Raw genomic sequence first — 144,179 nt, forward strand, 5'->3', positions numbered from 1 at the left:
ATTTCTTGCGTCGGGTGATTGGAATAAAATATGGGCCATGTTCACTGTTCAGTGCAGATAGTTTAGCTTCCTTACAATGAAAGGGACTATTCAAATTGGGTCAGTAGAATCAGATACATGTTTTTTGACAAAGCCCAGTGGGATCCTTACATATGTAGGTAACTCCAGCAAAGATATAGAATATTTTCCAATAAGTGAACAAGCTTTTTTTAAATGCCTTTAAGACTTAGGTAAGCTGTAAATGAACCCTAGTGAACTTTAACTCAATTTCAAAATCAAACATTAATAAATCAGGCTGCCTTCGAGTTGCTTACGATCGCGACCATTTCCAATATCGCATCTATTGATGTCAGATGTCAGGTATCTGACAGGGACTGCACATGCTAATGCTGCTTCGATCCAAAACAGTTTCAGGCAAATACATAAAAATCATTAGCGCAAGCAGCTGCAGCCAGCTGAAAGAATTCAAAACGCACTTTTAATCTCATATTTAATGGTTTGACTTTAAAGCGATGTGCGATATACACACAATAAGGAGCTGTTACAGTAATATATATAATATTAGGAAGACCTCATTATTCATAGCCAAACGGGTCATCATAAGGTTTAGCAACATCTATTGGGACACATTCGTTCGTGGTTGGCTGTCATTTGAATAATATATCTTTTTCACGATTGAATGTAAAGATTTTCGAGTAAGTAGTCAGAGAAGCAGTATTATCAACGGGTAAGTATAGCCGACATGAGAAGGCTAGGTACCTAGATGATGTTACATTAAAAATGTTGGTATGGCGACGAAGTGAAACAATAGCATGGTAAAGATAGGTTTAATCTAGTTCTCATAAGATTGCTTCCATATTTTCACATAATGTGAAGTGTCCTCAGTTGCTAACACTTAATTGTGAGAAAGTTTGAATGGATTGTTTATGTAGTACTTGTATAAAACGTAGTTAGCTACACGATGATAAACTGAGCGTTTCAATATCTTAACTATTTTGTTATACTGTTAATTAGCTTACTGGAGATTTGACATCTACTAAGCAAATCTATGAGTAGATGATTGGTTAACAAGATCACACCAGATTACAAACAATTATGAAGTTTTTCAAAATAACACAGTCATCTTACAAATTAAAAAATAAAACTATTTACTTCACGGTCTAATTTTCCTGCTATGCACCTTCTTTTCTTCATTTTGTGATACCTACAGTATACTAGGATGCTAAAATGTTTAATTTGTAACTTTTTTTATACTAGCAATTTTTCGTGGTTTTGGGAGTACCACTTCCCGCAACCGGCTTAAAAGTAGCCTTGATTAGGCTCTATTACACTATTATTTATCAGTCCGGTAGGTTTTTCGTGAAAATCTGAGATATAGACAGAATTACTTCAGCATTTATTGTATTGGTAAGGAAGGAATTTAAGGAAAGATGTTTTCATGAAATTTTCTTGAGTATTACAAGATGGTGCTTGAAATCATCATCCTCCGAGCCTTTTTCCCAAACTATGTTGGTGACAACAAAGATGGTGCTTGAAATAATTTATATTATTGTTTAAGGGTAAATAAAACTTAAAATTGATTAAATGGTCATTATATTTATTAAGGTGCATTATTATTTATTTTCATATTATCTTTCTTTACATGTTTCAAAATTATCTTAATAGTATAGGTATATAGGTTTGAATACGATATGCAACCAGTACCTAGTTGAAGATGTATCATGAAATACATAAACGAAAAATCGGTAAAAAAACTTTTAAGTTAAACGGTTTTATCTTATGTGCACTGAAAACTAGAAAATAAAAAAATAGTTACTTACCTGTCAACCTACGTAGGTGGTCCCGGTCATATTGGACTAAAATAAAAACGTGGGGCCCATTAACTATTGCTGTAGTACTCTCTTCTAGAGGTGTAATAGGTGTGAATTGCATCGACTTACTATAATCGTAACTGGAGATTTTGACAATCAATAATCAGCCGTAGCTCATGATCTACCAAAGTATAAAGATATGCTTTGCCATAGGTAGGATTTCACAGGGCCCCACGTTTTATTTTAGTCTAATATGACCGGGACCACCTACGTAGGTTGACAGGTAAGTAACTATTTTTTTATTTTCTAGTTTTCAGTGCACATAAGATAAAACCGTTTAACTTAAAAGTTTTTTTACCGATTTTTTATTTTCTAGTTTTTAGTATTTAATGAAAATGCCTACCGAATATTCCTCATTCTATCTAATTCATTTAGTGCATCATTATTACACGGTCTCTTACCTGACAATTTATTACAATCTAATTCCTCAATACATAGCCCTTCCAGATATGTACTTTTTTTTTTAACGACCCCAAAAATCATCACATGACCTCTCCTGCTGTGGGTCAGCAGCGGTGAGGGAGTGCCAGACTCTTGAATAAGAACCGTTTTGTTCCGTCGTAGGCCTTTTATGTACCAGGGCCGCGGTAACTCTTTCGAACAATCTCGCAGCCCAGGCAGGCCTTGGCCCTGTTGGGCCCCGCTGGAGTTACTGACAGTTTTCTACTTGTGAAGCCCTTTCATTTGATACCCATATTGGTGGGATTGATAAAAAATTCAGCCATTTGGTAGCGGCGGCCATCTTAGATTTCAATTTTGCATAGTAAATTGTATTCTACTTGTTGAGACCCATCAACATGGGTATCAAATGAACCTACGTTATCCGCCATTTTGTAGCGGCCGCCATCTTGGATTTCAATTTTCTATAGTATATTGTATTCTGCTTGTTGAGCCCTTTCATTTGATACCCATATTGATGGGATTGATAAAACCTACGTTATCCGCCATCTTAGATTTCAATTTTGCATAGTATTATTGTATTCTACTTGTTGAGACCTTTCATTTGATACCCATGTTGATGGGATTTATAAAACCTAAGTTATCCGCCATTTTCAACAACTAAAAATAGACTGTGAAGTTATAATACTGACGGAATGTTGGCTGTCTTTTGTAACAAACTTACCTATTTTGAATGACTATTACTCATACAGCAGCTCAGACCATTACAATCAAAATGACGGAGTGATATTATTTATTAGTAAATCGCTTGAGCATAAGGTGGAGGAGCCGACATTCCTCGATGCGAATTGTCTACTTATTAAGACAAGTGCTGATACTGTAATTATTTCAATTTATAGGCCCCATTGTTTCAAAAACATTGATAATTTTTTAAATTCATTAAATGATATTCTAAACGATTTATCCTCTTTTAGACATATATTTATTATAGGAGATATCAACATCAATTTAATAGACTCCAACTCTAACACATCACGCTATTTAGAATTGCTATCGTTTCATGGCCTACTCCCCGCTTATGACACCACAACCAGAAGTAAAAGTTGTATTGACCACGTCATTTTGAAAACCACCTTGCCATCACTGTCGTTTGTACTTAACACAACTATTACAGATCACGGATCAACATTATTTTGCCATAAAAATAAAAACAATAACTTCCATAGTAATAGAACAATTTGTAAAATCAATTTCGAAAACATCAGTCAGGAGTGCAAAAATACTGACTTCAGAAAGCTTTTATGTAACCAAAATCCAAACTCAGCAAGTAGTATCCTTATCAATTATCTACAAAATTTAGTTCATCTTAATACAATTAATATAAAAATACCCCGAAATAAAGCTACTTTAAAACCCTGGATTACAGTAGGTTTATTAAGATGCATAAGAAATAGGGATAGAATGCATTTAAAACTAAAACGTGATCCTAATAATGTCACACTTACTACTACTTATAAAAGATATCGAAATTTTTGTAATTGCTTAATTAAAAAATGTAAAATCAAATACGAAAAATATGAATTAGAAAAGGCAAAAAACAATAGTAAAATGCTCTGGCATAGCATTAAAAATATTACCAACTCGCACAAAACTAAACCTCCCAATCAGGAATTATTATCTATTGAGGGAACGCCGGTTGATTCTGCTAATCTAGTTAATGGGTTCTTTGCTTCTGTTGGTGCAAACTTGGCTGGTAGGATACTCCCCACATCGTTGACATCTGATACAGGCACTGAAGGTGCCTCTGCGGATTCTTTTGTTTTGCTTGAAACGGATGTTGATGAAGTGAGGAATGTTATCAACAACTTAAAGTCGAGCAGCAGTACTGGATATGATAGCATCTCGAGCCAACTGCTTAAACTGATCCAAGAGTTCATTGTGCCCCCCCTGACCGACCTCTTCAATGATTGCTTGAATCTTGGTGTCTTTCCGGAGGTTTTTAAGCAATCTATAGTTATACCCATTCACAAGTGTGGCGAGAGAGACTGTGTCAACAATTACCGTCCAATATCTTTACTACCGTCTTTATCGAAGGTCCTAGAAAAGATTATTAATAAGAGGCTCGTCAAATTTTTAGAATCAAAAAATTTGTTATCTGACGCCCAATATGGTTTTAGGCAGGGCAGATCAACCGATGATGCCGTACACACATTTACAGAATTTGTTGCAAGGAAGCTAGATGCCAAAACTAAATGCCTAACAATATTTCTGGACCTTGCAAAAGCTTTCGACACAGTCTCTCTTCCCAAGCTTTTAGCTAAGCTTGAGAGTCTCGGTATCAGGGATAAACAACTTTCTTTGTTTGAAAGCTACCTCCTGGGTCGGACACAGAGGGTAAGGATATCTGACACATTGAGCGGGGAGTGTTCTGTTAACTTTGGAGTCCCTCAAGGAAGTATTTTGGGCCCTACCCTATTTTTATGCTACATTAATGGATTATGTCAACTCAATCTTCAAAATTGTAAAATAATCTCCTATGCTGATGATACAACCCTCACCTTTTTTGGAGACTCGTGGTCAAACGTATTCGAATACGCCCAACTAGGCTTAAATAGGGTATGTCATTGGTTATCTAACAACTCACTAACATTAAATACAAATAAATCGTACTATATAACTTTTTCTCTACGTAATTCTGTTTCACCACCGCATAAAATTATAGCGCATTCATGTGATTTAACCCAAAGCACAAATTGTTCCTGTCCACAGATTCAAAAAACTAAATCTATAAAATATTTAGGGGTAACCATTGACGAAAATCTTAATTTTTCAGAACATATAAGTAATGTTGCAAAAAGAGTGCGAAAATTAGCATATATATTTAAACAACTAAGACATGTAGCGGACTCTAAAGTTATGAGAACAGTCTATTTAGCGCTTTGTCAATCCGTCCTTGCCTACTGCATTTCTTCCTGGGGTGGAGCAGCTAAGAGCCACCTAATAGAATTAGAGAGGGCCCAAAGACTTATATTAAAAATTAGTTTATTTAAACCAAGGCTTTTCTCTACCTCGGAACTCTATGAACTAGCTGAGGTACTAACAGTTAGGCAACTGTATGTTCTTTCCGTTGTTCTTAGGCAACATAGGCTTCTTCTATTTAACCCAAGTAACCCAACGTTGTGTCAGCGTCGTAAGTATCAAATATGCCCTACAGAACCAGCCAGAACAGCCTTCAGCAATAAATATTTCTTTTTTAAAGGTGCACGTTTATATAACTATATTAATAGAAAACTTTCAATCTACTCAAATACAACTCTAGAATGTAAGAAAAAAGTGATCAAATGGCTTCTTACTCTTAAGTATGAGGAAACAGAGGAACTACTTAACACGCACAAAGATATCTAACATCCACACACAATCACAAACACAACACACTCACACTCACACGCACGCACAATCACACACACCCCAAAACATTTTCACTTCCATAACTCACTCATCTAGCTCACTCCCAAACTAACTGTTCTTTATTTTGTTAGAACCAACATACTTGTTCGGGTCAAGGAGGCCAGGAGACCCATGTCACAAGTTTTTTACTTAGTATGGGCTCCTGTCTCCCTTCCTTACATTAATATTGTTAAAATGAACGGCATCTGTATTATTGGGAGAAATAAACATATTTTATTATTATTTATTATTATTATTTATGTATGTCTCTTTCTGACCTCGGGACTACAGAGTCCCGGATTTTTGGGAGGCGAACGTGGGGCCGAAGCCAACACGCTGAAGCCCTTTTGAGACAACTTTAATGAAATGGTGACACAAAACCGACGATTATCCCTGTATACACTATAGAAATGTACCCAAGGACAATCCCCGGTTCTGTGCTAAACTATTGCTAACTATGGATGAAAACTACTTGGGCTATTGTGATGGGATGTTAATGGACTAGGAATGGGGAAACTACGGGAACTATGGCACCTGCCGATGACAATGTATTAAATACATGTTAAAATGGCAGGTGGAGACTCGCCAACTCACTTACTGGGCCCCCGGGAATCAGTCACTGAAAAGCAACAAGAGGGCAACAGGTACATGAGCGGCTGAGAAGGGTGAGGATACCTCGGCGGACTTTAAACGCAGATCACGCGCTCCCTGTGGGTCCAGCATCACCGGCCCACTCGCCACTTACCACGAGGCACCTACCCTCCGAGCATTGCTCTAGCGACTCCACTCTGACCGGCCGGTGAAGGCAAGCCAAGAGGCGGGAGACCTATCCCCCGTCATGCTTCACTCCGGCAAGCCGGAGATGGGGGACAGTATACTCTCCCTGGAGCACTCGGATATATAGCCCCGCGGGGTCGCTACTCCCCGTCATCCGCCTCAGATGCCCTGCGGGGCGCCTCAGATGCCCTGCGGGGCTTATTATTATTATTATTTTGTAGAGGCCGCCATCTTGGATTTTAATTTTATATAGTACATTGTATTGTACTGGTTGAGAACTTTCATTTGATACCCATATTGATGGGATTGATAAAACCTACGTTATCCGCCATTTTGTAGCGGCCGCCATCTTGGATTTCATTTTTTTATAGTATATTGTATTCTGCTTGTTGAGCCCTTTCATTTGATACCCATATTGATGGGATTGATAAAATCTACGTTATCCGCCATTTTGTGCCGGCGGCCATATTGGATTTACAATGTTATTGATATTACTATAGGCACCGTGCGTAGCGATGACCCTGCCATCTCGTGACTTATATCCGAAACTGTTCCCTCAAGTGTCAAAAATTGTACTATCAAACCATGGAAAAAATTCTGAATATTCGTGTTAAATTTTGCTAATTTAAGTTATCAAAATGTATTGTTGTATTGCTGGATGCTGTAATACATCCAAAAACAACTCCAAGGATGTAAAATTTTACTATTTCCCTACTAATAGTACTCACATGCCATGGCTTTGGGATAAAAGAATTAAATGGATAAATGCAGTTGTAAAACACACGTAATACTTTAATACTTATTGGTGGAGTTGGAAATAACTCTGCCATTGTCACTGCTTTATCATAACCCAGTAACTGTCGGTACGTTGGTTTGCCCCATTGTTGTGCATAACTGGTTTTCGATTCTGCACTTTCTGCAGAATTTACGTAATGCACTAAGGCACAGACGTGCTTACATTGTCCTGATAGACCTGCCTTGCATTTACAAGTTGCACTTTTAATGTTTCTATTGCAATCAAGCTGAAAGGACAGAGATAAAAAATAGAAATAATGATTTTCTAAAGATATTGTAATAACAATTAATTTATAAAAGGTACTTACTGTTATCTCAACATCATATACATTTGAAATTTTTGTCTGAGCAACAATTTTGCCAGTTAATATTGTTTCTTGTTCTCGGCCAACTGTTTCTATGACATCAAAAACATGGCCCGACTCGAATAGCTTTTGGCCTTTTGATATATTTTGACCACGCTGCCGATCGTTGTTTATTGGTAGAAAACCATATTTTATAATTTTAATCATTGTATTTTATATTTTTAATCATTGTAAAATCACATTTACAGACTAGACAGTGGTTTGGAAAGTTTCTTTTTTTACTCGCACGGTGTCTCTACTGTCGGGATTATAACGCCATCTATAGTTTCCGCACGGTGCCTATATTGTATTGTCATCGGAATTAAAGGTGTATACAAAATTTCAGATTAATCGGTTGACAGGAAGAGGGTGAAATTTGAATTACTAAATTTGACCCAAGAATAAATAAAACAAACAGGGTGAGCTAAATAAAACCGTTTAAAAATACTAAGTACCATTGTTTTATTCACTGTACCGCTTAAGAAAGATGTTAAGAAAAGACTTACTTTGTATTTACATTATTTAGATGAGTTACTGCGTTACGTATGGAGTAATTACGAACGCTTTCTAACGCTGGTTTTGGTACTAAAGTAACATTTCTATACAAATGTGTTGTAAACATACAATACTGGAGTTTTAATGACCCGAAGTGCCATTTTCTTTGAACATTAACAGTCAAGTGTGAAATGAGAATACTTTTCAGGCTTATTACATCATTTGTTAATGTTTAAATTGCTATTTTAATAGGCATGACTTAAGGCTTAAGTTAAGGGGTCTACACACCAAAGCCGCTGATGCCGGCGGCACAGCCCGGCGGCCCAACCCGCCGGCCTTATTTTGTACAATCATGCCGCCGGCTTGCGCCCGCGCGGGCAAGCCGGCGGGGCAGCATGCCGATGCCGCCGGCATCCCTCTCCACTTACTCAGTCAGTTGCCCGCCGGCTTTCATAGGGTATTTGACAATTATTAGAACACCACATGCCGCGGCTGTCGTGCCGCCGGCATTGCCGCCGGCAAAGTCGTTCGGCTTGGACATTCTGAAGCCGCCGGGTTAACCCGCCGGCACTAAGCCGCCAGGCTGTGCCGCCGGTTCAGCGGCTTTGGTGTGTAGACCCCTTTAGGTGCAATATTTTCAATTTTGTTTTCTATAAAAATATTTCTCATCGATCAGTACTAGAAACAACGCAAAAAATAAGAGCTTTATGTTCATTTGGTAGTTTTTTTTAATCGTGTATATTTTATGGAAATTAAATTGAAATTATTGATTTTTCATAAATTATGTCATATTTAGCTAGTATTTGTGGTAATGATGGGAAACTGGAGTGATATGCTACGTGTATGTCTCACGAGCACTCAGCAAATTCATATATAAATGTATGGATGTTTGTCAACTTGTCTAAAGACATTTTATGTACTTTCTAATTATTTTGGGCACCATCGACTGGATAAACCATATCTAGGAAACCTATAAGGACTGAAATCATCAAACAGCAATGAGCAAGTATGGTGATTAATGAGAGGAGGTCTGTGGCCAGCATTGGGGCTGTAAAAAGGCTGAAGATGACTTGTAAGAATGTGTTTGATCAAAGTTCAAGAAGCGATGAAGTGTGAAACGGAATGACATCTGAAAAATGATCAGGCAGTTTTCCTCACGTACCTGAGAAAGCTCGATTTGTAAATGAAGAAGAAGAAAATGCAGAAGTGATTTCATCTCTAGGGCAACTAGAATCATAGCACTCTTATAAGGCTCTCTAAGTAAAACCTTATGAACAAGCTAGTTTCGAGTAATAGACAAGTGAAATTCAAGGAAGTGTTTAATAACCTAACTAACACCCCCATATTACTTCCCGTTGCAACTAACAAGGCCTATTAATCATTCAGGTTATAATCACTTATATGTATAACAGCATGTGCGAAGTGATATTGAAAATATTTTGTGTGCATTCCCACTCTAGCTTTGCTGAAATAAGACCCTTTGGTACCCTCTCCAATATGAAGTACTTCATGTGGTTAAAACAATGCAAACGTCGTTTGGAGCTGAATTCCTTCGATAATTTGATTTGGCTCCTTAATTTATTGCCAACTCTCTGTGGCTTTCCGTTATTCGATGTGAAGTTCAACTGTGAGTTATAAATAAAGAGATATGTAATGCCGAGTTGTCTTACAATTAGTTCTTGTAGAAATAAAGAAAATTTTCCAGTAATATGTACATACTTTATATTTTCAGACTTATTTTGGACAGTTCACATGATTCTTCTCTTTTACATCTACATCGTGGGTATTGTGGTTTACCAAATGTATTCCACTCAGGGTTTCATCGACTGCATCAACAGTTTTTTCAACGTTTCTGCTTTCACCCTGGTCTTCGTTGACGGTTGGTGGATTTATACAAAAAGGTAATCCTTTATATCTTGGGTCATTCAAACATCAACCGGAGGTCAAATAACTAATTTGTTTGAAATAATTATAATGAGATTTGACAAATTGGTATGATTATTGCCAAACCACGATTCCATTCCATTCTACGATTTTCCATCTACAAAATTATGTTACGAGTCCTTTGCACATTAGCCTGCCAATAATAAAAATATGGTTTTCAGGAAAGAATTCAACGATTTACTGGAAGTAGTGAAGAAGAATGACGATCTGATTATAGAAACAGGGCGATTTCTTCATGTACACAAGAAAATGTTGAGGAGCATTAAGATTATTATCATTATGTGCTATATTTTTCATTTCGTTAACGAAATACTGATATTCATTCCTTTTAGAACCTTGCGTATGGATGATTTCTCTATCGCCTCTTGTGTTGGTGCGTATATTAAGGACTTTTGTGACAGTTTATAAGGACAACTAAAACTTGAATTTGCATTTTTCTTTCTAGGTTTAGAACCCGTCGATACTAGTCCAAACCACGAGGTTTGCATGGGGCTGTTAGCAGTTCAAGTAGTAACTTCTGTTGTGCTTGTATGCAGTTACGACCTCTCGTTACTGTTTCTGTTCTCTCACACCACTGCTGTATTTCAAATTCTTTTTGAAGAAATGTGGAGTTTAAATGACATTACACAAACTTGTCAAAATTCCGATGAAGATTATGCTGCAATTGTAGCACGATTAAGAAATGTTATTGTTCGACATGTGCTAGCCTTGCAAACTGTTGGGAAACTGGAAAATATCTTCAGTGTCAGCATAGGCATATGTTTCGGTTTGGACACCATATCACTTTGCTTATTCTTTGTGTTGCCACTAGAAGTCTGTATGCACTTTGCTCCAATGATTTACCACAGCCTTTTCATATTCTTCTTGTACTGTTGTCAAGGACAGAGGCTTACAACAGCGTCGGAAAAGTTCGAGATGGCGGTGTACTGCTGCGGCTGGGAGAATTTGCGAGTGAAAGAGAGGAAGCAGGTGCTGCTGATGTTGAAACGAGCGCAGAAGCCGGTCATAGTATACGCCGCTAAAGTTATTCCAATACGCATTTACACTTTCGCGTCTACTATGCAGGCTATTTACAAATTCGTGACTATATTCAAGGTGTAGAGAATAAAGATCTAGCATTACTTTGAGTTTTGCACTTTTGCTGGTTTTGTCACAAATTGTGTAGATTTAAACCTTTTGAAGAATTCTAAGATGTATAGTTTTTCTAATAAGAATTTTAAATAAATGTCGAGCTTTTAGCGCAGAAGAAGAATGTTTGCTAAATGTTGGTTTTATTTCAAACCTTTTACAATACTTTTTATTAATGAGCTCGAGCGACCTGAAGCTGTGTTCAAGTGGATTATGTTCAATATATTTGGGGCCTAGTGTCCCGGTGTGGGTGAGTTTCCACCAGCCGCTTACTTTCAGCAAGCCTTAAAGTTTACCTTTTCTGTTCATCTTGCTTAGTAAGTAGATTCTCCTATATGTAGATGACCTTGTGTTACCGTCCATATAGACGGCAGATGTAACCTAAAGACGATACAAAGTGCTCGGATGGAAACTTGGTTTTCACCAAGGTCTGATGGTAGACGAGATAACACATAATATGTATCCGTCTGGCACACGCATTGTTAACTTTCCATTTTTAAAACAATTTTGTTTAAAAATGGAAAGTCATCTATGAAAAAAGTTCTTCAAAGCATATTCTCCGGTGGAATCTCGCCTTTACAACTAATACAGTAAAGTTTAAAATGAAGAATCTTTGTTCAGTAATGTTTTGCATTTCTTTGTCTAATATACATAATGTACATGACCTGAAACATAGTTTTTTTTTCTTTTTATGATTTCGTCGTGAGCGAGATCTATCAAAATCTTACTCTTTTATTGTTCTATGTTAAATGTCATTAGTAATATAAAGTGATACTTCGCTAACAATGATTCAATTATTCCTACCTACTTCACATTATAATGTACTAACATTGAAAAAAGAATAAATATTGCAAAACATAGATATTTAGAATTTTAAGGTCATGGTTATGTTCTTGTACCTCAAATTATTTGCTTCAATTCAATGCCAACGTACTTATTATTTTATAATAGAAAATCACATTTACATAATTAGATTACATAATAAATGTTATTATAAAAAGTACAAGTAACAATAGGAACGGTACCTAATTATGACTAATTATTTTTTTAAATATAGGTAGTTAAGTTGAGTTGAGTCTGGACTTCGCATTTTGGTCAAATGAAAATTGAATATATAGTATAGTAAGCCGTTTCCGTAGGAACTACTGCTGATAAAAAATTAGCCTTTGTCACTCAGGACGAGTGTGGCTTTCCAAAAGTGAAATATTTTTTCAAATTATAGTTTATAAATAGTTTCAGAGCTTTGGGGTACAAAAAATAAAATCCCCCTTTAAAGCTTAACTGAGGAAGGTACCTTTTCATTCCTTCCCAATATTTAATGGTTCATTTGTTTATTTTTTATTTTATATTTGCTGGTGATCACGGCGACCTTAACACACATAATGTCTACATTGAAAGTTTTGAAACTGTTTCCTTCATAGCCGGCAAGAGCGGAACGAAATTGCAAAACGTGTTGCATTTTATGTTTCACTAGCATTTTTCTCTACTAAGTAATAGTAGTGACAGTGATTTTTCCGTACAAAAATGCAGCATGCATTTTTATGAACAGATTTAGACTCGAGGACAAAATCGACGGAGTTTAAGATATAATTGTAAACTCATAAAAGTTCCTAATTGAAGATCCAGCTTTAAAAGAAAGTTATTTTTTGGTCTTGTTAAATAGTTCTGTAAATAATACATATATCCTTCTTTTACCAAAAAGTTTACGCTTGTGAATTCGTCTGCATATAGAGAGATCTAGGTCCCGCATCCGGATAAATAGTAGAATACCTTCGTCTCCATGCGAAATTTTAACATGTGTAGCCATTTGAGCGTGAAAGCGCAAACAAACAGATTGAACTAGACATTATACTTAGTATTAGCTTTGTTGTGAATGGATAAAACTTCACAGTTGAATTGTTTGTATAGGTAGTTTCATATTTCAGCAATGTTTAACTGCAACTTAAGGTAAACGTACCAATAGTCGTCGGATTTCGGAAATCACTGACTTTGAAGCGCTACTGTGTGTTGAATATTCAATAGAAAATGAAAATTTTTGCATGACGTGATAGAGTATTTATTCATTATTCTAATTAACTAATGTTTTTTTAATCATTTTGATGGGTTTATACACTTATTAAGGCAAAAGTAAAAAAAGGGCGATTTGTACCAATAGTCGTCTGATTTGTACGGATACTCGTCAAATTATCCCAGTACTCGTCAACTTTTAATGCTAATGTAAACTCTCTGCTCTTGAACATAAGGTTCAAGTTATGTACATTTTTTTTGTGCTTGAATTTGTTAAGCATACTTGTGCTTTTGAAACATCAGGTAGGTAGATAGATAAAAAACCAAATTCCTATTTAGAATAGCAGGTCATAATCTATTAGTAGAGCAGGTATTCAATAAAACAGATACATGGTTGCATTTTAATTTATATTCCTATCTATCAAACGCTTGGAATCACAAAACCAGTCTATGTATAAAATATCTATATAGTTATCGGCACGAATTTTGAGCTCTGACCTACATCTGCGCAGAAGTGATTTATTAGCAAAGAACCAATCCCGAGTGACCGCTATGACGCGATGCACTGCGGGCCAATCACCGCTTTAGCCCGTCCCCGCGCCTCACTTCATACCACAAAAGGGACCCAATAAATACTTCTGCGCAGGAGTAGGTCAGAGCTCAAGATTCGTGCCGACAACTATACTAACATTATAACGCTGAAGAGTTTGTTTGTCTGAACGCGCTAATCTCAGGAACTACTGGTCCGATTTGAATATTTCTTTCAGTGTTAGATAGCCCATGTATCGAGGAAGGCTATAGGCTACTTTTTATCCCGGTACGGGAAGTAGTTCTCACGGGATGCGGGTGAAACCGCTGGCAGAAGCTAGTATGTTATATTTTTTAATCATAATAACGATGCAGTCATGTGCATATGTAGCACGAGTAAAATAATTACTTTTAAAATATTTAAATTGTAAAATAAAATAATTAGTATTCACAAAAAATAAAAGCCACATTCATTTATATAGCTTTCCGCGAAATAATTACTAACATTCATAGATATGTAGGTAAGGTTGTCATTCATCAAAACTTCTGAACTGCTTAGCGCATGCTAAGTACCATTTGCAAAAATCTCTATAGACAGTTTAAACTGTCTACTGTCTTAAAGGTATCAATCAAAAAATAAAATATGATTAGGTACAACTAACCGTTCAAACTCAATAATAATAATATCTAATAAGCCCCACAGGGCATCTGAGGTGGATGACGGGGAGTAGCGACCCCGCGGGGCTATATATCCGAGTGCTCCGGGGAGAGTATACTGTCCCCCATCTCCGGCCTGCTGGAGTGAAGGTCTCCCGCCTTTTGGCTTGCCTTCATTAGCCGACCAGAGTGGAGTCGCTAGAGCAGGGTTAGCAGCCCTGCTCGGAGGGTAGGTGCCTCGTGGTAAGTGGCGAGTGGGCCGGTGTTGCTGGACCCACAGGGAGCGCGTGATCTGCGTTTAAAGTCCGCCGAGGTATCCTCACCCTTCAGCCGCTCATGTACCTGTTGCCCTCTTGTTGCGATTTAGCAACTGATTCCCGGGGGCCCAGTAAGTGAGGTGGCGAGTCTCCACCTGCCATTTTAACATGTATTTTATACATTGTCATCGGCAGGTGCCATAGTTCCTCATCATCATCATCCTCCGAGCCTTTTTTCCCAACTATGTTGGGGTCGGCTTCCAGTGTAACCGGATTCAGCCGAGTACCAGTACTTTACAAGAAGCGACTGCCTATCTAACCTCCTCAACCCAGTTACCCAGGCAACCCAATACAAGGGGTATTGGGTTGCCTGGGTTAGACTGGTGTGAGACTTACTGACTTTTGACTACCCGTAACGACTGCCAAGGATGTTCAAGGATAGCCGGGACCTACAGTTTAATGTGCCATCCGAAACACAGTCATTGATGTCATTGCAGGATATACTTAGAAAGTACATACAAACTTAGAAAAGTTGCGTTGGTACTTGCCTGACCTGGAATCGAACCCGCGCCCTCATACTTGAGAGGTTGATTCTTGGCCCACCAGGCCACCACGACTTTTTTCCAGGTGCCATAGTTCCTATAGTTTCCTATATCCAATGAACATCCCTCGCAACGCGATAGACCGAACAGAACCGGAGATTGTCCTTGGGTTCATTTCTATAGTATATATGTTATAGACCAAGTGATAAATTGGGCAGTATACATAATGCCCGGTCATTATGAATAATGCCCAATATGAGAGTGCAATTTGATAATAATTATTAAAATAATCAAATTGACCGGGCACTATACATATTGCCCGTGACCGTTTGGGCAAAGTAATACAAACATATTTAATTTCATTTTTTTTATTGTTATTGACATTTAACTTAAAATAAACTAAATATTAAACCACTTAAATAATCAGCCTCATGATTTGGATTAATTATGAAGGACTTCTGCCTTAAAAATTCACTAGATTTTGCATTTAAAAGTTAAGGAAAGTCATATTAAAATCATAACATAAAATATAATTAAATTTAAAACAAAAAATTTACAACATATCTTTGTTTTATACAAATGACTTATTATTATAAAATTATAAATTTAAAAAACCCCCGACCCAAAAAAAGTATGCAATAATTATGACAAAAGGTTAAAAACGCTAAACCCTATAAAAAGCAAAAAATAACTTTTAACACTACGTAAACTAAATTTTGTCGTGTCGGGGGACCGCTCTAATTCATTACTTTAGATACGTGTTTTTTTTTTTAAACGAATGTTGTAATTAGGTAGGTATCATTTTATTTATGTAAGTATTTATGAAGGTAAAAAGCGGTCCCCCGACACGTCAAAATTTAGTTTACGTAGTGTTAAAAGTTATTTTTTGCTTTTTATAGGGTTTAGCGTTTTTAACCTTTTGTCATAATTATTGCATACTTTTTTTGGGTCGGGGGTTTTTTTAAATTTATAATTTAATTTTATTTCATGCTTTTTAAAGGAGCTCCTTATTTTTTCCTTCTTTCATTTAATTTATTTTATCTTAAGATGGGGTCGCTATATGCGATCTTGGCCAAAGGAAGCTGTTTAACAATCCTCATGACAAACTGGCTCTGGGAGAATTGCACAGACTGAGAAACAATAAAGATTAACCTTTGGACATTCTAGATTTTCAGCAAAAATATAAATCGGTTTATCCGTTTCATTCCGGCATTTCAGGGTTTCATCCGCCACATCCCATTTCCAGCATCAGGTTCTCGTCAAGACAAATTCAACGAGCCCAAACTCGATGGGTTTACTAAAGGCAGTTCAGGGTTACGTCTCCTACCTTCGTGCCCTAACAGCAGACCAGCTCAGTGGTTCCAAAAGACATTAGGGTTTCAAATTTCAGATCCCACATATACTTGCAAGTAAACAGAGCGTGTAACATTCCTATCACATCTAGCAAACGAGCTGATGACCTTGAAGACCTGAACCGATTTCCACCAAACATAGCTAAGAACACTCCCGACTGACATACCTTTTAAACAAAAAAAACCGCATTACAATCGGATCATCCGTTTGGGAGCTACGATGCCACATACACACACACACACACACACACACACACACACACACACACACACACACACACACACACACACACACACACACAGACACGTCAAACTTATAACACCCCGTCGTTTTTGCGTCGGGGGTTAAAAACAAAATAAACTAAAGTTTAAGCGATCAGACTCATTATTTGGCATAATTAACATTTGACTTTTATTTAGAGAAGCTAAATAAAAGTCACATAGAAAATATAATTAAAATAGGGTGCTATTTAAATAGGCTTCTTTCTAATATCATTACTCGCCCCCAAAAATTTATGTTGCCTTCTAAATTACTAAGTCAGCCACAATTTAATTTGTAGCATGCTAAACTAAAGTAAACTTCTGAAATACTATTAAATGACATCATAAAATATATTTATTTAGCTTCAATTTTTTTTACTCAGTACGTTTAAAATATAACACATCCCATATCAATTGACAGAGCATGGAAGTAAGCATGCAATATGCAGCAAGCATGGCTTCTGTCACGGCTCCGGCGCTGCGGGGCTCCGGCGGTCCCATGCGAGCTTATCGTCGCAGATGGTTTTCACGCTCACCACCGCAGCTTCGGCTTGCTGACCGGCTCTGCCGGCCAGCCTCAGCCGCGGCGGCGAGCGCTTCGACTACCTGCGCCTCAGCTCGCAGGCCGCCTCACCCCTCCGCGCCTACGCGGTTTTGAATTGCACTCTAGGGGTAGGGCAGACAAGACTACGTGGAGTCGGTTTTGCAGCGATTCGTTTTCGTCACTAAGTTCAGTTTTTAATACAATGTTTTGAATCCAAATTAAATTCTACCATAAAAAAAACGAGCCAAGAAAAATGAAATCAAGAAAAACGACGCCGAGTTAGTAAATTAGATGACAATTGTCCAATTAATAATTTTGTGGCTAGACTTATAATTTCCCATTAAAATAGAACATATAATTTAAAACAATAATCATAAAATATGTAGCAAGAAACAGGATTTATTTATTAGAACAACTGCCACCCTCGCACCGCATAAAATATAGCTTTATTATCGAATTGCCCAACTATCATGTAGCAATATAATAATGCCCGTGCAATGTGATAAATAATGAAGTTAAGATAGTTATTAATCACTTGGCCCGATAAAGCTACACATTATTCATAATGCTCGGGCATTATAAATAATGCCCGAATTAATCACATGGTCCATAACATATACAGGGGATAATCGTCGGTTTTGTGTCACCATTTCATTAAAGTTGTCTTAAAAGGGCGTTTTAAATTTTTTTGCTGCATCTGATGTTGTGTGTGGGCCCTTGATTTACAGCTTTTATGACTTTTAAAAGGCCCTCTTGCTTGTAGTTTCTTTCAGTCATGATCTGCTATTAAAATTACGATCATGCAATCACTAAATACAGACAATTATAAATAAAAAATCTTACTTAAGATTACTCTTTACCCATCAATATCGAATACGACAAGCAAAGAAGTGACAGCGATGGAAGCTATGACATCTTAGTTTTAAAACTGATTTTAATATTTTTGCATCAAAACTAGTTGAATGACATAATTTTTATACAGGCGCTATTAAGGCACGTTAGGAAGACGCGGTACAATACGCATAACGAAATGCAGTTATTTCGAACAAAAAGCATAGTGTAAGAACAGTCAGTTTTTGTTTGCCACAAATTGTAATCCAAGCGTAGTAGAAACAAAGGCTAGTGCTAGACCTACTTGTACCCAAAGCGGTAGATCTTAATCAAATGGCGGAGGCCTACAGCGGCCAATATATACCTGAAAAAACACTCGTAGAAAGTGCATACTTATAGAAAACAGGGGATTTAACCATTAAGAAACATATTAATTGAATCGAATAACATGACTGTGTACGTGCATCTAGAACCAGCAGAGTAAAATGTACCCCTAAGAAAAAGCTTAAAAAAAACGCAGTTTTATGAACAAATGTAATCTTAACCTTAAATATGTTTGTGCTAGACAGTTATCAATTTTGTAAAAGTCCCGATATTAGCTATTTATTCGCATTTTGTACTGTAAAACACAAAATATCCTCATTATGACGAGTTTAGGTGCAACTTTTGAGCATGTCCCAGTAGTCGTCATAATAATTGTAAAATTGACGGGTTTTGGGTCAAATGGGAGTTTTGAAGTACCAATAGATGTCACATTAAAAAATATATCTTCTATGTTAAAAGTATTCCAAATTGCATATTACATCGCTAGCAAATAAACTTAACTATCTAATTGAACAAAGAAACATACCACAGAACCCACTGGAGTAATGTAAATCAAAACACAAAACCACGTGCTTAGTTTCACTTTTGACAGCTGAACTTCACGAAAAAACGATTTTGTTAGGGCACACACGTTTGAATTAACATATCTTAGAAGCCGTGACTGTTAAAACCCCGTATTGTTATTTCAATTGTGCAATATATTATCAAGAATATGTTGATGTATAAACCGGCCCATTTTAAGTTCAGTAGAAAATAATAATAAAAGTTTTAAGATTAATTGACGACTATTGGGGCATGACGACTTCACCCGCGTTTACCTTATCGGGTCCGCGGTGCAGGCAAACGGAACGGCTTATAAACAATATGGCCTGTGAAGCAGATTTATTTATTTGGATCGTCCAGTCGTTCAAATTGCATTATAACGCATCATAATATTATTTTGTGTGATTGTAACTATTCCCCCAATACTCCCTCTGTGAAATGGGGAATAGCGAAGCTTTGCAACTACTGTGAAAAAAGTCAACTAAGTTCAGAACTACGAAAGCCTATAATTCCAACCAAACAAATAAATCAATGAAACATTCAATCTTCTCATCTTCATAACAAAAAGTGTGCCAATTTCACACACAGTTATTTTCTTAAAAAGTAGTACCCGCAAAATAATTGTAAAATAATTATCTGCATTTATTTTCAAGTAAATAGAAAAAGTACCAAACAATGAACTACCGTAGTAAGGGGTCGCGCACATGTCTGCTAAACTTTTTCGTCGCTAGTTGTGTACGAGCCGTCTATCGCAGCGTTCGCGCGCGCCCAGTCGGTAGTGTTGTGACGAGCTACGAATAAACATAAAAATAAATGCTACAGTACTTACGGTAGCTAGCAATAAATTCTGTGATCATGAAAGTGTTTGTTTGCTGCCTTTTTATAATAGCCAATATTAGTAATAATGGAAAAGCATCCCTTGAGAGTTTCGCGCCCAGTGGGACTAATATACTCTTTGAGGATAGCACGAAAAATTTAGGTAAGTTTATTTTTTATTCATTGTTTTTATGTAATAAGTTTCTTTCTGTAAACAAGTTTCATGTTCTAGAATATTGACGTTGACATTGAAATATTTAAAACAATTTTCGTCGTAATAGTTTTAGTCTACCTGAATTAAAAATTACAATTACTCATTTGCATTTCTAATTATCAAACTTGTGTAGGTGCACAAGTTCTTTATCATTATTTCATGTACACAGCATTTTTAAACCAAACCATTTATATATCATCACATTACTAGTTTACTACAAAATATTATTTAACCTTACCCACCGTAATACAACAAAATATTACCAACAAGCCTATCAAATGACATGTTTGCCTTGCAGACAGAGTATCATGTTACCGGCCTTGCAAGTTCAACGTGAAACCAAAGCGGTGTCACTATACCTTCAAAGTGGAGCCCACCATCCAAGATGATGGGAGACCAGCTATTACCATCAACGGCCTGACTCCTGGCCCACCAATACAAGCTTGTGTGAACGATATCATCGTTGTGGAAGTCCAGAACAGCATCCTAGATCAGGATATAAGCATACACTGGCATGGAGTTGAGCAGAAGGGTACTCCTTACATGGATGGAGTTCCCATGGTGACTCAGTGCCCTATTGGGTATGGACAAACCTTCAAGTATGCTTTTGTGGCGACTTCTCCCGGGACCTTCTTCTATCATGCCGATTCAGGTGTTGTTTTTAAATATTTGGTTTATGAAGCTTATGTATTTATTTTCATATAAAATTCAGAAAACCTTTACCCCTTTATACATAGGGTATTAAATGCTCTAATTGTTGGTTATAATGTGAAAGATGAAAGTGTGCAAGAACTAATAAACTTTCTTACAAGAATACTCAATTCTTAACGACCATTATTAATCGATAAATTTATCGCATTTCGTTCTCAGTGTTCATTCACTCAAAGTTGCTATTGATTTCATGCTTGATTATAGTGTATTGTTTTTTTACTCGTTCTTGATTATGGCACGATATCCATGTCGCAACAAAACAATTAAACGTAAGTCACAAAGTCGTAGTTACGTACTATTACTTTGACATACACTTATTTGCATGAAAAAGTAGTCAGTTCCTTTTTTCTGGCATTGTATAATACATCTCTCATTTATTCTTGTCAATGTGTCAGTGTTTTGTTTCCAGTATCTCACCAGAGTGACGGTGTCTACGGGTCGCTGATAATAAATCAACCTCAGCCTCTGGAGCCCCATTCATCTCTGTACGATTACGACAGAAGTGGCGAGAATACTCTGACCATTGCTGCGAAGTTCCCCGAACTTCTGACAGCTAAACTGGACGATGTTAGCCGACTGAAACCCGATGCGTTGATGATTAATGGAGATGGTGACATTTCAAAGTTAGTATTTTTATCTTCTTTAAATAGTAAAGTAATAGAATAATTAACAACCTATTGATGACAGGTTATTTCAGTTTAAGTTAAAAAAATAATTTAGTCACCAAACTACTTTCTAGATTATTTCAAAGATTAAACTCAGTATCAGAACGAGTTAAAAATATAGCTAATGTAACTGTCATTGAAAAATATGGAGAATTGTTTTCGTTGCAACTCCAAAGATTATTTTAAGGAGATATTTGTTGAAAAAATCCGGTATTTAAAAATCGTAAGAACAGGTATAAGTAAATAACTTATATAGACAGAAGTAACTGCTAATATTCTAAATTAAGCACGTTGTATTGGTTGCATCTATGTATGTGCAACGATGCTAAATGCATAGACCGGTTTGGAAATACTACGAATTTAGTAAGTATTGCTAACATGAAGTTCTTTATTGTGTAGTTAAAATTTAGTTCAGTTTGTTTTCATTTGGTCTGTCACTTCGATTATTGTCAATGTATTTCGTTTGATTTGAGGTTTCAATCTTCCAAATATTTCTCTGCGGCAAAATGCGTCAAATAAAATGGTTCACATTTTCTGTTCTGTTTCCAAGGTTATTTGTGCCAACTGCCAACGCATTAGTTTCATGAAACATTTGGCATTGAATGTTGCGGTTTGTTAATGGGCTCTGATTGCACTTCATGCAAGCGCAGCCTTTCTATATTGTACTGCATTCATTATTACGGTACTTTCAAATGCAAATATAATTTTGACTTTAGTATCTAAAGATTTGAGATCTGAGAGAGATCTGCTTAAAGGATTACCTAAAGTTTATTTTTTGATGAATGATGAGTCGTTAGTTGAAGTCAATAGTTCTGTGGAAAGACTCCCATTTGATCTTATTCAATTTCAATGGAAGACAGAAGTAATACGCTACTAAGAAAAATACGTTTTCCTCTCATTGCAATTGACCAACTAATCAATTGTTTTCAGGATCGTCGTCTTAGCAGGATTCGCATACCGACTGAGGCTTATAAACGCCATAGCCATTGAGTGCCCCGTCATTGTCAACATAGAGAACCACGAAATGGTAGTGATTGCGACCGACGGGAAACCTACCAAACCAGTATTAGCTAGAAACGTGGAACTGTACCCAGGTAAGGCTGAGCCATTATTTATCATTAGCTAAACTTTGTATCAGTGTTGTAATAGCAAGAACTGGCTTTTCCTAGATGTTTCTCCCACGTTCTTGTAGAAATTGTGGCTCATTGTGAAATCAATAGATGAAAATTTCAGGTCAGCTGTCACTGTATAAGTTGTGCAGTGAACATCTAATTAACTGGCTTCTTTATTACTACGTACTGGGTTATTGATTGCTTAAGAAGTGCAACTGTTACCTATTGCACATTGCTTAGTGCATTCTATTTTTATTTTTAAACCTTATGTTAAATTAGCATTGCAAACCCGTTCTTTAACCTCTAGCAAAATTTCAGTTTCATCAAAAATATTGTCTGCATATAAAATACTGTCTGTCTCGTTATTCATATCTGTCTGGATATTGCTCAAATGTGTTGAAATGTGGCCTCCAGTCGTGATGGACCAAATGCAATTTAGTGGCATATTGATACATTTACTTGCAAATTATATGGAATTATTCTGGCTCTAACTGTGACTGCGGTTGAGACGAGGCTGACCTTAATCACAATAATCTTTAGGATATGGTTTGACTGCAGGACTGCATTAGGACATACCATGAAAGATGGGAAAACAAATGCGAGTGTTTTTTTTATGCGAGTAGGTGGTCGTGGAAATAAAAAAAATCACAGCAACTGCTTAGAATACAATTGCAGAATAATAAATTGATTATGATCAGTTAATCTTTACATAATACTATCCAAGTAGGTATATCATATAGCAAATTGTAAACCAAAACGACTTTTTACATATGAGAAATGCACCCAACCTTACGTAACAGGAAATAATTTTTCACAGCAAGTTTTATGGTGTTAGCAGTATCGTGAATACCATTAACTATGATACTTTAAACCTTTAATAGCGTGAGAGTGAACGGAACTAGCATCGCAGTTATACGATAAAGCGCTTTTACTGCAGAGAAAGTTGCAACTACTAAGATCGGTCCAACGAAGGCGTTTCAAATTTTTTATTGATTGCTATCGAGAAAATATCACCGGGCAATTTTTGATTTATAGCTGACTCTTTATGCAATACTGAATTGATTTTGGATTTTTGAATTGCAACTGTTAGATCGATTTACGAGTCTATTATAATCAATCTTAAATCTTATGAGTTATAATTTGTACGTTCACTAAAATGTTTCAATTTAATAATGCTATAATACTGAACGATGATAACATTATAGCTATAGAGCCATAACGTTATATACGATTACATGACTGATACAGTATGATCATAAAAAGTAGTCAATACGTAAATGCCACTATATACTATGATTCCATAACATAACACAAAGAAAACGACTAGTTAGTCAGTACTAACAAATGTGGTTGTAACTTTGTGGTACATTGTTCACATAAAGATTTAGAGAGACGCATGTGCAATGTTATCTACAAACTAAAAAAAAAAGTAAATAAAATAGTTAAGTGAACTTGCAACGTTCGCAAAAAATGTTAAAATAAAAAAAAAACCTTACTGACCCAGTTACATTGCCATCAAGTGTAAGACTCAAGTCTAGCCTTTGTACTCTCAAGTGTTTTTGCTACTTTAGACTTTGGTCAAGCGATAATTTTCACCACTAGCGGAGAAAGGTGTTCGTCTTACATTTTGTCTAAGTTTAAGGTCACTCCGCAAACCAGTTTGTTCTGTTGTGATTTCACTTTCTATTATTATTTTTTATTGTGGTACTTCTATCTTCTATGGTTTTAGAATGACGTCACATTTTTGAAGCTGTCTGTGAACTTTTGATTTCTATGATTTGTTGATTACTATTTTAAAATTCATGAGTTTTGATTTTTATTTTTAGAAGCGATTTAAATAAACTTTGAATATGTATATTTACAGAGGTCGTTGATCCCGTCTGAGGAGATTCAAAGCAAAAATCGTAAATTATGTTGAGATTGAGACATTACAGCTACTTTTTAGAGATTATTGCTGTCTTATAGACTATTAAATTACTCGTTCATTAATTTAAATTAACGGCAATTTATTAACCAATTATTTTCCAAATCTCCAGGGGAGCGTATGGACGTAGTGGTGCGTGCTTCAGAAGAGGGTGGCGGCTACTGGATCAGGACGCACGGCATCGGCGCGTGCGCAGGCCTGGCTGCGAACGCGATGCTCATCTATTCCGGATTCAACTATACTGCCATGTTGCAAGAAAACCAGGTAAATGAGGCTTTATTGTTTTGTTTGTGCAAGAATTGTAATGTACTGTATTGCACTTTTTATCGATGCAATATCTGTGTTTATTTTTGCTGTGGTAATGTTGTAGAAATTAAGAATTTTATGAACGTGATTGATGTAGTAGTATACTCGTCTTTTATTGCACGTTTACTTTTATCTGCATTATGCTTCTTATGATGCCTCTCGACTTCTACAGGTGTCAGCGCAGTTAAATTATTTTTATCGTGTGCCAAACAAAGCAGATTATCAACAACTGATTACAAAAAAAACAATACCGTCTAATGTAACTCGTAGTTACATGTTACTATGCCTGCTAGGATAAGGTTACATACATCTACACAACAAAATGTTTATATGAAAAAAGTCTTTACTCTGCTAATAACGATATAAATTAACATTTTCAGAATGAATTCAGCCAAGCGAAATGGGAATCGGACCTTGTAGTTGGAGGACAAATGTTGGAGTCCCTCCAAGACGTGAGCCATGCCGCAGAGGTCAAATCTGTATATTTGGGCATCGACAGAAATGTCGTTAAAGTCAAGGACGGCGATATCGATTTTAGATACATTAGTGATGCTATTCCTAAGAAGGCATTCTTCCCTGCGGCTTTTGGTAAGCACATTTTTTCAAAAAAAACAAATTGTTATTTTTGGGGGCTATTATTAATGATCATCCTCCTCAAAATTTAAAAGGAAAGTGATTTGGCAACTTGCTTAAACTTAGTCGACCCTAAAAATAATTCTGATGCAATGTCAATAAATCAAATCTCAAAGTTTTATAAAAAACACTGGTTTAATACCAAGCGCCAAGTTTCGCAATGTTAATTAATTGACTAGAAGAAATGATTAACTTCATTTCTGCTTATCTTTTTCTGCGAATCATCAACGAAATTGCAAAGTCATTGCTGGAGAAAACTTAAACATTTTACTTTCGTAGATTATTTTTGTATGATATTATAACTTAGTTGCCAAAATTCGTATCATATAATTTCAAGACCGTAATAAAATGAATAGTATTGTTCTGTCTTTGGGGCCCTAATCACCGGTACCTTGAACCCTGAGCCCAATATCGGTGGCCACATATTTTTTTATATTTTAATTTCTTTTTTTTTAACTTTTAAATATGTAAAAAAGTGTTAAAATAAGTAAATGGATTAATAAATAATAAAACACCATTTTTTCTTCATTTTCAGCTCTCCACGACAATGGGGTCGTCCAAATAAACGGGAAGAGTTTCCTGTACCCTAACGTACCAATCCTGCTGAGACCTCGAGATGTCAAACAGGACATGTTCTGCAAAGTTGGGGAAGAAGAGAAGCAAGTGGAGACGCAATGTGTGCAAGTTTTAGATGCCGAAGAAGGAGATGTGCTGGAAATAGCTCTGGTTAATGAAGGTGAGCTTTTAAAGATTTTTATTGAAGAAGTAGTAGAACTGGATTTGGAAATAGATAGCACTGTAAAATAGGAGGATAAAACCCAATGTAAACAAGTGATGGATGCAGTTAAATGAGACGTTCTATGTACAAAGTTAGTTATGTAGTGGGAGAATTGAATGCTATTGTTGAAGTAGATTTGCTTGAAATATAATATAAGTTAAATAAGGCAAAAGAAGGAATAAGAACTGAACTAGTTATGAGTTTATGGATGAGGAAACGCGAATTCCAGCTGTTGTACCTATGAAAGAAGGGCAAACCTTACCGAAGAATCGTTGATCTATCCATTATGATCATAATTTATGTTCACTGATTCGTTTCATCCCGTTTCCAGGTTTTGGCAGCAATGACTCGTACACATTCCACATGCATGGTTACGGCATGCAAGTTATCTCCACATGGCAGAATCCCAAAGACAAGCCGATTTCAAAGGAAGACTTCCAAAGAATGAATAAGGACGGCAAAATTTTAAGGTACGATTAAATGGATTTCTTGCTATTACTTTAATAAAACATCTGTCTATTGTTTTGCTTGCTTCTTGACCTTCATAATGTCAATTTCCTATCTAGATGTCTATAAATAGGTAGGTTATCAAAATTTTTCGTTATTGACGTTGATATCACATTCGATGCCTCATTATATTGCTGTAATACTAGCTCATTACTTAACGAAATGAGCTTTTCAGTCCAAAGAAATGTAAATAAAACCTTCAGAGAGAATTAAACAGAGAAATTTAAAATGATTGTGCATTAACTTTTATGTTATGCCTTATGTGATCAAGTATTATCATAACTGGAGTGTTAAAAATGTCGGTTCATAAACAGAAGCTAGAAAGTCTAGACCGTGTTAAGTGTCATGATCGATTAGTCTAGCACTAATCATACTTTCGACCGGCGTTATGATTCACGTTAGATAATATGCGGTAGCAGTAGATGGTGATCAATATTTTTGATTGATTTTGAAAAGTTACTGCCAATTATAATTAGGTTAAAATGTTCGTAACTGTAGAAGTATTATAGTAAAAAATAATACTGATGAAGTTATAAAATATTTTTCTTTTGAAAGACCATATCGACCGTAGTCAAATTAATAGTAATACTTCAAACACGGAAATCTGTGAAGGATCGATGCCGGGGTCAACCATATTCTTTTATTGAATGACTACATACAAAAACGAACCGTCATGAGTCATTTGCATGTCAATTATTTTCAAGATTGTGTACGTAAAATGGTGAAAGATGCTATTAAAAAAGTTTGCATAGATTACATCGGATTTTCTAATACTTTCTCTTTCATCATAGAAACCGAGCCCGCAGCAATTTGAGAGAGTTATTATAATTCACGCATTTCTAGTAAAACGTGTAATAATGTTAGTGTAAGTTTCTATAGTTTTCTATTTAATTGAGGGTTGAAAATTATTATGTGGTTTACGTAAGAAATTAACATTTTTAACAACACTTGGTTAAATGAAAATAATAAAGTGTGGGGGGATGTCTGACTACAAGTCAAAATTCGCGTTAAAACTTTCTAATTTAAACGGAGTTGTAATAAAAGAATGCCAGACGTGCCGCGGCTAGTTCTAATCAAGTTTCATTTTAAAAATAACAATCATTCACTACTAATGATGGGTTTCGTGATAGCGAGTATGCTGGCTCAGCGTGAGGTCCTCGGCTCTAGGCCTATAGACAGAAACTGTGTATACTATTACGATAATATAAAACATCATTATTTAGCTGTTCATGCCTACTCTCTCTTTATAAGGACCTTTAGCCATGACGTAGAAGACCTTAGTCATAATGTTGTACACACGGAGAACAAAATAACTCACTTGACCTACAAGAAGGCGCCTGACCTACATTTCCTATGGCATCTCTTGTATCTTTCCTTCCTCCGTGGCTATACATGATTCATTGATTTACTAATTGTTGTCTATCTTTCAGAAATCTGCAAAACCCACCAGTGAAAGACACAATCACAGTGCCAAACAAAGGCTACACGATCGTACGGATCAAGATAGACCGTGGTGGTTCCTGGCTCCTGGAGTGCAGGTCATGTGCCCTCTCTTCAGTCCCAGCCGCCATCTTGATCCGAGTACCTGAAGCGATACCCAAGGCTGTCATAGATTCGTTACCTAAGTGTGGGAACTACAGACCTCCAGATGTATTACTGAACTGAATTTGATTAAATAAATAGACTGATAGTGTACAGGTTTCGTGATGTTAGTGTTAAAAGTGTCAGTGACTTAGGTTAAGTGCTTATAATAAACTTTAGTTCTTGAAGTGGAGCCTGTAGTGTGTTGTATTGTATTTTCAAAAACAAAGACTTTTTAGAAGTATGTGTCAGCTAAGCTGAAAGGTCTATTCTAAGGTTAATATTGAATACTCAATAGAATATCAAGAATCACAGAAAAAAGGAATCTCTCGTCACAAGTTAAAGGTAAAGTAACTGCAGGACATTAGATACTTGTGTAAGAAATCATAATTTTGTATGATCTAAGTCCATAAGTTAAGCTGTAACCAACAAAAAATTATAAGACATATACTCAAAAGATAATAGCTAGAACAAGCTACTTATCACAATTCGTTCTAGCTATAGCGTTGTTCTTCCAGAAATTATATGAACAAATTGGAAATACCCTAGAATTAAACGTATGTGTATATAATATAATTATTTATTGATCAATATTAAAGAATAAAAAAAAATACAAATGATTTTTATTAAAATAGATCCTTAACGTTATAATTAATAAAATCTAAGTAGGTGGATACATTAGTGTAAATTGTAGGAGCTCCTTTCTCTCCGCAAGGGGAAACACCCCAAGACACAATTCCTACAACAGTAGGAATAAATTCATCCATGGACTGTTTTTCTTTTCTTTTGGTAGCTTCTGTAGTTGTTGCTGATTCAGTAGTAGTAGTTCCTCCATCATTAGTGCAGTTATAATTACTAGCATCATATTTTTCAGTATTATCTTCGACTGGATCATTGGGGTCCAGAATGCTATTTGGTATGTATTGTATGAGAGGACCCCCTGAATCTCCGCTACAAGCAGCTACACCTCCCGTTATGGGTCCCGTGCAAATATTCGCGTTTCTATCTAGTGGGTTCTCTTCGTAATCTTCTTTTAGTTTTTCTATGGCTTCGTAGCATTCTGTAAAGAAGTGGTTATTATTAGGTTATTTTAAAAGTATATGTTCTGTTCCGTCACGTATCTTTGCAAGGGATACCTTGACTGTGTTAATTGTTGCATATCTACTAGAACTTTTTACATCGTTGAGTACTGTACCGCCTACCGTTTTGGGGAAGACAAGTTACCTATAGAAAGTATTGCTCTGATATTAATGTTTGTGGTTGGCTTACCTTCGTAAGGAATATAAGTAACTTTGACTTCTTGGAGCTTGCTAGGTAAGGCTGGTATAAAGACTGTGGTTTTTAGCACACCCCAACCGGCTAGCTTCATTGGTCCACCGTCAATTTTGAAGTTAGTAGGAAGATTGACAGGTTGGACATATTTCGTGAATCTGAATGGAGATGCAGTACCGAAAACTGCGACGTCGTATGGCCCGATACCTCTGAAAATATGAAAGAAGTGGGATTCATGGTAATCATAATTGAAGAAGATTATCTTTTATAAAACTAATTTTAAAAAATCTTCATAATGAATCCCTTCTTAAGAATTTTTTACAAGACGTCAAATAAAAATAACGATTGAATAGAAAATAGACAACTAACCCTTCATATAAAGGATGGGGTAGTCGTTCATTGATTCTGATGATTTGAGCCTGGTTTCCGAACTTGTCGATGTCATGTATACCGGCGACCACATCCAGTGGCAGCCATCTTGTCAGCCATGATTCTACAGCGCAGTGAGCAGCTGACAACACCTGGATATTGTAAAGATATATAAGATCACATCTATCCACTATTCTTGAAAGCCGACCACAACACAGTTGGGAAAAGGCTCTGAGAATGATGATCTATCCACTATTCTTGCATTGATTTTTTGCAGCTGTAAGTAGCTTACTGTCCGTCAATTGAACATCTTTGGCAGTCGGAAGCCAGAAATATTGACAACCAGTCTTAGTAAGGGGTTTCAGTTTGTATGAGGAACAAGGTTGTTGAGGTCAGCCTCATAGCTATACAGTCCTTTGTGAATCACTGGTTTTCAAGGCAATTCAAATGTTTTACTGTAAGCAAGTTATGTATTTGTACTGAATTGAATGATAAGGAGTTTAGCTACATATGAAGTAATAGTGAAAGTCTTGTACTCACCCATCTCTCATTGAGTATGGCTCCACCACAGTTGTGAACTCTCACCCAAAGAAACCTGGTCTGAAGTGATACCAGGTACGGATGGCTATATGGTTTGGCTTCGTATCCACCCACGATCTTACTTTGAGCTTCGAATCTTCTTGTGTTTACTGGAAAAATATACTGCTTATTTACTTGATTTAGATCTTATGTATGTTCAAAAAATGTATCGAAAAAAATCTCCTCGGAAGCCAAGGAGGTAATTTAAGTGAAAAATAAATTAATGGAGTCTTATAGAAAAATAATAATAATGATGGAATAACTAGGAAGTTAGGTAAAAAAGCTACCTGTGACAAGAAGTGAACAATTTATGAACAGCAGGAGTATTTTTAAAGTAAAATACATTATGATTTTCGGTGGATAAGTTTTGTGAACTTTTAGTGTTTTCGCGTTATATAACCTTTGGGCTTAAGATAATTGTTATCTGGATTCATTTTTGCAGAAGCTCAACCTTCGGTGCTATAAGAAAATTACTACTTACTTGAAAAGCACTGATCTGCTATCACGAGTTTAACGTAAAGTTGGTTTTGATTTCGATGATATCATCCTCCGAGCCTTTTTCCCAATCATGTTGGGGTCGGCTTCCAGTCTAACCGGATTCAGCTGAGTACCAGTGCTTTACAAGAAGCGACTGCCTATCTGACCTCCTCAACCCAGTTACCCGGGCAACCCGATACCCCTTGGTTAGACTGGTGTCAGACTTACTGGCTTCTGACTACCCGTAACGACTGCCAAGGATGTTTAATGACAGCCGGGACCTACAGTTTAACGTGCCATCCGAAACACAGTCAATGGTGTCTAAGATATACTTAGACAGTACATACAAACTTAGAAATGTTGCATTGGTACTTGCCTGACCTGGGATCGAACCCGCGCCCTCATACTTGAGAGGTTGGTCCTTTACCGACTAGGTCCTTTACTGATAAAAAGTAGATATTACAATTGGTCATCGAATAAATTTGATTACTCTGAATTTTTGGCTTTTTAATCCACTTTCAGGTTTTACTCGTACCTAGTTGATGTGGACGTTGCAACTCTTAAATAAAATCTGATGAGCTACCATGAATTGATGAGATGCTTTTGCTATTGAAAGTAAATAGGGGTCTGTCAACTTAGTTTCAAAATCTATTCCAGATTTCTCAGTCCCCAATCAAAAAATGGTTTACAAGGTTCATATAAAATCTGTTTGGAGATTTTAAGATGTTTTAGTAATAGATAACAACTTCTTAATACTTTTTATTAAAAACAAAATGTATGTAAATTACTTCACGATCTGCAGACTGCTAACAAGGTTCTATGTCTAGTTCACAGCCTCTGACAAATCTGTAGGTATATAGGTACCTTGACAATTATATTTCATCACCATACGGGTTATTACAATATTGGATCAGGTCGGGCTATCGGCTTTACATAATGACTTCTCGTACTTTGTCAATGCGAACAAATTTCTGGATTTATGCTCCGATAGTGAATTGTTGGAAGCTGTTTGCATGTTTCTTCGAAATATGGTGTGGAACAGAGAAGATAATTAAGTTTTTGTATGTGACAATATTTTATTTAACGCGCCTTTGGTAGCCAGTGGTGTTGGACAGATCTTTTAACCTAAAGACTTTTCATCAAAGTTCAGTTTTGATGCCATTAATTTAGTAATATTGTAGATCCTGTAGCCAGTAGTGTCTTCACATAAGAGAACTCTTAGACGTTTAGCATAAATACGAATCTTTGCATAGTCATTTAATTATAAGGATATTATACTATGAAAAGAATAGGTTTTGGTAGGTATTTAAAGAAGGGAACAAAAACATACGAAGTATTTTACAAAACATTTATTCTCAATATAAAATGACTGTTTCCTAAACATACGACATTGTGTACGAAGAGTTTAATGATAATAATTTAACAGAAACGAATGATGGAAAAGAGTGGAGTCTTTCCATGTTACAAGCCGAACACAGGTGTATATTTTAAACAAAATATTACCCTGTGCCTTATTGTTAGTAGCTTAGAAATAATCTTTCAATTAAAATAAACATTTTCTATGAAATAAACCAATTAATTAGAAAAAGCAAGACGTATATAAAACATAAAGATAAGTAAAAAACAAAAGAATTTGAAATGTGGTCGTGTGGTGATGTCAAAAATAAAATTATAGAATTAAAAGAAACAATAAATAAAATAATAGTAAAAGAAATGTTTACGGTGCTACGAAATTAAAAAAGGCTGTATAAATTATAAAGGTACGTAAAATATGTAAATAAGAATAGTAGGTAAATGCATAGATAGACGTATGAAAGAGTAAAACAAAATAAAGTAAAAAATAATAAAAATATTTCAGTTAAGGCGGCTTTTTCATAGAAATTTATCTTAACTGAAAGATTATATCACGAGCTCTTTGCATCCATCTCAAAGAGTGAACATGGATTGTTTATGAACTAAAACACTATGAATGACAATACAAACTTATGACAACATTGCAACTGTGGCAGAGATACATCCAATACCGTAACGCGAATTACGGTCTCAAGTTCATCAAGATGTTACACAAACTTGAGGTAAAATCATTTAATATACTTTTATAACAAAAAAGGATCTAACAAACCCTGACACATGATTGAAAAAAAAAACAAATTTTACGAAGTGGATGGTAGTAGACCAGATAAAAGACTGTGCAGTCGTGTCAGGGCACTTCTATATGAGTATCATTCTAAATATCGCGAGTTGGTAATTACATATTTGCACTTAACCCCTTTACGTTTTAATTTATTTAGGAATAACATTACATTTACCTTCATCAACTCTAATATAAAGCTTAACATATTCTTATCTAACTTTATGTACAAAATTATAAAACGAGTAACAATAACATTTAACTATATCAAAAGAATTAGATTTACTAGCGAGCCTAGTCGCTCTTGCATCACACGGCTTGTCAAATTCTTACAACTATAAATTATTTAACTGATTTGATTAAATACTTTGGTCTCTAACGCGATACATTTGATGGTTATTTAACATTATTTACAAGACAACATTAACAAATAAATTTTATCCCATTCGCACGTTGTTCATATTTCAAAAACAGAACAAAATATGGCAGTACGCGATGCTTTTCACTCCGGTTTGGTTTCACAAATCGATTACGAATATCGATTAGGATTATTTCTCGATAGTGTCAGTGTATCGGGAAGAACGGCGGAGTGATCGTGGGGAGATGGTCGCCGCATCGAGGGAAGTTCGGAGGCACGGGGGGCAGGTCGCCCTGGGTGCCGATGTGAAGAATCAAGTTCATTCCTATGACTATGTGATAGATGAAATGACAGTGGAACAGCCAGTATCCTGAAAAAAAAAATGTTGTCAGTTATCAACCAGGACATAACAAAACAGTACGTAAGTATAATAATGCAGTCTAACTGAGAAGTTTGGAAATCATATTTTTTCAAGAAAAAAGTATTATAATATAAGGGTCTCGGTGTAGCTTTATCTGATATTGGCGAATCATCACCATTATCATTCTTTTCATCGTCGTTTTTACTGGGCATAGGCCTCTACTCACACAGTTTTGTGTTTCAATATTTCTTAATAGTCAATGTTGAATAGAATTTATTTTATTTACCTGGATTATCAGCCTTTAGCCTCAAAACGACATATCCGTTATTAGGCACGGCTAGAGTATCCTTGAAGGGTGGAAGGTTGTACTGCCGATGCAACAGACCCTTTCTGTCCAAGTCCAGGGCATGTTTCAAGTTTATCTTCTTAATGTTCTTGTCTGGAGACCGGCCGATACCGATCACGTTGTACGGAGTACCGTGAAGGTGGAATGGATGTGACAAGTTGGGCGATTGCACTGGAATTTCAAGAGATCTAGATGTTAGTAACTTGATGATGAGTCTAGTATTGAAGCTGCAGTTTCAATTAGTAGTTGTGATATTTCAATTTGGCCTTAAAGTTTCCCCACATTTTGGACCACTTCTTGTAATATGACTGTTTGCCATACATTTATTTTTGTTGTCAATGCAATAGTATGACTCTTACAATTGATTTGATTTTGAAGCTTCACAACAACAGAGCATAATATGTCTGCTGCCTAAATCCCCTGTACATTATTTACTTCTTTGTGGCTACGTCTTATATGCTAACAGCCTGATCAAGGGCACCACCACTCAAAATTTTGAAAGGAGGAAAAACCAAAACTATTTACATATTCTTTAACGAAACCAATAGTATCCTTACCTTCATCAACCAACACGATTTCCACAATCGAGTTCAATGGTACATCGATCATATGCGTGCATCGGCAGTCGACGGCGCAGTTAGCAGGCCTATTGTCTCCATTGCAGAAGAGATCGGGGGACAGCTCGTGCATCTGCGAGAGGGGGGGCGCAGGGGGAGCTCGGTACGAGATCTCGTCCACCAGACTTAGCACGTGGTCGCCGCCGGGAGCCACTGGAAGAAAGAAATGGAATTGGTTAATAAGGGTTCATATTTGGAAGAGGAATTTTTAATATAGTAGTTTTTAATATAGGAGGTTATAGAGTTGCATCTCTTTGGTGTGTTATAGGTAGTTTGAAAGTGATATTTAATTTAATAATTAAAGTAATTTCAAGTTACTGAATGGTCATGGAATTTTAAGTAACTAAATGGTCATGGAATCAAGTATATTTTAATAAAAGGTTATTTAAAGAACTTTTGCTTTTTGGGATGTTTGCGTTACGAAAGCATCCTAATAGGTAAACTAACACGTTGATTTACAATAATAATTTCTTTTGACTCTTTGAAGTACTGTCAGATACTTAACAAAATGTATTTACAGCAATATTAATTTCGCCCTTACCTAAGTAATTCCTGTAAGTATTTTCCTTGAACAGGTCCTTAGGCTTGTAGAAGTGGAACCTGAAGGGTAAGAAGATCTTGACATCTGGTCTCTCTTGCAGCAACGCTTGGTCTACTGGCTTCGCTGATTTCAAGTTACTCACGCACACCGCGTCATTTCTCTTTACATTGCAGATAGCATCCAAGGGGTTAAGAATCTAGAAATTTTTCGAAGGGTTAAAAATAGTTCTGAAAGTAAAATTTTGTTGAAGCAATTTGTGCTAAATTTAGATATTTAGAAATGATTGTTTGAACATTGCATTGCTTTCAAAATTTTGGATATCACTAAGCAATGCTTTTTTGTTAGAGTAGCAGTTATTTTTAAGCATGTCGAATCAAGTGTTGAAAAGCATTACACGAATGAAATGTTTAGTAACGTTTATATTATTTACATAAGTAAAATTAATATACAAGTAAAAATAAAAGATTTACAACCTTTTCTCTGGTGCCAAGTAGTGGTCTACTCGTTAGATCCAAAATCATGCACAAGTCATCTCATGCGAATCATCTAGCTAAAAGAGTAATTCTATTGTGCTTTATATACAAGTATACATACAACAAATGTGTATATATTACCCAATCAATAACTACTAACTATAGGAAAGAAAACTATGAAATCATCAAACTACTCATGCATTCAAGGAAAATTAAATCAACAGCTATTTTTCATAGATTTTATTAAATGGTATAAAATTTTACATTCTTATAGTAATTTTATAATAATATGATAAATCGTAACATTCGCTTTTCTGATAGCAAAATATACCTACTTCGCTGCGATATTGTTCGTTGTAAGTTGTCGCACTCGGTCGACTAGGACACTCCGACATTTTGGAATTTTCGTTGGCACAATCACATTGACTTCTAGTAGCCGACACAATGAGCAAAATGTCTTAATTAATGGTAACCTCACGTGTGCTTGTCTGTATATCTATAGTCTACATAATAATATACAGTCTTCGTTTGTGTACGGAGAGTGATACAGTGTGATCATACTACTGTGTATTTACATAAGTTCCGCAGTAAGATATTTACAGTTTATCATAAATGGGAATGCATGCAAAAATGGAATGGAAATGTTTCAAATGTCTTAAAATTCTAAGCAAGTAGGTCTAATAAGTATTTTTTAAATATATACAAGTAATAAATATATCATTGGTGAAAATAAAATTATAATGGCAAGTTGTTAGTTACAGGACGACCAAGTCATGTTAAAACTATACTCCATACGCGAAAGTAAAATTGTTGGTTCAAGAGCCTCAAAGTACATATTATAGGCGATATCAATAATTAAAACGTAATTAAGAAAATATCACCGAATATGGCATAAAATTAAAATTGAAGTCAACTCGTAGAAACAGTGCATCATCGTTAAATAAAATCACAAACCATCATTAACTCCCATTGAATCACTCTTGTAAAAAAAATAAACACAAACGGCAGAATCGAGCACTTCGAATCTACCGGACACATCACACAAAACAAACATAAATTTACACTTAGTTAACATATTTAAATCAACTGTACATAGCTGTGTGCTGTACTTTTTTGCACATGATAAAACTGGGCAATTTGTCTAGGAACCAATTTAGTGGAGCGTGATGGGAGGGAGGTGGTCACCGCATGTGGGGAAGTTGGGAGGGACGGGCGGCAGGTCGGCCTGAGTGCCCACTTGCAGGACCAGGTTCATGCCGATGACGATGTGGAACAGGAAGTGACAGTGGAACAGCCAGAAGCCGGGGTTGTTGGCTCTGAAACGGACGATAACGTAGCCGTTGTTGGGGACAGCGATGGTGTCCTTCGCTGGAGGCAGGTCTCCCTGCTTCAGGTGACGCTCAAGCAGACCTCTCCTGTCGAGGTCGAGAGCGTGCTTCAAGTTGATTTTCTTCACGTTCTGGTCAGGTGATCGACCGATACCGATGACGTTGAAGGCGTAACCGTGCAAGTGGAACGGGTGAGATAAGTTGGCGATTTGAACTGGAAAATGGAAAGTACAATCAAGAATTTGCATCTATAATCACCGTAATCTATACGTGATGCATAACTTCCCGTTATTGTATTCAACCTGGTATAATTATCGAAGAAATAAATCGATTTACGGTATGATAACATCGGCAAATAAGGCTCAAATTGAGGTACAGAGTGTTTAAATAAACCCACTTAGTTGTTTTAATTATACCAAACTCAATAAGGTAATTTTCTCGGGTGTTTAAATATGACGTAATGTACGTACCTTCGTCTACCAATACTACTTCAACAACAGCGTTAAGCGGTATGTCCACTTTGTGCGTGCACATGCAATTCTGTCCACAGTTAGCGGGACGGTTGTCACCATTACAGAACTGTTCTGGGTTGATGTCGTCATATTGACTGATCAGTGGCGCGGGCGGCGCCATGTATGAGATTTCGTCTATCAAACTGATTACGTGATCTCCACCAGGAGCAACTGAAGAAATTAACATTATGTTAATGTCGGTTTATAATTTATCATGAATGGAACTGCATTTAAAGAACCTCTGAATAGCTTACCTAAATATCTGTTGTAAGTATTCGGCTGGAACAACATCTCTGGCCTATAGACGAAGAAACGGAAAGGCAAGAAGATTTTAACGTCGGGCCTTTCTTGAAGGATGGCCGGGTCGATGTGCTTGGCGTTCTTGAGCTGGCTGACGCAAATAGCGTCGTTCCTTGAAATATTACACCTGGCATCCAACGGGTTCATCACCTGGATAGTTAGTGGGGAGAAAGGTACGTGCAATTACTAATATTACGTGCAAAATATACATTATTCACTACTCAATTTACTACAGTTACTAAAACTACTAGTTGGAAAATTATTTGCACTCTTGCACAAATTCAATCAAAGTGCAAACACACACCTTATAATAAACAGTTACACTGGTATGTAGTTAGTCGATTTTAAAATTGCTACAGAGACAAGTTGGTTGATATATTTACAGAACCGGTAAATGTACCGGTAGCTATTTCACCTGACTGTACATGGTCTAGTTCGTCAACAGCTACAATTTGATTTTTCGTTTTAATTTATTCACCACTGTGAAATTTGTTTCATATCGGCTCTATACCAGTATTTATGTTTGAGCAACGAGGTGGTATCAAGTCGACACTTCGACCATGTTAATCGAGGCTTTCGTGTCGGCCCAGGAATTCAGTATGCAATATCCGCTCTTTAATAATTGAGGCGGGTAGTCTCGTGACACGGGCTATGTACTTCATATACTACGCCATGAACACCAACTAGAACTTAAGAGCACAGTACTTGTTCTACTACTAACTCAAGAAGAGTATTTACATTATCATAGTATCAAAGTTCTACTGTATCTACTAGTGGTATATAATATATTACAGAATCCAGGTATGTTACACCGGTCGCCATAACTCACCACTCCTTGAGGAATGCCAACGTCATAAGTAGGAGGTTGCGAGGACGGTTGGTAGGGTCCTCTCGCGTATCTGAGGATACCTAATTGCTGTGCTCTCTTGATACCGCACTCGCCCAGACCTCGGACCTGAATCCAGTAGGCTCCAGGAATATTGTTCGCTTCGATTACAAAGTCGTATCGTTCGCCTGTAACACGCGTTATAATATTCTTGTAAGAATTTCATTAGGATCTAGATAATTTGCAAATGTTGTAAAAGAGGAAGCATTTATGTTATACAATGTTTTTGCACGACTGGGCGCGCTACCTAATTAGACATTATTACAACACATAGGCGTGTCTTATAAAAATTGCTGGCGATTATCGTGCATTATATTATGCTGTTATGCAGCTGTTATTACGATTCGATAAAGAGAATTGGTAGGAATATTTAATTGTAACACCAAAGCTGTTAAAGAAATAACAAGCGAGAGTGGGCACAATATAAGAAGCCTCCATGATTCTTCGTAACGAAACATCTTCAACAAAACATTACAAGTTGCCATTGTTTGAAAGCTAAATCGTAAACACGTATGTTTATTGCTTCCTCGTGGTTAGCTCACCTGAGAACGAGATGATGGTGTTTACTTGTACCGGATGCACCGGTTCGCCGTCAGTCGCAATAACGGTTAAATTGTGGCCTTCGAAAGTGACCTGCGCGGGGCACACGGACGCGAAAGCGTTGATCATTCTGAATCTGTATCTTCTACCAGGGGTGATCGTGAATACTTCCAGTGGTGTGTTGGTCATGAAACCGGTGTTAGGATCCCTGAACTGTCCCTTTCCGTTGATCAGTACGTTTTCGGGATCCTGACCAGTGTTGACGGCAAGACGACCAGGGTACCTCTCAGCGGCGTCTTCGTGAAGCCAATCGCTGAGCAGCATCACGTGGGTAGTCAAGTCGTAGTCGTATAGATGACTGTTAGGGTCTTTGGAAGGAGGCTGACGTACAACGATGCTGCCATATAAACCGTCAAGTTTTTGAAGTCCAGTGTGAGCGTGCCAGAAGTGGGTACCAGCATTACCTTGCCATTGATATCTGTAATATATAAAAAATATATATTAAACATTGCTACATGCAGATTCGATATACGATAATCATGCTTATTTAAGAAGCCAAGTTTACCTGAAAGTATTTCCTTGTTGGATTGGGCACTGCGTCACAAATGGTACTCCATCGTAGTACTGAGAGCCTCTCTGCCAGATTCCGTGCCAGTGAATGGTCACTTCCATACCCTCCATGTGGTTCTCTACGTCAATGACTACTTTGTCGTTCTCGCACACTTGGATGGAAGGTCCCGGTAACATTCTGTTTGCTGTGAGGATTCCTCGCTCGACACCATCGGCCAGCACACATTGGCAGTGCGACCATACCACGTTCGTAGCGTTCGGTGTGCATACTTGACACGCCCTGCAATCATTTGTATGCGTTTAAGTATGACATAAGCTATGGTCTATTTCCTTATCAATGTATCTTACACCACTATTTCTATACAGCACGTAGGCTATCGTGAAATAACCGGTTTGCATAAGTCCTGTCGTCACCTATCAATTACGTGGCCTACGGAATTTGGATCAGTTGTTGTATTTAAGTGCGGCATTGAATTCGTAGCTGCTAACAATCCGTGTGAAACAAAGCGTAAAATGTGCGAAATGGAAAAGTCGGTCGATGGGTCGGTTTTTTTCTCGGCACGACTTTGCGTGAGCATCTCAAAAATATTTTCGTCTATCTCTGGATCTTAGCGCAGATGGCGCAGTTCTTACGAAATTCAGTGAGGTAAGGAGTTACTCAAGCCTTAAGCCTTTTTTAAAACTACTATGATATAAGTCGATAACAGTGATTGTAAAGTAAACGTCTAATCCGTGCAATTATTGAGGTACAATTGAATGGACTTCCGACTCTGTTAGCTGCAACTTGTAATTTTCATAAGAAACGAAGAGTCTATTATTATTGTTATGAAAGAAGACTCATTCAATGTCACTGGGTGATCTATCGGAATTTTATAACACGGTTTCGAATTATGTAGTTCATGTCCGTTGAAAAAACACAATGATTCGCTTGTATCCGCAGGTGCAAAGGAAACAAACTTCATTAGCGTTGTTTTAGCTGCTGGGGAAATCTGCTTCGAGTTTTCCTTATACGTTAAGGTGACTTTTGATTTTGGTAAATAAGTTGTGGGTACACTTAACTAAAACTACTTTTACGAATTATCGCTGTTATATTATTCGCGATTTGCTAGGGCCTAGGTCCTAGGCTATTGAAATTTAAAAAATCCAAATTTCAATAAAGAATATGGCTGGAGCGTACGACCTGCTTGGAAACCCATTATAGAAACTATTAAATCCAAAATCCAAGCCAAAAACTGCAAGACCGAAGGATACAGTGAGATCATTCTGCGTAAATCGTATTTTCAGTAATCAACACAATGTAGTGTAGTTGTTTGTAAATATAATATCAAGACGACAAATATCTTAGTCTACCCGAGACCATGGATGCTGTAAAGGATCCGAAACGTCGGAATTTAATAACATCTATTAATGTAACCGCGATAAAATCCGTACAAGTAGTTTTATTCAAATGCCTAATATTCGCGTAGGTAAGTGTCAGAAATCAACACGACGTAGGTATATGCAATGAAAAATATGCTACTGATTTCGGTGATTAGATAGATAGACTAATATTTTCTTAAAAAATAAATGCAATGCATCGAACATGGAAGAAGTACTTACGCTCCTAAAACGGTGTACAATTCTAAGGTGAAGTGGTAGTAGCAAATCCTGGGTGGTTCGTTCTCCCTGCACGCACGAGCGCACTCATCAGGTGCCGACAGTGCTGGGTTCCTCCTCAGCTCAGCAGTAGCACTGCTTGTGAAGTCCAGATGCTTCAGGGAAGGTTTCCCATTGGCATTCCTAGCCAAAGATGGCAGAGGGTTGCTTCGAACGCCGCCGCTTAACGGACCGCTGCCGCTGGAGGCGAATGGGTTGGATGATGGTCCAGAAGTGCTCCCAATGCTTCCGAAGGAGGCGAAGGGATCAGCTCCCGAGGGGTGTGTCTGCACCAGGCCGTGGGTGGAGGAGAAAGCGCTGCTTGAGCTCTCGCGGAACGGTGTGGCTGTGCCCGCTTGCCACCATGACGCTGACGTCGATTGGTCGTCTGCGGCACCGATAGCTTCTGTGAAACAAAAAACAATTTTGGTAAGTTTTTGATCACTCATGACTAATGCTGTTTTCCAATAAAGTCAAATAAACATCGATTAATTGGGGAAAAGACCTTCATGTCTCTTCTAGCTAACAGATAATAGCCATCTCTATACTTGGCCTGAAAGTTAGGTACAAGGTGACGAGCGGAGGTCGTCTCGGTCTGTTTCGAAGTTCATTAAATTGCCCATTTTTTGTCTCAACCCACTGGTTAGAATGGACATAAACGTAATAGATACAAAATTATTTTCTGTTAGTGACCACAATGGAAATTGGTGCAGATCCCAGTTTCCATTTTTATCTTAAAATTTTAATATCAAGGACGTAGCATTGGTCAAAGTCATTATTTAGACTGAAAGACTACTGTTAGCAACAATGTCGATAAAGTGATAAATACTAGTAACGAAATTGTAAGTAAACATATTAAGCAAAGCGATGAAGGTACTCGTGGTACTGAAGAAAACAGGTCATGAGAATACGAGTATTGCATTAAATCCTACACCATTATTTCTCACAGCCTACCCGAGACAACCAAAACCTAAATATCCAAGTAAAGCTATCATAGAATCAAACCTTCAAACAAAAGATAAACGACTGGCATGCATTACTCATAAATCGAGATTACTTAATAAAGATAAAAGATGTGTAAATTACAAACGTTCCGAAGCTATTTCAAGTGGAACGAATGATCGCAAATCTGTAACGATATTCCCAAGAACTGTCAGTAGTTGAATGTGTACTAACGATTAGTTTATTAGATAAGTCAGCGCTAGCTCTCCGCAGGTGCGTTAATGCAAATTCTCGAGTGTAGGCACCCGTATAATGGTTACAAGACTGTGTTGTCACGACAATGTTTTCGTAACACTGGACCAGGGACCGCGTCCTTAAATTAAAGGACTTTTACTTCCCTGTCGGCTGTTACAGTTTTCTCAGAGCATTAATTGAACATTACGCAGTCTGATACGTTTGGTTACCACATTATTAAAATTGCTTACTCAATATTTGCAGTGATGTGATAGCCGCTTTTGTTTTAAACCTTTTAGAGTTTCACTGTCTTTGGGAACTTTTGTAAAATCGTTTGTGTATTCAATACGTTGCTAAAGCTTGCATTTTACAACATTATTATAGGCTATTAACTTGTAGATATGCAACAAAAACTGTTCAATTTTGTTCTGGTTGCGGAACACAACAATACGTGTTGGATACGAACTTGGCCGTTTTTTGTGAGACCGTTTAGGTATAAGAGCCTTGAGGTGACTATACTTTTATTTCCTTATTGGTAAACACTAACATTGGTTGGCGATTTGTTACGGCGCCCGCGATTGCACTCGGGTCATCAATAGGGTTATTATTTCAAATTACTAGTCGCGTGTTTGGTTTTCCAAATCGATGGGTCGTGTTTAAGCAATGCTAGGGAAGATTGCTTTGTGTTGCATTGGCAATTAAACGAGTTACGTGAAATCAGTCTTAATACATGAATTACTTACGACAAATGAGCAGTTTTAGTATTCATTATTTACTTATTGCTATTAGTGTCCCTAGTTAATTCGCACATAGTTTGCACTTGCCACTTACTAGCTCGTAAACTACCGCCCGTATTGCTGGCTACGACATTTCGTTGCAGAAAATATAAATTGCTTCGAGTCGTGTATACGGTACAAAGTAAGCAATCAAAATTCTGTAACTAAGGACCAGAAAACCCGCTCATTAGTGCATAAATATGCCACCCAATAAGTTTGTTGCCGCTATTTAGACCTAGTTTATTGCTTATTTATAAGCTCTATAAATTGTTGGTATCTTATCACGGATTAATTTAGCAGTGGCGGTTGTGGTTGGCGTGCGGTTTGCAATCAGCCCCCGAGGTTTTCTCTTTTCCACCTCGTTTGAACACCAGATGTTATGTACACCGTAATGTGCGTAAAAAGACAACGCGGAAGTTTTTAAAAATGATTACCGCTAGATTACAGAAAAATTGCACATGACCAATCTATAATACTCTCCTTTAAAATCTAATTTTCAAACATACGTGTTCAAGTCACACGTTTAAGTATAATCGAGCATAATTTCCAATGAAATGTGTACGTTTCAAAAACGGTTCCGGCTTTGAGCAACGTTTTTGAAATCGGTTATGTTTTTGTTTCAGATTTTCTAATTTTGAAATTCGTTTCAGTGCGGAATTGATTATAGCACGATTGATTAGGTCACTTACTTGCAAAATTGGTATCGCATTTTTGTGCAGCAATTTTTAATGAAATATACCAAAAATTTTAAGTAAGTAGTTGCAATATTTAATTAGCATAATGAGCGAATTTTGCAAACATTTTTATTTTTGCAATACAAAAAAAATATCTTAAAATTAGATTATTGTATCAAAGTGTTGGTTTATTGGTACGTTTGTGCAATGAATGGGCGTTCTCTAAGATACGTGTTTGCATTCAATCATGTTGTTTGCGATTCGCCTCGCCGATGACTGGTCCCATCTAATCGCCTTCGTGAGCACATCTGTGCACCAGATTATTAGTATTATTACTATTCCGTTACGCGATTACACTATATGTTTAGTTAAATGATAACATTACTTGCGCGTGCAACTACACTTAAGTTTTTACGTACTTACGTAGACAGTTCTTACCGATTGTTGCTTTGAGATGTTATCGTGCACTTAAATTAATGCCTTCAAATGAGGCTTAATGATTTTGTTCAGTTATGAATACAGTACTATATTTCACTCTTATAATGATACTTTATAGCTCTGTATGAATAAAATTACTCTCAGTACATTGTGTTGGAAAACAAATGACAGAATACGATTTCAGGAACATTGTTCATTCATATCGCGTCCGTCAATTTATTGAGTCGGCAATGTGCTAATGGTAGCAGCGACAGTAGTGAACAGTAATAGATTATGTTGAATGCAACTTTGTTCTCTATCTCTAAATAAAATTTTGTAAGAAAGCACAATAATAAAGACTCGTAATCTAGCCTGAGGCTAAACTGTTCCGCTAATTCTGCCCATTTAGTTTATTCACACTTTTATAAACCATTTATCAAAAAGGAGATCTTATATGAGATAATCCCGTGCAAAAATCTGTAGGCGGAAATTGATTGATATAGGCTATTAAGCATTTAAGGTCGTAAGTAGTTATAATAGATATTCAATTAACAGCCCACTTGGGAAAGGTGTTTAATGAAAAAGTCTATAACTCTAGTGTTGTACAATGTTTATCGAGTTTTTGCAATTAATCGATCATCGATCGTTACACATGATTGTTTCATTCAGCCTCTTTATATACGTCATTAACCATGTTTTATGAGGCAAGTGTAGACATAAAAATATTTGTTTTTTACTGTTTAGTTCTGAATAACAGGCCTATGATGAATAAAAATAAATATACAGGTATGATTGAATAAAATGTATTATGTAAACTCATGTTTTATGAGGCAAGTGTAGACATAAAATATTAGTTTGCTCTGTTAAGTTCTGAATTACAGGCCTATTACTACAAGCTTGATTGAATAAAATGTATTGTGTAAACAAATAAAATAACTAACAGTGAGATAACTTATGATAAAACTGTTCATCGTGACATTTTGCTTTTTATATCTTCCTACAATGTAAGCATGAATTGAGTTAGGTAATTTGTTTATTATATGCTATAACTTTTTAATCTTTAAATAACAATGTAATTTATAAAGAGACTCTCATATATTTACGTAGATTAATTAAGTATTTCCTACATTAAATAACAACAAAAATATCTAGTAAATACAGCCAGTTCCCGTTTTGAAGTTTATTACGATACTCAAGCTTGCAAGTGTAAGAGTTCCGTCATATCATATTGCTCGCTATATCTCTGCCCGCGGCTTCGCCTGTTGAAATTGATGATTATCCACCAAACCAGATATTAAAACGAGAGTAGATAACGTCAAACATTAATTAGTGGATTGGTTTAACGTTGTATAACGCACTGAAACTTTGTATATCAACAAGATATGTATTTATTACAAAATGACGGTAGTGCACTACTTGTTCCGTGGTGCTAATTGATAATTACCTTGTACCATTTTTTTTCTTGGAATATTTAAATATGTGTTTTTTTTTGTCGATATCTTGATAATAATGTATAAGAAAAATAATTAAAATCAATGCAAACATACGCCAGTTCTGCGTCAGCTGTCAGAAAAAAAAAGTAGAACATGAAGGTTTTTTTTTTGCAGCAAACAATCTACAAATGAAATAACAATCTAAGACAAAACTAGATTATAATGACAATGATAAGCCAGTTTAGAGCTAAACATTGACTTCCTAACAAACGCCAGTCATTTTGGAAAATCTGGTAGAAAGTTGTTGTTTATGCACTACAAACGACAAGATCTGTCGTTAGTCATTGATTCGGAATTAAATGTTATTACTAGGTACGGTAGGATTTTACCAGAAACCTAACAATCGAGTGCATTGGTGCAGAAACAGTGAAAGTGATTCTTTAACAGTCTCTTTAGAACCAAAGAGTCTGGTTCTCTCAGTCTTGTTGACATGTCCGCAACGTGATATATATTTTGTTCGCTGTCCCATGTCAACTGTCTGTCACGCCGATTGGCCACAGTCTGTATCGATTACAAATAAACGATTTAAATCACAGCCTCACTAGCGAGACTATGCAGATTGGTTTTATGTAACCGGACAGATCGTCACGTCTCGATGTTTGTTTGTTTTCTCGATTTTGTTTGTTTATTCGATCCGAGTAGAAATTGAATGCACTAGATTGTCGCTTTTCCTTATTCAAGTACCTAATGATTTGCGGATATTTCGTAAATCTCTACCTACACCTTATAGGTTACAAAATCAATTCCCGAGCTTATATTCGCTTATCAAAAACTAGCTAGATTACCGCTGTCGAAATAATATTAAACATTTATACCAGAAGTCAATTTATTAGCGACTACAGCCGTCAAAATCTGCATTACGAACTGACAGACAGCCTTCAAACCCTTATTAGTGGGTTTATGAAGTGTTGCTAATAAATTATGTATGTATGTGTACGACTTAATCGCATGTTTTGTGTTCGAAACAGTCGATACTCCAGTTTCTTTGGCGTATGGTCGTGGCATGAAGGAATCTAAGAAATGCATCCGATTATGTATATGAGAAACAATTAAGGAAATTCGATATTTTGCATTGATTGCATGTGATGCAGGAAAAATAACAGTTTGTGTTCTAATTTTGTTAAGCTCGTTTTGATTTGCCTCAGGCATTGATATAATGATTTTTTTAAAGCATATTAATTCTGTTTACATAAAGTCGTTACCTACTTTTTTTAAACAAACATTTCCTGTTCAAAACCAGATTCGTATTAAATCTAGTTCACATTTTTGATTTCAAAATACTTACGCATGTACTCAATCTAATTTATTTAGCTTATATAAACATAAATAATTCATTTTAACAACTTGATTGACAGTCGTTAAGTAATGTTTAATAACTTATTCTTGCTTTGTATTATCTTTTATCTATGCGTGGAATTCTGAAATCTGATACGTGACCTTAGTTGTAAGTTCATGATCTGCGCATGATCATATCTTTGGGCCAGTTTACACGTCAGAACTTATGGTACAAAGCCCCATTGATAAGTAGGTTCTTACAAAAGTTGTTGCAAATATGTATGTTGCTTCATAGTGTCAAAGACTATGGGGTTCTTTGTTAGTAGTGGTAGTTCGGCGATGTGGATGATTTACTGACAAAATGTTTCACATAATATATCGATACTAGTAGAATAAAGAGGAAATAGATGTTTCTTTGTTTCTGCCCTAAGTTCCAAAACTACTGAGCCGATTTGAAAATTTCTTTCAATGTTGGGAAGCTACACTCTTTCTTTCCGAGTAACATAGGCTATATTTTATCTCGTTACGGGCAGTAGTTCCCACGGGACGCGGGTGAAACCAGCTAGTACCAAACATGATGAGTGTACCTCTAAATCTTTCCATGACGTACAAAACAGTTTAGAAGTTAAGCAAGAGCTATTTACACAAATATGTACACTGATACGCATAAATGATGCAGCAAAAAAATCATTACCATAACTTAACGGAGAGTAAAACAAATAAAACAATTGACAGTTTGTTCGACAAATATGTAATTACTTTGCTAACGAAAGGTGAAATCAAACTGACCGATATTATTTAGTTACGTACATTAAACCTTATTTTATGCTAACTTAACAATTAAATCGATTCTGATCACAATCTCAAGGAGAAAGTATTTCACTTTCCTTTTTTAAACCGATTTTTTTTCGTATTGTTAATTAGGTATATGTATTACACGATGTTTTGCATGCTGAGCATAGTAATTAAAGTCGAATGATATTGCAACGAGATAAGACGCTTTTGATGAATAAATCGATTTTGATATGGAGTCTAAGAATCGAATCGGAGTCAATTAGCAACGGACGGAGAGCACTTTCTTTCATTATCACTGAATTATTGAGTGGATGAATAACCAAGTCAGTACATTGCCATAATTAATAGTAATTAATAGAGAAAAATCTTAAAACCGTATAAAATCACACACACACACAAAAATATTACCTAATTGACAAGAAGAGTTACAGCTGTGCAAATATTTTGACAGTTTAAAAACATGATAGGTGTAATCGGCAATTCAAAACTCCACATTTGTCTTATATAATTTTTAATCTGTATTATTAATCATATTTAATATCAACACTAATGCTCAAATAAAATACGCATCAAAGATTAAGAATTAGAAAAGCTTAACATACAATTTGCAAAAATAATCTCCAAATTAATTGTTTGGTCATATTTCATGCACTCAAGAGCTTACACTTGATGTCGCTATTAAGAGGCTGACATACCCAAAACAAAATACGTACGGAAGAGATGCCTGATGACGGGGTGTTCGTAACATAATATAAATTAATAGCTTTAAAATGAGTAGTCAAAAATAAAAATCTAAGTTCTGAATTTACACATGGATACGTTAATGTTATACATTTTATCAATCTACGTTAATAAGTTTTTTTTTTTTTTTAATTTAAGTAATACAGATATTTTTGTTAGAAGATCATTTTAAGATGTAAGTTTATTTTTTTTTGTATCCTGAAAACTTTTCGAGAACGTGTTTTGAATTTTACAAGATTCTCTGAAATACGTGCAAGATTCATATATATTTTTTTCGCCATCAAAAACTCTACACCACTCTTGATTTGGCAGAAAAATTGCTTGAGACAAGCCAATTTGGATGTTGTCAGCGTCTTAATATTCAACGTGAACAGCTCGGCGCATAATTACGATCTGTTAGTTGCGCGCACGCACCCGGTGGCTGTTTTACTATCATCACCGTACTTTCACTAGAATAACGTTTCTTGTTAGCGCATTGTTCCTTCAAATTGCGTAAGGTTGCATGAACGTGTTTATAAGCGAATCACTTATTAGTAGCTGTTACAGTTTTTTTGCCGTCAAGTGTATTTGAAGGGATTGGAATTGTAGATTTTGTTATTGATACTGTACCTACTGTTTAACGGTCGGTACCAATATTCTAACTATCGATTGTTTCGCTACTAGAGATAGGAATAATGACATTCCTGTATGGAGCTAATGTTATAACTTTAGTATGCAAATAGTCACAGATAGATAATATATTTGGAATAGTCGCAAGTGTGTTTATGTATCTTTTTTTGTAATGTTAGAAATAAGCGGATTTAAGTGCTATTAAACCAGTATAAAAGAGTAATCGACAGCAGAAAAGAAAAATAGGGCAACACCCCATCCTGCTACACGCAAGCTACTAATCATCATCTGCCTAGCCTTTTCCAAACCATTTTGGGATCGTCTTTAAGCCGAATATAGTTGAGTGTCATTGTTTTATAAGGAGCGACTGCTTGTCTGACCTCCGCAATCCAGTTATCCAGGCAATATACCCATTGGTAAGACTGACTTAGCAAACTACTATTGAAGAGTATAATATATTCAATGAGCAAGAAAAGAATGCCGTAGCATTTCAACGAGCAGCAACTATAACTCATCTCACATGCTTCGCTCGCATCGTAAACTTCGATACACGTCAGAACAAGTATGATATTTTATCAGATGCAGTCTTTCAATAAACCATTTCGCTTTCATCCAATTTATATGTCTTTGTCGTGTCTAGTGCATATCAACATACACGCGATATATTTTTATTACAAAATTTAAATGTTACAAGTATTTTTGATAGAAAGTGTACCTTAGAGAACCACACCACAGACTAAACAGTCGGCCGATAGTTGCCCTGACGGTTGAAAAAAATAACAAAAGTCTGAAGTCAATCAAAGTTTTCAGTCAGTCTGACACTGACTAAATACCTGATCGTTGTTATTTGCGTACTTCCATTTATCTCCATGTAGTTTTGTGAGCCCAAACAAACTCTCGGCCGATTAAAAGTTTGCAGTGTGCAAGTACTTTAGTGTGGACGTTAAAACTATTTTAAAGAAAGCCAATGAAAGTGACTTTCAAAATGTAATAAATTGATGCGAAAACGTTACTAATTTGGAGGCACGTGGCCTTTTGTTGGCGTTAATACGATCTTTATTCAAAGTGATTGAAACTAGATTGATGGCTGGTTTTCAATTGTGTGGTGTAATCTAATTTATTTCCTTGTATATCTACTTTTAGATTAGATATTTCACCAAAATGATTTAATTTCAAACTATCTTTTATTGTAATAAATAAATGGCTTTGACGATATAATAATAAATGGCGAGACTAAAGTCGCAGTCCCTATTAGTCCCTATAATGATGTTTTTAGAAAAAAGTAAAACAAAAATTTAACATAGTAGGTAATTATATTATGTCTAAGAAAACTGTATATATTTTTTTTCTTATACACGATTGTATTAAACTTCTGTTTAACTTTTTTTTTCTAATAATACCAATTGTTCTATTCTCTCACAGAACAAAATATACATAATATGTCATTCACAGATAATATCCATGAATTCTTGTAATAATATAGAACTTAAATTAAACTTCTGTATTTTTTTCTGAAAAAACGGTTCTACCAGGCCTGAAAGAAATGTTACACAAAAGTTACTTCATGCCTACAATCTGTGCCTGCGTACGAAATTCTAGACTATTTTGTTTTGTAACTATTTATTCATATTTACCACGCAACTTCTTGTGGTCAGTTACAGAATTGCATTCTATTATTTTGAATATTTGAATATTTTCTGTCAATTTGTTAGAACGTTGTAAAATTATTTATTTAGTACCTAAAATCTGATATGCATACGAAAATGTTTTTGTCTGTGTTTTCAAGGTAAAATGTCTTGTGTATCCAGGTTCACAACATAGGAAGTGACCGCATGTATATTTTTTTACCTACAAGCGGAATAGCATTAATCAACAAGTATTCTATAAAGAATGAAATCAGTTATTCAAGTCTAGAATCTTGTAGTACGCGATACTTTAATTCAGCTGCTACGCGAGTAAATCTAATATTCATTAGGCCATTCAATTCATTAGTTTATTATATGCACTATTTACCTTGGTGGCCAACAGACCGGAGGATCATGACTGTTTTACACGCATAGACAGTACACTCAAAGGAACTTTATAATGCAAATTCGTAGGCTCAGATTATGCACATATGTGTGTTATTATGTGCAAGGACATTAGACTATTATGTATTGCTAAAAATATGGCATAAATGAATTTTTTTAAAATCAGCACAGATAAAATTACCATACCCTATTAAATTCGGGAGTTAATCAGTGAAAAATCAGGCATAGACTTATGTGTGTATAGAATATTTTTCTAATAACTTCCGTAAATTACAAGGACTTGTTATCGGTATGATCTATATTAGACGTAGACTTTAGATGCTAGATACACGATTAGATTTAGACATCTTAAAGATCTAATCTTCGGTTCACAGGAATTCAATACTACATTAATCGTGTACAAATAACCTTTAGCCAAGGTTCTCGAATATACTCGTATAGGTTCAAAACTTAAATGTTATAATCTAACTATACCTACTTACTTAAAGGTACACACATACACATTACATCTCTTCATTATGTTCATGACAATCTATCTTTAATTCAAATAAACCAGGGTTTCATAGAGGTTATCAAAATGGACCATTGTTACCGGATTCTAGAACTACGAGTAGCTCATCTATATGACAAAAAATAATAATCATCACCATCATGTATATCTGCAATATAACTCCATCCAAAATAGGAAACCGTTGATTAATAAACATTAAACAAGGATACAATTAATTTATCGTGACTTTTTGTGCCCTAAAGCTCAGCAACATGACTCAATTCTGTCAACACCAAACACGAATCACGTCGGCCATTGTTCAAATATTGTTGCCATGTAACTTCCACTAGGCAATTCCATTTCGGTAATTGCTATTATTAACGATTTTAAGGTCTTGAAAATGTTTATTCTCAATATTAGTTCAGTCCGGACGCTTGACGGCCAATTTCACGCCCGAACGTAGCTTCAAGCTCTAAATTATCTGCAAACTTGTTTAGCGTTTCCGGGTGGAAAATTGCTGAAGAATTCACGGGTATTTTTATGTTTATTTAATTTTGTTTTTGTTTTTATTGGAGCGTTATCCTTTTGCGAAAGTTTGTCTGTTTATCTGTCACGCTTTCTTGGTATAGTCGGTGAAATGATGCAGATAGAATATACAGCTAAATTATTGTTAGACGGTCGTCGGTATACGATCTCTTGTTTCAGTGTTTCAGCAGTCGTTTTTTTATAAAACTTGAAATAATTATCGAGTAAGTTAAACGTATAATTATGTTGTAAACCAAGCTATGTTGTATGTTCATGGTCTACTTATTATTTTGGTATTTCTACCTATACGTGGAATTAACAAATATATTACGTATATTATTTAATTGCGTTAAATGATCTACTTTCAATATTCTATCTAAAGGTTCGTTTACCCGAGTTTGGAATTAAGTAACTTTGAATATTTTTATGTAAATTCCAAGGCAGCTTACAAAATCTTAAGCAATAACTTTCCATTAACTAACAGGCTTTGCTGATAAACTAAATCCGGAAACTTGGGTGTGTCAACTTAAACAAGTTTAGTGTTGAGCGCAATTTTCGATATCGCATACTACTTAATACTTCCGCCTACAACAGCGCAATATAATTCACTTACAGGATACGTTGACTCACATATTTTTTGCCCCAGACCACTGATTTGTTTGATTAATTTACCAGAATGCCATTTTTTATGTCAGTAATTATATTATTTATAGCAATGTAAACGTGTCTAATGTGTCTCGACAATTATGTAATAAAACAAGCAAAAAATGGGCCACTAACATTTTTTATGGTTATTCCAGCTAGACCATTTAGTTTCGCGAAAATCTTAGACGGAATACAAGGTTACCTTGTTATTATTACATCAATTATACCGTATGATATCTAGGGTCAGCCATATTGAAAAGTTTGCTCTTATTCAAACATGGAAATGTTACGATTAGCTCTCTATTTGGCGGTGCCTGCGTTCTCACGGGCCCAACAATTAGTGGTGATACGTCGAATTAATGTTCTCGTATTTGGTCTTACTGTTTTAGTTATTGAAAATGTCGGTATGGGAACATAGCTGGTTCTCGGAAGGCGTAACTCTAATTGCAACTAATGCCAATATTATGCGTTGCTGAGCAATTAGAATGAATGATACATTCAGTTGCCGGCTTGTGAATGAAATTGTGGAGTGAATGATGACTAGGCGGGGTACTTGCGTTTGTAATTTTAAAGCTTAATGTTCGTATTCAATGATTCATAGGTTCATTGTAAGAAGGTTTTAGAGCATCCTACAGTAAACAATCAATAGGTTAATATTCGTTCTTGAGTTGACTAAATAGTGGAAGGTTATCCTCGATCTCACCAAAACTGCGCAGTTTTAAACTCCCATCAACTTACCTGGAAAATAAGAAATAATTTTGATTAGACAAATTAAAGTATTTCGAACAACAAAAAGAACAATTAGAAAACAAGACTAGTCAAAGTCATAACACAAGGTTTTCGACAGTTGCTAGTTACACTAATATGTAAACAAACAACTCATAAAATTAACTCCTAGGTTGAATAGACTATAAAATTGTTACATTTAACCGTTAAGATGATAATCACACAGATAAAATCAACTTGACTTATTATCATGATTGTTGGCAAACCAACTTTTTATTTAACTTCTCAAACGATGTTTTGTTAACACGTTGATTTCGCAGACAATTACAAACGTAATTATTATGAACACTTGTAGCTAATAAGCAAAGGTCATATCGCAATATAATAATATAAGTACAAAAATGATAATAATCCCTCGCTAACTATTTTAAGTCATCATCTCCCGAGCCTTTTCCCAACTATGTTGAGGTCGGCTTCCAGTCTTGCCAGTTCCAGCTGAGTACCAGTGTTTTACATGGAGCAATTGCTTATCTGACCTCCTCTATCCTGTTACCCGGGCAACCCAATACAGCTTGATAAGACTGGTTATCAGGCTTACTGGCTTCTGACGACTGCCAAAGATGTTCAATGACAGCCTCGTTAATTATTTCAAGTATAAAAATAATAAGTGAAAGGTAGGTGCATTTACGAAATAGGCCTATTAAATTGATTTCAACAGCCGGAGCCGTATAATGTGCTGATAATTTACATGTTTATTTAAAAGTTAATGTTTAAGTGGGTATTATGATATTTTGTAATGTCTACCGGTGGTTGAAGGTGCGTATGTGTAACACGCGTGAAATTGTGGTCGCATACTGTATCCGAGGGGGTATCGCAAGTTATAAGCGATAGCGGGATTGTACATCTAGGTATCATTTTGTTTTTAAGGGCCTATAAAAAAGTTAGATGGCTAGTTTACCCTAGACATAATGCTATGCTACAGGGTAAGGGACAGTTTCTTTGTAATTTCCCTTTTGGATAAAATATGATGTAATAACATCGAAACGTTTCAGATCATAAACTGCCTAAGAATGTTACGGAAGAATATGTTTATAGGATTGTATAATAAATAACCTTTGCTGCAGTCGGCATAAATTATTGATTAGTTTTAGGCAATTCAAAGTTAGCTAAGTTTTTTATCTAGGTTTATTAGGTATACCTATGAAATTTGGTTTGCTGACGTCAATTCACAGACGTGTCGATATTAATTTATTAATTTTAGTAGGATTTCTTGGCTAATATGTAAATTATAAAAAGCCCCTGTTCTTATCAATCGTATATATCAAAGTCAAAAATAAGTAAAATTCACACAGAGGTAGCAAATTATTACAAAGGTACGAGATGTAACAAACTTCAAAAGGCCATCAATTTAAACATGATCGCTCATCACTTTTATCTTGGATCCTATTGTGCATAAACAAAGGAGCTAAACGGTTTGGAAACATAGGTATAAAGGGAAGCGCTTGCATCAAATAATGAGCTTACAACCCATTATGGCGCTTAGCAATTTTTATTGCTCTACTTTGTAATGAGAACGCTTAATAATTGCCATCTTTAACTGATTACGACACTACGTCAAAAGATTTATTTTTAATCCTGTGTAGGCTGCTGATAAAATTAATCTTTATTCTTGACAAAAGTTCATTTAAATATCTTCAGAAGCAGGATAAGGACGTGTGACTCAAATCCGATTGTAACAGACCAGTTAAACAAATTGTTCGCTTGTTTAGTTTCATCCATGTTCCAAGGTGCTCAAAATAATGCTAAATTACAATAATTATATTGTTAAAAATAGCCTGCGAGTGAGGTCGACCACTTTTTACTAACAAAAAGTAACTAGCTTACGTTTCGTAAGTGACCACTGTCCTCAACCTTAATTCGGTTTTCATGTGTGTAGGATACGTTCCATCGCTGGTTCCCAAACAATTGTGGAACGGTGGGCGCCTCGGCAAATGACGGGGTTATGCAAATAATGCAGATTGCGCGGACGACGGTTGCTTTGTAGTAATCTTTACCTTTATTGTGGGATACCAGCTGAGATTACATGAGATTAGCAATTGGTATGCTCGCAGATTAATTCTTGTAATTCCACAGGGAACCATTGTAAAAGAGCAACAATGTGCGCTGAAAGGAAACGCGTACCTAAACGCAAGGATTTAGTAACTTTTCAAAATAATAAAAATTCCAACCTTGCAAAAAATTCAAGCATGCAACGTTTTGCGAGTTTTTTTTTAACTTCAATGAATAGAAACCGGATCTCAGTCAATTCCTGGTTTCGGGTGTCTATGTGTTGTGTCGGACAAATTATTTTACAATACAAACGTTTATGTATCGAAATATCGTTCAATATCAATCGTTTGTCATACCGATTGTATCGTGGCCGTGACACGGCGGCCATTGCTTTCGCAACTCACGGTCACCCTTATATTTGCGCCAGTTTTACACAGTATATACAATTAATGAAGTCTCTTATTAATAATTACATGGTTTCGTGGTTCATGGGCATTGTTTTATGGTCGCCATCGATTTGCTGCGGCCTCGGGCCATGGGAAATGTATAGGAATGTGAGTGGCGTGACAACGCCTTTATCTTATCTGCTCACAAGTTACGGTGGCGTATAATTTGAATGAAAATTTCGCGCATTCTGTGATCTTAAATGTAAATTAGATTAATTCGCATAAAGTATGAAATATTTTGCGTCATATTGATGTGAGGAAAACAGACGCGATGGTTTACGTAACTTAGAGAATGCAGAAGTGTGAATTGAAGAATTTATTAAATAGACATATTTGTGCTTAAGCCTCCATTATTACGCGATTTAACGATCTATCTGTCAGTATGAATGAAACTAACAAGCTATATAAAATCTTTACTAGTCATTATGTATTATTCGAACAGATAAATGCATATCATGTTTCTTGAAACCAACTTCACTTCAGATTAAGAGGTCTTAACATCTAGAAATATGTTTTGACATTATTTCCTACATAATATAAATAAGATTGTTATGACATATCGATTTCTCTGAAAACGTAATTCTGTGCGTCATTCTGCTTATAATCGAGAGAAATTTTGAACCGTGTTTCGATTTTAATTGAATCCGCCCACTGAACTAGTGAATATAAAATAAGATAGTGGTGTTAGGAAACGGTTAATAGCAATTCGATATAAAGTTCACGTTTATCTGTATCGAGAATCTGTATCGGACCGTGTTCGGACCATTTTAAATTAAAGCACAATTCTGTAAGTAGCGACACGCCCCAATCGAAAATATTTAATTCAGTCGTGATAAGTCGATATCAAATTAACGTCACAGCGTTAGTCCGTTCGACTATCGATATAAATAACGGCCCTAGCACGATAATAAAATAATGAGTGGCTTAGTGTTCGTATAACGACATAATAATGTTCGACGTCCTTTGTACAGGGCTGCCCACAGTTTTGTGAGCTCTGATCGAGTTTTGAGGCCGAAAATTTGAATTTTAGATTCGCAATTAGGTGTACGTTTATCTTATAAAATAATAGGCAATAATTCTGCTTTGTCTTTATGGGATATTTGGAAATATTTGAATAGCTCCTTGAGTGTCTTTGTGGGTGGTAATGTAAGCACTGCAGAGGTCTGTGTTCACACAATTACGCCTCGCAGGCTTCTAGCAGTTATCCGTGGGGACCAGAATTAAACCTTTATAGTGATTCATAGCTAGGAACACCGTGGTACTGGCCATTGCCGTCGGCAAACTAAGAACAAATATGCAATTTATTTTCGCTTCCGCTATTTTGATATAATGAGTTCGGTCCACGTTCTAATTTCGAATAATAAAGGCCATGTTGGTATTATTGAAATTAAATAAGCTTACGATTATTTTACGTCACAATATTGTTTAACTTTCATTATTAGATAGGTGTTACTTACTCTGGGAAGTTTGCTTTAGATACTGGCTGGCAAATATGAACTGTATTTTGAAAAACAAAATGTTATCATTACTACTATTATTTGTTCACTAACCACAATGATATAAATCCACCTATTTGTTCAACCTTTTTTATAGCCGGATACATAGGCAAAAGCGCGGAACTAAATAATTTTCATATCACATAAATAATGCGGTGAAAAACACCAATTAGGTATTATTCATTTGAAACAGCATAATTATAAAAATTAAATAATTGATAGCGTTGGAGCGTTAAAGAACCGGCACTAATGTAAGGTAGCCTTGTTGTAGTGGTTTCAAAGTTACTGGGTTAGGTTTTATAACTAGGAGTCAAGAATACAAGTTCAATTATAAAGTTTTGTACGTAGGTACAGCTAAGTATCTCAGCCTGGTGCAAGTTGCAGTTTTCAGTTCTCTTTTTTACTTTTAATTCTGTACTTTCAACCTCTAACTTTGATCCTGACTTTTTTCCATATTTGTTTGTAATGTCCTTTTGTTTTGGTGTACAATAAAGAATATTCTCTCTATCTATCTATCTGATCAAGTCACAAAATGAAAAAGGGAGATCCGGGTCACTTTTACAAAGATATTACGCTAACAGTTAGAACCTTTATCAAAAGGTAATATCGGGTATGAATGATGAATCATTTTGGAAGTATTCTTCAGGTATCCTATCTGTTCTGTTTGTTTTATAGGTCAAGCAGAGCCTGTCCAAATTCCAATGAATATATACCAAAATAGATGAATAGAAATGAGTTCACCTATTATACAACAGGTCCTTATAGGAACTATTGGGCACGTACTTCAATACTAATGGGAATTTATATGACATCTGAGACAGAGAAAACGTATAAAGATCGCGGTTTAAGATTAGATAGTATCAGCTGTACGAGTTATGTTGCCTTATCTATCTTGTTATCGGGTTTTGAAGCTGGAGATAAACTTATATGGAAAATATTGTTTTACTTGTTGATGTTTGTACTAAGTATAAGTAAGTATAAAAAAGTAGACCATAATCATCTCAAGGATATGACTTCTGTGTATACGAAGTTTCATTTCAATCGGTTCAGCCATTTTCAAGCAAAACAAATTTTCGTGTTCATAGTTGAAAGTAAGAATACAGAATACGTTCGGTTGAAGAAATAAGTTGTTTTCTATGCTAATGTTGTATTGAGCAAATTAAAAGCCGATGGTTCTTTAATAGATCTATTTTTAGAAGATACAACAAAAATATTGACCTAATGTTGTAAATTGATGCAATCATTTGAATATTAGATGCATTGTAATTGTAAAATATTACATTCATTCGTGCCCAGTCTTTGTGAAATTATTAAGAACATTACAATGTCTACATCAGAACGGATCATTATTTTATTATTTGTGTAAGAAATGTAGCCACAAGAATCCATTAGGTTGGTTTTTTGCACAAATCGGTACAGATGAGGTCTGAGATTCTAATTTGTGATGCATAATGCAAATGTCATAGCTGATGTAAGTACAATCACATGCAACAGTGAGTTAGCTGCGAATCCGTTTTTTGTACTCAATTGCGACAGACGTTGATTGTCTTAAATTACTTAATAGACCATTTGTTAGTGACTGTACTTTCGAGATGCAAAGTTTTGCTATGGTTTGAATGTACCTATTAAGTGAAATATATTGAGGATTTCTTTATGATAATGGATAGCAACAGTCAGCAATAGGTATGTTCTGTGTTAAAAGATGAGAAAATGAATGGTCATTGGATGACGGAACGGACGGAAAATCTTGAACTTTACGTCTTAAGTAAACAACCAAGTTTTCCTCCTGTTCCAGTAAGTGATTTGAAACAATGGACATAAAAAATGTCAAGATCATTCTTTATGAAAAAATGTTTCATCTGTAGTTGGTAAACCACGACTCACTAACAACCAAACTGAATGTGACATACTTAGGTACCTACCTAGTTCAGTAACATTTTATAGAACTGAATTTGTTCCCAAAAATTTCTCTATAGAATGGTAGGTACAAAGTACAAAATTTTATGTTTGGGTGGTGACCAAAATTGTATCATTGGTTACTGTGAAATGACACACTGTAGAAAGCGTAGGCGGCTTGCGAAAGTTTAAATTGAATAAAACCACTTTATTGGCACATAAAATGATCAATCGTGGCCATATTTGAGTATTTATAGAATTCAATGACATAAGTCTTAGGTAACAATGCCTATCACCTAAATAAAACATTGGACTTTGCGCTTACTCACTAGGTTATACACTGACATATATGAATAGGTAAGTATATTTATAATAACAGAATAGATATATTCATAATAACACATGCAGTTCATTCGTTATATCAGATTGCCTTTTTTATACCATGACTCACCAACCGGAGATAAATAAAAAAACAATTGTCACAATACCGAATCGATTTGTCATGAATCGAGCAAAAACATATGAACGTCAACACTCTAGGGTCAAGTGACTGTCAGAACAAACGTCGTGTTTATAGAGCAAGACAATACAGCTTCTAAAGGACATTTGTATGAAGAAACACATAATGATAATGACGAACTTGTAGATCAAATATGAATTAAGAGTCGCGCGCGCATTGCGTATATACGGAGCACGCATCGGTGGACGATATAGCAAGAACGGAAGATGTCATAATGTCAGGCTTGGGACGGCATGACCGACCGTGGTCTCCTTGACTCCTCAACGAAACACTTGTGAACACACTGCTTAGTTAACCTGCTCGATAGTACGCACCTACTATAAGTAATGGGAGTTAACTACGCGTGAAGAGATACCACCGTATCATATTCATACAAACCCGGATTAGAGCGAGCAGATGTTAATCGCGATAAAAAGCTTGTTTTATGAGATGTGAATGTTGATGGAAGTATAGGAAATTACAATGTTGTAAGAGGAAATGGAACTGAAATGTGAAACCGCAGCTTAGTTTTTAGTTATCAAGTAGTGATAGGGAGTAATGGGGACGCTGATTACTTCCAGTTGTAGTTAGTTAGACGAATCACTTTAGCTTAATGTGCTGTGGTCTAGCACCTAGTGGTTTTAAAGATACTTGATATTTTAAGTGTTGAGTATCTAACAAATTATGAAGTTCCTTTTAGGCAGTTGAATGATGAATGTACAGCTAATAATTACAGAAGATGAGTATTATTTACAACCTAGGTTTCCTGGCCCTTAATCTGCAGCAGACATGTTACCACCTTGAAGATCGCACAATAACAAAGTTGCACAACCATTCACACGTTATGCATTATATGAAAACAAAGCGACCATAAGTCTGGTCCGAAGGCCGTAGTCTGAGGCCGGACTAAACCAACCAATTTTATTAAAGGTGATGAAATGATTACCTACACATGGTAATTGGCCATTTTCTGTATTGTAATTCAAGTTTTTGTTGTTTCCTTTTCCTTTGGAGCGTGGGAAAGTGTTGCAATGTAATTATGTACGCTGATAACTATATTAGTTCGACGTTCTACTCGCTTCTGTTTGATTTGAACGAGATAATGTCTTGATGTTGATGTGGTGTATAAATATTGCTGCTAAATTAAGTAATTAACAATTGTGATATACTGTATTAGTTTCATGAAATTAGCTGTGAGATTTGCGAGCTTTGTTTTGGCTTAATTGCCATTTACGTTGCAGATAAGCAAGTTTATGTATAGTGAATTAACTATTCAATGGTGCGACTTTATGTTTCTCTTGAAAGTTTACAATTAGGTACGCAAAGTGATGTTTAGAATAATTTATAAACATTTTAGTCTACATTCGTTCATTCATCGCGTGGAAATCGAAAGCTAACTCACTTATTCTAAGCAGTTCTCATTGAAAATCGTGTCATGAATGCGTATAGTACGTGAGATATATCGGCGACATTTGGCCGACACCGCCGAGTATATGTTACGGCAGTGCGTGTAACCACGGATACTACCAACGGAAACTAGTTTTGCAATACATATATTTAATTCACTATTCCTTCAAGATACGCAACTTAATTAACTCGTCTCACCTTATATAGACGTGACACTTGCATTGACATCAATTCCTAACACACGGCGACTCATTCAGGACGAGTTACGACTTTTTACAAAAAAACTAAATGCAATCAAACGTTAATGGTTTCACCTCTTTTGAAAGCGGAACAAACATAATCAACTGAAACAAAATTGCGGTAAAAATAGTAACACATAACCAGTTATTTGATATGTAGGTAAAAAGAGTAATATTGCGTAAGTCATTGCGAAATAAGCGACGTTTTTGTATAAAAAGGCAAAATATTAAGTGTAGCTAGAAATCAAGTAATGAAGCATAGTCGAATCAATCGTTGTATCGATGGTTCAATAAACACGTAAAAACATAAACGTTACGTACAATTAGTTTGCTAAATGCGCTGAAATCGGTTCTAAACGATTATTTGAAACTAGCTTCTGCCAGCGGTTTCACCCGCATCCCGTGGGAACTACCGGGATAAAAAGTAGCCTATAGCCTTCCTAGATAAATGGGCTATCTAACACTGAAAGAAATTTTCAAATCGGACCAGTATTTCCTGAGATTAGCGCGTTCAAACAAACAAACAAACTCTTCAGCTTTATAATATTAGTATAGATGTGGATATGACCCGAGTCCATTTCAGTATAAAGGATGCGGATCTATTTGATAGCAAAATTGGTTAGCTATGTGGATAATAAAGCGGTTATATAAAGTTGAAATGAGGAAAAATCGAATAAAACGATTAAAAGTACAATGCAATGTCGTTCCGGTGTCTAGAAGTCAAGTAAGAACAACAGGACCGAATGACGCATGCTAGTGTCATTTAATCTCTTGGTTAAGAAATACAGTAGAGCATTTTTTAATTAGTATATCTTGAACACTAAAGCCTGAGGAAATGCGAAAAAACGTAAATATGTTGCTGATTTTTAACAAGATCAAAAAAGTCCTCGAAACCAAATTACACGTCTGTTGTATTTTTTTAAGTTACCAATTAAGAATTTCGCAAATGTCTTGTTGCATCAACTGCTCGTTTAACGGGCGTCAGACTAATCGGTTGCAAGCTGGCAACACAATCTTTTCTTTATAAACTCGGATAGCAATTAATATTACTTAAGTCGAAATAATGAGCGTTTCACGCCCGGGTTGCCACACGACGACTCAGAGTAGAAAGACTTATGTTACAATTAGAAAAATGTATCATTTTCATCTGTTTTATACTTTAGAGGTTCTCAATGCGGTATTGTTTCCGTGTGACACCCATTTACGTTAACAGCGACCATTTAAGCTAAATTGTATTGGTAACTAAACGACGTTACTTGCATACAATAGATTTCCTATTCCGCATTCAATATTAGCTTTCAATAAACTACGAGGCTGATAAAAGCCGCTGCTATTACAAATATGCAACATAATGGACACGAGAGTTTTATTGCTTCTCTGTAATTCTAATAGAGATTGCAGTAGTTTAATGTACGTTTTAAGTTTTGAATGGCTCGGTTTAGTAAATTAGCCACGTATATGTTCACATGTTCAAGAGCAGCCGCGGAACGTGACTCGCACGTTCACCGAGTGGCTTAATTTTCTGTACGCGTTTAAGCCAACTGGTTTCACTGTTCGATAGACACATTATTTTTGTATCTGGAGCGGGTATTAACTTTCGCTGTAGTGAAGTAAAGTCTTTTTTTCCTTTAGAATTAGGTGTGGTGTCCGAACATTGCCTCACGGGGGCCCTTTTTGGTCATTTTGCCATAACTCCGCGAAGATCGCATCTGGTTAAGCTTATTGTTTTTTTACTTTCACTCGGCCCGGTTTTGTTACACCTAAAACTATAAGATGTTCTGTCCAGATAAGTGTACGCAATTTTTCCAATACCTCTAACCCACCAAAAGGTTTCAATGAAATTGATTTCAGATACGTTGGTTGTACAAATTAAAATTAATTCGAAATTATTAGGTAGGCAGTAAGCCCTTTTGTATCCTCAATAAGTCCATAAATTTTGCTACAAACCACGTGTAAATTAGAAAATAGGAAGGAAAACTGGATGCTAATGTTCTGGGAAATAAAATTATGTAAATATTGAGTATGACAGCGTGAGGGATGTTGTACGGACGTCGCTATTAGCACTTTACGATTTTTGTTACGTCAAATAGATTTATGTATAATTTTCTATTCTAATAGTTTTCAATAAACTTGAGCATAAAGTTTGAGTTACACCATATTTTATGTCGGCTATCTCAAAACTCATGTCTAAATTATTTTATTTTATATATTGTATGATTGCTTTGTCTATTAATGGTAAGTATTTACTTTCACTATATTTCCTATATATTTTCCTGGTTACTTGTTACAATATAAAAAAAGAAACATATGTCTACATGTTACGTCTGGATAGTTTTAGTACAAAAAGTGAGTGTTTCACACAATTTGTCTCAGTCAATTGTGTATAAAAGTGTCATAACTCTCCTTTGATTGAGCGTTTTCGCACAAATTACTAAAGACTGCAACGTTGCGTTGATTTAAAAGTTTTTCACTGAATTCTGTCATTAACTATGTTAGATTTTCGCATTATAAACGAGGATAACGTATTTATTCACTTTGTCTATGTCATATTATAGGAGAGCATTGTGCAATAAAAAATATACTTACACTTATTAGAGTAAAAATATTGTCAGTTACAAAAACATCGATTTATTAATAGTCTACAAGTTGTAGCTTATAAACTAGTGTGCTTCTGAATGATTCTTTATCTGTTAAAAGTAGGTATTGTCTGTTTTGATTTGGAGATAAAATGTAGCCAAACTTAATTCAAGTTCACCAAGATAATACGGCTAAGAAATCTAATACTGTTAACTTTAATTTTATTAAAAGTAAATTCTAGTCGCAATATCAGCTGTTAGTTTATAATTGACAGATCAATAAATCTCGTACACAATACAAGATCGATCTACGAGTGCGCAGGCGTTGAATATTCAATGCGTTTTGTTATTTACGATAAAACATGGATATTATTCTATAACGGTACTATAATGTTTGATCTACATTGATCCGGTCTTGTTCTGGGTTTCAGGGACGTCAATTATGAATTATATTATAAATAAATCCGTTTAGTAAAGTTTTTTAGTGTTTTTTTTTAGATTGGGTCTTGATCGGTTGCGGTTGCACATTTTATCTATATTAATTTAAAAATACGACAGACTAATCTAGTTGGATTTAATTTCCGATGCTGTAAAATTAAAATTAAAGAAGCAAATTCCATCAATGTGTTTGATGCATAATCTATCTAGATAACTGTCAGATTAACCACCAATCAAGAACAAATTGCTTCTGCAAACGAGTTGCAAAAAGATCAGGAAAAAGGTGTCAGGATCGAGTCACCATGTTCCAACATGTCGCAATTCATAAGAATAATAATTATTTCTAAGTCAATATACAGGCTCAATTCAACCAGTACCAAGTTTGGGTGTCTACAGTAAAAGTTGTATGTCACCAGTTTCAAAACTAGCCTGACATGTTGCTAATGCAAGCCAGTATTAATTATTATTGTGGTGAAATTACATGAAAATCTAGCTATAAAACAAGGAAGAAATATATCGCATTTAGTTCGCTTGATAAACTACGATTGCTGGTCTATATGGCTCTGTGAAATGTAATCGAAGCTGTGGGTTGAAATTAAACAAGCTATCAAAAAGTTGACATGTGATTGGACATTTATTTCGAAGGAGGAGAGTTAAGGAAGCAATTAATGAAATAGTTTACAGGGTGTACTTACTATAAAATGCATTATAATAAATTGGTGTAATATAAGTACGCGGCGCGGGTTCGATCCCAGGTCAGGCAAGTACCAATGCAACTTTTCTAAGTCTGTATGTACTTTCTAAGTATACCTTAGACACCATTGACTGTGTTTCGGATGGCACGTTAAACTGTAGGTCCCGGCTGTCATTGAACATCCTTGGCAGTCGTTACGGGTAGTCAGAAGCCAGTAAGTCTGACACCAGTCTAACCAAGGGGTATCGGTTTGCCCGGGTAACTGGGTTGAGGAGGTCAGATAGGCAGTCGCTTCTTGTAAAGCACTGGTACTCAGCTGAATCCGGTTAGACTGGAAGCCGACCCCAACATGATTGGGAAAAGGCTCGGAGGATGGATGGTGTAATATAAGTACACCGTTTCCTTAAAATGCTCGATTCAATTTACGGTCCCACAATATTCTGAAACTGTAAGTCAGAAATAAACTGATGCTTTAGGTATCTGTACTGCATGCCCAAAATTGAGTTACTCGACCAGTTTCTCTAATTCCATACCTAGTTCATCTGCTTAATTTTAACTCCCACTAAGTTTCTTATAAATCCAACTGTGCATAGACTGTGTCTTGTTTTGATCTTAACATATTTCACGACCTACCTAAGTTACGACCTATTGCGAAACATTATTATTGAGCATGTCACTCTATGCGTGTTTTCTAAGTTCGACATAAGTAGGTTTATTATTATCTCAATCATATATGTCAAGGTTTGTATTAGCGAGGAATTTGTCTGTTCGGATTACTGATGTTGCAATGTGTATAATCCTTTATTTGTGTATTCAAAAGGATTTATTTGAACATACATCCTTGTATGGCTTAATGAAACCAGTTTGTGTTGACGGGTCATAGGGGATATGTTTTCAGCTCCATGTAGAGAACTTGGAAGCTATGCCTAATATAGTTGGGGAAATGAAACGTCTTGTGTTCGTAAAGGTTCATCCCACCCAAAACAAAAATGTGAAAGACTGCCAAGTTCGATAATATGGGAATGCTTCGCCTATAAAAGAAGTGAGATCTGAATAAGTACCAAGTTCCATACACATACCTCAGTTAAAAATAGTTACTTTTTAATGATGTTACTTGGCAAGTTTTCATACACCTTGTTATAAACCTACTAAACGCAATGAATCAAGTATTTAATTTTCTATTAAAACTTGCCAAGTAATCATCATTAAAAAGTAACTATTTTTAACTGAGGTATGTGTATGGAACTTGGTACTTATTCAGATCTCACTTCTTTTATAGGCGAAGCATTCCCATATTATCGAACTTGGCAGTCTTTCACATTTTTGTTTTGGGTGGGATTTCATTTATTTTTGTAAGGTTGTTTATTTTTTTTTTTTCTTATGATGAAGTTAGTTAAAGAAATATCTCATTTATACTATTTTTTAGATTTTTTAATATGCCCTATGTTTCTTACAAAGAAATGAACTAAATTAACTAAATGGACTAGATTTACCAACTGACTGACATGACATGTTATCATATATTATGTTCGTGGATCAAAGTTACACATTCGTTATTTTCGAAAGTGATTCACACTTGGCCGTTTTCAGATTTTTACTTTAATTTGACTAAATACAAACCTTTGTACCATTCGAAGATATATTATATAAATATAGATAAATTTAGTTCGTTTTAGTTCCTTAGGGGTATAAATTTACACCGGGTATAAAACACCTTCATTATTTTGAAACCGACTCACACTTGGCCATTTTCAGATTTTTCCCTTTACCTTGACATAAAGACCTACCTCCATGCCAAATTTCAAGTCAATACGACCATTGGAAGTGGTCTAGGTTTTTGATGAGTGAGTCAGTGAATAAGTGAATAAGTGAATCAGTGTATAGTAAAAATAGCGATTTTCTGACGTCAATATCTCAAGACCTACAATAGGTATTTTAATGAAATTTTGTATTTTAGATAAGTGAGGGGGTCTCAACAGATACTAGAAATTTGATATGCGTAAATAAAATAGATTTTGAGTTACAGGGGGGTCGAATTTGGCCCGAAATGGTTCGTGTAATATAACCCACGGCCGGTGTGTCGCTTTTTTGCTCGAACTTGGCGGACACACTACCGTGTGTCTAGATATTATAGTCTGAAAGCAATCTGGTTATGGATAGGAATTTTGGATTAATTTTCAGATACTAGTTTTAAGATGAAGCATTTGTGTGTTTACTTGATCGCGCTATTCTGAAGGGGTACCAGTCCGATTTGTAAAATTCTTTAATTTTTAGATAGCCCATTTATAGAGGAAGGAACATATAGGCTACTTTTTATCTGGATATGGGGAGTAAATTCCACTGGACGCTGGTGAAACAGCTTGCGGGCGTTAGTCTATAGATGATACGTATTGTAGCTAAACAAATTGACAGTATTATCGCGTATGTTCAGATTGACGACTTCAAAATGTCTATGATTAATAGTTATCCGATCTCAGTTTTTCATGGTACACAGCACATCAGATACGCTAGCAATTGTTTCAAGCATTGCAAGTAAACAGTGTTTATCAAACGTAGAAGATACAAGTAAGATATAATTTATAGTTGCCATCGCAAGATTGATTACGGAATATTGACATAATCGGTTATGCACGGCTGGGAAACGTTTCTTGCTTATACATTCTTCCTGTTATAATAACTATAGATATACATGTACATGTGCGCATTATGCTGTCGCTTCTTTAAGCTATTCACACTGAACAATATTGTCGCTAAGCTCATGCAAAAAGGGTAATTAGTTTTTGTGTCAGTGTGTTTCAGAATATTGGGTAATCTTTGAAGCTAATTAATTAGTAATTGAATTTGTGACTAACTTTATAGTACTTTTTATTTTAAAGAGGTGGGGTGGTCTTACGCTTACATGATATTAAGTAACATCAGTGTGACGAAGTTTGTAATACAAAGCTCTGAGTGGCCCTACATAGTGATCATTATCTATCGATTGAAATGGTCAGCAATTTTCTTAGATATGTGATCATTCATTGCTACACGGTTCATGATACATCCACTTCAATCTCAATTTGGATCTTAAATGGATTTAAATCATTTGGTTACAGCTTTACAGTTCTTCCATCAATATTCTTTGTCTAACGTCATCAACAACCAAACTAATTAAGCAACATATTTTTGACATTTCAGTGTGAAAAATATAATTTTCCTGCTCATTTTCACAATCAATACGTAACCCCTATTACGTATGATCTACAATGTTATTATTATTCGAAATAACATAGAAAGTTTGTCACATTGTCTGTTTGTCGCGTTCACGTCAGCTCGCGAACGCATTTCGGATAATTTGCGATTCACATGTCTCGGTAATGTTGTGAATGGTAGTGCCACTTGAAAATGGTGCAATTGTATGACTTATAACCTTTAACCCTTTTGACATTTTGTTACGAAGTAGCGAAGGTGCAATGTCTCAGTTAAGAGGTGAAGATGAAATTTGAGAAGAGTTATCCAGTTTGAGCGTTGCTTGTTTATTTATGTGTAGTAGGACATATGAGGTGTGAAAACTTTTTGGCTTATAAGTTGTCAGCAAATGATGTTAACTTAACTATATTTAGTAGGTATCTTTTTAGAGTTATTATTCTTTCATCGGTTAAAATTGGAATTGGTATTTCAATTATTTCACGACTAATGTTCCTTTGTCCTAAGTTTCATGTAGTTATTAATCTAATCGTGGTCACTAAAATACCTTTCAAAGACAGATGGCCGTGTTATCCACAGATAACATTAAATTTATGCAAATAAATGCTAAAATTATATAAACAAAAACGATTGATTGCATTCCCTTGCGTATTTTATATTAAACAATGGGCCATATCTTAATCAGAATGTCAGAATCAGATTTAATGTGGAGCCCTTTTGCTAATAGAATATTAGCCATTTGATTTGTTTGATAGTGTTTAAGTCTTTGTATTTATACTCGTATTTATTTATATTACGACAGTCCTGTCGATCGTTTCTTAGGATTTTGTTGCTATTAACAAAGTACCTATCAAAATGTGTTTTGTTGTCTGTAATTATATTACCTGAAACAAAAAGACAGATATATATTAGTAAATGTGTTGCTTTGCATATAGGTAACTTGTAAACATTAATTACCGTTTTAGACTTTATCAATTTGCATAGTGGAACTTAGTAATTACATAACTTAAGTAAGGGAATGTTAAGTAATTAAAGGATATAAACACTTAGAATAATTAGGTTTGCACATAAACACTCATGTTTATCTTCTGTGTATGGTTTAATTAAAGATCATTTTTAAGAGGACGAATTGGAATTTTTGGCGCCAAGGATGTCAATTTTTCTCAGTAAATACAAAACGGATCAAAATACAACTTGGTTACCTGAAAGTTCATGATATAAACCTTATTTTGTTAGTTGTAGAAACATGATTAGGTAACTTTTATAACAGAGAAAAATATATCAAACATACCTCTTTTTAAAAAGAGATTCACATATTATGGGCAAACGGGACCGATTAAAGCCTCTTAACTTTTTTAGTAGTTGAGTATATACATACTCTTTAAAATTGTAGAAGGATTTTTTATCAAATTATCATTTCTAAATAATAAAATTACAAAACCATTTTGTCGCTTACGACTTTTAGTTATAAGCTAGCGCGCGTATTGTTATCCTCGCCCCGCTCAGACGCTCCGACCCCTTTTGGCGCCTTAGATGCGCGTGCCGGTTATGGAATTATTGTTGACTACTTCCTCGCCTTAAATGAAGGAGCACAAACATACTTATTGAGTGCAATATGCAGATCGTTAGAGTACTAACCAAACGCAACTTCAATAATGTCAAATTACGTTCTGTCACATTCCTGGCTGTCAAAATATGTTCCAATTTCAATATAAAAAAAACGTATTTTGAAATTCGAATCATACGAATTAATTCGTCACGTTCAGATGTCTCAATTTATAATATTTGGTATGCTGTTGACTAATCGCGTTTGACAGTTCATTATTTTTGTAATTCAAAGTTAGAATGCCTCGAGTAAGGATTCAAGACTTAACTTACTATGAGCTATGAGCTATTTACCTGCTAGCTCTTTATTTATTCTTAAGGAAATTATTTGTAAGGAAAAAAGAATGGATACGCGCCTAGCAGTCACTTCAATTTGAAAGAAACTGCTCGCTTATTGTTTCCCTTTTCCTTATTCATCCATATTCCATGGGCCCTTTTTATACAGTCTATTATATACAAATAAGTCGGGTTTTCCTTCTTGACGCTATAACTTCAGAACGCACGATGCATTCGTTGGAAAGGTCTCGGGCTCCGTGAGGGTTATAGCTTAGAAAATTCAGGAAAAATTACCAAACGCGATATAACCGAACTCTACGCAGGCGAAGCCGCCGGCGGAAGCTAGTGCTATATAAACCTTTTTATAAAATATTTATATATTAATCATCTTTTGTAGATCTTATCAGGCCATAGCCTATACTAAAGACAGTTATATCTCTTAATTAATATTAAGGAACTAAAAGGTGCAAATGAGAACTAGTTACTACATTACAATCAGTGGGCCGCGATCACGTTCCACTGAACTGGACGCGAACGTTCCGTTTCCATAATGAATCATTACAATTATCAGCTAGCCTCCGGTTTTCCACTTAATTGATTTTAATTCTCGTACAATAAATCCGTTAACAGTTTGTTTAATGTTTGCAAAATGTTTTAATAGTTAGTACTGTTATATTAAAAGATATATATTATAAGGTAAAATATCGGAATAGCGTAGTAAATAATAACTTAGAATATAGTCTGAATAAGATAACTCATTTCTATGAAGTAATAGGTACCTATATTTGTATGGTATTTATAGGTTCTAAATGGGTGATACAATTACAGCATACTAAGTTTTTGCGGCAACCAGGTGGCGCCAGATATCAACTATTAATATTATTCAGAAAGTCCGATACATATCACGGTGATTTAGTTGCAAAACGAGCGTATCAGTAATCTAAATTACTGTCAGTAACGACGTCGGCTGATCTGAATATCGATCAGAATTCGGCCCGATCGATATAACTCTGACAAGGGCGTTGTCGACGTCCATATCTTTCATTTGTTTGCGATCTCAAATCGATTAGATCCGCTCTTAAAATTGTCATACAACGAAAGGTTTCAATACCGTGACGTGTTGTAATAAAGTTAACTTTAACACCTGAGGCCGAGTTGCTAAATTCGTTCGTGGAGAAGTAATGTGGAATGCAATTGTCGTGAACTACGCCAGCACATTCACGGTACGTGGCCTTGTCTACCACGAGCTGCACGTTAATGGTCCGGAAATTATAAAGCTTTTGTCGTCGACTGTACTTTGCTATAATATAATTTCAGTTTCTGCGGTTGTAGAGCAGCGCCCGCGTCGCCGCCGGAATTGGATAGGTGAACGATTTCGCAACACAACAAATAATTGTATTTATGTTATCCCTGTTCGTATCATTAGAATACTTTTTATACGTGACATTATTCGTTGCAAAATGTCCACAGTCTTCATATGGGGATCGCTATTCACCGGAGAAAATTCTCAGAGCGAAAACCTGGTTAATGTCTAAAAACTCTAGTTAATTAGTAAGAATTTAATTAAAAGTGTACCAACAGCTATGTCAACACTGTGAACGTTTCAGATAATAACTTATTTCTATAAATTCTGTCAAGTTTTTAATGAACGAGAAAAAGTGGATATCTTGAGTGCTTATTTTTTCTTGGTTGCGTTATAGGAATTAGTAAATGTAGGTACGACGTAGGTAGCGTAATGTGCGTAAGACCAGTTTCATGTTATTTCTCAACCTTGTCACCAGTGCTCCAGTGCTCGGAAACCCGTTGCACCACAGTCATTGCACCGCAATGCACCAGTTTGGCGAAAGTAAAAGTCACTGCGAACGCACTCGTTCTTGAACCAGTGCTATAACTGTCCACTAAGCTCGCGATAATGTTTTTTATTTTACAACTCGCTTTCAAAATCGCTGCACTTAATATTCTCTTGAAGTGGGTAAAGGAAATGAGTATGTCTCACTTTACTAGTAAACTGTACGCTTGAGCTTAGACTATTACGGTCTAAGAAACCAATACGTTCTCACCGCCGCTGTAACTGGATACGGCATCCACATAATACAACGACTCCGCGAGTTATTGCACTTAAAATGTCGGCTTTACTTAGTTATTTAAGACTAGCAAATAGGAGGATTAGTAAACGATAAAAAATAATATATGCAACTGGAAAGCTGTTATGGTAATCCCTTCCGACGTTTACTCGGAAAAGAGTTCGTAGTCGGGATAAATAGTTGGTCCGAACATCGTATTTTTTCTAACTTGTACTGAACGGGAACCATACCACGAAAGTTGAAGAGTGATTGATTTATATAGCTTTGAAATATGTACAGCGACTTTCGTACATTAGTACATAAGGTGCAACTAGTTAGACTGGTACACTTTATATGGAAAATAAAAAGTAGCCGGGCCAGTCAATTAGACACTTTCGTAGTCTAATTATAGGAAATTAGAGAGGGTATTTTTCAATGACATCTACAGCTTAATTAGTAAGCTCGTGATTGGTAGACGGTGACTCAGATTTGATTAAAAGAAGCATAAAAATGATATACTTAATTTAAATTGGCAATTATCTTGCATAATATTTGGATAACGCCTTATATGTAGAATAAAAGAGCTATATATTACGGAATGCTCTTAATTTTACATAATTTTGAATATTTTATTATTTTAAAGTAGACTACTTCCGATTTTAGCTGTATTTAAATTACGTATGTGTGAATGCGAGTCATGTGATGTGAGGATTGACATAATATCCTGTTACATAATTTTATTTGCTAGAAAGTATTTTTTAATATTAAAACTACAAAAATGTCTGTCTTTACTTTCGAAATTACATTAGTACCCACTGTAATTTCGTTCACAAAACTGAAAATATTTTTTAATGTTCTTTTGTAAGGCATGAGAAAGTTACGAAATAATATTTACATTTATTACCTATCTCTTTTGTTAAAATTATGTGAAATTCATATAAAACTCTTATAAAATTTAAACTTTCACGACTAAGCTAACTTTCAATTACCACGGTCAACGAAGTATATTTTCATACTTCTTTTTATGGAAGGTAGGTAAGTATGAAAAATGCTTAGTCATTCATTAAAAACTGCCTAGTTAAATAATATATTTTAATTTCCCTTCAATTTATACGTTAACAGTCAAATTAATTAATTAGTTCATAAGTTTGTTAGCTTGAACTCGCTAATCCAGGAACTACGGGACCGATTTGAAAATTTCTTTCAGTAAAAGATAGCCCATTTACCTGTCGAGAAAATAAACGGGATGCGGATGAAATCGCTGGCAGAAGGTAGAATTTTTGCAATATTAAATAAAAACAAATGTTAAAAGAACCGAAATCCCTATAATAAAACCTGTATTATTCACATATCAGCCACTATTTTTAACAATCCTGTTATGTAAAGCACTTTCGCTTAACGGGTCATGTGACGTCACGCATCTTGGAAACAGGCTTACTGACGTACTTAATAGTCTTGTTGTTCTTGAACGGACGTTGAACTACTTTCCTTCATTCGGGGAATTTTTAAAGGACATAATTAAAGGTTCTAGATGTTTCCTTCAGTGGTATTCAGAAAGGACTGTGCTTTTATTGAAATATGTAGTTTGCTTATCTGAGGAACTGTTGCTCCGATTTGAGAATAAATCTTTCAGTGTTAGATAGTCCATTTTCGAGAGAGGCTGAAGGGCTTTTTTAACGAGTAACAGACATATTGATTTACACTTATCATAGGTAAGTACTAGAATTACAAGTTATTAATGTTATCTAGGTATGTTATACACTACCTAATAGTTCGTGCTGACACAAGTGTTTACTTGTTCCGCTTACTTAATTATCAATTGCTTTACAAACACTTACTAATTTGTTTTCATTTCCTTCATATAAACACTTGACCGTTTTATTACTAAGTTTATAAACAAACACTTAACGAAAGCGAATTTCCACTGTTTACATTTGATAACACTAAGTTTCTTACTGTTAATTATAGCGTCGAAAGTGTTAATAATAATTAGATACTTGTTGAATTGCCAGCGAATTGTTAGACGGTTGCTACACAACACCAAGGCCTAGATTTGAGGCTAATCTACAAGTTAGCACAGTTATTCACGATATGTTCACCATCCATTACCTATCTTGTTGACATGACTATCGCTTTCGATAAACACAGCCGGTAATGTACGATTCGCTATTAGATTGCGTAGAATGCATGTTTGTTAGTAGTCATGGGAACAACGTTGAATGCACCAGCTGTTCTCAATACTCTACAAGTAGATCGCTCCAATAAATACCGAATCACATTACTGAATTGAATTTAATGCCTTTTATGTGCTGGATGCCAATTACGAAATAAACACATGTACTGGCCCGTTTGATTCGTTTCGGGAATACCGGATTTTATCGATTTGGTACAGTAAACATCACGATTCTCGATTTAAATTGTGCCTTTTATATCGAGTTGATTTTGAACCCTATCTATACAACTGCACATAGCATACCTTAAGTGTGCCTTTATACTTTTAACGCCCCGTAAATACCTACTTTAAATATTACCTGGGCAAATCAAGTAGGAATTTTAATTGAAGGAATTTGCAACCCCAGCGGCAAACCATATTTAATTAAATGTTCACAGTTTGCACGAAATAACCTAACTAATAACTATTCTAAATAGATTCTAGTCTGCGCGGTACATATAATTATGTTTCCGTCACAAAATTACGATCGAATAGCAATATTCGTACGCAATCGCAATTAAGCTGTCGATTTGAGTTCGATGACAGCTGAGACGAGACATCGAGAACTATAGTATTCGATGCCACGGCCACGACGAACTTGACCTACACCAAGCCACCACTGATGCGTAGGCAATCGAAAGAATCGGCAATCGTAAGTAATCGATTTAAACCGCACAATATTTATAATCGATTCAATTTTATCGATGAGATGAAGTGTTTGATGAACTTGACTCAGCTTTCTCTGTTCTTAATGAGTGTTTATTAATCGAGTTTCTAATTAGGAAAACTTTGTAATGTGCGTAAAATCTAAGGGGTGTCCAATTTCGATGCGTGTGTTGGAAATGGAAAAACCTTGATATCAAATATTTTGCTAAGTTTAATTAAGAATAACAATTAGAAATAGGTAATATAAAAACTAAGTGACTGCTAGGAATACGGAATATGTCTAATATCCGCGTGCACGCGCACAATTAACAAATGAATAATAATTTTAATTAACTAAATAGATTTTTATTAAAAAAAAACATCTAGATATTTATAAGACTTCCGCATTTATGTATTGTTAACTTTTTATTTTAAACTATTTATCTACAAAAAAGTTCTTTGTAATAAATCAATTAGTCGATATTATCAACTTAATTGAGTGCAAAACGATTCCGATTTCAAAAAAGGAACGAGTCTATTTTTTGTATCGAGATTCGAAAAGTGCAGTGTCACGCGTCTAGTCGCGTACCTACATGCATAGGGTTCTCTCATTCTATAGAGCTTTACTGTTCACGAACTGGTACCAATTTTCCAAGAAGTTATGTAGGTACGAACTCGGGAACATCGTGTTCTCTTATTAGTTAAGATATTATAATAATAATAAGCCGATGAATTTTGTCTTACGAAAGGGAAATCTGACCGAGGCAATGGCAGCTACTTACCTAGGTGGAGCGGTCTCTTTAGAAAGTTTTAAATTATACGTAAGTAAACTGGTAACATTGACGGCGACAAGACCACGTTCAGGCGACGGATGCTAACACCGCAAATAATCGATACAAGAATCGAGTCACTATTCGATTCACTAACTCGATAAATCGGAAAAAAAGAAAATGAAGGCATCCAAATAACCAAACACCTTGACTAATATCAATACCTATTAAAAAAAACCTTCTATAGAAGTTTCTAGAAAACGGTATCAAAAATGCAGAAAAACCTTATGAATAGTATTTGTTAAGGCTCATATTCGTAGTGTGTTTCAGACTGTTCTCCAAAACCAAGATTCTCAGAGGAACTGGTGCATTAACAGAAACGAAACGTTAAATCTGTTTTGCACGTGTACCTAAGTAGGTGTGAATGAAATCCAATACCAAAGCTTTCACGGTGGTCGGTTTTATTAACTTAGATCCTATCAAGAATAATCTAGATTTTATGTAAATTTTAATTAAACAGTTTCACGCAAACCAGGAAAGATTCGAAATTCGAATAAGTGCATATATCTTTATTCAATAACTCGTTGAACGGAACGGAACGCAAATTGTTTGTAGTATCATCGATTCTCGTTTTGCCGATGCATATCGATTAGTCTTACAAGGTACGAGAAGTTACGATAATATCACTCGCGATGAAATAAAGTAGCTTCTTCTTCGCACGTGCTTTAGCTAAGCTATATTCTTGTCACTGTCATGTAACTGTCAAAGTTGTCACGTGTGAAAGGAATGTGAGTTTATAAGCTATGACACGTGTCAATTCGGAAGCTATATTCGATCTTCGTTAACGCATAGAAAGTAGAGATTTCATTCTTACGCAACTTGCTCTTCAAATTGACACGATTCGATATGTCCTGTATCGATAAGTTACATTAATTAAGTATTCGAATGAAAACGATTATAGCGATATTGACTTTGTTGTATAACATAATGATATATTGCATTTCGTGCGTTAATGTAGGCCAGGCGTACGTCACGAGTTTATTGCAGCGAATTAAACTTGACAAAAAATGTTTGTATGTTTGTTTGTTACGTGATCCAATGTGACAGAATGATTGATTGATATATCTCGCATGTGACTGCGTCGATTAAAATTGATTGGGAAATGATTTTCGAAATAGTTGTCAGAGAAACAGTGATTACTTTCTGATGTCTTATTTATTAAGCAAATTCTTAACAGTCATATTGCCACCTAGTTAGTAACAGATGTTATCAACATAATTAAATAAGGAAGCGGTAGTTCTACGATAATTCTATTGTTGCCACCTCTATTACATAAAGCAGGCTGAACATCGCAACAGTGTTTATATCTGTTAGTTAATTGAGACAAATAACTTAATTCCGATAGCAATAATTCTTGTTAGGAAAGCACGTGTCTCTATTAAGCTATATGATTTACATTGGTTATATCATTAAATTTTCTCTTTAGACAATAAAGTGGGTTTAAAAAAACTCGGTTTTAATTAATCAGCCGTGTGTTCTATCAATCTGCATAATATGACACGTGTTATGATTGGGCTGGTTGCGCAAGAGTCGCGGTTCGGCTGCTGCCGGCCGCGCATGCGTGGTCCCGCCCTGCGCTGACCGCATAGCTATTGTACGAGTGTGTTCATTCAGAAATTTGTGTTACGTGTATTTACTTTTACTTCTATTTAAGGTATGAAAACAACTCTTCTGTTTATATTTTGATCGTAATACCAATGAATAAAGTTGGATAAAACTTGTAATAGGTAGATAGATTTAAACTTAAAGAAATATATGTCACCTAGTTTGCTGAAAAGTTGGCTATAAGTGAAACAGCAGGATGGCTAGTGCATATTGTAAATATTTTAACTAATTCAAAAATATCTTACTTTACTTCAAGTTGATCTAGCATTACAGTAATGTCCCGTTATTTACAAGCTCCTATCTATTGCTAACTCTTTAGCCACTTTTAAAAGTTATTAATTTGTAACCCAGGAAGGATATTAGCGATAAAATACAGCGGTAATCTTTCACAGATATTATACACAGCAATTAACTTTATCTATAAGGTATTCCTATATTAGTACCTAAACCGTGAAAATCATGTTGCTATCCTAATTAAAATCTACAAGCATTCTTTGCGTTAATCGGAAGGAACGATAAAGTAATGCAACTTCGTTTAAGAAATTAGGTACATACTATGTTAAGGTTTTATTATAAGTAATTTCTAATATTTCGTTAAAGTTACATGTGAATAGATCGCACTCATAATATAAAAGCTAAAGTTTTTGTCTTTGTAGGTATGCTTGTTTGTTACCGCTTGCTATGTAAACGATAGAACAGATCCTGATTCATTTGACAGTGATATACCTCTAGAAGGATACCTACATCAAAGTTATGTTTAGGCTAATTTTTATCCGAGTGCGGAACTAGTTCTCTGAGGAGGTATGCAGATATCATTTTGTATAATAGGTATAAATAAAAACACTATTTTCTATGAGGAGGGCTATATTCCAACTCCATGGTTCTAATTTGACTTTTAAAACCTTCTAATGCTATGTGATACCAATTTGAATATCCTATAAACTCTCGTGGAAACGAGCAATGAATACCCATTAACTAGAAAGGTGTTTTTTTATCAGTTTTTGGTGAAAACGTCGTGTGGTTAGAATATCGAGATCTATCTAAAGAAAGTGTCTAATTCCTTAGAATCGATTACGTGACGAATTACCGATTACCGAGTCGAGTGTGAGCGACATTAATCCGGTGTTTCGTGTCGACTGTACACTGTAGACGGATGGACGTGTAGACTAATTGCTTATTTACATGCACGTGTGGGGCAAGGTTTGATGACCACCTGTAGACTGGTCTTTGTACAATAATTAGAGTGGTATCTGTTGCAAGTTTAGTTGTGTACCTTATGTTTAGTGAGAATATCACAATACCGATTTGTTAGTTGGTTTAATAGTAGCATTAGGAATCGCTTGTTATATGGATCAGGAAAAGAAAATACTGAAGACGTAGCTATGAATATATATTATATTACGTAATGAAAATATTTTGTTGATGTTTTCTCGTATGGTCTATTGAAAAAAAAAATCATCAATGATCATGAGTTCATATAAAATTGATCATGTGTTCATATAAAATTGCCGAGCTTATTTCACAATTTGATTAATCAGTATTTTTGGCCATTAAGGATGATTGATATTAAGCATTAGTCTTCAGACAAAAAAGGACATGTGCATTATATAATCCACATATGAATATAAACATACTTCTATGAACTTCGTTAATTATTGTGTAATGGGTTATTTATTATTATTTTTAAATAGGTTTCTCTTAAGGTGTTAACGTTTGATTGATTATTGTATAAACATGTGTTATTATTTGTAACAATTATATTTATTGGCACATGAATTTTAATATGACTTGATTTATGATACATAGAATTGATTGCCAATATTCTGAATGCGGAAACAGCTAGTTAACACTATTCAGACCAATTAAAAATTATGGTTATATTTATGTTCACATAATAATACTATAATTTTGCAAAAATGACCATTAATTTAGGCAATTATGCACTTTAAAAAAAACTTTGAAGACAGCTTGTAATACTGCACATTATGACGATATACCTATTGTTTTTATATCAAAGATAATTCATAATTACATGTTCCTTTTGTCAGATAAAAAACTTTGATTGAACATACACAATTTTGATAGCTATCAGTGTTATACATGTAATTAATGAGTAGATCAATTACGATCCGGTTCGATGGACAATATAAATTGCACCCGACACTTGACGTAACCACTATTTTTTATTAAATCTAGACTTTTAGCAAAAAGGAAATTAAATAAGCCTAGACTTATTAGATCACCAATAAAGTAGGTCTACAGTTTTTCTGTTACAGAAGTTTTCTTATTAATTTTAGGTTCTTTTTTTGTTCAATTTATGTAAGTAAGTGGTGGTTAGAACGAAAACAACTTGAACCATTTGCGGCTTTCCCGTATTTTTGTACCAGTAATTAAGATAAAAATAATAATACTTCATTAAAAAACATTGCCTATGCTATTTTTAGAAACAATCTGTTCATAATAGCTATGTGGTAGCCATCTATTACTTTGTTTTGCAATGTAGATTAATATGATCGAGGTAATGACTCCATAATACGAGAGGGCCGTTACGAAATCTTTGTTAATTTACAAGGGTAAACTAGTGTGATGAAATTGTTTTTTTAGGTCCTTGTAAAAAACTTCGTACTTAGTATATTATATTAAGTATATACATAAAGTAAGGACAATGGGCAGATTGGTATACCCCACCAATAGCAATGTCATATATATCATTGGATAGGCCTTTTTATGTAGAACAACATTTACTATGACAGCTTTGCTGAAATGTTTGTCCGTTCTGAGATATAGATCAAAAACTGTGCAAAAGTTAAAACTAAGTAATCTATTGATAACTCAAGTTTTTAAAGGAAAATCTAAGTACTACCAAGTGTAAGTCTTGTAAGTGCTACCTGCTGTGCCCGTTAGGGTCCATAATTGTTACTATTATGTAGCATTTCAACCTTTTATTGTATCAACTGGATTTTGGGCGTAATGAGAAACCGCACCAATAGCAAAGTCATATATATCGTTGGATAGGTCTTTTTAATTGGAACATATTTACTATGACAGCTTTGTTCTATTGTTTGTCCGTTCTGAGATATAGATCAAAAACAATCTTAAAACGAATACAGATAAAGTGTTTAAAGAAAAATCTAAGTGCCACCACGTGTATCGTCTTCGAAGTAATAAGTACCTACTTGCTGTGCCCGCCAGTCTACATTTGTTATTATATTTAGCAGTTCCACTTTATAATTGAAATAGAGGATATAAATATGAAAATAATATTAACATTTCTAAATGACGTTATTTTGGATGTACATTAAAATAATACAATAAATAATTTGTATACTTAGATGATCCAACTCCCGAGCTTTTTCCCATCTATGTTGGCGTCGGCTTTTAGTCTAAACGGATGCAGCTGAGTACTAGTGTTTTACAAGGAACGACTATATCTCAGAACGGACAAACATTTCAGCAAAGCTGTCATAGTAAACATTGTTCTACATAAAAAGACCTATCCAATGGTATATATGACATTCCTATTGGTGGGGTATACCAGGTCCCATATATTTGTGCCCATTGTCCTTTGAATTAAATTGATTTAGTTACAAGAATTCTGCTAAACTAATTTAGGGTCAAAAGCGTCTAGTATGATGCTCTGGCGATTTTCATACATAACAGCCCGCGAAAGATTTCCTTTTACCAGGTCGTAAGGAATGGGATTTTCATGAGATTTCCCTTATCAATTTTCTTACAAGTTTCGTCTAAAACGGGCACTTTTTCTCCTTCAAAACTTGGAGAGAAATAAGTAAATGTTACGTACTACGCTGTATATTACTAGGAACTTATATTTGCGTGTGCGCACCAGTCTAACTCGTCGTTATTTATAGCCTATCAGGGCCTATCACAACATAAGTTCAGGTTTTGAATCGTCCATTCAGCCAGCCTAATTACTCGGTTCTTATCTAATATTATATGATCGATAGGCTAAAACGTAATCGATTTTTAAACTCGATTTAAAGCTAAGTTTACGACCAATAAATTTTCTTTTCAAAACAGGTTATAATTATCAACGATAGCAATATAAATCGTAAAAGTCTAAGTAAATATTGGAATTAAGGATAGTTTATTGCTTTTATGTTATCAATTATAAATGTTGGAACTTGGCCGATTATTCAATGGACAATTATTTCAAATAGAACATCTGTTATATTTAAGCAGCAAGCTCGCGTCACTTTCGTCACTAAGATACAAAGCAGCTTTCTCCTAAAGATTTTAATACCAGCTTAGTAGTTCCAAAGATTACCAATGGCATAAATGCAAGTTTAGAAGTACATAATCTAAGTTGAATGTCGTGAACATGTAGAGACATCGTCGGCACTGCGAGTGGGTAAGTAAGGCCTATCCAGTCTCCTTAGATCGCATGCCAGGCAGCCGGTTTTCAACGGATGCAGAGGACGTTGCTCAAATATCAAGCAAAAACTATTCCATTAACTATCGGCACACTTTAATAATGACGTAAGTCAGTACAGTTATTATACTGTTCTTGCTGTAGTATGTACGACAAAGTGTTGTTGAACTATAATTTTGGGTGACTTTTGCTTATATGGTTAATTGGGAATTTGTTTTAATATCTTTGCTAATTGTTGAAAGATTTTATTAACTTGTTTTTGAATAAGTTCCCATGTACCGTTAGAATTAGGTATTGACTAAATGTTCGCATTATCTACATTGTGACAATAAAATAAACCATTGCGAATGATAGAATATTTAAAAGGAATCTGGGATAGAACCCTTCAGCCTTATCGCGAATATCAGAACAAAACTAAAATAAAATTTTAATAATCTGCAACTCTGGCTAAATCACGTTTTCCTGTAACTTTCAAAATATACCCAGCTACTGGCCAGATAAAATTTCAATTCACATTCGAAAAACAAAACAAACACAAATGAGTTCGAATACACTTTAAAACTATTTGCTCGAGTTACATAAACAATGTGCCACCAGCCAGCATTAATTCGCGAAGTGAATCCGATTTGACCGCTCTCTAGCACAAAATATGTGGTCAGGCCAGATTAATGCATTAGCCCAGTAACACCTGTGAGTTACGTACGACAATACAGACAGAACAAAAAATTGATGCGATTCAACAAATGACTGATATTGACGTGACTGACGATTAACTAACTCAGTGATTGAATGGAAGAATAATGTTTTTAGGAAAATACAATACAAACAATTGACATGTCACTTAAAATTTAAATGAACTGTCTAAATAACCGTTATGTCGACGATGTCACCTTTGCTATTGTTTTCTGTTTAAACTGCCAACCAAAGTGTTAAAAGTCAAACTCAATCTTCTATATAAAATTTTACCAACTAATGTTTACGTCAAGATATCTCCACTTTCATGATAGTTTATGTGAAACCTGCTTCAATTTAATACTCATGTAATATAAGCTTTAAATGGCCAGCACGCTCCAAGATGTCATACAATGTAAATTCATGTTTATACGCGTTTTATGCATAGAAAACGTAACTAAAGTAGCTTAGAAGCATTTCATTCAATTTCTCTTTCGGGTTACACAATGACGCATCGGTCACTTCATTAAAATAATTGTAGGCCTATGGCGAAATGAGGAAAGAGGATTTATTCTAAAATATTTTATGTGGAACGTAATTTGCATTTCTTAATTAAGATCTTAAACATTTAGGTTATCAAAACCATTTACAAGTGTAAATAGTAAAGGCATAGACGAAGGGTTTTACGATGATAAAAAAACATTCTATGCCCTAAAAATTAGGCCAAGAACTAACCTTCAGAGTAACTTAAAGGTAACAACAATAAACAGTTTGTTAATAATTATTTGTAAGCGCATTAATTAAGCTTAAATTTACCGGCGTCAGCATAGATAGCGAAGTTAATGGATATTTTATGCGGGCTGCATTTTTTTATTGCTTGTCCGTCTTCCGGCTAAGGAACTGACGGTTGCTCAGTTTTGAATAATCAACGATTTCATAACATCGTGGAAGTACCACGCCCTCACAATTAGCATTAAAACAAAGTCAGAGGATAGTGTTCGTTGGTAACTAATCGTGTTTTACCTTAGTTAAAATTCATTGAAAGTAAGTCAATGATTAAACAATTAGTAGGCTCGCAATTTATGATAAGGATTTTAACATTTTAACTGATAAGTAACAACCGAAAACATAAGGGTTTATGTGTCAATTACGTGTTAAATATTTATTTAGTTTAACTAGAAGCCTGTCGTTTCATAGGAACTGTATGAGACCCTTTACTTTCTCAAGACGTGTGCAATCGTGGCTAAGATTAATATCCTTCACGATGTGTAATAAATTGTCATTAATCACTTAAGGGGAGAGTAAGAACACATGAGACGGCGGTGTTTTCAAAGCTGGTTTCATACTAATTTTCCAGTAGTTGCATTGCGAAGATGCAATTGAGACTAATTATTTGGAAAACGTGGAAAATCGGACGAAGCACGCGAGAGACGGCCGAAGTCGTCCGCAATATCGGCAGTTATTTCACTTTGTAAGTCCATGACGTCAGAAGTTTTCTCTCTCACACGTTTCTGAGCTATAGTGTGAGATGTCACACGTCTACGGTACTTGATTAGCCGGATACCAAGTTCCGGACGCGGGATACGAATACCGGACACCGGACGCATAGCTGCCAGTCTGCACGAGAAACTAGATTAAAAACTTGCGTTGCCCTGTCACAGTTGTCTATGAAGGACGTTTTCTACGACACATTGTTGCGAGCCTTATAAAAACTGTTTGAACAGAATTGGAAGGAAATAATGTTGGGTATGTTGTAGAGAATATAGTACAGCCATATGGGAAATACTGAGCTCACAAAAACATATAAAGCCTTTAGTTGGTAAAGCGAACTAATTGGTCCATTTATGTCGGGAGGTTTTAAGACAACTTGTTCACTTGCAAAATATGGAACCGCTGACAGAACTATAACGTGAAAAAAACTTATATAAGTTGGTTTTTATTTCATTAAGATATTGCCATGTTTTTAGGAAAAGCCTAGGCAGATGATGACATTATCATGATATGATGTTGTGTAAATAAGTCATGATGTATAGTTAAGACTGCTAAGTAAAACCAAGAGTGATCGATAATGAACACACTACCGGCAATTTCTTACAGAATTTGCTTAACTACGTTCATTAGCAAAGTACTCTCAAAGTACTATACCGAGAACTAATAATTAAATCGGAAATTACGAATCTCACGAGCATGGAGCAACGCTCAATCGATATGGCAGGATGTGTGAGAACTGCCGTGGAACTTGAGAAATCCGAGTTGCAACACTATACGCGCAACCTTGCTTCGTTCGTTAGTGAAGTGAGAAAATGGGAGTAACGTCAAAAATTTACCATTAATTATGGTGAGACTTGGTTAGAATAAGACAAATAATTGTCGGCTATTATGTAGGTAAATGTTGCGTAAAGTAGTGTAGGCATGGGCGGCTATTTTAAGTTGCAAAAAATGAGTGAGATACAATGTCATCGGAATTTACTGATTTTTTGTATAATCCGAGACTTAACTAAGTTGATGTGTCTTCTGGATACAGAGATACATAAAATTCGTTAAGAAAAAGCTATTAAGATTTATGAGAATTCTTTTGAATACAAGTTTCCTATATTAGAATGAAATTCTTTATGCAGAATACTTAAGCAAATACCGAACACGGTTTGAGACTATCAACGATCCAACGAGAACGCGTGCATTTTTTAAATGATGTTTTAGCATGAATCTCGCCAGAGCAAAAACTTAAAATGTACGCAGTTTTTGCATATTTCTAGCTAACTTACCGTAAGTAAATAATTAGTGTTCTAGTTTAGGGTAGAGTTAATGTAAGGCGCTAGTTTTTAGAGCAATGCGGTTAGAAAATGCAAATTTTAAAAGTAAGGTGGAATTGTAACGTGTTTTTTTTTTGTTTGGTGGTTTAATTAATTTAATTAGCTGGTATTTTAATGTTGTTTTTCTACATGATAGTGCTGTAGGCCTAGTTGAATAAAAAAGTAGTTCTGCATACCATTTCTTTTCTAATAATGAAATGGCGCGAAGGTTACCGCTTCTAGAAAGATCTGTATCATCAAACTGCAGCTTCAAATATTTCGGAATATTGGGTCCACGACAGCTTTACAAAACTGGTCACAAAAAACACGGAATAGAGGATGAAACCGCTAAAATCACCCATTTCGTGCAAAAGACAGCTATTGTTAATATTTCTACACTACCCAAGAAAAACACGATTCAATTTCATGACCCAATTTTTTATATCTTCCTCATCTTTTAGTTATAAAAACATTAAAAATAAAAGTAAAAACAAACTGTTCATGCAACGGTAAAGTGGCATTTAGTATAGCCATTGTTATAGAGCAGTTTTATGTGAAAAAATAAAATAAAACAATGTTAGCTGTCAAGGTGAGTACACACTAGTGTAATTCGGACAGGTAACGGCATTTGTACGCTAAGCTTTTATAAAAATATGTGTAACAGAATCGAGAGTAAATTGCTTCATACCAACTAAGCAATTTTTATTGCTTTTTTTTCAAGTATGGACCATGGATAAATAGTTTTCGAACATTTGAAATGGTTCAGTATCAGTTCGGATTTTGAAATTATGTCCTACAAATGCCTGAAAATTGAGGATTTTTTTATCCTGTATCCATGAATTAAACATGAGTTACTGCCATTTTTATTTATTATAGTATTATATTGATTTGTTTCATAGATATTCATGCCTATTCCTTAAATTAGAAGTTATCATATAGTAGGAATATAAAAATAAGTTGAGTGAACTGTCGTAAAGACGGATGCACAAAAAATTCGTACGTGCGTGATCCAGTTTTGTTCAAACGTCCGTGATATGACGATTCTACATTTTTTTATTGGATTGGTTTTGTGCTAAATTATATTTATCGTGTCAATTTTTTATCCGTTATTTTTTGTGAATGAACTCTTGTTGATCTACATAAAATGTATTTTAATTTAAATAATGGCTAATATTTTCATGTCATGTATCAACTAATAAATTATTTTTAGTATTTTTACGGCTTGTAAAGCAATGATTGAAGGAGTTATAAAAGTGATATTTTGCCGGGAATAAAAAAAAAGAAAACAGTGCTATTTTATATAAAAATAAAAGGTTTTTAGTGTAATTTTTGCTCTTTCCAATGAAAGATTTTGCAATGATAGATTCTAGAAATATGTAAACATAAACTGTTTATAGTTATGACGAATAATATTCAGAGTTAAATAACGAATCAAAATATCTATTGTGTAAGTGTGGCCGCATTTGCTTCATACAGCTGCAATATGAAATCTGCACATTTATCTACGGCCTGAGTTGGTACATGCGGTAAGGCTTTAAAATACGTTTTAGTGCATAACGAAGCATTTATTGCTACTCATAAGAAAACATTACGTATAGCCATATTATTATGCTTTACACAACTAAGATATATCGCGCAAAATAAGGAAGTGCTATAAAGAGTATTAATATAAAAATAAGAAAATTTTAATTTACCTTTCTTTCTCTTGGGCACCACTCTCACACCTATCGCAAGTTCAGTCACAACGCACAAAACCAGAGTCAGAAAATATAATCTTCCACTGCACCCCATGTTATCACACAAAGTCTGATGCGCCTGTTAAACAAATGACTACAAAGGCCTCCAGGGACGGTGCATTGGCCCGAGGATCGAGTGTTCAGGACGCGTATAATCCCAAGCCGCGTGTCGCGCACGATACCACTAACTCGTTGATACAAGACGTCGGTACGGACTCGATCAGTGCTCCACGAACGAGTCAACCGCCCGACTACCCTATATTTTGACTTATAGCAATTTGGCAGTGCGAATTCCACTTGTATATAAAACCTTTCGCCGGGCCGGGGCGGGCGGTCATTGGTAGCGCGCGGCGTGCGCCTCGAAGGTGAAGGGAGATGGAGTGGCGCCCCACCACCTGTAGAGGGGGAACGCCAGGGTCGGCAGACACTTTTGCTATCGACGGCATGCGATAGCTATCATGCTCTAGAGGCTGTACCGTTGTGCTCCGATTATTACGTCATTCGAACGCGCGATTGACTCGCTAATACAAATCGATTGAGGCATCTGGTGTGGAACAAAAAATAAAAGAACCGCTCGATGATGAAATGTTACAAAAAAATTAAATGAATAACTAAGTATCTGATTTTGTGTTGATAATGAATAGGTTACGAAATGTTGTCACTTGATTAAAAATATCTTGGAAGCGTGAAGTTCTGAAATAGTACCTAATAAACTCTACCAAGCAAATATAGACTTTATTTCGTTGTCGAAAATTATGAAATATCTATGATTTGGATAAAATAGCCTTCGAATATTTTTCCAATACTATGCCATTGTAGGAACGCTTTATAATTTTCAATTAAATCTTGGATTTTATTACGCTCTTAAGGATAGAGACAATTAATACAACAAGCTATGATCGCATTTCTTTTATACATAACTTCCGTTATCTTAACGACTCCCGCATTTATATAAAAATACGGAACCAACATAGGAATCCTTTTACAGTAATTAGTCCTCACAAAACGATGTACGAAAATCGTAAAAACACAAACCAGGAAGTGGTTTTTTATGTAATTTGAGCATTAAATGCGTATGCGCAATGAGAGGAGCTGATACGTTTTGAATGTTTTTAAGATAATTTAAAATTTAAAAAAAACTTGCGCCTGTAACTTATTTTTATTTTGAAAATGCATAGAATTATTGAGAAGAAAAACCGTATAGGCAAATACGGTCCCATGAAGGTGTACAACTTTTTATTTACACATAAACAGGCACAGCATTACAGCAGCAGCAGCATGGTATTTTCATACGTTTGAAAAATATGCGTTTTGTCATATTTTGACACTCCAGGGGAACCAAAACTCATAAACTTTCAGTTGATAGTTGACCTAAAATTAGGGCAAGTGACATCATTATAGACCGCACAAATGTATCTATACTTACTTACAAAGAAAAATGTGAATCATTTTAAATTCTATATAGGTATAAGTGCGTGTAGTCAGTTAACAAAAAAATCGTGACACAGAAGTAGTTTTAAGCAAATTTCTTTTTTTTGCGATCTTGCGTTTCATTCGATTTCCATTGTTTATCTTTGTTCTTTATTTCCGCGATGCTTTTAATTGATAATATCAATTTTTAATGTGAAACTCGCTTCGTCATAGTACGAGTATTATTTTATAACAATGTAATAGATGGGTTCAGATGATATCTTTGTTATAATAATAATATCAGATTTTTACTGTTTGCAGAAGGGCTGGTGGCGTAATATTCTTGCTTTGGAAATTATATTGAAGAAAGCGAGAGAATTCTAGCTTCCCCCGATCTGACTAAATTAAACTACAATGAGCAATGTCACCAAGGGGTGACGAGTTACACAGGTGACTGGGTTGAGAAGGTCAGATAAGCAGTTGCTGCCTGGAAAACATTGGTGCCCGTAGCTGTATGTGGTTAGACTGGAACCCAGCCAAGTTGGGAAAAGTCTAGGCCGATGAAGGTAATATAGGTACTATTATAAATCTTTTTACCTCACCCAGAATATTGACTCCCAAGTGCATTCATTGGCAGTTTTGCAGATCATTCCCTGCTCATGCAACTATGCATTGTTGTGATCTAATCAGTTCTATAATGACACTGCAATTAGCCTTCATATCTCTATTATGCACCTATAGAAATTATGTGTTCGAATTGGGCTTCATTAATGCGTTATAGTTTGATGTAGCAGAAAACTTTTTTGTGAATTGTTTCGCTTCAAAGTAGTCAATCATGCTAGTATTAGCATCGGTAAAAAAAACTAACATAACTTGTCAGCGTGGTTTGTATCCACAAATACGACGATAACATGGGGTTTACTAAATACAACAAAATAACCGTTTATTGCATGTTCTACTAACAGTCAAAAAAGCTTTTTAAGCAGGTGTTTAACTATTAAGCAATGCGAGTAAGTAATCCAAAATCTATTCCAATTATTCTGTACTTATTTGTGACTTGTCTCTAAATTCACAACGATGATGAATGGAATTTATTTTAACTCCATTACGTCAATTTTTTGAACTCTAGGAAGAAAGAAACAATGCAGCTAGATGTTTATTTATTTAATGATAAGTTCAATTCAAATATAGCCAGAAATAGTTTGACAAATAAAATGTAGCCAACACGGGTGCAGGAACGAGAACTGTACGTGCAAATTAAAGAAGAAACAGTATTTTCATTAAGCAGTAATCAAAGTGAAGAAAGAATAAGAAGTTTGCAGGATGGACTTGAACATCTCCATGTTGAAGACCACGAGCCCCATGCCGGTGACTATCATCTCCTTCTGCGCTCTGGTGATCATGAACATAAGGAGTTTGGTGATGGAGGGATCAGCCCATGCTTCCCATTGCGCTAAGTATAGGTCGTCCGGAATCTCTTCGCTGACCTGAAAACAAGAAGAGAAAAGGGAAAAATGTTATTCAAAGATCGAATTACTAATATAAGACATAAATTACCTTAAACAATCTATTAAATTAGGTAAACAAGAAAAAAATAGGACATAGTATAGCAGGTAGTTCAAAAGTAAGTCACAAAAAAATTGCTCCTTCATCCAAATCCAAAAGTCTTAGAAATAGCGAATAACGTCTATTATATGAATCCACAGATGAATTAATAGACATTGATATTATATCATCGGTACTGTTTTATTAGGCAAAACAACGCATTGTTACGCGAGAGTCTTAATTGTTAAAAATATCATTTTAATGGAAGACTCATACACAAAATGGGCTGACAACAGTGTAGTCTCACTATAAGACATATCATCGACACAAAAGAAGAATAATGGAAGACCGGGAAGTGGGTCAAATTAAGATTCCAAGATTTTTGTACATACATAGTTAGTTACAAGTGAAGCTAATATAAGCGTGTTAAAAGGAAGTCGATACAAATAAATCACAGCCCTAAACACAAATATAACCGGTGCTCATATCTTGATAAATGTTATGAACACAAAGCTTACGGTCTTGCTAATGTTCTCATTACAAGCGGGTATCATTAGCTACTGGATAAACACTATCTATTTGATCTACCGGCTGCTGTGCTGGATTATATTGTCGACTTGTATCCTTGTGTACTTGTCAGTAGTTACACTGATATGATGGATTAAAGTTTTGCATGTCTATTTTTGCTGATACAGTACGTATACCTATGTGTACTAGAATTATACGGATTATTTCATAAGTAGCGTTAGGGCTGTCAGATTTTCTCTTGTCCAATTGCTCCTTCACCAGATTGTAAATCAATCAAAATCACAGTGACTCAAACTAAAACTCCATTACCACACTTGTCATCGAAACCTGTCCAACGGTTTAGGAGACATGACAAACACAATGTACACATGTAGAGATAATCATCGTCATTGGGTTCTACTTGTAAAACGACGGTATTCGTGACATGACAAGGCGTGTACGCATGACGCCTAAATGTTTCAACACCGTCAAGAACAAAGAATTGGTGAAACAAGGAAATTTCTACTAAATCACCTTAAAGGTCATGTATCAGCTCATTTTAATTGATATTTCTGACACTGTACTCGTATGTGTTCATAGTACTTCCGTCGATTAAGTGTTGCCTACGGGTAATTACATAGGCAGCTCACGAAACTGATTAAGAAAATAAATCACCTTACCCTTGTCAGATCGCTGGCGTACCGACACGGCAGGTAGATGTGTAGGACGCCGACCACCCCAAACGACGTATACTTCGGATCTATCCGCTGCAGCAGATATATCTGGTACAAATTAAACGATATCATGAAACTCGTCAAAAGAAACACAGCGAACAACCAGGGCCCATAAACATTTTGCAGCTGAACATAAAAATCCAGAGCATCCTGGTGATCTTTGATCGAGTCATACAGTCTCATTCGCAATTCTTGACGACTTTTTGAATATTTGAAAGCCTTATTCACTTTCAGAGTCATTAATTTCAGTTTGAGTCGGAGATGCGTCGTGGCTATGCAGAAGGACCCGTCGAATCCGCAGTAGTTAGGTACGAGGACAACGCATTGGACGCAGTTGTACGCAAACATACATTGAAAGAAAGGAGTTTCACTCTGTATATCTTCCACGAAGAGCAACTCCATATCATGTACCATTCGTCTTTCGTAATCATCTGTTTGGATACTCTCTATCGTCATCAGAGCTCCGGCATAAATAGGAAACAGAGCGCTCATTATAGTTGGGATCAGAAGCCAGGAGATCTCGCCAACCTTTGCAATTTTTATATGATCATCATAAAGCACTTGAAACTCTTCCTCTAGATTATTCGCTTCTAAAAGGTCGTCAGATATTTTATCCAGTAAAGGAGCGAACTTGCTCGTCGCATAGATGACATAGTAAGTTTTGATGAAGAAGAGAACGAGGACCACAGCCAGGGTCATGTTTCTGGCGAAGTTGTAAATGTCCAAAGTGTAGAGACATTTGAAGGTGTACGTGATGAACCAGAACAGTTGGCCACCGCAGAAGGTGACGATCAGAGTGATAGTGATACATCGCCTTAGAGCTGTGGTTCGATTAGGGTACAGAAAAGCAAAAGCAAGCGAGAAAGCGCACAATTTGAAGGTTTCATTAAACCCCTTGTATTTTTTTTCAGGTAGGACGTCTACTTTCATTTCCATCTTGGCCACAATAACTCACGCTCCTTGATGATATGGTAATGAGAATGTGTGAAGCTCAGGGAATTCCGAGGTTTGTATGTAATGAGTAGCCACGTGCCGCCACATTAAGGGCAATCACGCTATAAATTACTGAGCAATTTATTAGGCTTAAATCACCACTTACGGAGTAACACCTCATAATTTAGACACACTTGTTTTCAGTACTTATGTTCGCAATAATAATTCGTATTTTATTTCTTCTATACTAGCTGTGAAGTGCTTGTTCGCTTACGCTTTATTTTTTGCTTAAGGTTAACTTGTGAAATGCTACTGCGTTTTTCTTAATGCACACACGACGTCCAATGCAATAGTAATAAATCACAGGTTTAGATAAATAGATCTGAGCCTTCTTATTTTAAAATTTTGAAATCATACGGCTTTGTAATGCAATAAAACTTCTTTAAAGCAGTTTCGATTCTTAAAATGACTTAAAAGAACATTAAATATTTTAGTCATAGCTGAGGTGCCTTCAAGTTCACCTTTCCTGAGTCGTCGAGCATTTCAAGTGATATTTTTAATGAGCTGTTGTCTCAAGAACAATTACTATTACTTTTTTGTTCGTGTACTGAAATCTGAGCAGTTTTAGAGAGTAAGATAGGCATGTATGGTAACGTTTACGATGACAAATCTAAAATGATGTAAGAAAATACTGAAATCATACGGACGTTTACAAAAAATATCCTTTTTCCCAAAAAATGGATCAATAACAATTGCGTATTACTGCTTACAAATATAAGTATGTGTACGTAACACTTACATATAAGCATAAGTAGGTACAATTAGCTATATTAAACAAAAGTCGGTGAATGTAGTTGTGTCCAGTTTTTGGACTGCACAAAATGTAACTTTCAACCGTGCTCGAGATTTTTGCTCGAATTATTATTTAAAAACAGGAATGTCTGTTACGAAATATCGAAACGAGGTGATATGAAAGTGCAAGGGCTTTATCGAATGTGCTGTTTCATAATAATGATCTGAAATCAATCTTTGGTATTTAGGTTGTAGTAGTAATTAATGCACAGAATATTTTCAAGCTAAGATAATGAAGAAAAAACTTGGACGCTTTTCCCGATATCTGTAGTCACCCATTTATATAGAAAGAAATAAAAAAATGGCAATGAGGTTTTTGGGTACGTAGACTGCCTAATTAGAATGCCTCATTTATCTCACAAAGTATTTAATAATGCATAAATGCTAATCATTGAGCGTTTTCCGGCGAAACTCAGACATAAAACAAATATGAAAATTGCTTTGTGCTAGTGCTAATAGCGATATTTAACGTTTATTTCGTAAAACTTAATGTAGCTACTTTTATAATTATTGCAGTTCTAATCCTCTTTAATTAGTATACATAAGTGTTTAATTCTGCATGTTAAGTGAATAATTCATAGGATACTAGAAGTTAATTCATCTGAAAAGTACGTCCTATGGCCATTAGATACAATGTAGGCTCGTCCCTGTCAATCTCTGTGGATTCTGTTTTTAATTGACTTTCCAAAAAGGAGGAGGTTCACAAGTCGAATATTTTTATTTGGATCCCAAAATAACGGTGTTTGTAGGTACATAAAAACCTATGTATATAGCTTTATAACCATAAATAATATTCTACACATTAGTCCCGATACAATAATCTAGATACCCGCAGACTGATCTAATCATCAACCAATCAAAATTTTAAATGGACTGATATCAGATCGTTGCAATGAGCATGCTATCATACATCTTAATACTGAATATGAGCCCGATCAAACTATCGGCCGACTACAAGTTTGCAGCCGGTGTCTTAAACATAAAGAAAATCTTGTCAATCTTTGGACCCTCAAGACACAGGCTGTAGCTTAGTTTGAGGGTCATTGCTAAACTTTATTGTAATTCTTTTTTTGATGAATAAATAATTTTGAATTTTGAATTGTGTGTAGTGACCACTGACTATGTATTTTGATATAATTGTAGTTTTATCTCAGCTTATCAACGAGTATAATAGCACTATTTGTTCTAGAACGTTTAATCGTGTCACCTTTCAATTACAGTATTGTAATAATGGCCGTGAAGTGTTTAACATATTTTGCTGCTGATTAAGTTTAAAATGTACCTTACTGAAATTGTATAAAAATAATAGTTCTAGCGACAAAACGATTTATAAAACAGTTTTCTTTGTCATGGTTTATGAGAATAAATTTCAAATATTTTCATAAAACGACGATAGAATTATAATAAAAAAAAAACATTGCAGTAGTCTAAACAGTCGACATTATGAAAAGAGGTGCAATATCTCAGGTGCACATCGGCTATAAAAACAATTGCGTCAGACCTCAATGGAGCCTGTGAACTGTTAGGCCATAGAGTAGTGGCTGCACGCAAAGTCGCGTGCTGCTGTTGAGCAAGGAGGAAGCTAGGAGTTGGTGTGACCTCTGCGCACATTGTCATTACTACTATTTCATTGATTTCAGTTGATTTAGGGTCCAAGGTGGGCTCTATCTATACCAGCCTGCCAAAAAGAGCAAAAATAAAATAGAACAAAGTATATCAAGCTTGTATCTAGAGTCCTATGACGAGGTTTCCTCATATAGATTGAAAATATTTTTTTTTATCATATTAAAAGTTTAAAATGATGTTAACAAGTCTGTGGTTGGGGGATCTGACCCTTTTACTTTCAACATGCTAATTCGGTTTGCTACCAATTCTGTCAATATTTGTCCAGTGTCCCAATCCCAAAAATATCTTGTCTTACCCGGAAAAACCAATGACTGCAGTTACAGTCACTTTCAACTTCACCAGACCATTTACAGAGTTGTAAAGTGTGATTCTAAATTCTCTCCTTGGCTGGCTTCATAAACGTATAAACACTTCATTACATAACTGCTATGTACAGATATTTATATATGGAAGTAAGTTTCGCTCTTTTTTCGTCGGAAGGCAGGAACCATGACGGTCCATAATACAGTATTCTTGCACTAAGTGAAACGTTTGTTATAGTAATTAAAGTACTTTTTGTGAATGGAGCTCCCAAGTGATTGCACACACTAACTACCTTTTAATTTCCCCTGTATGTGACGAAACTTTCGTTACTTTACAAATTGTTGCGAGTGGACGAGTATTAGAGGTTGCTTAACTTGAATGAAATGATTTTGAAGAGCCGAACTCCGACCTATTATAACGTTAAGTAATGTGGAAGAACGTAACTTATAAATGAGGAAAGGAACTTGATACATGCTTAATCAGGTATTGCAGTAACATTCCTGACCTTCCGAATTTAATTTAAATCATCGAACAGTCACAAAAAATCAAAATGGATCCGCTAGTTCCGGCCATCAAATCAATTTTCATAATAAATCACCAGCCGATTATCAAATGAATCATCCATAAATTATATTTGAAGACGTGAAAAGTGTTAAGTAATCGACTAGATTATCATACTGCATCCAGTTGTTATAATTATGTAAATGTTACGTTACGCCCTCGGACCGCGGACGAGTGAAGAAAATGTATTCAAACAGGATTAACCACGTCAAGGCTTATTAGCGTAAAAATATTGCATTTATTGTTTCATTTGTTAGGTGTACGTTTGTAATTGAAGAGTTAGGTGCTGAAATAAAATAATGTTTTTTTTTTTTTTATAAGGTTTCTTCAATCACAATGTTTCGACTCTCAATCCACTTTGTAGATGCCATGTCCGAGTATTATGAGGTAGTTATGGGTTGGTGATTACGTGTCCTGTGGCGATTCGGGTAAATATTCAGTCTACACATTACCTGTTTACTTACTATAAGTAGAATAATGGTCCAATCCCGAACTCGATGTTCATTCAGCAATTATAAAGGGGTCTAGTGGCACATATATTTTTACTTTCTTCGACCACCCTGGGCCACTGTCACACCCACAAAAATACACATACATAGAACAATATTCGTTGCCTGTAAACTTCACAGTCTGTCTAAATGAGTCCCGCGAATTTGCGCACACAAGTACACACATAAGTGGGCGTGCAGCCGGCATTGTAGCCGATTAATTATAAATTGATAATGTCCGTAGGTCGTATCAAAGGAACCATTTCGATTTATTGTTGTTCGAAGGCTGTTCAAGTATTAGTGTTGGCGTTATTACAGGTGGCTTTGAGTCTTAGAGGACTTAACTAGCTGGATACGCCGTTGCTCTGCATTCTCCACTGTCAAGCTCTGTCTGAAACTTACAACTTACAACTTACTTGACGCAGAGAGTTAGAGATTTGTGATTGTGGCGGCTCCGGTTGGCTTAGTATTCTAAGTTTGGAGGCATGCGTTTTGAATTGTTAAAAACAGTAATTAATGTCGTATTGATAGTTTTGCTATGTTCATTGAGAATTATATGTAGCTTGTGTTACAAGGTCGCGTTTCATAATGAGTGATCTATGAGCTTGTGAGGCTATTGTTTTGATGTACCTAAGTAGCTTTAAGTAATGAGTATTGATCACGTTTTGCACCACATGAATGGGTATGAAAGAGGTGAATAGTATGATACGACTTACAAATAAAAAACATATCTGTAATGCAACATACTGCTAACGATGGAATTTTTGGGAAAGTAAATCTATACAACTCAGCAGACACTACTCAACTGTCAAGCTAAGTTAAGCTCTAGGTTATTAGGCCTATTTCCAAATCTGTCAGTCCAGAGACAATAGTAACTCAATGGTAGTCATAACATCAATCAGTCAGCTTCGATATTCAAAATTCGATTCATAATTTTGTCAACGTGACCCTAGTGACGTAACCTAGACATGCTACCATAGAGAACAAAATTACTAGCGGAGGTGCGCTAACGAAAAATCGCTTTAGAAATTAGCGCGCCTAAATGCGGATCAGCGGGGGATGAGGAACGTTACTGTTTTCGCCCTTGTACGACTTCTTTGGGCCCGACCATTTCTTCTAACACTAAAAATTGTTAACAGACGTCTCAAAGAACCCAAATGTCTCGTTAGTTCACTCGTAACTGATCGTTTTGGTCATGCCCACCGTACGAATTTTACCTAGAAGAAGGCGCCTGACCTACCTGCATTTTGGCATCTCCGCTTATCTTTATTTACTTCGTGCATGCTACGGTTGTAATAGTCGACATTACTCGACATGTCGATTTGTCGATAACCGGTCGCAATGTCCACGGTGCAAGTCGGTTATGCTTCAAGGTAACGTAAAGCCCCAGGTTTGATCTCTGGGCGTAGATAGTTGACCGCGGATCTGATATTTTTTAGTTCCGTGTCATAATCCGGGGTGTGTAGCTAGAAAATTTTAATTGACTAATAGGATGTGTTTTCATTATGGATGATGTGAGGATATGTATGTAATGATAAGTGATACGATGACGGGTATAGCATAATAAGTTGGTTTCTTAGTAGATAAGTAATTTTATAAAAGGAGAATACGATGTCAAGGCGCAACTCAAGAAGAAATCGACATAAAGTGATGCACATTTTTTCTCAGACACTGGGTTTTTTCGGAAAAAAAATTCTTAGACCACCACATTAACCCTAAAAAATAAAGAATTTCTATAGCCTAATTGCCTATATAATTCTACAGCAGTATAAAATTCTATATAGAACTAAATATATGTTTGTTATTGCTATATGTAAGTATTTTGAAGTCATCGTCCTCCTGCACTTTTTTCAATTTTTATTTCAGATCGGCGAAGTACAAAGCCTCTCGAAAGTTTGGTCACATTCCAAAACTAAATCAAATATCAAAACGATCAATATTAAAACGCCTTACAGTCACTAATCTGCACGCGTTTTCTCGGTCCCAAATGTCGTGCACTACAGTAAGGTTACGAACTCAATAGGTTTAAGTTCGCGTGATCGCCTACAATGGTATCCATGGTATGATTGACACCTTGCTTGTTTGCTTTGATTGTTTTCTATGATATCATGGGTGCCATTGAAATATGGCGTGACCAATGGGATTGGGTTTAGAATATAGAACACTGATTTTGGTATCCAAGGTGAACAAAGCCTGAAAGTACGTAATAAAGGCTGGTTGCTGCTTGTTCTCTATAATACCATGGGGCTTTCTTGTATGTTTTCTATGCTTTCAATGTGTCATTGAAATGTGACTTGGTCAATGGGATTGTGTTTAATTATTTTCTTTCATGATTTATAGAAATAAGCAGTGTCTTTATACTTCATTATTCTATTTTACTTCTCGTGTCATCGACTGTGTACAACTGTTAGATAAATAAACACCAGTCAATTGTTCCATTAAAGGCTAATATGGAGGAGATGTGATTAACGCTTAACCCTTCTAAAAGTTTGAGAGGAGGCCTGTGCCCAGCAGTGGGACGATAAAAAGGCTGGAACAGTATGGTGGATATTACATTTATATTTAGCGATTACAAACGAACACCAAACTAAGGTTCTATTTAGTCCTGTATGTTTTAAGAGGCTGGCTAAATTTTTATGCTTTATCTATAGATAAACTCCATCCAAAGGTTGTCTGGAAGAAATCGCTATTTCGCGATAAGACCGCCATTGTACTCTTCTTTGTGTGTTGTGATGTGAATTTAATTGGTGTACAATAAAGAATAATCTATCTAACTATCTGTTTTATTCATACATAATGTTCCATTCCTCAAAAAGTCCTTCTTCTTCTTTATTAAAAATCAGTCTTCATGACTTAATTATAACTATCCTAAAAAGTTAGCAAGTTAACAAAGTACTAAACTCACTAATCAAAAGCCTAAAGCCTAATAATTAACCTTACTAATTGCACACATCGCTCCTCATTAAGACTGTCTACTTCTGAAGACGTAGGACACATGCACACATTATATATTTGATAAGGTCACATATTTGGCATAGTTGCGTGATGTGGAGCAATGGGCTGGAACAAAGACCGTGACGGTGAGGCCGGTCGTACTGCTGGCGATTATCGACTTTGAAATTACTTTGTTTTAAAAAGACTTTTCATTCTAAGACTTGGTCAGTAATCTTTGGAGAAAAATCTTTGTGGAAGCTTAATTCTGGGTCCTGGCTCTCACTTGTAGATCTTCAGAAGTAGTTACGGGCAGTCATTGGGCAGATTGTTTGATTGATAGACAGTCTTGCTTAGAGCTATTGCACTAAGACACCTATCTACCTATTTACCTAAAGAAGGTGAAAAGTAGGTCAGGTTAGGTTATACTGAAAGGTATAAATAGTTGGAAAAAAAAATAAGGCAGAAAATAATTGAACGTAAGTCCTTGCTATCTTACAAAATATTTAGACCCATAATTCCTTAAATAACCTTTGTCATACCTCTTAAGATATCAGTCACTATTACATCACTACAAAGATCCTTATCTCATACCATTACTCATATTTCCTTACCCTTGCCAAGAAAATTGCCGTTCGAAACCCACGTAATAATTGATCGCTTAAACTTGGCTGCGCTTGCGCCCATTTCATGATCTATGTGATCAATTTGGAGCCAACAATTGATTATCACGAGTACGGTGATTGAAATATGACGTCAGGGCAAAATTATTGCTTGTCAATTTTACATTGTTTCGTTAATGGCCGGCTTTATTATAGACGTTGAGAATTAAGCACGCGAAAATATTATTTAATGAATGGTTCCCTTTTTATTTTCAGTAATTTGATACAGGAACTAAATATTTGAATGATAATTACAGGTGGTATTTGTATCAAATAACTTACTAAAGTTTAGGAAAAGGTTTTGTAAATCTTCTGGAGGTTCAAAGTTTATAGTTGATTTGAAATTATGCTACTATTATCTGAAATTTGACGCTATAAAACAAAATTTAATACCATTTTACGATATAGTTATCTATTAAAGATTATTTAATAATTTAAGTGCATGAAATCCAGTTCGTGAAGGGTTTCTTGAACTATAAATATGTTTATGTCAAATCGTGAACCCGTGGGCTGACAGTAAGGTATTAAAGTCTTACATTACAGGTGATTTATTTGATATCTTTATTAAATTAAACGTTTGTTCAATTAATGCATTTCCGGCCTTCTGTATTTTAAAATAATGTCTGTTATTATTTTTGTTATTGAAAATCTGGTTTGATTATTGAGAATAGTTTTATTATTGACATTACATTTGTGAACTGTGTATATCCATACAAATATTCTAAACAGGAAACTAATTTCAAAACTTCCCCGTCTACTTTCCGATACTATCCCCATCTGGATATGTCAGATATCCCTATCCCTATAGAGATCCCTATTATCAGATTTCTGAAGTAGTTTCCTCGGGACGCGGGTGAAACCGGAGGGAACATCTATAGCAACAGTAATAGACCAAACAATGTGGCCCAGCCACTACTTCCACTATCGAATCAAAATACCAAGAGAAAGTTACCAAGCAGTTCTTATTAAATTATCATTGAAGCTACATTTTGTATTTTTTTCAGTACAGAGTCAGCCTACCTAGAACGAGCTCACAATTATCTATGCTCTGTTTCTTACTGGCAACTCCGAAACATTTCGATAGTGTAAATACCATAGATAGTTGAAAATAACGAAATTGGTCCAAATAAAGTCGGTTAGTATTAGCAAATTAGTTGCACATTAGCATACCCTGGCCTGAAGGGGGTATAATCTGAGGTGGGGTCAATAATAGGGTCAGGAGTTGACATTTGTAAAGCGTGTGTACTTGCTCCTTATCGGGTGTTACAGTGGGCAGGTCAGTGGAGGGGATAGGGTCTACACTCGGAGTAAGGAAAGATGAGAGGACATGCCATAATTCAGGCGCCTTTTTTTAGGTTAAATACGTAAGGTAGGTATGATCAACACTATCAGTTAAGAGTGAACTAATGACGGGCGATATAACGATGATAATAACGATGGGCGGGTTCCAAAGAAGGCTCCAGAACACCCACATTTTGGCGCACTTCTATTTCTTAGGAGATTTATTTTTTTATGGCACCTCCGCTATGTTTTGGTTCTCTATGGGTCTACAAGTGAACGGTTAAGGTACCTAGGACATTTGGTTTGTAGGTAAAGGTTTGTAGAGTATTAGGTTGTGAGGGTTTTGTCATTTGCAAATAGTTATTACACTATATGTGTTTTGATAACTACGAATAATATAAAAAGTATTTTCTATTCAAGTCACATGTTTTATAACTGTTTAACCTAACATCGAGGTGAAAAGGTTATAGCGCAAAAGAAACTTCATAATATTAAATAATTTTATTATATTAATTGTTTTAAACATTCAATTGTTCCCTTTGTACGTCATAATAAAAGTCCGTTTCCCTATAAACTAAAACCTCTATTGTTTCTTATCCATCAAGTATATCATAGACAACGAAAACAATTTAACATTGAACTCCAAGGAAATAACAATAAAATGTTGAAGCTGTTATTAAAAAACCAAATACATATAACCTTTCGGCAAATGATATGATTGTTCGCGTGACCATAGCACTTATATCGACGTCCGACAAAGGTAACTGTAACATTCATATGTAGAGGTTTAACTTTAAATAATAGTTAGTTGTGTTTTGTTACGTAGAACTGACTATGCCTCACGGTTGCACCCGTTTGTGGGGTCTAACCTACCACATCGTGTTACTTACCTACCCATAATGTTTTTTCTTTTTCTTTCCTAAGGATGCTATTGAGATGCAAGGCCTATCAAATTTTCTTAGAAGTGGGCTAATAAATAATTTTGTCGGTATTTTTATCGCACTGGTACGAGCTGTAATAGCCAAATGGCTTAAGTGTCGACCTGGACATTGCTCTTATGACGTTATAACAAGTTAAGTGAGAATATCTATGACGTTTTGACAGTTTCTGTATATAAAAGATGTCAACCACTATATTTATTCCTCAGATGAAAGTTAACAAACAAACGAACAAACACAACATTTGTAAAGATATATCTGTATAGATAGTAGATTTAATTATAAGTTAGTTGCTAACCATAGTTTAGAGTTATATTGCTTCCTTACGACTTATCCGTGAGGCAAACTTAATTGTTCGGAGACAGCTGGTTAGTTTAGTGTTCATAAAACTAAAGATTAAAGTGTCCAGTCCGCGATTGATTAGTGGTATGCAATCATTTTAGATTACTTTACAATTATCTAAAAATTAATTAACAAAACAATTAATAGGTACATGTTTTGTAATCTCTGTATAAGGAAATTATTATAAAGCATATGAAAATATAAAAGTCTTACTATGCTGAAACATATTATTCATTACATGGTGGTAAAATCTGTTCAAGTGGAACAAAAGCTAAAAATACATTTCACTAAAAAAAGACAAAAGTGTAGGAGCATGGTCCATGTTAGCAATAACAAATGTATATATTATCAGATACTTTCTATAGATTCAATCAAAATTGAGTTCGTTAAAATTGCTTTCACGAATGTGGTACTAAAATAAGAACATAAATTCAATGCCATCACTGCGATGGCAAAGTTATATTTAAACTACAATTTCTTAACCGCGATTTCAGCCGCGTCCCGAAAAAACAACCGGCTTACTATTCTGGTGTATATAGCTATAGAAAATTATGTGTATTCAGCAAAAACCCAATCAAATTTCGTCCTCCCATCAGCCTGCTTGTCTTTCTCCAGGTTTCTGCGCATCGGTAAGTAACCAAAGTAATTTATTTAACTGTTTCCCGATACACAATACATATGTACATCTAGAGTAAATCAAACAAATTCACTGTACCAAGAACATGCGATCAAAACCTGTTAACATAAAAAGTCACAAATCACAGATCGTGACCAATCTTCATCATGAAACAAATAATTCAATCAGACACATTAATCTGTCTCGGAAGCATATAACGTAGCTACTAACTGATCCAGACACAATAACTGTCACCAATAAACTGCTGTCTAAACTGTCTATCTTTTGCTATGATATAAATAACTCTTTGCGCAAAGCGGTAGGTGTGAGACCACCCGGTTAGAGTTCCCAGTAGGAGATTTTATCGAGGGCAGTGTTGTTCAACCTTTTTTATGACACGAACCCTTTCGTATGAAGAGACACACAAGATACTTTATTCATGTAATTGTATGAAAGAATTAAATGTTTAAAAAATACACGATTATTTACACGAATTTTATGCAAATGTTTAAGATCGTATAGATCTCATAAGTTGTTTTTGCTATACAAATGATAGTTGGTAAACATCTTAATCAATATTTTTTACGAAAGCAGCTTATTCAGCAAGTAAGAGACACGTTATGGGGGCCCGAAGCACAGGTTTCAAAACACTTAAGAACACTGATATAGTGTTTAGGAGCCACGGTTGTTACATGGTCCACGACTATTGAGATAACAGCAACACTTTCACGGAATGCGGTTGTGTTGTAGATAAATTGCTATTAATGTGGTGTGCTGTGATGCATGGTTGCCTCCAATCTTACTTATTGATGTATGAGTGATGGAGTGGTATAGATTTAGTCGATGACGCCTCCTATGTTTTTTTTTTTACCAGTTTGGTACCATGCATATTATTTTTAGGTTCATGTTAACAGTGCAATGGGTGAGGATTGTGCTCACGACCTCTTGATCGCTAAGCGCTATGTATTGGGCTATAGCCGCTTTTTTGCTATCGTGTTTTATAAAAAAAAAAACAAGTTTAAAGGATAACCAAAGCCTTGCAATACTTAGTCTGGAAAGACTCGGACTGATTATGGATTGTAAGTTTGAACCCAAAGGAATTCAAATCTTACTTATTTGTACCACCATCCCTCCTCCTGTTTTAAGTATTCACTAATCTTGTTTATCTACTACTACTGAACTTAATTTCACAATTAAATACAAATTGGTTCTCAAACTGACACGAGTAGCATCTCATAGGTACCATACATCTTTCACTGCCAAGGAATTGTCAGAACTTTATCACGATTGCGTTTCAGAAATGTTTTTATCAAGTGAAGTGTGAAATGTTCGGAGACACTCGAAAAGGATTTCTTAAGCACTGAACAAGTGTGGAAATATGCTTTTGGGTTACTAGTTAACACAATTTTAATAATTAATTGTTATGTAAATAACAATCCCTTAGTTAAATATCGAAACCATTTCCTTTGGTCTCTAGAAAAGTGTGGAAAATAAGTCACGCTTCTAGTTCTTTCTTCTTTCATTGCTAAGAAATTGGGATTATGGCAGGAGAATAACGGTACCTATTTCTTTCAGTTGTTAATGGAATGTTTTTTTCAAGAATGTTGAAACAAAAAAATAATTTATTGATTACTTAAAAGTACAATGTGTGTCAACTACTTTCAACATTTTTACATACTTACCACTTGCATTCGACATTGAAGTAGGCAAGTATGTCCATAAATAATATCAATTAGTAGGTTTTTCACGGACACCAAGTTTGGGCAAGTCGAAGAAAGTTGTAAAATACTCAGAACTTAGGAGTCAAGGTTTAAAAAAAAAACAGTATTTTGGTGAAATATAAGGAAAGAAACGAAATTCTACATAGGTACGAGTTTATGTTTGACAAACGTTTGTTTAAGAAACTACTGATGCATAATTTCATTTCATGCCCACTGAAAATACCTAGGTACATAAGTTGCAAGCTTATTCAGATTATCGTTTAAGATGAAATGAGGAATCCTCATCAATCACTCATTAAGAGGTTGTAAGTTACATTTTTAATGTAACAGGGAAATGGCCACAAAATCGGACAAGTGGAATTATTTGAAAGTAGTATCTAAGTGTTACGTTTAACGAAACACTGAGACTGTTTCAGTTAAATACTTCCCGTTTTTCTGTTTATCTCGCTAAAATCTTACATTACCATTTATTTCACAAAACACCAGCACCAAACATTACATTCTGCCGCCATTTTCAAATTACACAATTTCTTTCTTCGCGAAAAAATCTCACATTAAAACGATTACAAATGTTTGTTGCTGTGATGTATTAAACATTTCACTAGTAAAAGTTTCTTAGAGATGTAATCTGGCAATCTCTATGTTTAAATAATGAAGTAATTGCGAACTTTTTATTAAACAAAGGTACATTGTTGGTTGTGGGACCTCTCCCAGCGTTGTAGGGGAAATGTACTAACATTGCTATATGCATTAGTACAATGCGTATTGTAGTTTATTGGACTTGTTAAGCTGTCGTGGGCAGTGTGCAATGTATTCGAAATTCGTGTTGTTTGGTGACTAGCATTCAGATTTATATTATTTACGAGTTTTGTTTGAATTTAAGGAATGTCCACTGACATTCAATGAATTGCTAGTTAAGTTTCATATTCGCACCATTTGGTGTTGTTTGGATATTATGAATAGAAAAGAGTTTGAGAATATACCTACAGTATATTGTTCATTTCTTAGGGTACATTTAGACAAAACATACGCAGTTGAGAGCAAAGTTAGTGAATTATTTCTCAAATTATTTTCAAGTAAACTGACGCTGTGCATTTTTTATTCTATCTCTACAATAATGACAGTTGGGATATAAGAGAGACCTGCATAAGGTCATGCATTCAAAGAATTACTTTTATTAATTTATTCACAGTTATAATAATAAATGAAGTTGGGTTCCTAGGTATGTTTTATTTTTGTCAAAGATTTTTATAATTAATTGTTACAATAACTGAAAATTCTTAAGAATGGAATTGAATTAATTCCACACATTCCTATTTAACTGACCACTGACATATTTAACGTACAATGTGCATAGTTTCAAACATAGTTATGAAACTTGTATGAGGAAGTTTGTAAGAAAATACTTAGGTACTTGTTATTTGTGTGTTCTGCATTTTATAATGTATGCGGTAAATATCGAACAAGTTAGGAAAAAGAAAACAAAAGATTGGTGGTTTTGGGCCTCAAAATCTTCGTAACCAAAATAGTTTAAAAAATCATCCTCAATTTATTATGGCTATTCTGAATTCAGTATTTGTAATAATAAGGCAAGCAAAAATAATTATTCTGATCTTGTGAGGAATCAAAATTCTAAAACTCCAAATGGAGGCAAAATTAGAATGTTTAAACAAACAACAAATCAAATCGAAGAGGAATGAAAAAAATAAGGTCATGGATGTAACAAAAAAACTGTGCCAATGATGATTAAATTATTAAAATAAAAATAGGGGTTATTATGACTGGTCTAAAAACTCTTCTTTTGTGCTGCCAACAATAATCGATTAACCGTAACTCGTCATCGTTTTATCGAAATACATTCTTGCATTTGAAAAATATGATGATGACAATATTGTAGCAATGTGAATAATAGAATTAGAATAAATCATTTTGTGTGATCGTTTTTTTCTTAAAAATGAAAATTTCCGGCGACTCAGGACATATTTGGAACTAAAGGGTTAGTGGCTTGCGCCCCCAGTGACCGAAGGTCCCGAGGCCTGTTCCCCTGATTAGGTTAATTTAATTAAAATCGGGGGCGTCGGCCACAGGTGCTTCGACCACTGGGGGCCTTAGCCACTGACCCAAACTATATATAAGCTATGTACACAAAAATAAATTATACCAATAAAAGATATTACCTAGTCATCCGAATGGTCATTAGTTTTTCTTTAAAGTTCGTTTAATTTCCACCGCTTAGGAGCCTGGACGCGCAAGTCATACTTACCGCATAAACAGTACTAATAAATGTGAAACTACCCATGATCGCATACTTTATCGCTACTTTCGGAGTCGCACAGCATAGACGCTTTTACTTCTAAGAAATCGCATATTATTTAAAGTCGAAAGTTTAAATAATTCGTGGGACAAGTCACAGTAATCGGTATAAAATATATGGTGTACTTATTATAGTGTTTCTATTGTTAATGAATAATTAGATGGTAATTACATGAATTTTACTCAGTCATTATGATTTTTTGACAATGCTACATAATTGTAGGCTTGGTGAAGCATAGTTTTAGTTTATAGCTATTCCTTTGTTGTTCGTAACAGATTGTTGGAAAGCAAATAACAATGTGATGTTGACCCGGGAAGTTCTGTGGAATGAAACCGCAGGAGGTCTGAACGAGATAATAATTCATGAACTCATAATAGGTTACAGAGAATTAGGTGTCTAGTTAGCCTGTACTTGTAAGGTACTCTAGGTTCGTTAATCAGATTAGACCACAATAAAATCGTTTTGTTATAATGTATGTATACAGCTGAACATTTCAAAGAGTCGAAGGGTGTAGGTAGGTATATGTATAGGTAAGGAAGGCTTATTTGTTTAGGACAAAGTAACGTGACATGTAATGATTGATCAATCTTAAAACTTACAAGTCATTTATTAACGCATTTTTTTAATACATACTAGATGACAATATTCGATAAGGACAGAAGCGTGTATAGATAAATTACCCAAAACACTAACAAAAAATATCGAATTTAACTTATGGAAGTTAAAGTACCGTGAGAATCTAGAGCTTAAAGTACCGTAGGTCATTTGTCTTCCATGATGTTGATCGAGATAATGACAGTAAACTAATGTTGCTAACTACTCGCGATCAGCGAGTGCCATCAGGCAAAAATCTCAATTACATTATACGACTTAATTTATATAAGGTACTACTAGCCTTTACCCGTGGTTTCACTCGTGTCCCGGGAACTTCTGCGTACTCGAATAAACTACACCCATTATATGTTATTCGGGGATCATGTAACTGCCCGAAAATTATAGTATTTTTCAAATAGGTTCTGCAGTTTCAGAGCCTCAGTTCAGTTTCCACCGTCTACGTTTCAGAAGAACCAAATACCGCGATTAAGCCAGAAGTAGCCTTTCTTGGGGTCTGAATATTTCATAGGTAGTGAACCTATGAAATATTTTGATGTTAATGCATGACAGGCAGACAGACAGACAAAGTTACTTTCGCATTCATAGTATTATTATTATAGTAAGGATTAGGTCCTTACAGTGAGCGTTTTTGTGAACCAACTTTGATGAAATGATGTATTTTTTGTGTACATTAATATAGTCATGTTATAGGCCAAGGCAATAGAATGGTATTGCTTTGTTTCAAAGTGGAATATTTTTGGGTGACTGGACTTTTTCTACCTCTATATAAAGTACCTAATTTTTTTTTGCAGATTTCATGATTTGTAAACTGAAACAAACTTTAAATAAATTAAGGCATATTCCACCGTTGTACGACAGTCGACACTATGTTTGTACTTATTAGTTTACTTGTTCTATCAAACAATATCAAATTGCTTGAGAACATTGGTTTGTGCGCTAACACATCGGATTAGGATAGTTTCTGGTGGACTCTCGCTCTTAGATTCGAACAAAATTCTCGTAACGTTGCATAGCTTACTTGTAAAGGATCTGAAGTTTTAGAGTGCGCTGAACTATTGACCTGAGTGACATAGAGAATTATGATAGAGCTATTATTGCAGAAGATTTTAGCTCAACTGGGCATGAAGATCGTTTCAGCCATTAACTTTTATTAACGCTACTGGCGTTACATAAAATAAGATATATGTGAAGATGTGATGATAGGGTAATGTCACAAAAAACACTACAAAATCTTAAAGAAAATAAAAGTGACATAGCTTATTAACAAAAATTACTGGTAATTAAAACTCCTTCACTAAAATAGGTACTACAGTTACATAATATAAAATAACAAATATAAAGCTATAAATACAAGTACAGAGTAAGGTCGGTCGGGTTTATGGTAATGCTAGTTACAATCACCGGTGCCCAGATAAATCTTAAGTCGCACGAAACAGAACAGAATAATTGTGTCACCGCGCTTGTATCCTATTTAATAATTATTACAATATTCATGAAGTTTAAAAATGTTCGTGTTGCTATATGCTTTTCAGTAGAAACCTTTCAAACATTTTACCATGGTTGTATGGAGGGATCTACTTAGTATCTATTAAATAAGTTACACCTATGTAGAAGGTATGTAGGTATTGGGCTTGAACAACATAATGAGGTTGTTTTACAAGCATAAAAAAGTTTCGATAATCGCCAGGGAAACCTTAATAAAAAATTTAGTTTAAAATTGACATTTATGGTTTGATTCTTGTATTTATTTGGTCTGTCCGATATGCAATGTATTTCAGAAAAAATATGACTGTGTTTGATGACGTACTAAGTAGTTCACTTTTAGTCTTTCAATTACTGAGAACATGCCAAACAATTTGCTCAGTTTTATTTCAACACTTCATATTTTGAGATGAATAATTTTAAAACACTCAGAAAACATTACGTTTCGTAACCCTTTATGTTAACATAATTTACTGTCAATAATAATAAATTGTGAGTGCCTATTTATTACTCTGAATATTATTAAAATTATGCTCCGACCTTGGTTAATACAAAAGAGATTCTTATTGCAATTTTTAAAAGAACTTTCGAGAAAATAAATGCATCACGTTGCACACGATCGTATTTGTAATTAACATCATTTTTATGGAGTTAATGTTAAAATTAACGGTTATTGTTATCCGCACTAAGTATGTAGTATCGTGGATCTTTCTATTACATATGTCGCTTGTCATCCCATGGGGGAAAGCAATACGAATATACAACAGTTATCGTCATCGTCCTTATACCATTACCTATCCGAATTTTTATTTGTGGTTGTCTTCTTCCATAACTTTAGTCTCTGCTGAAAGTGAAAAATGTGGCCGTAATTGAAGGCTTCCACAATCCGTAAATCTTATCTTCAATCGTCAGATTTACCTATTATTTTCGCAAAATTATTGAGGACTTTTTTCAACATAGTAAGATTTTTTTATAGAGGATTGCAATAACTAAATTATAGAAAGAATTACTTAGCAAATTGAGTGAAATATTACGCAAATTAAATGAAAACAAAACCACATCGACTTATTAATACTACGAAACTTCATGAAAAATTGTGTCTAGACCGGCAAGTTACAAAGCAATGGCAGATTAACTGAAAGGTTAAGGTTAACCCAGTTTTTTGCTCACAAGTTCGTGGTCAGCTAATCTAAATCTCAGTTAATTTACCTAGCCATATTGTAACAGATATTATTAATAACATGATGAAGCAAATAATGCAAAGGTTTTGTTTTGATCATACCAGTACTTAATATGTACCTATCAATCAAATAACATTTTATTATAATACTTTTAACAAGTTGTAATAAGCATTTAGTAAGTCACCTACCTACTCTTTTGAGCTGGCATTTTTTGTTTATAATTAAAGAATAAGTATACTCGGTGTTTATGTATTTTAATCTTACTCACTCTTTAAATTGTTAATACAATGTTATCACATTTTTATTTTACAAAAAAAACTTATGATATTATGATTATGTTTTTTGAATACCATCATTTGCACATTTATGTAACCAGCTGTTACTTTGTTTATATTTTGAAGAAATAAGAAAGTTTTTGTCTCTTTGAGTATTCACATACTGCGTAGGCTGCACTTGGTGACCCACGATAAGCATTTATGCATTATCAAGAAAATCGTATGCAAACGCTTATGGGCATTTTATCCGGTAACTATGCCGTGCCCTAAGGATTTTAGCGGCCGCCTTTGTAGATAAAGTATGTAGTAAAAACTTGCAATTGTTAAATTAACATAAATTATGTATGTTTATGTATTTCTTTGTTCTCTCAATTAGGGCCCTGCACCCAAGATACGTTGGATAGCATAGTTGAAGAAAAAAAATACACTTAAAACATTTTTATTCAAGTAAAGAAAATGGGTTCTGAAGGTAAACAAAGATGACTGTTTAAAGTTATTTCCTATCGCCAGCGATTTCACCGCGTTTTGTTGGGATTCCGCCCATACGGAAAAAAGGCCTTACTCAATATTTGACAGATTTTTTTTCTTATCTGCCTAGTAGTTTCTGAGCTTAGAGCTTTAAAACAAACAGCATCTGCAGCTTTATGATATAAGTGAGCACAGATTATTTTTAGAAAAGCATTAATTCAGCAACCATCAACAAAATTATATACTTAATGATACAAAAAAGCCACATATTCATGTAATACAAATGTCAAAACTGAAAGGGGAGCTAATCAAACATTCGAGCAATAAAGTTGATTTTTATGAGTTAATACATAATCTGTTTCTAGACCAGACTGCACGTTGCAAAACTTACTTTTATGACCGCCCTAGATTGCGACGTATAAATTTCCTTTTTATGATTTTCTTAGCGGTTTTAGGCGAGATAAAGAGTGAGATTGGAATATTGTGACATTATAAACGTACATATTTGTACAGAGTGTAATGATTGAGTGATAGGAGTATTATTAAAGAACCCGCACACTGCAGACTGAACAATTGGTTACCACCATTCATTTTGATATTTATGAGCCCGAACAATCTGTCGACTGACTAAGAGTTTGCAGTGTGCGATGACTCTAACTGTCATGGAACCAATGACTTAATTTTGTGGCAAACAAATGATGTGCTGGGAATAGCATGGCATGCATCACTTTGATAATATGGATTAAAGTTATTCGATATTTTTAATTCAAACTAAATCACTCGATATTTTTTACCGATGGCAATAGTACTTCAACCAATTGATTTACTGTGGGAAAACCTTAAATATAGGATTAACAAATAGCAAGGAAAAACTGTATAGTCACTTTATATTTCTTGCAACTGGTAACCTAGTAAATAAGTAATTAAGTTGGTAAAACTTTTAATTAAGTACAAGTCCATTTTACGCCATTTGCACTCAACGGTAACTTAGCAGTAACAGGAAAAATCTATACAAAAGTACAGTTTTTTTTAGTTTCTACCTGTTTCATACTGTATGGCATATTTGAGTGTCAGAATTAGCATATAAAAATATTATAATTTGACAGAAGCATTGAATTTGCTCATTCAGCTAAATTGTGTGTACAGTAAAAAGTGTTGGAATTTACAAAATATGATATATGATAAATTATTTATCAAATAAAAATTAAAATCCATTTGTCACTAATAAATTCCGATAAATAAACACCTAAAAATATCAACTTTAATCCAGCAACCGATACTTAGTCTGACGTAATTCTTATTCAGCGCTCTTAATCGTGAATCAAATTCAGTACCAACTGGTCCGCTCATTAAAATATTAGTTCCGCACACAACTGTGAACATTATGTACTTATAATGACCGGTTGTCCGGTGTATTGTTTCGCGGCCATTCCACTTGGCCAGCTAATGGCACAGCCGAGTATGTGGGGAACTTCTTAACTTCACACCCAACTTTCTCGACCGTTTACGTAACGATTGCTACAGTTTTTTTTTCGCCTCAGTCTTTTATTATATCGGCCTTGGTGCCACTTGCGTCGGCGACACGAAAATGTACGACAGCGCGAAATCATAATTTGACGAAACTATATAGAGCAAGCCGTAATGTTTTATAATAGTTACAATGAACCAGTCTCCCTTTTAGTCACGCCGTTGAAATCTGATTTCTTTGACTGTAGGTGAAGGATAGCCCGGGTTCCGTAGCTAATTAGTTGCTTAAGGCGCTCGCAATCCCGGGTGCATTGAATGCGTAGCCATTGTGTTTTTTATTGTTTCTTCATCATTTTAGAAAGCAATTTTGTAATTTTTTTGTTAAGTCAATTTTAGGCTTTTATTCTATTTAAATAGATAAATAGACTGTAAGATATAATTGATCTATGACCGTGTAATATTCATACAAAAAAGTGATCTTAACGAAGTGTCACTCTTGAAATATAAGTTGAAAAATAAGAATACGGTTCAATGATTAATTTAATGGTTATTTATATTTTGATTCGACAGTAAAACTTGAAAAAGTATTTCAGTCGATTAAGTCCACTATTTATCCAGATACACATGACAGAAGCTAATAGGTTTTAAAAATAAAAGTTAATAGTTGAATAGTAAAAATAAAAACAACCCATTATATTATAACACAATACGTAACACCGACACAATATCCCACATTCACAAAGTGTTGCAGGCTGCGGTCAAATCAAAAGTTCAAGTGTCAATTATTCGATCGTGCACTCGTATTCGAGTATTCGATTACCTTCTCGAAATAGACACTGTTTCTGTCCTTTTGTATAATGCAGTTGATAATTGCAATTATAATCGTAGAGAGCATTGTCTTATCAAAAAATTATCGGGCTATGTGATGTTGTAGATAGCAAGATTGGTCGGCTATCAGTTATTAAAATAACTGTAAATACAATAACTGACGCTTAAATCATAATTATAATTTGAGAAGCCTCTAGGACTTTTGGATTCCTAAAATATACATTTTGTACAGCAGAAGAGTTTGTTTATTAGAACGAACTGATTAATCTCAAAAAACTGATTATTTAACTGATTGAAAACAATAATTCAAAGTCAAAAACGTTTATCGAAACTAGGCTACTTTTTAGCATTTTTTTCACGTCAAATTTACAAAAGGACAGCACCCCCAAAACGCCCTCCTTTCACCACTTCCTAATGTTATGGCGGGGAAGAAGAAGTGGTGAAGAACAAACTTCCTAGCAGTGTTACATGGCCGTTTTATGGATAAATACTGTAGGTCACTTTTCTATCTAGGTACGTTTAGTAGTTCCCACGGGACATTTGAAACTTGACAGAAACCAGTTTAAATATAGCTTACAAATATATTCTTACCATAACAGAGTAGGTACACAGTATATAATATCTACGATTATTCACTCGATGCATCGCAGCGCCAACGTAATCGATCATTAAATCGTCCAGCCACTCGATACGAAGATGTTATGTGATGATCGACGTAAAACACCCGCGCTGTGTTGTTTTTAACCGAACCCCGTTAATTGACTAATTATTAGGTAATGTGGAAATTGATAATAGGCGAGGTTAGGGGTACTTTTAGGCCTAATATTTTGGTTGGTTTAATTTTACTTGATACAGTTAATTATAATAATTGTATCCGTATTACCAAATGAGATTGATGAAATGAATTTGATGAAAATATTTGGCAGGTAAGGTAACGTGATATAATATACTATATTATTATCAGTATCAGTAAATTAGCATCAATATGCACATAAGCATATTTACTTAAGCATACTTAAAATATCAAAACAACGCTATTAATTTGCGCACTGCTTTAACAAATCGGTAATTACTGTATGTAGGTTCAATGAATAACTTAATCGTTAGATGAATTCAATCAAATGTTTGTATAGTGTGATTGGATAAAGTTCGCAAATGTTCAGTAAATCACATAATTATTAACTGAGCCACGACAAAAACTAAGACCATGTATAATGAAATAGTCAATATTATAATGTATTCAACTTAATCAAATAATAGTTAACGCTGTATACTTTATTGTTAATTGTATAATCAGTCGTTGATTTATGTGTTCCAGATTACATTTGATTCCATTGAGTTTTACTTCTATGTTTTTTTAGTTAAAACCTCCTTTATAAAATAATTGCTAAAGTTATAGATCAAGTGAAGTAATTTATATTATATTGAGTTAACGGCAAACTAGAGTTTATGGTACTTAGTCGCTTGATATAAAATTTTTAATTCTTTTAACCGATAATGTTATCGTGACCTGTTATGTAATTTATTGTTGTGAGATAGAGATTTTAACAACCACGCAAACTTGATAGCTTGCTCTGGCTAGAGTGGTGACTAAGGAAGTTTTGACGTTCGACCAATCAAAAACCTTAGACATTTATTAGGTACCTAAATGAATAGAACATAGGTCGTACCAGTGTCCGTTATACTTAATATGTATATCATTCAAAAAGTCACGTTACTGCCTACTTGATATGTTCATTATGTTCCAAACTTCGTGCTTGCTTCGGGCCACCACGACTGTGGTAGATGGCGACATCCAAATGGTCAGGTGGACGAGAGAGAAAAATTACAATACACATTCAAAGGGGTAAGAGGCCTAAGATGTTGACCCATGGCTACTGTACATGCTTTCTGATCCCATTTCATAATTTTACATTCATAATACATACATAGAATTTAATTTTACATACATAAAATAGTTTGATGGAGTACATCGTATCTTTCTAAATAGACACTTCTCTGACTAGTCTTCACTGCATCAAATTATGCATTTTAAGTATGTACCAAAATATTTAATTATTTACATGTAAATGCTATTTTTTACCTGTAATGTTACACTTTCCTGTATATCCTTTATTGGGGACCCAAATATCTAAACAAACAAATGAACTACAAAACAAATTCCTTCGCATACATTCAGCAATATGGCCCTCTAATAAAGAAAATGTACCACATAACAGTGGTTACCCAATACAGTGTGGTTAGGAAGGTAATACTATGTGATTTAAATAACCATAGCGGTAGTGATAAATTTCTTCTGGTCGGTAATAGTGACTGAATTCGCCAAATTGCCAGCGACATGGAGCTACTAATCATAGTTTGAGATGTTTGTGAGTGTAAAACAATGTGTTTTGTAATAATATAAGGGTTTAGAGTTGATATTAGATAATATGATGCTGCCGACTTTGAGAGAGAATATATAGAGCAAATGATAGTTTGGGCTACATATTTACTTGCATATGGTAATGATGCAGATTGAGGCACTTCAGATGTAAAAAATATTTTGTATTGTATGCATCAAAACGTAGGAAGGAAGAGGACAGAGTCAGTATGCATTAGGCACACTGATTCTAATTAGGTAATTAAATTATTATTTACTGTTAGTTACGGAAAAATTGCTTCAACCTCATAGTCACATTACTCGGTTTTTCTCACATCATTATGATCACGAAATACAGGTGACAACAGACCAATAATTCAACCAGTAGTAATTAAAGAAGTCACGAGCTTCTAGTATTAAATTGGTCTAAATTACTATTTAACACTAAAACTGCTATTAAAACTAGGTGTTGGACAAAAAACCGGCAATTTGTTGCTCATAACAATCAATATTGTCGTTTGATGTTTAACATGCATGCTTACACGCATGCACGCATATGCATGACACATCATGAGGAACATTTATTGAGGAAATTGACAGGGGCTAGCGCATCAATACATACCTACTAACAAATAGACAAGACATTATTGACTTATAGACTGCGGTCGATAGATGTTTCTTTGGGAATATTGAGTGATTAATAAATAAAATGACGATAATTGTGTGTGTATATTTGTAGTAAAATGTCTATTTTATTTTTATTCATTTATCTTAAATCTTAAGTGGTTGGAGTAACCTGAAAAAGGGGATCGCTTATCTGTCCCTATGAACACCCGCAACACCAGAGGAGTAGCAAGTGCGTTGATGGGTTTTTAAACAGAATGCACCTTCTACTGATGCCATCAATAATGAAGCAGAAGTAGTAAATGTCATTAAAATAAACAAAAGAGTATTGAGATGCCATGACAAGCAATGCAATGACAATTTCATTACTACTCCAAAATATTCACAAACGTATGATCGTTAATCTTATTCATGGCTGTCCGATAAACTTTCAATTAAATACCATTTTAGGTACCTTTTCAATTTAAATATTGTAGTAAACAACCTGCTTAATAATGTAGTAACGTATTACCAAATAATACCTGTTTTAAAAAGTGGAGCATTTCGTACAAAAAATATGAAGAAACTACTTTTTACTTTCAGACCTTGTACTTAGAGGACAAGGTTGAAGGGCTGGGCCCTTCATGGAAAAATACACCGTGAGATTTCTATCAAGTAAACCAATGAGGCTTGACAAAACATTGCCGGAAAATTGTGCTTGGAAACAATTTACGCATTATCTATGGCGCTATAAATAGACAATTAAACAGTCAACACATTGGTCTGCACCTTAAAAAAAAATTACGGGTTTGTATGAAAAGAAATATAATTAAATAGGTAGTTATTTCAGGGAAATACGCATGACATAACTTTAAAACAGCTAATTTTAAAACACAATATGAAGATAATTGTAGCAACGTCTCACGTTCATTAGCAGAATTATCCTGAAGTTAACAATTCCATATGTAGGAAATTATGAAGATGTTGTCATTTTTTTTTGCAAATTATACTGTCAACCACAGCAAAACACATATCATATTAAATTAAATTAACCTTAAACAGTGAATAATGATAATTATAATCCTTAATTATAATTTATTTATATAAGGAACAGCCCACAAAATGAACAATAATTAACACCATAAAGTTTGCGATGTCATAATAATTCCTTTAGAATGATTTCATACTAGCGGTTTTTCTGCACGGCAACGCTCGTTTCGGAAAAAAACAATAAAACCTGAAACCAAGCGGCAGTTTTTGTCGCTTAGCATGTGTGCGCGTAGTAAACCCAACCTACCTATACCTATAATAAATAAATAAAAAAGCTTTATATTTCCACTAATACAACTAACTTACACTATTGTTTTTTACCTAAACTAAATTAACAAAACAGTAAAGATAACCTATACCTATCCGCCCAAAAAATCAAATCAATTCGAAGCGTTCTGGACATCCGACTTTCAATAAGTTTTCATAGCTCATTGACATAAATAAAGTGTAAATCTTAAGTACTGTAACAAGCGCGTTGAGTTAGGTTCTGCGTGATATATTGCTGCGGCTGTTTCAAACTAGTTAGTATCATTTAAAGGCTGGCTGTTATCTCACAGTGTATCTAGATATTTATTGTAAACTAAACCTGGTTTGACTACATTATTATAGTGGTCTTAATGTGGTTATATTTTCAGTTTTGTTTGCGGAAGTATTTTAGATTGTTTTAGGATAATCTGTGGGATAGCTTTTACATTAAAGAGGTATATATTGGACATTCCCTAAAAAAAATATTGCGTCTTTTTTCTTAAGGGAAATATGCAATTTGATAGTAACTGGTTTAATTGGTCCATTAATTAAAAGAAATCAAGACAGTATGTTATTTTATATTAGTATTTTATGGAAGGAGAATATACCCAGTACTTAATAATGGCGCAACAATTTTTGCTTTTCAAAATAATGGTAACCGGATATAATTATAATGTAATAGCAAGTAATGTAAATGTAATGTAAGCGACATAATATTTAGGTCCATTAAAATCTCGCCGTTCTAAATTGTTGTCATTACCATCGAATTAAAGTTATTAAATATCATATAATCGAAGAAAACGTAACGAATACGAGTACTTAAGTATAAGAAATTTAAATGACTTGCGTAACTTTAATGTGTTACAGTTTGCTTTACAAGAAAGGCATAAAGCGCGATATGAAACATTGAGAGCCTAATCCTGTTTTAATAGCAATCATAGTTGGTCTTTAACTTCAGTCTCAATAAGGTTTAAATAAATAACTGAGGTTAGGATATCACACACCAAAAAAGAAATATAAGAAGAGAAGCTGTTACATACAAAATGGAGAAAGGTTTGCATAAAGGTTAGCTTAAATTAAATATTTCGTGTAGGAGATGAACTAATGCTATCACATGAAAAGAGGTCCACATTGATATACCTAATCTAAATGGATAGTAGACAAATAAATCTGACTTAGACTCTCCCTTCATCTATAGGTAGGTACTGAAGCCGACCCCAACATAATTGGCAAGATCTGGGCAATAAACTCTTCTTTGACGAAGATACTGAGAATTACCATATGTCTACAAATACTTGTCTTTTATTCCACATGTTTGTAAAACTGTGTATTTGTATTTTAAACCTGAACAATAGGGACCTCTACTGAAACGAGGTGTCACGATATTTCTAATTACTTTGCTCAGGTAACTCGAAAGTGTGTTCGCAAGGTCGACCAGAGGCCAGCCGGATGTCGGTGCATATTTAGAAGCCAACAGTTTTATTATAAAACATGATTTAATTGTTACAAGGGGTTATGTCACAGTTTGTCAGCCAATGTCGTGCGGTGGCGTTGGGGCCCATAGAATTGATCTGGTTGCTGATTGGGCGAAGCAAATTAGAAGCACGAATTGAATACAATTATGGATTAGCTATTAAGATTGAACTATCGAGTCACTTGTTCGTGACGTTACAGAATCAGGCTATATGCGTAAAACCATCGGAAAAACATAGTCACGAAGATGCTGTAAGAGTATATCTCTAACTAACTTCTAACTTCTTCTTTAACCAACGGTTTCGCTAGCATCCCGTGCAAAATTCCGGCTATTTTAACCTCTACAAAGAGTCCTGATAATACAACATAATTTTACTGTACCTAAAAGCTAGATTCGACTAAATGTAAGTACATTATTAGCAACATCAACTACGTATAAACAAGCACCTTATAAAAGAAGTGGGGTGCTTTCCTAGCCTCGCTTCACAATAAAACTGTGAATCACCTTATATAACAAATGCGTATCCAAAGCGGTTGCATATAGCTAACAACTATTATTTATTAGGTTTTGAAATAGTAAGGCAAATATGCAGACCATAATTGTTTTAGATTAATAATAGCTATTAGTCAAGAACAATTACGGATAGGAGATAATTTGAATAATGTAGGTGTAAGAGAAACTAATACTATGTTTGTTAGCATAGATTTATACTTAACCTTTTTTTGAACAATGTTGCCAATTGAAAATAAATTGGTGGATGTTTTATTTTTGGTAATATTTAAGCGTTTTATTGCGTAACTTTTAAGTACTTTTACCATGTACCTGGGTATTAAGAACGTAGCTGTATATTTTTCAGTGCATTAATTATGTTTTCATCTTAGTCCTTTTGTCAATAATTCGATATAACAGAAGTTATTTGTCCTGCATTCAAAATTATTTTCTAGTATCAATTAGCTGCAGACAAAGTTTTTTTCCTATTCGTGTTTTATAAATAAATTAATATGTGCACCTATAATTTTTTGTTTAGGTATATAAATTGATTGATTGCTATATTATTTTTAATCAATTAATGATCTACCAGTAGGTATGTTATTTCTAAGATTATTCACTGATAATGTAGGCATAATAATAATTCCATGGGAACAAATACCACTCAATTATAATGTGCATGCTAATTAGCATATACCAGTACTTATGTGTGTCAGTATGTATGTGTGTGTGTGTGTGTGAGATAGTAACGTTTTTCCGCTTTTCTCGGAAAATTGCGCAGTTAATTAAAGAGGTAGTTAAAAATTGATATATTTCGTCAAGTTAGTGAGGCAGCTAAAGTGAGGAAATACATTTCTTTATCAGAAGATCGAGGAGGTAATAATCAGGTATTAGGTACCTACATTATTTTTTCTACTCGTGAGATGGTAATTAGTAGTTTGTAGTTTTATTAATTTGCTAGGACACTTATGAAAAGTGGCACTCATTGGCATCCATTGATTCAAAAATTTTAACTAGATAAACTGTCACCAGCTAAAATAAGCCTAGCTATTGCCTACAATTCTTTGTGACTGACTCCAAAAAAATATAATTCAACAATCACTAAAGCAGATGGCCTATTTGCTTCATAACTAACCACAAGAATCTACATCGTAATCAGAGACCTAATGACTATTATATATCACATGTTGTCATTGGGAGATATAATTATTTTGCAAGCAACGCCGCGGGCAAATCCGTGTAATTTTGGTACCGTGACCACAATCCAACGTCAGTTATAATTAAGATCCTGTTCTGTTGTATAAAACAAAAACATTTCGAGTTTTCTAAACGATCATATGATACATGCTTTGCAAGGTGCAAATAAGGCTGTGGCCACAGTAGGCAAAGTGAGAGAGCCGCAAAGAGGCTAACTGAAATTTGCTTGTCAGTTTTGTTGTTTTTTACCGTGAGAACCTTACCTAACTTAGGCAGACAGCGCACGTGAAGCTTCGAACTGCGCAAAGTGAGCACAAACAAGCAAACTGTGGACACCTAAGAGTAAAATTTCGAAAAGCAAAACCATTGCTAACAAGTGCAGGAATTAAGATATCACTGCATTTTTATTTCCTTCGAGGATGTACTTGGCAACAAAAAAGAAAGAAAGTGTAAACTGTTTATATAAACTGTTAATTCATAAATAAATTAAATATCCATTACCATAACAGGACAATATTCCAAGTAAGTAATCAGCTACAATACAGTTTCAGCTAAAAAGAATTTGCACATAAAAAATACCGGTGTTTGCTTCTGAGTCACTATATCATTATATCTCGGTTGTTATATTGAGAAGCAATATAATTATTTAAACATTTGATGTGCCAAAACATATTACCTATTGGGTAATAATTAATGATCTGCCTAAGGTTAAATAAACTATGTATGATGTGAAACAGTTGAAATCATGGTGTAATATTTAACTTGTTAACAGAAAGTGGCTACTGGCCGTCATTTTGTATTGCTATTTAGGCATTGCATTAGGCAAAAACATTAAAATACTTACGTCACTGTATAATAAAATAACTACACAGTATTACCTTATTTTGAATAAATCTAGACTTATATTTTGTAACATTATCGACATGGTCCATTGAAGAGAGATACAGAAATTAAATGGGCCTATGAAAAACTTCTAAACTATTATTCAAATGTATTTTTAACCGACTTCTCAAAGTATATGGTATACATGAACTGTTATGCCTATATGGTCTGTGAATTTTCATGCATAATCGGAGGGTCGGAAGAAGCTATTTAAGAATTTTCATACAGTTTCAGGAATGCGAAACGTAACTTGTAAAATCTGTAAACGTCATATCCAAACGAATCTGCCTTCTTCTACGCCTAGGCCCATCTTAACGTATACTTCTACTAAGATATAGACGCTTACGGTTTGCCAAACTTTTTTAAGCAGACTGTAGGTACTCGCGTACTAACTGTTGCCAGAACCCACGCTACTAAAACCTATCTTTAACCAATCTATAATTTTCACAATGGCATTTAGAGCGATTCAGATAATTCCCTATTAACCAGTTACAGTGTTGTGCATAGAAAGGCAACACGTTGATATAATTATAATGCATTGACACGATGAAACTTAGACTATAATTTAGAAAATGTGTTTGAAAATTATACTTTACATATTATTCAATTAGACAAAATAAGACCAATTTTAGCTAGGAAGTGTAAAATGTAATTTGATTGGTATAGATTAGTGTGCCTAGAATATTTTGTCGGCTCAGAGCAGAAATTCAATTTATTTATTTAAACCAACATAATATTTATTCAAACGAGAGGCTGGCCAAATAAAAAAGAAACTATGTATATTTTGTTACTAATTTTAAAGACATTCTGGATTCGGATAAATAAACGTAACAACAAAAATATGAGTAGCTACTTGAATTGACGCAAAGTATTTCAATATTTTTGAGATGTACCAAAACAAATTCCTATTTAAAATAATCTTAATTAATGTGCTAATCATATATATAAAAGAAAGTCGTGTTAGTTATCCCACTTATAACCCAAGAACGGCTGAACTGATTTAGCTGAAAACTGGCAGGGAGGTAGTTTAGAGCCAGGAGAAGGACATAGCATAGTTTTTATTACAAAAAATAAAAATAAACAATACAATTTATTCCGGACAAAGCTACTTCTGTTATATTTCTGTCAATTTACTTAACGGCATTCTAGCTTATTTAGGAAGGTGGAACTTATTGCTCTACTTATTTGTACAAAATGCGTTCGAAACTCAAACAAAGTCTAATTGACATAATAACTTCATTAAGACAATAAATCCCCGTAGTCTACTAATTGATAGCAAGCTCCGACAAACCAATTTACTAAATTAGTGATTACAGTTCGGTGGTTTACTCCTTTAGCCGTTTTCTGTTTGAAACTAACAGTAAAAAATCTTTTAAAATACCAACTGTTAATGGCTTTGTCCCTCATATTTAGAAAGAAACATACCACAGTAAAAAAATGTATAATTTATTTAAAAATATAAACACGTTTCATTAGAGATACTAAGTTTTTTGTTTAGGTATTAGTGTGTTAATATAAGTGTTTTATTAGTATGTTAAGTTTAATAACTTTCCTGTCCTATGAGTCATATCACATATGTGATACACAACAATTGTCTAACTATTGTGTCTGCATCATAGACAGTAAAGTGGTTTAGTAAACATACTATCATCCTTCGCATTTATAGGTACAGTCAACTTCACGTCAGTGGTAACAGTTTTATAGGAAAATCGTACTTATTACTATTGAGTTAAGGTGCATGACAGTTACCACTGATGGGCGGTCTACCGTACATTTGAAGCTCATATAAGTCCATCCTTTTCACTGTAGGAAAACACAGTATCTTTTATGAAAATAAATCCAGGTATAATCCATAGAAACATAGCCAGTTTATAAATCAATATAAACTCAAACTCACGCACTCTATCAGTGCCATGCCTACAGTAATTAAATTAAAACTCCTTGTAAATTAAATGTTTTGAGCAAGCAAATGTACCTGCTCGCAATTAGTGACGATAAAAAATAATAGTACACTATCATTAATTGTATGTTCAGAGACATAGTGACTGGTTGTCGTCGAGATTGGGCCATAGACAAATTTGCAACCTGCGGTATTGAATACTAAGAGTACGCGCACACTAGAAATTTTTAGTCGGCCGATAGATTTGGGCTTATACATCAGCATGAAGACGGATGAAAGTACACACGTAACAATGATTAAGTACTTGTCCGGTATTAAACCGACTGAAAACTGATAGATTGCACGATTTTCTAAAAAAAAATCCATCCACCGGGTCAATTTATAGAGTGGTTATGATAAGAAAGAATGTTATTTGCGAGAAGATGGCAGATAGAATAGTGTGGAAGAAGAAAACATTCTGCGCCGACCCCAAATAAAATCGGGATAAGGGCAGGAGAATGATGATGATGATGAGGGTCAATAGTTGGTTGACTGTTTAGTCTGCAGTGTACCCGCAGGCTAATTGTATAGTTCGCGTCTGCATTTGAAATAATTCATTTATTTGTATCCCAATCTTGTTTATGTTTTTATTATAGCTTTAGGAGCTATGACCTTGTGTAGTGTATTATTGCTCTTTATATATTAGGACTTTAATATTTTTGGAGAACTGTAACTCTCTTAATACATTTTTGCTAAGTATATCTTTAATGGCCGATTTTTCACTGTTTTGAGCGAGGTTGTTCTCAATTATTTTTTTTTTGTAGAATGAATATGGTATTAAGTCATCATCATCCATCATCCTCCGAGCCTTTTCCCAATCACGTTGGGGTCGGCTTCCAGTCTAACCGGATTCAGCTGAGTACCAGTGCTTTACAAGAAGCGACTGCCTATCTGACCTCCTCAACCCAGTAACCCGGGCAACCCGATACCCCTTGGTTAGACTGGTGTCAGACTTTCTGGCTTCTGACTACCCGTAACGACTGCCAAGGATGTTCACTGACAGGACCTACAGTTTAACGTGCCATCCGAAACACAGTCAATGGTGTCTAAGATATACTTAGAAAGTACATACAAACTTAGAAAAGTTGCATTGGTACTTGCCTGACCTGGGATCGACCCCGCGCCCTCATACTTGAGGTTGGTCCTTTACCCACTAGGCCACCACGACTTGGTATTAAGTATTTGGTTATTATTTTGTTTTGAAAAGCTACAGATTATCAGGGATATGATCATGACAAGATACGACTATAGTATACCGACATTAAGAAACAATAAAGCATAAAAAATATAACTAATAAAAACAAGAGCGATCTAATATTTCAGTGACAAACATTTTATCAATTCCATTCGATTAACAGATAGGGTCAAAACGAAACGACTTTAAAATTTCGAAGTAAAATAATAAGAACGACCTTGTCAAGTGAAATTCATAATCATAACTTTTATCTTTGCCATTAATCTTTTACAATAACTGTGCCGAAACAAAAATTAATATTAAAGATAAAAATTATTTCGACAGTGCTCGTGACATTAAGTTGGCACGTCATAGTTCACACAGTTCGTTCGTTCAATTCCCACGAAATGACAAAACAAGTTACTCTCTTTATTTGCACATTATCTACATTGTGTGTAAATAGAAATGAAGCTGATTTTATCTGTGGTCGGAACGTGCGGACTTCGTTGTTTTGCCGGCCATATATTTTATTGTATTCAAATTTAGAAAACGCCTCTGATGCCGCTTTATTACACGAAATATTTTGATGGCTGCCTGCATTGTTTTGTTTTTTCAGATTTTTGATACAGATTAAATATGGTGTACCTTTTGTTTTGACGGTTCATACTTACAATATTTCTTACATATGTATGCAAAATGTAAATTTAATGTAAGCGCCATGAAAGTTGCGAAGAATTTGTGCATTATACAAAATTTTCATAATTATGAAACTAAGTATATTTTTTGTCAAACTAAAAATATTATATCAGTTGGTATCTTATGCAGTATTAAAGAAGTAATTAACTCGACTACTGTATTAAGCACGTATCTATAAAAACTCCGTAACGAGTAAAAGTTTTAAATTCCAAAAAAAGATCACAGAATTTAATTTGAATATTTTTACATATTTTATTGTATTACGAAATACTTGTATGTATGCACGTTTGCCACATTTTTCCTTCTGGTGCATTGCCCGAGGATAAAATGCTTACGTCAATGTAATTGAGTGATTGGTATTACGCAACGAAGGTAAAGTGCGTGGAATTCGGTTCGTACTTGATCGCCTTATAAATTCTTTGTTATTTATTATGAGTTACATTTCTTTGAAGTTTGAAGGAGAAGCGAATATAAATTAAGTAGGTATACGATTTTTTTCTTGTTGTGTTAATTGTAAGATTAAACTGGAACTGATTTCTTTTGAATTTCAATGTTTATTTAAAGTATGTTTTTCCTTATGATAATTGTTTTGTAAATTGATAGCTATAAATACATTTTCTCGTAAATTGTGTGAATTACAATTACTTTTTCTATAATTTTTATTTTTGATGCATCAATTTTAAATATGTTGTATGAATTCATGTTAATAAATTGAATTAATTTTTCCTTAATTTTTAAAACTTGCCACATAATGACATTGCACTTATGACATACTAGCTTTCCGCCCGCGGCTTCGCCCGCGTGGAATTCGGTTATATTGCGGTATAAATCACAACTATAAGAAAACTTCTCATTCCCACGGAAAAATCTAAGAAGCGCGATGTAACGCTAGATACGATTAGTTGTTAAACCAAAACTGAATGGTACACTATATTATACGTTTTCCCTTGTGGAGCAAAAACATGCAGATTTTGGGCACTGAAAACCCGGGAACACGCTACATAGAGCTGACCATGCGAAAAACAATGTTTTTCTAAGTGTACTCCAGCAACCCTTAGAGTTTGGCCTTGTGCTTTATTAATGGTCATTGCAAATGAAACCCTTATAGGAAATTGTAGTCTTTTAAATTGAAATGGGAGGTCTGTTGGAATAATCGGAATCCGAGGAATGAGTACACTTTCATCCTTTGCTGCGCCAGTTAAAATAGTGGCTGTAATAATTAAATAATTATGACAAAAGGTTAAAAACGCTAAACCCTATAAAAAGCAAAAAATAACTTTTAACACTACGTAAACTAAATTTTGTCGTGTCGGGGGACCGCTCTAATTCATTACTTTAGATACGTGTTTTTTTTTTTTAAACGAATGTTGTAATTAGGTAGGTATCATTTGATTTATGTAAGTATTTATGAAGGTAAAAAGCGGTCCCCCGACACGTCAAAATTTAGTTTACGTAGTGTTAAAAGTTATTTTTTGCTTTTTATAGGGTTTAGCGTTTTAACCTTTTGTCATAATTATTGCGTACTTTTTTTGGGTCGGGGGTTTTTTTAAATTTATAATTTAATTTTATTTCATGCTTTTTAAAGGAGCTCCTTAATTTTTCCTTCTTTCATTTAATTTATTTTATCTTAAGATGGGGTCGCTATATGCGATCTCGGCCAAAGGAAGCTGTTTAACAATCCTCATGACAAACTGGCTCTGGGAGAATTGCACAGATTGAGAAACAATAAAGATTAACCTTTGGACATTCTAGAGTTTCAGCAAAAATATAAATCGGTTTATCCGTTTCATTCCGGCATTCCAGGGTTTCATCCGCCACATCCCATTTCCAGCATCAGGTTCTCGTCAATCAGAAACATGAAGAGAACTCGTCAAGACAAATTCAACGAGCCCAAACTCGATGGGTTTACTAAAAGGCAGTTCAGGGTTACGTCTCCTACCTTCGTGCCCTAACAGCAGACCAGCTCAGTGGTTCCAAAAGACATTAGTGTTTCAAATTTCAGATCCCACATATACTTGCAAGTAAATTGAGCGTGTAACATTCCTATCACATCTAGCAAACGAGCTGATGACCTTGAAGACCTGAACCGATTTCCACCAAACATAGCTAAGAACACTCCCGACTGACATACCTTTTAAACAAAAAAAACCGCATTACAATCGGATCATCCGTTTGGGAGCTACGATGCCACATACACACACACACACACACACACACACACACACACACAGACACGTCAAACTTATAACACCCCGTCGTTTTTGCGTCGGGGGTTAAAAATAAAGAAAATAATAAAACAGTTTAGACGATTAAACAAATTGTACATCATCCCTCGGGAATTCCTCATTTTCGGGGATTCATTATCGTATCATTTAGCTTCTAAATTTACATGTTTACATCGTTTGCAATATATTACCTTGTTTTAAACGACACACAGCGCCATCTACAATCCATCCATCAAGCAAACAATATTTTTGTTTTCCCTCGGGAATATCTATTTTTTCGGGATAAAAAGTACCCTATTATTTAATCCGGACTTCTAACTTTACGTCTGCAAAATTTCAAAGCAATCGGTTCAGTAGCTACGGCGTGAAAGCGGAACAAACAAACAAACAAACAAACTCACTTTCCGATTTATAATATTAGCAAGGACTTCTAACTTTACGTCTGCAAAATTTCAAAGCAATCGGTTCAGTAGCTACGGCGTGAAAGCGGAACAAACAAACAAACAAACAAACTCACTTTCCGATTTATAATATTAGCAAGGATAACAAATCATAGAAGGGCAAACGCCCTAACACCTGTTTTAATCACGTTTATATTCTTATGATTAATTGGTGCCCATAATCAGCTTAGCAACTAGTAATTAAAACTTAATAAATAATTAACACATGTCTAAAGGCGTTTCGTGGCACGCACGCATCCTTGGGAAGCCGGTAACGGAAACTTGCGCGTGCGCACCTAGGGTCAGATATCAAATTATAATTTCAAATTTTACACAGACTTCCAAAAATAGTGTAAGGTTTTTTTAGGTAGTTTTTCTGCGTGATCAGAAAGAAGAATTTATGTATTAGGTAATAACTTGGAATCTGAGGATAAGCTGTACGATACTCTATGAAATAACTGCGATTTCAATGGAGAAAGTTAAATAGTAGCTATTTACTTCTAATACTCCATTCATAACATTCACTGCATTCAGTAGCTCTAAGATCTTCTTATATAAATAATATAATCTTTACTAATATTATAAATGCTAAAGTAACTCAGTCTGTATGTCGCGCTTTCACGCCAAAACGACTAAATCAATTAAAATGTTTGTACACAGGTAGTATACAGCCTGAAAAAGGGCATTAGGCTACTTCAGGACGCAGGCAAAACCGCGCAAAAAAATTGTTACTAAGTTTTCTCGATTTTTTTAAGGCCACTACTACTATTATAATGACTAGACATCTAATAAATTATGTAAGATTTTCCTCAACTGTTTTGTTACGTAAATCTTAAATTATTTTGTATAAAAAGGAGATAATAGGTAGGTGTGTCATGCTTGGTAAGTTATCAAAATAAAACATAACATGTGCATAATATGCCAAGTTTCAAAATGTTTTGGCTTTTTCTGATGAAATGTAAAATCAGTTAATCTGTTAACCTATACTTTAATTTGAGAAAATAACAAATAATACATAAATTATGTAAAGTTGACTGGCAATTTATGTCTGAATTAAGAAAAAGATAAGAAAAGTTTTTGGTATAAAAAAATGGCGACATCAATTTGAAACAACTGTCAACAAAAGATGATTAAAAGTAAGAAAAAAATACTCTTTTTACCTTTGGAGAAGATATGCATCAATAACGAACCATCACATTAAAATTTGTACTAACCACAGCTACCATACTAACTACATGCAGAACCAAATACTACATCAACAGATTACACGATTACATAACAAACTCAAATTCCATAATTACAGCTTATACGAAAACAAGAGGTTTACAATAATAAAACCATCATCACTAGTATATCAAGATATATCTCTCGTTAGTAAAGTAATTAGGCAAGCGAAATCATAGCGCGCGGTATAAATTATATACTGTGTTACGTATGTAGAGGAATTTGGAATTTATGAAGTAATTTTAGAGCGTATTGTAGGGTAAGGCGAGGTTTCACTGTGAAATGAGCTAGTTTGAAAATGAAGAACAATTTTCTCTTCTCCCAGCTAGAGTATGACAACTTTATGTCTACAATTTTTCAGAAAATAAAGTTACTTTTTCAAGTTCTCGCTATATTTATTTTGTTCATTTGAGTTATTCAATCAAAGATTGTCACCGATATGCTTATGTAATGATTTCATTAATTTGTGGTACTTACCACTGTGTTATGCCATTTTTTTTGGACTGAACCTATAGGAAATTTTGGATAGCATACATACCTGCAGAAGGCAAATATTGTTTTTACACAGTGGAAGCCTAGTTTAAGACAGTATTTTAACTTCCGAACATCTTAACGACATGGTTCGTTTTCTAAGATGGACAAACCACGCCCATCTTTCAGTGAAGCCTTGCCTTACTCGAAATGAAGATATTATAGTGTACTTAAATTCATATACAGAGCAGAATATTAACTACCATAAAATTTATTCTCATATCAATGTTGCCAGCGTGCAGTTTTTTACCCATCAAAGCGTAACTATGAAGTTGCTAATTGAAGAAAATGAAATAATTGTTAATAAAGGGGTTTATTGCCATCGTAGGATGTTGAATATTTCTATATTTTTATTAATTGAGCAACTTTTACGCACTACGCACTTATGAAGCAATTAGCAGTTTTTAAGGCTATTTGTAGCGTATGTTTCCGGATTTCGAAATACTTGTAATAATTTTGAGTATTTAATTTTTATAATTAATTTATATTTTTTCCTTTTAATTTTAGGTCATACTTTCTTTTTTTCGTGAGCGTTATTTTATTTAACAATTGTAGAAGTAATACTTTAATTAAGAAATTAACTGTTGAAATTATTATATTACGAATAAAGTTTTGACAGCATAATCACTTTTCATTAATTATAATTTTAAAGCCATATTTCAATTAAAGATCATTTTAATTTAGATTAATAATTTACAGTTTCATTTATAAATACCACGCAATTTTGATTTAAATCTGTTTCTTGGAGCTATCTAATTTATTTATTTCACCATATTTAATTTAGACTGATGTAAAAGTTAGTGACGCACGCGCAGGCTTTGCTTAAACTGACTTTTAACTTATTTTAATCGGTAAATTATACACTAGTGACGTAAATGGTCACCCTTGGTGACAGTTTTTTAAATATGTAGTTAGATAACTTCTTTTAATGTAACCTAGCTTTTACGAATATTTTTTTTCTTAATTTTAGCAGTCTGATAAATATGATGGTATTTAAAGAATAAATCTGAATCAAATTACAAATTCTTTATGATTAATAATGTTGTATTAGTTGTGGTTTATCGATGGTGATTATTTTTATTTATTGATTCGTTTGCATATTCATGTTATGATGCATACTAACTCCGATTTTTTATGAAATATATGCCTAACGATTTGTTAAGCACTCGGATTGATTTATAGTTTCATAAGACGCATTATAATGAAAATAATACACTCGGAACTGACCAATATGAAAATATATAATAATTCAGCTGTACAGCGTATACTGCAAAAATAGAGGCAGTATATTTTGTATCAATCAATATCGGGTTTCCCAATCAACTTATCTTAAAACTTTCGGTTCCAAGTTTTCAAACTGCCGGTAGGATTAACGAAACATTCCCTAAACTGTCAGTCATTAAATCTATCATGTCGCTTAGCTCACGGATATACCACAAAAGCCTAAGACCTTGATCCAATCTTTCCTGCTTGTACCAAATTGATAGTGATCTATTATAATAGGAAGTATGTCAAACATGATTATTGTTATATTGTAACAAATTACAGCAAAAAATTGCATGTAAACATGAAACTTATTTAGTTTTTCCCACACACGGAGACTATAAAAAATGGTTCCCTGTAAAAATGGATGGTAGGATGGAGGATGGTAGGTTTTTTGATAATAATCCTCATTATATAGCAGTATGATAAAACATGGTATTAAAAAACACACACACATGCTTTAGTGCTAGCTTTAAACTGTCATCTTGAATAATGTTAGCACTAAAATTGGTACTCTTCAAAACCACGGTTTACCGCAATGAAAATCCGTTGGCATCGGTTTTTGCTTGTATTTTATTAGTAAATACTTCGGTAATTGTACGAAGTATATAGATAATTATGCATGGAATTTAGATTTTAATTAGCCTGTAAAATCTAAACCACATAATATGTAGTTCCGGTGTCAAGTCGTGGTCTTGTATGTGAGACAACTTAATAAGTGGTTCGAATTTCATGCAAATTCTGTAAGTCCAGCAAAATTATCACAAAATTCTTAGTACCTAATTGCGTCAGTAAAAAAACTTGCCTTCTTAAAACTTTCAGGCGATTTTTAATCTGAGATTTAAATTGTGGTTTACAATTTAAATCTCAGATTACTTAAAATTTTACTGAACGTAATTATTATGCAAAGCACACATAATACGCGTATGATTGACTTGTTTTTACGCAAGTCTCAAAGGAAAGCAAGTATAGGAAACCGATTGCGTTTAAGGTCACCATTGGGTTAACCTGTTCTATGTAGATCAATGAATTGTGCCAGCCGGCCATGCATAAAATGCTCAGTTAAAAACTCTTTGTAGCAACAAAAAAAAAGAAGTTGGCACATCATAAAATCTATTAACGGTATTCTATTTTTAAATCGAAATGCTTTTTCTAAAAAAAAAACTGACCATAAAATGAAATTTGAATAAATCTACAAAAAAATATGAAAACAAAATACAGTCGCAGATTGGAACAATTTTGAACGTATCTAATTGAACAACGTTTGCAGTATAAATTACTCGAAATTGACATTTAAAATTGTGAAACGGTCCGCTACATTTCAGTAGCTGTTTCTATAGAACTATGTAAACGTGTAAGTAGGTTGCCTACTAAATTTTCTTTGCCTTTTAAGCCTAGATTATTACGCACTAGTGGAATTTCTCCATAGTTCGTTTACGGCAGCACGGTATTTGTGAATGCACCAATTCTCTCGCGAATCGTCCCAAAAAGGCAAGCTCAGTGAGACCGTATCACTTTCAATTGGCATTTGAGATATTTCTGCTAGCTAGAACAGATTCTTTACATTTTTATTAATTGGTTTAATAATAGTGAGCCTATCTGCTAATAGGTAATTACGCGGTGATTCGGATAACGGAGAGTACGAGAAGTTATCTATATTGCAAGTTTTATGACATCGATATCTATACTTGTAAGTTGTAGGCTTACTTAAAGCATCGAACGGCTCTATATCTTAACTGAAGAATCGTAGGCATTATTATAGAGTAGGGCTAAAAAAATGAACACTATAAAAATCAATAACCGTTTAAAAAAAATAAAAATAAAATGCCAATATTTCGTAAATTCCTGCGTCATCAGATTAAATAAAAGAGGTGTGTATCAAACTCGATCGCATGCGCAATGGTGACACAACTGATACCTGAAGATGTATCTTATCTCAAACTAGTTGCTTACCCCCAGGCCGTACGTGAACTGATTTTACAATACTTACCGATATTATAGTTTAGTCACATGGCATACTGATACACATGATTTGATAGCCTGTTTATGTTGCGTCAATACTTTTCTTACTCATCGCGCTTCTAACAGTGGAATTCAATAATCTATACATCGATTTCGTCACTAAAGATAGGAGATTGACATTACTAATTGATTGCCTTTTCCCAATTAAGTATACGTCTGGGTTGGCTTCCAGTCTAAGCAGATGCAGCTAAGAACCAGTGTTTTACTCGGAGGGACTGCCGTATCATCTTCACAACCTAGTTACCTGGGTTATCCGATACCCCTTGGTAAGACTGGTTATCAGACTTTTTTAACTTAATAATATAACTTTGCCTTCCTGAAGCCAGCTATTTGACGTCTCCCACATGCTCAGTAATATTTTGTTCTGATTTACGATGCGACTGTTACGTAGCCTCTAGTAATATCTAGTTTTAAAAGCTGAATAATTGACAACCTCCTCCTTTTATGGTAGTCGATAAAAATACTGCTTTCTATTGGTGATAGATATCATTTAATTGATTTTAAACTTAATTAGCATTAACGACTCATTAGTATTGATTTATTCCATCCCACTCATTTGTTACTTAATTTTTAAGCAATGTTTTAATGTTAAAAGTGTAACATTTTCACTTATTCTGCAGCGAGTTGGTGTGACAATCTGCGAAAGGCTGTGTTCACATGCTTGATGCATCGGGCTAAAGATGAACGGAATTGAATGAAAACTCAGAAACTGAAGTAAAGAAGTAGTGAAGTTGAGAAGATGAATTAAAAAAATAAGCTAAACTAAAATTATTTTTTCATATTCAGACATTCGCTATTTTTATGATTTTTGCGAACAATTAAAGTACTATTAAACTAAGTATTATATTTTCAGTTTCCTGGCAGTGATATTAAAACAGAAACAAGGATACACGAATTCTAATGCTCAGTAAAACGTGCCAAAATAACAGGAAATTACATACATTTTATACAAATAAAGCTGATTCACTAAAGAAAGGAAACACGTGACATGTGAATGTACTACTTTAAACCACAAATAATAGGTATCATGATGATTAGAGCTATTTTTATGACAAACTAAGTATGCTCTGTAACCTCAACCATCACATCAGGTACCACAATAATTATAGATAGCTACGTTTTCCTCCTTGCATCGGATCCTCAGAGTGATGATTGGAATCAATTTCTCTACATATACTTTCAAATTCAAGCAAATGGAATTTGGCCCTAGAATTGGAAACAAATAGACACGTCAACTCGTGGGAGGGCAACCCGTTGTTATTAGTATTACTTAGTAATGAATAATCCCACAGAACACAGGAAGGCGACATTTATGTGTAGGACATATAAAGTCATAGTTCTTACAGATATTCGGTCTATAATATAACGCCGCTAAATAACTTTACACTTCAATAAAATTCTTACAAACATGTAAATAGCACAAACATCAAAGCTTGTTCCTTCTTTAGGCACATGTATTATGCAATAATGTGGACATGGACATCATAGTAAATACACCTGTAAAAAATATTCTAGCTAAATATTACATACTAGACTGCCTAACGGCAGATTTAGGCAATACTAATAAATAAAAAAGTCTAATATTATGCCTGTTTAATGCACTCAAGTCTATTAATTTGACGTAAAAGTCGACCGAGCTTTCGCTGACGTCAGCATTCAAATATTTGTATGCCGTTGCATAATTAGCATGGCAAAGGCCGAAACTAGATACTAACTGCCATTTATAGTTACTACACTACACGCAATTTTATTGCTTTGGAAATATACACATTTAAAAGTAGACTATTTGGATTTTTATTTCCTAAGAATTTAATTTTTCTCACTTCTCTGGTCGTTGCTTCTTCTTCATCCGAATTTGTAGTAAGTACCTATAAATAAATCTGATTCGATCCTACACCATATCCCAGTTTCCTTTCATAACACATTATCTTCCTTTTGTCCATTTCTCTCTTTACATAAATCAAACCAGTTCATAAGAACTTACATCATCCTCCGAGCCTTTTTCCCAACTATGTTGGGGTCGGCTTCCAGTCTAACCGGATTCAGCTGAGTACCAGTGCTTTACAAGAAGCGACTGCCTGTCTGACCTCCTCAACCCAGTTACCCGGGCAACCCGATACCCCTTGGTTAGACTGGCTTCTGACTTCCCGTAACGACGTAAGTTCATTAGCACTTGTACAATTACCATCAAGTATTTTAATTTCATCAACGCCAAGAATTCTAATCACCATCCACAGATGTTCAAACTGCACAACAGTCATTTGTTTCTGCGCTGCACTGCATTACATCTTATGTACAATTGTAGGTATATGTTTATGCAACTCGAGCATTTCTTTTCTATGTAGTAACCGTAGCATAATCGCATTGCATACGAGTGACATCAGCTAGTCGCGGAGTGGCAATTTCTAATCAATAGCACAAATCGTGAGCAACATTCGAGATTTGCAAACGAAAGTTCTAACGGATCTAGATATAGACGTGTGCTTTATACAAATTAATTTTGTTGTCTTCTTGTACGAGTGCGTAGTTGCGTAAATTGTATCGGGGAGGATCTTTTGTTTGTAATGGACTTTTAGTTGTTGGTAATAAGTTGTCAATGGCATTTTCATTTGGTCACCTTTGAAAAGATCTATCTAACTACTGCTATGTACTCTAGAGATCAGATACCTCCTTGATTAATGAAATTGCATAATTAGCTGCTTTTTATTTTAAAACATTACCTAGTTACTTATGTAGAAGGTGTGTGAACCAAAGACAATTTTTCAGAGTATTTTAAAAAACAATACTTTTTTCTTCTAAACAATTTTATAGCATTATCTTTCTTTATGGTTTTAGACGATAGTCTGATAGAATAAAATGATTTACAAAACCATTTATCACGCCGATGTTCCGGCACCGATTCATTCGCAGAAGCAGCAAATAAATCAATATTACTGACGATAATATCGTGTTTACACGTTACGTTACGAACTATCTGATCTCAGCTTTCCGCGTCAGAGTAAATCTCTAGGCTACAATCAATAAAGCAATTTCTCTAATAGCCAGTTTTACATGGAACACAACGGCTTTTACATCGTGACATGGAAAAGTACGTACTACATCAGTTTTGTGCTAATATGATCGACAATGTCAGCCTGTCTTCGTTGTGAAAGAGAAAATTGCTGTGATCCCAAGAAACAATATATTTCTCTGAGAAAATATGAATTTGTTTGATTGCCGTTATTATCTTTGTTCTGGGATAGAAAGGCACATTAATCATCTAAGGCAAATAAATTCCGACTTTATAGTCATATCGGCTGACTATGAGTTTACATGGAATAATTTTCTCTTATCAAGTATCTATTAATTAGCATCTAAAGCTGGCGATTCAGAAGTCAACAGCAATTAAAGTTTGCATAATTGCTTTTCAATACTAGCATTATATACCGTTTTATTGCATGTCTTATCTCCACGAGTATGCGTAAACGCCTTACTCATTCACCCATTCACCACTTGCGTCCTGTTCGTTACCTATACATAAAACAAAGGCGTTCACTATACAGCATGACATTATTATTCTGCTAGTTAAAATAAATTCTTAAGCGTAATCTGTAATTAAAATCATTGTTTACCCACACGTTTACAATACTAGTCCTTGGTCCAATTGTAAAGGAAACGAAAGCTTTTAATCACTATCCGTTTACTTATTATAGAATGATAATAAATTATAAGTTATTATAGTCAAGGAGTCATTAACTTTTGTGATTAGATGAAGTGTGTTCGCTACTTTCGGCTGTTTATTTTTAACGCAATCATATCTTAATGATAATTATTTTGCTATAATTGCTAGCTTTAATAGATTCAATAATTGATAGTGGTGTATCAATTATTTGTCTGTTAGTATTACTTGACATTATAACGTTTAATATTATAACAATTATTTCTTTGACAAACCTGTGCTCCAATAAATTCAGAAACATAATGCACTCTTTTTGTGCCTAAGAGAAAACAATGTTTCGAATAATATGAAGAAAAACGTTTTTTTTAAATAAACATTTTATCAGGTAAACTAGACTGTTACCTTCTCTGCGCCTACGCCGCGATATCAGTCCGTATTGTTCCAACAGTCGGCCATTTGCAATCGAATCGTTTGGCATTTGTTCCGCGCCTTGCGAAATTGCGTTGACATATCGACAATAATGTAACTCATTTGTTTTACTTTACAACGCCCTGTATGTTAGAACATGTAATAATATGTTGCCATTTGAGCCTTTGGTGAATTATGTACGTGGTCACGGAGAACAAAATTCCGAGCGGAGATGTCATAATTGAAAATCTTCTGAGACAGTAGTGTCGCCGAGCGAGTGTTCGCGGAACGAGGCACATTACCGGCTCCTCACTCATACGCCTTCTTTGGGACTTACCCATTTTTTGTGAAATCTAAAATCTTCGACGGCCATATGTCAAAGAGGCAAGCACCTCTTTAGCTCACTCTTAACTGAGCGTTTTGGTCACGCCCACCACATGTTATTTGACCGCGAAGAAGGTGCCTTGCCTGTGGCATCTCCGCTCATCTTTCCTTACTCCATGGCGGTGGTATTTATGCATTTATTATTATACTGCAGAAGTGCAGACATTTATAGTATCTATCGTCAGAGATGCGTGCCCTATAATCAAATTGTTAGGTCGTACCAAAGATTATGACGTGGCTGTCAATGAAGATGATAAAGTACTAATAAGTACCTAAAGGAACAGTCAAAATTGTAAGTAGTAAATTATTATCATGTTATTAAATTTTATTAACACCTACAACCATATTTCTTAAAATTTTATTTAAATGTAGCTAATGATATCCTGAAAGCTTAAAATGTTACAAACTATTTCTAAAACAGGTTATTAATATAAGAATATTAATAACCTGTTGGTGTAGGTTAAAACTGCATTACAGATGGAAGTATAACATACATAATTTAAAATAAGATGTCCTCTGTATTTCGGATAAATGTCTAAAAATACATTTCTTAACTCTTTTACCAAGGAGATTTGAATAATATACATTATTTTTAAATGTAGCAAGACAATCAGGTCGTCGTCCATATGACTAGAGTATAGGGTAAACTCGTTAGAGATGGCCATACGGGAGAGATGGCCAATCGAATTATTTTTGGTATGCATAGCTAGATGACGCTACAATGCAGTCATCACACCGCAAGCAACGCTCGGGAACACAGTGCGAAGACGCTGCTGCGCGTATTTATGTTAAAAAGTAAGTAAATAAACTTTTATTTTACAGGGTATTGCAAAAATTGTACAGTGTGGTCATATTTTATCATGTGGTACTACTTTTTATTGCAGTTTTTAAATGTTTGCTTAGTTATTTATGTTTATCAAATGTTAACGTCTATTCTAACCTCAAAATGGCGCCTGCTAATGTTTAATTAAATCAAAAATTTGATATGGCCATCTCACCCGCACAAAAAGGAGAGATGACCACATAAATTCAGGTTGAGATAGCTATATTATTCTTGTTATGTGAAGTGACATTAATGCGTTTTATGTTTTGTTACATATGCCAAATAAGTATCAGAGAAAAGCCATAGCCACTCGTGGTTGTTGGAGTGAAGATTCACTAAAAAAAATATGGTTAAACCCAAAGATAAGAAGACTGATACAAATAAGAATAGAAAACGGAAAGCTGTAAGGCGTATTAGCGAAAGCAGTTCTGATCTCAGTGAACCAGTATTGTGTGATACATCTGACGAAGAAGATAAAGAAAACGAAGCAGATAACTGCGCTGGATGCGGAGAAAATTCTTATAAGACTCGACTTGTGGAAGATTGGCTCCAGTGTCTTATTTGTGACAGATCATCATGAAAACTGTACCTAGTTTGATGATATGTGCTCCAAATGTGGACAGAAGAAAAAAAAGAGGCTAAAGGAGCCGAATTTCAGGGCAAAGGAAAGGGAAAAGGGAAGTCAAGTACTGGTCATCTATCCCGTATAGCTATGGCCAACTTACCCGGGAGAGATGGCCAATTCTATTCTTTTTTAGAAATTGTTTTTTAATATGTTTTTGAATTATAAAAAAATATTTGTCGTTGATTTTTCAAGACTAATAACTGTTAATTATGATAAGTATAAAAGACTGATTGTAACAACACTTTTTCTTTTTTTTATTATGTCTAGATAAAACTATGGCCATCTCTAACGAGTTTACCCTATGAGGATTTTTTACATATAGCAAATGCCAAATGAGTTCAATGTATTCAAGATAACAAAAAAAACATTATAATTATTCGGCCATTTATCAGGCATTAGTTTATGAATATAAATCACTATTTTTTTATGCAAATTACCATTACCAATCATAACCTACGATAACAATATCCAAGTTGATAGGTCAGTGTCGTTTGTGACCTATTTTAAGATGTCGCTTCATTTTTGTTCATATTTTTTGACAGTTTTAAAATAGCCTTAAATGATTGTTTAATTTAATATTCATTTTAATTTGTGTATTCGCACATGTAGATTATAAAAAGAAACCGTCACATTAAAATATTTCGGAAAATATGACGAGTACAGTCCTGAGATACGAAAACCCTTATAAGGATATATTAAATTAAGTAGGTATTGTGTTTCGTTTCTTAAGCATTTCCTAGAACAACTATATAAAAGCACCCAACACCGTAACACGTACCTAAAACAAACCCAGAAACGAAACACAATGTCCGCGAGTTTAAATTGACAATTGCACAACTGCATTTGTAGGTACGTTTCAAAAACAAATCCGTGGTAGGCCACGACAGATAGGAAGCTTTGACCACATTGTTTTAACAAGTAGCAAACAGTGAACGTATTGTTACAATACTGGGCCTTTACCATTGTTGGGTAACAATTCTTATGATACAACTGTGCTAATGGGTGTTTACTTGCTGTTAAAGATTTAATTTGTAATTTGTTTCGTTGGTTTTGTGGCTGTTGGTGACCACATTTTGGTTAACGAAGTGTGGGATGCCTTGTGGTACCTATTGTAAAACGATGACTTGAAGAAGCGGCCCAGGCAGACGAGGGTGGAATAGTTAGCGCTCTTTGCGAGATGCATAGGTTCGGTAGTCGCTGGAAAGTTAAAATGCATATAATAATCATAAAACACAAGAAAGTCGCTGAGACCATTAAGCGTTCTCGTTTTTCTTACAAAATTGCCCAAGGAGGGTCTTTGAAGTCCTTTAAGTCACCAGTTGACAGGAATAGGTTTGCCCTGTTAGAATAATTTTGGTGCAGATAAAAGTATTGCCAGTACAGTAAGTAAGTATACTTATTGATAAGTATACTTACTTACTGTTTTAATTACTTACAGTTGCAATTAAATAATTGGATATATAGAGGTATATTACTTCGTAAAAACAGGTGCCATGTTATCGTATTTTACAAACCCAGTTGTCAGGTTGCGAAAAGTTTCTTAGCACCGAAACTTGACGTAATATTATTTAATACACTTTATGGTCGCTGACAATTATTTATTTATATGACAAATGGGCTGCACGTTTGTCATATAAATTAATAAAATATTAATTAATCATTTAGTTTACTCATTAAAAGCTTTAAACTACTCGGTACGTTGAATTTTTATAGTTCAAGAGCGATTTATTACACGTACGAGTATTTCGTCTTATATAAGGTTACTGAAAGATTTTATTGAACTATGCAATTATTACAAAGTTTATATGCGTTGCGTTGGTATCCAATTGAAAAAGTTGAACTGTCTTTAAGTACCATTAAGCAGGCACCTACACTACAACGCAGTCAAGCTACACAGCTCAATAGCACAAACTATTAAGTCTTAAATAATTGTTACTGCACAAAAACAGAGATAATAGATCAACTTACATTTTAGTATGGGCCACGGAACACATTTAAGTGCTCAGAAATCTATTCCGCGGTGTTATAGGCGCGCGAAACCCAATCTATTATAAATTATTGCAGCTTAGTCGTAAATATATTTGTCCCGTTCATGGGTAAATGCGAGCAATGCTTGGGGTTGGACTTAGTCTCTATTAGAAAGTAGTACTGAGATATTCATTGAGCTGTAAATACTGTTATTAATGTTGGCCACTATATAACGGGAGTAATATTTTTATTTTAGTTACCTAAGCGATGTTTATTACTATGTTTAACGGGCTGGATGGTGTATTTTGAGCTAATTTTGCCCAATATCAAAAATTACAAACAAGTCAAGCAGGTATTCCGACTACATCGCCGTTAGATTGACCCAGGAGTGTTTTGTATTTTTTATGAAGGTTAATTTAATTAATCAGTCCTACAAACATATCGCGGCAACAATTTTTGTCGTAGTTAAACTTTATCGCTTCTAATATCAGTGAATGCTAACCTGTCAAAGTGATATAATTACACCTTAATAACAATTTATTGAAAAGGGTATAGCAATGACCGAGGGCCATAAAACGCATTAGACATTATTTATAAGCCCATTCACAAACACCTTTATGACAGTTTTGTAACGCCTATCAAAATATGACCTACATTTCTAAGTTAAAATTGACACCTTTCCTTAAGTAATTAGTTACCAAAAATCTCACCATATCTTGTTAATAATACCAATTTTCTACTAATAAAGATTATATAATTAATATCTCATTAATTACGTTATTTTCCGTTCAATGAAGACTCGTAGCTCCCGTTTGCGTAACTTTCGACTTGACACACAAACTTCAATCAAAGTGAAATTGTAGGCTCGTCATGTTGTGACGTAACAGCTCCCGAATATATGAGGTATGTGTACTGGTCATCAGGTGCGTGGGAATTCTAATAGTAGCGTTTCTTAATGTGTGAGGGTTGGGTCTCACTGTAAGCGGAGCGATTTCTGCACCTTAGCATACCATCGCTTTAATAGGGTCTGCTAAATGCCTAGCGACCCCTTAAAAATAAAAGAGTTGACTTTAGACGATTCAGACATTCTTTAGACAGTCTGTAAACAAGTAGCAAATCAGATTAAACAAAAGGTAAAATAATGCAAAACTAAGCTTAGGTAAGTGTGAATTTCAAGGATAGGCTATTCTAAAGCTGCTTATGGGCGTCATTGATCAAATTCGTAGACGAGTGAAACAAACAAATGAATTTTATTTTTTCAATGAAGAATGAATGAAGTTCACTTTTCAGATACTAATTACATTGCGTCTTTTAACAGATTTATAACACCACGAGGACTGTTCTTATCACAAGCAGATTTAAAGCATTAACCTCGCTGCCACTATGACCAGTCCCAGTCGTGCACAACGCGTTTAAACTGGTCATTATTACCACATGCCTACCTAAATGCTCCATTGACACTGCCACAGTTAACCAAGGTCTTTGACAACGCCCGATTCGAAGTACACCGATCACTTTCAGGTAATGAGCAAGAAATATGTTTATTTTGCCACTTATATGGCGTACCTACATACATGACTTACGTGAGCATTCATGTGTTGGTTAACATATGGAATTGTTTTAGGTGGCACCTGTCTAAGGTCAGATATTAAATTGTATCAATGTTTCGATGTGTCGTTTTTCGGTTGGTACGCTAAACTGTAACCGTCTTACCACAAAAACTTTTAAACGTCAGTTTATGCCTTGTCTAAAAAAATGTCAAATTATGACGTTGACATATGGTTCATTTTGCAGCCAAAATTTTATTAGACAAGTGTAAAACAGGGTTTAAAGTTTTTGTAGTAAGGCCCTAAGTCCCGGCTCTCAATTGAACATCTTTAGCCAGTAAGTCTGATAACCGGTCTTACCTAGGGTATTGGGTTGCCCGTGTGACTGGACTGAGGAGATCGGAGAGGGAGTCGTTCCTTGTAAAACACTGGTACTTACTCAGCTGCATTCAGTTAGACTGGAGGCCGACCCCAAGATAGTAGGAAAAGGCTAGGCAGATGTTGATCAAAATGTATCAAAAATATGTAATGAATTTCTCGTAAGTATAAGGCATTGTACGTTGTTTTGTCAAACAAATATGAATTAATATTAAACTTGTCTATCAACGCAATAACTGACTTATGCATTATTTGCTGCATTGTCAGACAAAAAATAATTAATACCTCACCCAAGACAATTTCAATTATTATTTTTCAAACTGTTCTTAGAAAAAACTTAATTGAATTTAGATTGATTTTTAAATGGGTCATTACCTACGTAGTTAAATTATAATTAAGGGTACCTTGTAAAGTATTGTTTATGATGTGTTTTTGTTTTTACTCGATAAAAAAATAATAATAGTGTACTGCAAAATTAATTGGCTTATGTTTAACTGATCACCAGATATAGTAACAAACAGCAGACAAAAATAGTAAATGATCACCAAAATGAAACTCGCATTTTAATGTAAAACTATCACCAAAGTTTTAACACTTTGCTATCCTATTTAAGTGAAATTACTCCAAAATAAATCATGCGTAAGCCAAAAATAGTAAATGATCACCAAAATTAAACCACCATTTTAAAGTAAGATTATAACCAAAGTTTTTAAATTCTGCTATCCTATTTAAGCAAAATGAGTCCAAAAAAATCATTGTTATCCCAAAAGTAGTAAATGATC

General features: G+C 34.8%; 6 protein-coding genes across 6 annotated transcripts; 2 read left to right on the forward strand and 4 right to left on the reverse strand.

The window, feature by feature from the left end:
* Nucleotides 1–9,625: 9,625 nt before the first annotated feature.
* On the forward strand, nucleotides 9,626–11,173 carry LOC126054267 (uncharacterized). Its single transcript, XM_049839065.2, has 4 exons — nucleotides 9,626–9,755; nucleotides 9,861–10,029; nucleotides 10,234–10,445; nucleotides 10,518–11,173. The coding sequence occupies exons 1-4, from the start codon at nucleotides 9,626–9,628 to the stop codon at nucleotides 11,171–11,173; spliced, it is 1,167 nt and encodes a 388-aa protein (XP_049695022.2).
* An 8,620-nt stretch (nucleotides 11,174–19,793) lies between these two features.
* Nucleotides 19,794–28,896, forward strand: LOC110372601 (uncharacterized). The gene is made up of 9 exons (XM_064036386.1): nucleotides 19,794–20,025; nucleotides 20,375–20,728; nucleotides 21,197–21,410; nucleotides 22,383–22,546; nucleotides 24,601–24,752; nucleotides 25,175–25,382; nucleotides 25,963–26,163; nucleotides 26,537–26,675; nucleotides 28,143–28,896. Exons 1-9 carry the CDS (start codon nucleotides 19,902–19,904, stop codon nucleotides 28,375–28,377), a joined length of 1,791 nt encoding a protein of 596 aa, XP_063892456.1. The 5' UTR covers nucleotides 19,794–19,901; the 3' UTR covers nucleotides 28,378–28,896.
* A 23-nt stretch (nucleotides 28,897–28,919) lies between these two features.
* On the reverse strand, nucleotides 28,920–30,947 carry LOC110372613 (trypsin-2). The gene is made up of 5 exons (XM_064036087.1): nucleotides 30,914–30,947; nucleotides 30,475–30,623; nucleotides 29,935–30,086; nucleotides 29,563–29,774; nucleotides 28,920–29,353 (listed from the first exon to the last, which is right to left on the reverse strand). Exons 1-5 carry the CDS (start codon nucleotides 30,945–30,947, stop codon nucleotides 28,920–28,922), a joined length of 981 nt encoding a protein of 326 aa, XP_063892157.1.
* Nucleotides 30,948–32,806: 1,859 nt separating this feature from the next.
* Nucleotides 32,807–36,212, reverse strand: LOC135117273 (uncharacterized). Its single transcript, XM_064036088.1, has 5 exons — nucleotides 36,153–36,212; nucleotides 35,345–35,540; nucleotides 34,744–34,956; nucleotides 34,127–34,357; nucleotides 32,807–33,849 (listed from the first exon to the last, which is right to left on the reverse strand). Exons 1-5 carry the CDS (start codon nucleotides 36,210–36,212, stop codon nucleotides 33,686–33,688), a joined length of 864 nt encoding a protein of 287 aa, XP_063892158.1. The 3' UTR covers nucleotides 32,807–33,685.
* Stw (straw) lies at nucleotides 36,043–88,095 on the reverse strand. Its single transcript, XM_021329332.3, has 8 exons — nucleotides 87,671–88,095; nucleotides 41,553–41,994; nucleotides 39,949–40,233; nucleotides 39,386–39,861; nucleotides 38,787–38,971; nucleotides 37,912–38,107; nucleotides 37,616–37,828; nucleotides 36,043–37,359 (listed from the first exon to the last, which is right to left on the reverse strand). The coding sequence occupies exons 1-8, from the start codon at nucleotides 87,765–87,767 to the stop codon at nucleotides 36,971–36,973; spliced, it is 2,283 nt and encodes a 760-aa protein (XP_021185007.1). The 5' UTR covers nucleotides 87,768–88,095; the 3' UTR covers nucleotides 36,043–36,970.
* Nucleotides 88,096–90,401: 2,306 nt separating this feature from the next.
* Nucleotides 90,402–92,862, reverse strand: LOC110372571 (uncharacterized). The gene is made up of 2 exons (XM_021329370.3): nucleotides 91,855–92,862; nucleotides 90,402–90,609 (listed from the first exon to the last, which is right to left on the reverse strand). The coding sequence occupies exons 1-2, from the start codon at nucleotides 92,842–92,844 to the stop codon at nucleotides 90,403–90,405; spliced, it is 1,197 nt and encodes a 398-aa protein (XP_021185045.2). The 5' UTR covers nucleotides 92,845–92,862; the 3' UTR covers nucleotide 90,402.
* Between the last annotated feature and the right edge of the window lie 51,317 nt (nucleotides 92,863–144,179).

This window comes from Helicoverpa armigera, chromosome 9, assembly GCF_030705265.1.
Source record: "Helicoverpa armigera isolate CAAS_96S chromosome 9, ASM3070526v1, whole genome shotgun sequence".
NCBI classification, from domain to species: domain Eukaryota; kingdom Metazoa; phylum Arthropoda; class Insecta; order Lepidoptera; family Noctuidae; genus Helicoverpa; species Helicoverpa armigera.

Bases quoted from the DNA above. Each gene is read 5' to 3' on its own strand.
- LOC126054267 (XM_049839065.2), top strand. From the start codon at position 9,626: ATGAAGTACTTCATGTGGTTAAAACAATGCAAACGTCGTTTGGAGCTG. The intron at 9,756-9,860 runs GTGAGTTATAAA...TTATATTTTCAG, and splicing joins ATTCGATGTGAAGTTCAACT to ACTTATTTTGGACAGTTCAC. The intron at 10,446-10,517 runs GTGCGTATATTA...TTTTCTTTCTAG, and splicing joins CTCTATCGCCTCTTGTGTTG to GTTTAGAACCCGTCGATACT.
- LOC110372601 (XM_064036386.1), top strand. From the start codon at position 19,902: ATGAAAGTGTTTGTTTGCTGCCTTTTTATAATAGCCAATATTAGTAAT. The intron at 20,026-20,374 runs GTAAGTTTATTT...TTTGCCTTGCAG, and splicing joins GGATAGCACGAAAAATTTAG to ACAGAGTATCATGTTACCGG. The intron at 20,729-21,196 runs GTGTTGTTTTTA...TTTTGTTTCCAG, and splicing joins CTTCTATCATGCCGATTCAG to TATCTCACCAGAGTGACGGT.
- LOC110372613 (XM_064036087.1), bottom strand. From the start codon at position 30,947: ATGAATCCAGATAACAATTATCTTAAGCCCAAAG. The intron at 29,775-29,934 runs GTTAGTTGTCTA...TCATATTTTCAG, and splicing joins CCCCATCCTTTATATGAAGG to AGGTATCGGGCCATACGACG. The intron at 29,354-29,562 runs GTAAGCCAACCA...ACTTCTTTACAG, and splicing joins TACTTATATTCCTTACGAAG to AATGCTACGAAGCCATAGAA.
- LOC135117273 (XM_064036088.1), bottom strand. From the start codon at position 36,212: ATGTCGGAGTGTCCTAGTCGACCGAGTGCGACAACTTACAACGAACAA. The intron at 35,541-36,152 runs GTAGGTATATTT...AAAAATTTCTAG, and splicing joins ACGAACAATATCGCAGCGAA to ATTCTTAACCCCTTGGATGC. The intron at 33,850-34,126 runs GTAAATAAAATA...TTTTTTTTTCAG, and splicing joins GCTAAAGGCTGATAATCCAG to GATACTGGCTGTTCCACTGT.
- Stw (XM_021329332.3), bottom strand. From the start codon at position 87,767: ATGGGGTGCAGTGGAAGATTATATTTTCTGACTCTGGTTTTGTGCGTT. The intron at 37,829-37,911 runs GTAAGCTATTCA...TAATTTCTTCAG, and splicing joins TACTTACAACAGATATTTAG to TTGCTCCTGGTGGAGATCAC. The intron at 37,360-37,615 runs GTACGTACATTA...TCCATTTTCCAG, and splicing joins AGTAGTATTGGTAGACGAAG to TTCAAATCGCCAACTTATCT.
- LOC110372571 (XM_021329370.3), bottom strand. From the start codon at position 92,844: ATGGAAATGAAAGTAGACGTCCTACCTGAAAAAAAATACAAGGGGTTT. The intron at 90,610-91,854 runs GTAAGGTGATTT...TCTTGTTTTCAG, and splicing joins ACGCCAGCGATCTGACAAGG to GTCAGCGAAGAGATTCCGGA.